The sequence below is a fragment of the Podarcis erhardii genome (assembly GCF_964252035.2).
Source record: "Podarcis erhardii genome assembly, chromosome: 5".
NCBI lineage: Eukaryota > Metazoa > Chordata > Lepidosauria > Squamata > Lacertidae > Podarcis > Podarcis erhardii.
The window spans coordinates 47,334,170-47,478,348 of record NC_138509.1 but is presented as its reverse complement, the minus strand read 5'-3'; the positions used below and the strand labels follow the sequence as shown (position 1 = coordinate 47,478,348).

At 42.0% G+C, this 144,179-nt stretch overlaps 1 protein-coding gene across 2 annotated transcripts; it reads left to right on the top strand.

Annotated features, from left to right (window-relative positions):
- Positions 1–42,541: 42,541 nt before the first annotated feature.
- Positions 42,542–129,914, top strand: PLPP4 (phospholipid phosphatase 4). 2 transcript variants are annotated; one of them, XM_081863784.1, is made up of 8 exons: positions 42,542–43,281; positions 76,724–76,832; positions 84,878–84,968; positions 88,751–88,814; positions 91,908–92,032; positions 121,887–122,057; positions 127,811–127,999; positions 128,363–129,914. In XM_081863784.1, the coding sequence occupies exons 1-8, from the start codon at positions 43,226–43,228 to the stop codon at positions 128,410–128,412; spliced, it is 855 nt and encodes a 284-aa protein (XP_081719910.1). In that variant the 5' UTR covers positions 42,542–43,225; the 3' UTR covers positions 128,413–129,914. The 2 variants fall into 2 exon arrangements, with proteins under 2 accessions (XP_081719910.1, XP_081719911.1); XM_081863785.1 differs by having other exon boundaries at positions 127,811–129,914.
- The last annotated feature ends 14,265 nt before the right edge of the window (positions 129,915–144,179 follow it).

Below are 144,179 nucleotides of genomic sequence, written 5' to 3'. Positions count from 1 at the left end.
GTCTCCCAGCTGCCCAATCTTCATCCTGCCAGTTTCTAGCTTCTAGATCACATAACTCAACTTTCCACTCTGCCTTTGTCCAACTACCAGTGAGTTGAGGGAGGGCCCCCCAGACATTTGGCATCTGGTACAGAACTTCCTTTGTTACCTTAAAGGCCCATACTAAGAGGGCCATTACCTCTTCAGGAAGCTAGCCTGGCTATTCCAGGAATTTGAACCTTACTTAGATGTTAACACTTGCTGGATCCAGGAATTAGAAGGGTCTCAGCACACAGCTTATGCCCACCAACCCATAAAACTAAAAAATACTTTTCACTTCTCTTAACAATATAGAAAAGTGGTGCCATAGCTTCTAATTCCCTACTAAGGAGGGCAGCACTGGGTGGTCCATTGCTGGTGCCAGACCAGGAAAGCTCCATTCAATTCTTCCATACAACACAGCTCTGCCATGCAGGGAGAAGGATTGTGGGAAAGGCTGATGTGGCAGTTGTCTCTGTGAGGATTGCAATGAAGTTAAACCTTTGTATAGGATTGCTTGAATCTGCCTGAGCTATCATGTCTCAAGCACAGCAGGATAATACATAGACAGTGAACCCCATATGATTTGCGCCACCTTGCTAGATATCTTCACCATTACTCCACTCCTTCTGACAATGCATTTCAGGCAGATGACAAGAGATGCACTGTGTTTAAGTACAGCTGTTTTGCTTTGCTCAAAACTTTTGAGCATGTGCCAAGATCATGAGAATCTGATCAGTCCTCAAATTGCAGTGTTAAAAGCTGTTGTTGTCTGATTTTCTTCTCTCTCTCTCTATTTTTAAATCCCGCAGAGATAGAAAAACAATTAAAAGTGAGGCTAATGAAGGGCACTTCTTGCATTTCACTGTGGCCCCCTGAAACAGGAATTAAATTACACTGAATTTTCACTAGAGAATTGTATCCGACAGATTGTTGAGAACAAGAGAAGATTAATACTCTTATCCTCAAAGCAGTAACTGCCTGGACGGTTTGATAATAAAAAAATGCAAGCACATTGTTATAAAGCGAATGAAAGCAGAGAAAATAATTGGCTCTAAAAGAACAGCAAAACCAAACAAAGCTATCTGTATTTCACCTATTGTGTAATCCTGTTGTTTATTTTGGAGTAAGGAACGGAGAAGCAGTTTTGGAACAGACATGCTGAGTCCAGACTAGCACTCTTTGGATGCAATCCTAAATGCATTTACTAGGAAGGAAGCTCCATTGATCACAGTGGGATTTACTTCTGAGTAAACATGTAGAGGATTGTGCTGCACAGCAACCATTACTCATAGTGGCTTCTAGTGTGCTGTTAGCTTAACCAACTGTATAAACGTCTAATCAGAAGTAAATTCAACTGAGTTCAATGGGATTTACTTCTGGGTAAGCTTGCATAGGATTGTAGCCTAATCCATATTGTTTTTGTGTCATTCTTGCAGATAAAATTCAGCACAAACTCCTGTACATGTCTGTGGACATCATTTTTAATAAAGTTCAAGAGGTGTATTAATCTGAGGTTTAAACATTGTGCTATATGGTGTTCTATAATTCCTCTTCGCAGCTGTCCAGGGAGAGCTGCAGGTTTGAGAGGAAGAAGGGTGGTGGGTAAATCTTTTCACCCTTTGGTCATTATTTCAGTCCAGAAATGCTCCCCTGGTTGCTTTTTCACCAGCAGTGGAAAAAAATATAGTTCCCTACGGGGACATTCTAGACTAAAAAAACCAAACAAACAGCTGGGGGAGGAAACTCTCAAGCTCAAAAGGACTTGGGAGCTGATGGAATGATTATTTAGCCCCTCTCAACATTTTTCTTCTCAGTCTCCTAGCCTGTCCAGGCTGCTTTTGATTTTTCGAAAACTGCTATCAATAAAATATGTTGCCCATATGTGCATGAAGCATATACAAAAACGGGATAAGAGACAAGAGTTCCTGAAGATGAGAGCATTTAGGGAAGTCAAGCTCCCACTTCCCCCAAGACTGGCAGGGACTGCCCTTATCCTGCCACTGAATTCAGATGAGTCAGAGAGCAGATCACAAGCTCTCACTCGCTGGAGTTGGGAGACAAAAGGGAAGCAAATGACCTGTCAATTTAAAATTTCATTAATGAGGATTTATAATCTGCTTAATCATGAATACCTTGGTTTTACATAAAACCTCTTTTTAGCCTGGAGCCTAAAAGTGCCCCCCCAAACATGCACCGTCAGACCCCATGCACCTGTACCCTGAGCCCAGCTCTGCCATAGGGTCATTTAAACTACAAGGCAGAAATGGTTGTGTATCCAAATGCACATTCTATTACAGACACACCATCTGGGACCCTAGCCATCATCTGACCCTACTAGGGTTTTTGAAGGGTCAGCTTAGCATTGGACTTTCTTGAATCAGCTCTGGGTGTCCCTGGGAGCTCTCCAAGGTCCTACAGTAACTGAATCTGAAAGCAGCAATTTCAGCCCACTTCTCCGCTCTCCAAAATCTTCTCTTTTCCACCGCATCCCACTGCCTGCTTCTGGTTGCTCTTAGCTCCAAGTCAGTTGGCCCAGACATTGTTTAGCACTTTTCAGATGGTCAGCCTATCAAACACAGCAGTGACATCAGCAGTGGATATGTTAGCTGGTTTTCCTCAGGATAAAGCATAGCAAATCCAGCAAATTCTGTGTAACAACTGCAGACTTACTGCATTAACAGAATTCTGAAAGTCCCCATACCTTGGCTTGGTGTAAGACTGTATCCTTTTCCCTTCCCTTTCTCTAGAAACCATCTTCTGCAGCTGGAGTAATGCTTCAGTAGCATCCAGAGCACCCCCATAATTTAAAACAATAAGAACAAAGGCAGTAGATCACATATTTTAGCATGTGTGGGAAGGCTCCCCAGTTCATTATGATAGATTGGTCTCTGAAGATCAAAGATCCAACATATTCTGGAGACTTCATACTGTGGCGAGTCTGCCCATCTTATAAAACTATTAATAATTTAATCTGTTCAGTTTCGGCTAATGTGCTTCTGAGTGATGTGCCAGCTGGGAAAAATGATACATTTATGAACTTTCTTAAACAATGCCATTGATCACATCTGGTGTCAGCTTCTTGAGAGGAGCTAATTCTTCAGCAATTTTGTCCCTGATTAGGTCTGCTCTCAGAAAATCTACTTACTGAATCTGGCACTGGGGGGAAACATTACATTACAAGACAGAAAGCTGGATTTCAGATTTGTTATTGGTTGAAGATGGTCAAAAATCATAAATTTTTGAGTGGCATTAATTTGAAATCATCCAAAACTGGCACTGTAAAATTGACATAGATATCACAGATCTGCAATTCCTTGATATTCCTTGAGTTACTTTAACATATAACATAAAACAACTGTGTATCAGCATTTTTTATCTTTGTAGGAACTGAAATATGAAATACAGCACAATGTGGGCTAATTTATAGGACAGTGTGTGGAGTGAGAGAATATCAAATGAGGTGGGTTTTCCACTCAGAATATTAATATTGAAAAATGGTTCTCTGAAGTTGTCTCATCTGTTAGGAAGCCCAGAACTTAAATCAGAAACCTGAGGTTGGCACCTAAGCCTGGAAAGCTGTTAAGGCCCAAGAAGATTTTCAGATGGAAAACAGAAGTGGACTATGTAATATTGGCTCTTACCACTGGAAGGTAATAGGAAGCCGCTGTTGTCCAGGCCTAGTACAGTATGCATTCTGTGAGCCAAACCTTCTATCCTTGACCAATCAACAGAGCATTTTAGGGCCCAGCCACTGACCTCAGAGGCTTGGAGAACACACCGTTCATATCAGATTTGGGTGTAGCCAGCACACGAATATAGGAAGGTTATTACTTGAATCATGTTTATATTGTGGATTCTTTTAGAGGAAAAGTGAACAGGATGTGGAGTAAACAGATGCAACATTTCCATATTGCCAACCATGGGTTGGTGACTAGAAGGGCTCACACACTCCTTCCTCACTCCCTCTTCATCTCTCATTATAGGCACTGTCCTCTTTCAGAGTAGGAAAGAGCTATAGTTATTGTTATACCTGTTCTGATATTTTTGCTAACCATAGTTAGCACAGTCTGCCAACCTGCTTCTGACCATGATAGCAAACTATGGTTTGGCAGGTAGGTAGCCGTGTTGGTCTGCCATAGTCAAAACAAAATAAAAGAAAAAAAAATCCTTCCAGTAGCACCTTAAAGACCAACTAAGTTAGTTCTAGGTATGAGCTTTCGTGTGCATGCGTATCTGAAGAAGTGTGCATGCACACGAAAGCTCATACCTAGAACTAACTGAGTTGGTCTTTAAGGTGCTACTGGAAGGATTTTTTTTTCTTTTATTTTGTTTTGACTATGGTTTGGCATTCACTTTGGTTCACAATAGTATAATAAAATAAGATTGGCACAGATGTAAATATACCCACAGATATTTTCAAAACTGAAAGGGAGGAGTAGATACCTTTATGTGATGATGGGGGAAAAGGAAGAGCACACTGGTGCTTCTGCTTGTCAAACCAGCATTTGGTGGTGGGGCAGTGTTATGTAAGCATTGGAACAATGTGAAGAATCAGTACTAGAATCAGTACTATTGTAAAGGTTGTTGTAAATTCCAGCAACTGTTCATTTTTTCATTAAATACAGCATGAATATTCAACTGTTGGAATATTAACAGATTCTAAGATATCTATGTATATATTTTCCATGGATTATACCTCCCTCTTTAGTTCATTTTTAATGTTTGTGCTGCATTTTACTGCGCTTCAGAAAAGAAACATAAATATAAAAATCCATAGCAAAGGTGGCAAACCTTTTTCATTTCAAGCGCCATTCCCTCCCTCCCTCCCTCCCTCCCTCCCTCCCTCCCTCCCTCCCTCCCCCCCCCTCTTCTACCATATCTATATGGGCTGCATTAAATTAGTCTTGTTGTTGTTTAGTTGTTTAGTCGTGTCCAACTCTTCGTGACCCCATGGACAAGAGCACGCCAGGCACTTCTGACTTCCACTGCCTCACGCAGTTTGGTCAAACTCCTGCTGGTAGCTTCGCGAACACTATCCAACCATCTCGTCCTCTGTCGTCCCCTTCTCCTTGTGCCCTCCATCTTTCCCAACATCAGGGTCTTTTCTAGGGAGTCTTCTCTTCTCATGAGGTGGCCAAAGTATTGGAGCCTCAGCTTCACGATCTGTCCTTCCAGTGAGCACTCAGGGCTGATTTCCTTAAGAATGGAGAGGTTTGATCTTCTTGCAGTCCATGGGACTCTCGAGAGTCTCCTCCAGCACCAAATTAGTCTTAGGGACACATATAACTCATGTGGCCACGGGATGCTCATCCCAGATGGGAAGGGCCTCTCCCCCCAGCTTGCTATTCCTTCAAAACCTCAGTTGATAAAGATTGACATCTATGGCTCTTTTCAATCTCTTTGCCTAACTTTGGTATGTTAGATTTATTTCAGAGGTTAAATGCATTATCATCCTTGTTAGGGGCCTCTGGCTGGGCTTTTGTGAATTAAAATGGATTAGAATGGATGGGGAATACGAGGACATATTTCAAGTTCACCAGCTCCTTGTTGATGTAAAAAAGCACGACTGTATTATTTAGAGAGCAACCTAGCTCATGGAAATGTGAGCTTCTCTTTATAAATATTAATCCACAAATGCATCCTTCTTGTCAGAGAGGGGTTGTGATCAAATCAAACCCCGAAGCTAAAACCGTAGAACAAGATTGTGGTAAAGGATGTCTCCAAGATGTCAAGAAGCATCCAGGGCACTATTAAAGAAAAGGTGAATTTGAAAACGTTGAGACTATGCTAAGAGGGGAAATAATTCATGAAAGAAGTAGAGAGGGAAGCTGAAGTTCAAGTTGCACTAGTTTTAAAAGTCCTGGGGGTGATAGAGTCCCCATTAAAACCATTGGCAAGGATACAAGCTGCTTGGTGTGTTGGGTTGTGATGGTGGTGGACTATACGGAGAAAAATCACACCAAACCAGGCTAATGAGTAAACGTTGAATGTTTCTTGAGAAAAGCAGAGGCCAACTTCCCACAAGCAGAGCAGATTCTGAGGGGGATAGACCAGGAATGACCCTTGAATTAATGATAACAGTAGTAGTAGAAATGAAAAGTCAGGGACAACTAATCAAGGGCTTGGTAAAGCCTCAGATCACATCTCTCATCTTAGAAGGCACCTCTGAGTTTTACCATTACTGGAACAGCATAGGAATGGAGCTTATTTGGAGCAAGCATGCGAACGAAGATGGGCTGAAAATACTTTGGGGACTCTAAAACGAAGAAATCAATTGACAGGCCAGAGTGAAGCGAAGTTGCTGTAGAACCAACTTAATTCTCACTATTGGAGAAACTCCTTCCTGAGACCGAGAGAGAATCAATTCCACAGCCACGCTGTGGTAGATTGGTCCTATTTCAAAGTAATCCAAATAATAATTGTGCCCTAGAGGCAACCTTGTAAAGATCTAGTGCCCCTTCTCCATATACAAACACTCCATTTTCCTTGTCCAGCCACATAGTGAAAGGATTTCTGATTTCCCATACCAATAGCAAATAGGCACAGCATCTGTGTCTCTGCATAATACTTGGTGGCATTATTGGACTCCAATGTTTCGCCATTTCAGTTGTCAATTACTTATAGCAGTTATCTCAGGAGTTGGTCAAGACCTCATAGGACAGGAATGGAGAACCTGTGACCCATCTGATGTTGCTGGACTCCAGCTTCCTTCCACTCCAGTCAACATAGTCAATGATCAGTTGATTATGGGAGTTGAGTCCACCAACATCTGGAGGGCCACAGGTTCTCATCCTTGAGTTAGGGCTTCTAAGTGCTCCTCAGGTGTTATTTGGGAGGGTTGCTGCACTTTTGTTGGGGTTTATTGGGGATGTGTTTTTTGATGTTGAGCTTCAGACCATATTTTGTGCTTTCCTCTTTCACCTTCATTAAAAGGTTCGTTAATTCCTCACCACTTTCTGCCATCAAGGTTGTGTCATCTTCATATCTGAGATTGTTGATATTTCTTCCGGCAATGTTAATTCCGGCTTGGGATTCATCCAGCCCAGCCTTTTGCATGATCAATTCTGCATATAAGTTTACTTCCAGGTAAATGTGTATAGGATTGCACCTCCCACTGAACTCAGTGATACCTATTTCTAAGTAGACTTGCAATAAAAAGCCCTCTCACTGGCATGCCTAGGATTGTAGAGGAAGAACTTCTATCACCAGTATTTTCCCTACTGTTTGTCTTTCAGCATTAATAGAGATACATTTCTGGAGAAAGTCATTTTAACCCTTCCCCCACTGCCTTGACTGAAAAACTAGTGCTAGTTTTGCAATTCATTGAACTGATCCAAAATAAATGAATGCAATTAATTCCACCTCCATCAAGGAATTGCACTAATTATACTAATTAGTGTAATTCATTCTACTTTCACAGACATAAAAGAAGAAAGTCCCTGAAATGTTGGTCATATTGTTACCTTAAGAGCAAGAAAGATGATTTTGGAGAAAAGAATACGACTAAACAAACAAAGGCTGGAAGGAAGTGCTTTAACTGCACTAGCAAAAATCTGAAACAAATACACTACTGGATCTTTCAGACTATTTCTCCTGGCTGGAAACACAAAGAGCAGGTTTTGCCCACTCCCAGGACTTGAAAACTTCACAACGAAAATAAGGAGGAGTAAATGATAAACTGAAAAAGCAATACTATCTATTATTCAGAAATAAGTAGTACATTCCTTGCCAGCTTTGTACCTGACACCAGAGTGGAATAATTCTTCACACACACCCTGGGTTCCACAAAAGCAGCAAAGCAAAAGACCTCATCCTGGTCTGTCCTAATAAAATGCTACATTTATTTTGTGCAGAATGTGTAACTATGGGATTTCACAGGAGGTTGCTTTAAAGGAGAATAGCAGGGTTGTTGTTTTTTAATGCCAGTGGTGTGTTTTTCAAATAAAATAATAACCATGCTGAATCAATATTTCATGCAACTTTTTAAAATACCCATAATGAGATTCGCATATGAAATCCTGAAATGCATTTCAAACCTGTTCACATTTACCAAACATCCTTTCCAACATTCATTTCCTCCTGCGCATATGTGAATGAGATATGCCAACAGGGACAACAACAGAAACAAAGAAACAAAAATATTGTGGGCATAGGGCTCTCTGTTTATTTATTAATATGTGTACAAATCCTGCCTTTCTCGTTATGCTCAAGGTGGCTAACCTAAGCAAAGAAGCTGCAAATAAAAATTACAGAAACATAGAACTGCATTTCAATAGGAGAGTGAAACACATAGCAAGCTGCCATATACTGGGTCTGACCATTGATCCATCTAGCTCAGCATTGTCTACTTTGACTGGCAGTGGCTCTCCAAGGTTTCAGCCAGGGGTCTCCCGTAGCCTTACCAGGGATTGGACCTGGGATCTTCTGCATGCAAAGCAGAAGCTGTGCTATAGAGCTACTTGCCCATCCCTCATGCTTAACTATCTCCCATTGAAATAATGGGTACCACCAAGATGCTTACTTCTGGCTGTATTGTGCATGGATAGATAGATAGATAGATAGATAGATTACATATCTGGTTCAGTACACACTGAGCAATTATCGATGGTCAGATCTAATGGGGAGGAAATGGGAGCCACCTTGAGAATTCTTTTGGATTCTTTTTACAGCTTGTATTTTCTCCTTTACATCCCAAATAATCAAAATTTATTAATTTCTAGGTTTTAGGAGGGTCCCCTCAAATCCATAACGATATATACCAATGCATTTAAGGTTTGGGTTTTTGTAATTGCAATACAGAAAATAGCATTGGGCATTCTGGCCAGATATCCAGAAACTGAATTTCTTCCTTCTAGAGTATTGAAATGTATTTGTATGAACAGCATCTCAGAAGAATTCACAGCAGAGCTGCCATAATGTGCCCTGCAATAATGGCCTGGAAGAGCTCAAATGGCCAGAATTTTCAATCTGCTGTTTCCTGTTTGGCCTTTTAGGACTTCTATTGATGCAGCAAATGACAGTTGTGACAGGATGGCATCTTTGATTGCATAGCCATTTGTCTTCTAGGTCTTAGAGTGATTTCACAAAGGATCTGAAGTGGCTGTCAAATGCTCCTGCCAATCTGATGTGGCTTGGATGGCTGACCTGGAGATTAAAGAAAATATCTAGGATTCTTCTTTCTCTCTTGACTATAATTCACTTATCTTGACAACCCAGCCAGCTTTCCATTTTTCTGCCTTCCAGCCTTGTTATGACCTCCTTACTCTCTCTTTTGCCTTGTCTAGCCTTCCTTTTAAACTCTCCTTTTTTCATGGTTTCCTGTCTCTCTGAAGGGCATGTATATTTCAAATAATGTGCCCATCTTCAACTAAATGCACACAACAGTCTCCATTTGTGTCTGTTCTGAGGCGGCCGCTTTCTCTTGCTAACTATGGGCTATTTCTCTCCTGTGGACCATCAAACATGTTCTATAAAGCCTGTGGATTTTTTTCAAGGAAACTTGTGTGAGATGATGCAGAGTTTCAAATGTCAACAAATAGGCTAAAGCTGTATGTGAATTCCTGCAACATTTGGAGTTGGGGGTTTCATGTGGAATTTAACGATGGATTGCCAGCTATTGGTACTAAGTGCAAATGTTGTTGGTTAAATTCTCTGATTATACATTTCAGAGAAAAAAGCTTCTCTCCTTCACAATTTGTTAGTGTGGGATGTAACTTCTCAGTCCTTTTAAAAAAAAACCTAATTCATTTATGTGTGCATACACAACAGTAGTTTATGGTGTACTTGCAACTGAGGAGTATCTTCCTAGCTTCGCTTTGGGGTTCTGCAGGCACAATTTTGAGACCCAGCAATGGTGCCTCTTAAGGCTTAACAGTAGTGGCTGGTGGGTCAGCAAAGGTGGGGCTGCACAGATTCCCAACATTGTACACAACTGCCACTTACTGAGAGGGGGAGGGGGAGGCAGCCTGGAGCTCACCACAGTGTGGCCAATCTGATGCCTCAGACATTGTGCCTGCACTGTGCTGACCTCCCTGTTACCTTGCCCCTTGCCCTCTCAGTAACCAGCAGTGGTGGCCAACACTGGGAATCCAGGTTAGTAACACATCCCTTCCTGTGCTGCCCCACTGGAAGTGCCCTCCTCAAGCAAGATGCCTTCTGATGGATCTCCTTGAGCATCTGTGGTCCCTGAGTCTGGGCCATTTAATTTCCCCACAATTCTAGAGTGATGCAATGTTAGGAGCATTGCGAGAAATTAATTTTTTTTTTGCCTGGCTTTTCAGGTTCCGACTAAACCTGTAGCTGTGGTACCTGGGCAGTTCATCAAAGGGCAGCACAGTCAAGGAAATGCAAATGCGCTAAACCTGGCAGCTGTCTAACAGTTATGGGGATTGATTCCTGGCTTGATCTTGGGCATGTGAGCCTTGGGGTGAAGCTCTGAACATACAATCAGTGCATTTGCCCAATTGGGGTGCACATGAATAGCTCCAGGCTTCCCAGACAGTATCCATTTATTTTAAGGTATTCCTTATTCAGCAGGGGATGCATGGACCTAATCCAGCAATTTTCTTTTTGCTAGATTGGAACAGTTCCCTTCAAAGTCATTCTGCTGAAATCAATAGGTCTTTACCCAAGCAAATGTGTTTAGGATTAGGGTGTAAATTGGTAGCTGCTCAAATATTTTTATAGTAACATGGATGCTTACAACTTGCAAATATGTGGCTTGAACTTTACAAGCCATGCAGTGCAAATTTAAGCTCAGTCATTCATCAGAAGAAAGGAAGATAGGAGAAGCTCTTGAAAATGCTGTTACATACCTGCTTTGATTGTACTGTATAGGGTACTATATAGTGGTGGTGGTGGGGACACATGCTGGTTATTTGAAACATGTTACTGGGTTGTGTGTTTGACAAGACAATATACTTATGGTTTGCTGCTAATGACCTCCTCTGCTGAGCCAGCAGCTCATAGCAACAGGTGCAAAGGTCCTCCTGGTGAAATGAGATGAATCTGAGAGCCCTAATGTGCAAGCTAGAAAAAGCTCTGGATAATGTAGGGCTCAACACTCCTCTGCAACAGCTGCTGCATCGTACTGGCAAGAGAGGAACAAGAGGAAGGCACATTTCCATGTGCCAATTAAGATGTCCCTTGCGGTTATGTACTGTTACATGGGTCATGTAATCCTGAGATTATGATTCTGGGTTACATTCAAAATGCATAAAAGCCCCATACAGTCTGGGACCAAGATACTATAAGAGCTGCCTCCTTCTAAGCCCTAAGATTGGCATCAGAGGTTGCACTTTGTGCCCTATCACCATTAGATGTAAAGCGGCTGGGCCACAAGAGAATAGTAGTGTCTAGGACCGCAGCTGAACATAGTTAAAGCAATATTATACTACTTCAAGCAGTCATGGCTTTCCCCAAAGAATTTGTTAAGTGTCTTGAGAATTGTTTGGATACCCCCTCATTGAGCTGCCCCCCCAACTTCATTGTGTAGAAGGAATGATTGTTCAGCCATTCTGGGAACTGCAGCTCTGTCCCTTCAATGGACTTATGACATATGCTCAATTGCTCTTATGCAAACCTGGCATTTTTGGACCCACAATAAACAGTGAAAACAGTAGCTCTCCTTGGCCATAGTGAACCCAATGCAACAGTTGCCTAGCAACTATTAAGGCATCTTGTAACAGCAGCAAGTGTCCCTTAAGAGCCATACCATTGACTCCACTATAACATGCTGTGCAATTTAGAAGAAAACATGCTATAGAATCACTTGTCTCAACTTTGAAATGGACCTCTCAAGGAAAGCATGGAGTATCGTGAGGGAGGAATTTGATTTTTCTCATCATCCTCTCCTTCAGTGTTTTAGCTGGACTAAATGAAGCAAGGTGGCAGTTCCTAGCTCTCTCCACCAGTGCAAAATACGGTGCTCCAAAAATGATTGCTGATTGCGGATGCTTAAGTGGAATAGAATGCCAATCCTCCCGTTGCATTGGGGGAAGGTGCAAGAAGCAGTCACTAATCAAGACTTCGTTTCTAGTGTGAGAAACGAAGTTCAAGCATATTTTGCAGGCAGTTGCAACTTCTAATCTGGATGCTATTTCCCCATGTGTGAGGACTTAGGGCTAAGGGAAAGACATTCTCCATTTGCCCAGAGACACTCTTTATGCGTACGTTGCTGGAGTTTAGCAGATTCCAGGGCTCCTTAAATTCTGATTTCACTTATGTGAAAGACAGTATTTTCCAATATCCCCGGAGTTACAGAGAGGTTTCCTCCCTAAAGTATGACTTTTATTTTGAATCCCAGCTGTGATCTCTAACTGTGGAAATAAGGCTTCTGCAGGATAACATTGATTTACAGCCACATTTCAATAAATGTTATCCTACATCAGTGTGCTTTTATTTGTTTTAATTTGCAGCGACTGTTGGGTCTTCATTTGCTGCTTGTCTTAAAGAATCCTTGCAGTCATTTTGTTATCAAACAAACTTCACAGACTTTCCAAGTTACTTTGCTAGTATCTGCACCTTTCACATTTCGCTGTATCTTCCTCTTTCCAGCAATCTGTCTTGTGCCATGAGAGATAATATGGTCTCATGCTTGCCATCCATTATGGATAACTTTGAGCTCTTGAATATGTATTTTCTGCTTGTTTTTTATTGAGTAGAAGGGTTTTTTTTAAAGGAAATTTAATAGGTGTGTGTGTGTATGTATGTATGTATGTATGTGTATATATATATATACACATACACACACATATATATGTATCTGACATGATTGTGCAGTGCAATCTGGTTCCCATAGTTATTTTTAATACATCACTTGGAATTCCATAGCAGAGATACAACTTTTCATTTAATGCTAATGGCTTTTTTTGGAGAGGTGAGCATTACAAGGTAGGATTGCATGAGCCAGGAATTCAGTCTTGGAGGCTGCACTGTAAGAAAGGGTAACTATCTGCCTTGTATCCTTTATACTCTGGTTTCTCTTCAGATCATATAAATCTTGTATCCTTTTATGCTCCCTATAGGACTAGCCCTCCCAAACAGGCAGGTATCAACTTGATTCTATCCCTATTTACTCACAGATACATCTCTTGGGTTTCAATGGGAGTTACTCTGAAGTATCCTTAGGCTCCCACCCTAGGGTAAATATTGACAACTAGGGCCTTGTAACATCTGCACACTTCCTGTGAAAACACTTGTATGCAAGCCCAAAACAAGAAAAAAGTAGTGAACGATGGGGGAGTAGCAATTGCCAAGAAACGCAACACAGAAACATTCCAACAAGGACAACCTACTGGTGTGGATGAGAAGCCCTGGAACACCTATGAAAATCCAACACTTAAAAATGTAGGTAGCAGATAGACAGATGATCCGTAGCCACTGAAATTCATTGATCCTCCATGAATTTGTCTAATTGCCCTGCAACTGCATAGATCATTTCCCTAGCATGCTATACCGGATAGCAGGGATTGTTTCGCAAATGCTCCCACGGTTAAGGATGAAAAGAAATCCTCTGACCCGCAGTGCTGTGACCATTTTAAAAACCATTTCTCTCTCTTTCTCTTTGCTCTCTACTCCTTTTTTTATAAGTCCAATTCCAGCTTCAGTAGCACAGAGCCCAATACCATAGGCCGTCTTTAAGATTTGAACTCCAGTAGTTTAAAGCCTCTTTCCATTTTGTTCTTTAATTGCTAACATCAGTCATGGTGCTCTGGAATACTGACAGCTAGGTGATGTTAGGGCTGCCGGTACTATCCTGTACTATCATGAAATGATGGTTGTGACCAAGCTTCTATTCAGTTGGTGGGGGTCCTCTTTTCATGAAGGGAATGCATCGAAATTCACATGACCTACGCAGGCACACGGTTCCCTTCAAATGACTGCAGTTTTATGCACCTTGGCATTCTTTTGATGCTTCCTTGTACAGTGGTACCTCGGGTTACATACTCCACTAACCCAGAAATAGTGCTTCAGGTTAAGAACTTTGCTTCAGGATGAGAACAGAATTTGTGCTCCGGCGGTGCGGCAGCAGCAAGAGGCCCCATTAGCTAAAGTGGTGCTTCAGGTTAAGAACAGTTTCAGGTTAAGTATGGACCTCCGGAACGAATTAAGCACTTAACCCGAGGTACCACTGTATTGCCATTAGGCATTTCTGTGTAGCATTTTTCACTGGTGATTTTATCTCTCAGTTCTGAGCCTTATTTGTTGAATTATGGCACAGGTGACTGAGCTAGAACTCATGACTCACCTACCTGAAAGCACAAGTATGCACTATATGGCTCTCAGAGTCAGACGAGAATGAATCAACCAAGTTCACAACTACTGTACCCATGAACTGAGGAGCTATACTGAGTTCCTGATACTGAACCTAAGGCTAGTAATCAGCAGCTCGCAGGACCTGAGCTTAACTCTTCACAGATACTTTTCTCTAAACCTAATTCACCTGAAGATCCAAATACCTCCTACTCTACCCTGTCTGTTCAACAGTGCAGGGAATGTGCTAGACCGCAGAAAGGAGGAATGCTCCCTTTCAGGCAGATGATATTTCTCAATCCCCTTAAGCACTTGCCTTTTCCCCCATAATTGAGAGACCAGATGAGTGCAACATCAATTTCTAGCAAAAGTGAGAAGCTCTCAACAGACGCTACAAAACAGAAAAGGAAATATAGGGGAAGGAGGAAATCTGCTGCCTAACTACCATTAAGGGTTAAAAGTCCTTTTCAAGGACAATTCAATTTTTTTCAAGTTTATCCCAAAAAAGTGTTGTATTTTGCTATCTCCTACGCCGACAATTTCCTCAATCAGCAACTTGCCTTCCATTTAAGGCTATTGCATATGACAAAATGTGCCCTGGGAAACCCTGGGATGAGCTGCTGTGAGTTCAATTTTATGATGCTTGACAGAACCGTAAAAGTGCCATAAAGCTGATAAACAAGAATGCTGGTGGTTTCCCCCCCTGTTTTGCAGGAAAGCTTCATTGCTGCTGCACAATAAAAATGCTTATTGTGCTCTGAACATATAATACAAAACAAATGACAAAGAAACAAATGAACAAAAAAGCACAACCAGGTTCCACTGAAGGAACTTATCTCAACAGCAAAAACATAATGGTGTTACTAAAGCATTATAACTGTGTGCCTTTTTTTTGCGCTGATCAGCCAAAACCCTTCTCATCGTAACTTCCTGCAGACCATGATAAGCCTGTCCATATGCACCAAAAGATAATGGCTCATATTCACAAGCCATATGGGGAACAGGTCAGTGGGGATAGCAGTAAAGTCCAAATGCAACCACGTTGCACTGACGTACCCAAATACCTCCAATTGTGGAATGAGGGATGATAGTTTTTTTTAAAAAAAGATTCAGTGCTATCTTGAGCTACAGAATGATTCAATACATGCAGATCTGTCTACACTGTCATTCCTCATGAGTAAACAGGACAATGACAGGCATAATAGTGATTGAGCAGTCCATAAAAATGGCCTCTTGGACAGATCAAGGGAGCACTGGTGGCAAAAATGATAGATTTTTCCTGGGACTCTTCTCAGCCTCCAAGTCTACCAGGTGCTGTTGGAAATATGTAAGCTTACCATCTAGAGAAAACCCTACAACTCATATAATAGTTTCATTTCATTCTCAGAATGAGCCTCACTGAACCTGATTAGCTACTACAACAGTTACATTTGAGGGATCCCCATTTTTTCATAGAATCATAGAGTTGGAAGGGACCAAGAGGGTCATCTGGTCCAACCCCCTGAAATAAAGGAATCTCAACACACGGTCCCCCATCCAATCTGAAACCATGTCAGATTCTGTCTAGCTTTGCAAATGTGCTAAATTGCTCTTCTACCAGGGAAGGAGAAATTATCCAACAGCTTTTCAGAGGTGGAGCCCATTAGCAATGGCAGTAGCACAATTTCTTTCTCCAACGCTCCCCATTTGTTGTGTTTTTAGAAATATATACTGATCTGGTCACCATTTTGTAGCCTCCACAATTTTGCAGACCCAGCATCACTCAGAGACATTGTGGAGGTTGGAGGAATGGTGGTTAAAAAACACACACATGACAAAGGTGGACAATAGTCAGAGAAAATTCTGTGATGTGATCTTCTTGGTGGGGCAGGAGATGAGAAATAGAAAAACCTCAGACTTTTTTTCAGCAAAGAAGTATTCTGAGAGACTTTAGCCTAGCTCTAATTTGCTACTTATTTAGATTCATGGATAAAAATCCACATATCTCCTTTAGCCACAGCTTCAGGTGGGAAGCTATAGGTAGTGAAGAAGGTAGCATCTCATTTATTATCGTGGACTGACTGCCTCTGTTGGACAATCTGCACTAGCTTTTACTGTAGCTCTTTTTTTAAAAAAAAAATGTGGCAGAATGAGAAAAGAGAGGAATAGAATTGTGAGCTTGAATTTCATTGAACTGCAGGCTTGGCTTTATCCATTCCAAGCAGACATGTTTTCCTAGCAAGAACTGATTAGCTTCCGTGTTTTTCTTACAGCAGAATAATCCTGAGGCCCAAGATTAATGGGTCGCTTTCCTTTTCTTAAATTGTTTCCAGATGTACGGTTCCAATTGGCAAAGAGATAGCTATGCAGATTGACTGTGTTGAACGTTTCTGCTGAGCTGAGTTCTTAACAAGACCTGAAAGCATGAAGAATGTCCTGTCTGCCGCTATTAGAGCTTTGTGAAGTTCCTACATTTGGAAAGTATGCTGTCCAATTTGGTGCTCTGAGGCGGGAGAGGAACTGTCTCCATGTTGTTGTGTGGTTGTGCATGCAACTTTCACAGTAACATCTCTGAGGTTCTTCTGCCCTTCTCAAAGGAGGAAATTACAAGCACCCTAAAAATAATGGACTGAAAAGTGGAGTAAAGCATCCAGGAAATTGGAGAAGAGATTTTGGCACTGCCATTCCTACTCTTGACTTGGACGAATTTGCCACAACCCTGCTCCCCTATGAAGAAGCATTGAATGGCTTGTCTTTCCTGAATTTTCTTTGTGTCCCGATGAACCGAATTCTGATCAAACCTTCTTCAAAGTCAATCTTTTTTCTTGACAGCACTGCAAAGTTTACAACCCTGCTGGAGACTTAATCATGAATCTTAATCAAGATCTGCTATTTATGTGCCATGACAGTGCCACAAAGAAACAATAGGTTGTCTCTTGGGGGATTCATTATTATCTCCATCATTCATGTAAACAAGTTCAACTTTTTTTTTAATATTAACCACCTTTATAATGGCATGGATGGTGTATCACAGCAAACATATTGGGAGATTTAATGACATAAAGCTTGTGATGGGCTTGAAAAACTGCTGATGGAAAAATACTACGAAGGTGTTCATTATTCTCTTGCAAAAGCTGATTTGGATGTGCTGTGTTTGTGTAACTTGCAGAAAGGTGAATGATTCATTCTTTGAAAGCCCTGCCTATATGGGATGTCTGAGCTGTTGTTTATAGCAGCCTCACACTTTACAATGCAAATGTGTGTGAGAGAAGTACAGTCTTGCAGCAGTATTTTATACAGCTAACATACATATTGAGTTCCTTTCCATTATAGGGAGCACCCCTTCATGTGTGCTCCCAGTGGCGGAAGTGGCAGAAGAGACTTTCACCAATTCCTCATTTCCCTGTAGCCCTTTGTACGCTGAAAACCTTACCATACAGGATTGGGGGGGGGCTCTGGATTATTGTGGGGAGCTGCAAAGGGGACACAGGCTGCACAAGGGAGAAGGGGACAGGAAGCTTTCTTTCCATGAATTTCCTTACTTGGGGTCACTAATTTTGGGTGGAACATTTGCAAATGAAAGAAACTGCTGTGGCACCACATATGCATAGCATACGCCTCAGCGTATCCTGTTGCTTGCAAAATAATAATAATAATAATAATAATAATAATAATAATAATAATAATAAATTTCTTATTTATACCCCGCCCATCTGACTGGGTTTCCCCAGCCACTCTGGGCGGCTTCCAACAAAATATTAAAAACATTATAAAAAATAAACATTATAAACTTCCCTAAACAGGGCTGCCTTCAGATGTCTTCTAAAAGTCAGATAGTTGTTTATTTCCTTGACATCTGGTGGGAGGGCGTTCCACAGAGGGGTGCCACTACCGAGAAGGCCCTCTGCCTGGTTCCCTGTGAGGGAACCACCAGAACTCCCTCGGTGCTGTACCTCAGTATCCGGGCTGGATGATGGGGGTGGAGACGCTCCTTCAGGTATACTGGGCTGAGGCCATTTAGGGCTTTAAAGGTCAGCACCAACACGTTGAGTTGTGCTCGGAAATGTACTGGAAGCTTCTTTAAAGCCTGTTTTAGAAAGGGGGGGGGGGAGAGTCTGGTGGGCCCCAGGGAAGACATTTGTAGGCACATGTGTGCCTGTGGGTGCCACAGTGGTGACCCCTGCCTCAAATTTACTTAGGATCCAAACCTTATGTGCCATTCGAAAACAATTAGAACAATACCACTCAAAAGCACAAAGAACATTGCTAGGAAACCGTGAGTGAGGAATATTTCTAGAGTGGTGTGCTTATAGCTTCCGAAACTGCCAGATGTGCATTTTGTAGTTCTTGCCAGTGTATGGAAGGCAAGAAAATCCTCTTTAAGTTTTGACAGGAAATGCTGTGATGTGTTACCGTACAAAGCAAAGCAAGCTTTTCTTATCCCTAGCAATTCCTCAATATAATAGTAATAATAATGACATCAAAACAAGTTAGTATTGTGGATTCAGTGCATTGCTGAAAAGTGAAGGTATGTAGCTCACTTCAGATGCAGGCAGCCTTCCAAGATAAAAAGTGTAAGCTATTAGCACATTTTAAAGGGAGTAATTAACTCTTCTCTTCTGCCCCTCCAGGTCAAGAGGTATACTGTGAAGAGTCCATTAGAAACACATAGTGGTGTGAGTGTGGATTCTCTTTTCTGCCAAAGAGGCCATAAAACATTAGAGTCTACACCAAGGTTTCTCATAGCTGAAACCCATGAAGGTTATGAGGCTAGTCAATTTTGACTAGAAATGTTTGAACCACAGAAAATTATCAGCCTCCTTATTACTGATTTATTCAGTGATAGTCAATGGTAGTCATACCAACATGGAAATCAATCATCAAGTTGAGGTAAATGGGTCTACTCTGAGTTCATATATTTTAATAGGTCTACTCTGATTATGACTAAGTAGACAATTGTCCATTGTGTTCATTGACAGGCAACTCTTGCCATCTTTGCTGATATTCACAAACAACTTCTTCTTCTTCCTCTTCCTCTTCTTCTTCTTCTTCTTCTTCTTCTTCTTCTTCTTCTTCTTCTTCTTCTTCTTCTTCTTCTTCTTTTTCTTCTTCTTTATAGCTCACCTTTAACTCAAGATGGCATACATGGGTCTACCTTCATCATTGAGAATCTAGCCTCCCATCCCCTTCTGAATAGCAGAATTTTACTTTTAAAAAAGAGCTTCATGCATGCATTGTAGCCCCTATTATTATTATTGATTGCCCGCCCTTCACCCTATGGTCCCACAACTTAAAATGCAACATTAAAAGCAGTTTAAAAATCTACAGTTATGCACAATGCAGTCACAAAAATCTTATGGATCCTAATCATATACATCTCAGATGTCAAAGTCCGGGTTAAAGAGGAGCATTTGCTGAAAAATGATCTTGCCAGATGTACCTCTGCTGGGAAGAGAAGGATAATTATTATTATTAACCATATAACCATATGAAATAATGGAGCAAATTAAAATACTGTACAGAAACAGCCCATTCAAACAGACAAAAAGATTAACCTGCTCTCACTTAATCAGCTCTCACTTTATGTTTCCCCAAGCTTTTAGGAACAGCTGATGTTATGATTCTATGATTGCTACAGTATGCCGGGTGATGTTTTCTGTTCTTGTTCTCTCTCTCTCTCTCTCTCTCTCTCTCTCTCTCTCTCTCTCTCTCTCCCTGCCCTTTCACACTCAAGCAACAGAGACAGACATGCCTCAACTTATCTCTCTGCCTCAGATATGTGTCTGAGGCTGCCTTTGCTATATATTTCTACCCAAGAACATTTACCTGCATATTTTTATTGTTGCATGAAGGTAGTGCATGATTGTGACATTGGATTTAAGTAAGTAAATCATTTTTAAACTTACTTCAGATTGTGGTCTGTTTCATTGCATGGGGGTTGAAAGTGGGTCAGCAGCCTCAAACAGCTGAACCATATTTAAAAGCTTTTATGACCTGTTCCTATGCTTCATTAATCATCTAGCCTGAGTATAGTGGCTGCTGTGACCTGTTCCTGAACTCATATCTCTTTTCTGTCCATGAGGGAGCCTTCCCAGACCCGCTGAAAGAGGCGGTTATCAAACCACTTCTTAAAAAACCATCTTTAGATGCGGCCACGATGGCCAACTATCGCTCAGTCTCAAATCTTCCATTCTTGGGCAAGGTGATTGAGCGAGTGGTTGCTGAACAACTCCAGGCACGCCTGGAAGAAGCGGACCATTTGGATCCCTTCCAGTCGGGATTCAGGCCTCATCATGGGACTGAAACTGCCTTGGTCGCACTGGTTGATGATCTCCGGCGGGCTAGGGACAAAGGTGAGAGCTGTTTCCTAGTTCTGCTGGATCTCTCAGCGGCGTTTGATACCATCGATCATAACATCCTTCTGGACTGTCTTGAGGGGCTGGGAGCTGGGGGCACTGTCATACAGTGGTTCCGCTCCTTCCTCCTGGGCCGTGTTCAGAAAGTGGTGGTGGGGGATGAGTGTTCAGACCCCTGGGCCCTCACTTGTGGGGTGCCTCAGGGTTCTGTCCTCTCCCCCATGCTTTTCAACATCTACATGCAGCTGCTGGGAGAGATCATCAGGGGGTTTGGGCTGGGTGTTCATCAGTATGCGGATGATACCCAGCTCTACCTCTCTTTCAAATCAGAACCAGTGAAGGCGGTGATGGTCCTGTGTGAGTGTCTGGAGGCGGTTGGAGGATGGATGGCGGCTAACAGATTGAGATTGAATCCTAACAAGACAGAAGTACTGTTTCTGGGGGACAGGAGGCGGGCAGGTGTGGAGGACTCCCTGGTCCTGAATGGGGTACCTGTGCCCCTGAAGGACCAGGTGCGCAGCCTGGGAGTCATTTTGGACTCACAGCTGTCCATGGAGGCACAGGTTAAATCTGTGTCCAGGGCAACTGTGTACCAGCTCCATCTGGTACGCAGGCCGACACCCTATCTGCCTGTGGACTGCCTCGCCAGAGTGGTGCATGCTCTGGTTATCTCCCGCTTGGACTACTGCAATGCGCTCTACGTGGGGCTACCTTTGAAGGTGACCCGGAAACTACAACTAATCCAGAATGCAGCAGCCAGACTGGTGACAGGGAGCGGCCGCCGAGACCATATAACACCGGTCCTGAAAGACCTACATTGGCTCCCAGTACGTTTCCGAGCACAATTCAAAGTGTTGGTGCTGACCTTTAAAGCCCTAAACGGCCTCGGTCCAGTATACCTGAAGGAGCGTTTCCACCCCCATCGTTCTACCCGGACACTGAGGTCCAGCACTGAGGGCCTTCTGGCGGTTCCCTCACTGCGAGAAGCCAAGTTACAGGGAACCAGGCAGAGGGCCTTCTCGGTAGTGGCGCCCTCCCTGTGGAATGCCCTCCCACCAGATGTCAAAGAGAACAACAACTACCAGACTTTTAGAAGACATCTGAAGGCAGCCCTGTTTAGGGATGCTTTTAATGTTTGATGTATCATAGTATTTTAATATTCTTTTGGAAGCCGCCCAGAGTGGCTGGGGAGGCCCAGCCAGATGGGCGGGGTATAAATAATAAATTATTATTATTATTATTATTATTATTTCTGTCTGAAGATCGATCTCTTCCTTACTCTCAAGTAAAAGCCAATGTGCTTGTGATCTGGGCAAGATCCAGGATAATAACACCCATAACTTAAAAAAAATCAAGAGATTCAACGTGGGCAACATTAATAAACAGGAAAAATAAGCACAGAGAAATGACAAAAATTATGTCAGAATACTAAATATTTCTTACCACACTCCTTTCATGGTGGGAAAAGCTCCATGCAAAGGTTTTACTGGCATCATCTCCTTCATCCTATTAAGGTCTGGGAAGACAGATATAAAACTGCATTTCGGAATAAACAGAAAAACCAGGCAGATGGAAGAACAGTGAAGCTTTATTACTTATCTGGGGATCCTCTAGTGTGCCAATCAAGTCCATTTCAAAAAGAATACTTTATAGCCACTGAAAATCTGAAGTATAGTATTGTTCCACCCTAAGGTGAGGTTAACTTTGATGATCACATAAAGTTTTCCTACCCCCTCTCAACCATAAACGGAAGCTTGGTTAGAAATTCTCCTTAGATTAAATTAGGACCTAACACATTTCTTTAGTGGGTGAGGGGCATATATACTCAAATCTTGGGAAATCCTGGCCTATTTTTGGACTTTATTATAATCAAAAATATATTGTTCTCTTTTATTCAGGAAGACTATGCTCTGACAGCTATGGAGCTATTCATCTCAAAAATACCTTCTAATCATCCTTAATTTATCTGATAGTTCTGGGTACCCTTAATATTTATTATGTGGGGCAGAGAATTAATTAGAAATTAGAACATAGGAATCCCCCCCATCGTGATTTTAATTTAATTTATACCATCTGCATTAAATGATATCCTTGCTGAACTCCTCCATCACACTGATTCCCTAAGTATTCATGAAATACTTAGGCTTTGATCCAAAATAACTCTCTGTAGTACAGTATTATTCTATGTCGATATTAATTATGGCACAAGGTGCTTTCTCTATGAAATCATGTTTGGGTAGTTGCAAAAATTGGCCTAGAGATTTTAAAAATAATAATAACAACAACAACAACAACAATAATAATAATTACCTTAAGATCTTGTTCATGTATTAGATTTATTGACTTCTTTTCTTGATGTTGCAGGAAGTCACTTCTGCATGTGGAGAACTTACATAGATAGATGCTTGAAGCCTAGCAACCCCTGAGGGATAGCTCAGTTGGTAGAGCATGAGACTCTTAATCTCAGGTTTGTAGGTTCAAGCCCCATGTTGGGTGAAAGATTCCTGCATTGCAGGGAATTGGACTAAATGATCATTGTGCACCTTCCAATTCTATGATTCTATTGGGCAGGGAGTGTTAATTTTGGAATACACCCCAGCTATTATTCTTCCAGTGTTCCCACAATGCTTTTTTATACCCTAATGCTCTGCTTAGGGAAGGGCTATTGCTTGGGGGCAGAGCTCATGCTTTGCATGCAGAAGATACCAGGTTCAATCTTCAGCATCTCCAGGCATGGCTTGAAAAGACTTCTGTCTGAAATCCTGGAGAATTGTTGCCAATTGACTTCGTTATGTCACCAAATCTGATAAGCTATTTTGCATCAGAATTTTGCATTATTGTACAATTTTGCTTACATAAATGCAAGGACGGGTCTCTGTTGGAAAAAGGGCAATCAGATTTACTGAACACTTACAGAATAGGCTAAAAAGATTAACAACCTGATCCTAAAAGTGGGACTTATATCAAGCCAGATTTTAGACGCCATATTGTGCCTTTCCACTCCTGCCACAAGGACAGAATTAACTCTAGTGCAGATAGTTAGAATAGTAGATTCAGGAGAGTCTGGGTAAAATGTAATCTACGTTGACCTCATTATCTTATGACTGCAAATTTGGTGTGGCAGAAAGCTGTCATGGAGACAAATTTTGCTGTGTTGCAAAATTGCATTGTGTGATAGCTCATATCAGCAGGTGCATCTTCAGAACTCCCTATGCCCCAAAGGCCTGCTTTTAATAGCCAGTGATGCAAAGAAACCAAGCAGATATACGTAGTTTCTCTTTTCACAGTGATGCAAGAAACTTCTCTGTGACGTTCACCTTGCAAAGGCTCAGAGAAACCGTTTTAGGCAGTGGTGGAGGGACCAGAGCAAGCTCCGATATATTCACCCTATCTGCATGGTTCTGTACATGTCTTTAGCTATATGGGTCATCCACATCATTTAACCAGCACTGCTGGAAAGAGGCATGGGCAAAGTATTTTATTTGATCTCTGACGCAGGTGTCCCTTTGCTTCCGGTGAGGATGGGGCAGCTGATTATTGTTGAAATTACATAACATGAGATCAGTTTGGAGCATTGGTGTGGTATAGACTGGAAGCTCATAGGTCAGGCTTTTATAAAAAGAAAAGTAGATGTATTTTCCTCTTAGTATGCAAGTATATATATTTTTGTATATTTAAGGAGTCCCCAGAGTATGTGAAAACCACCACCTTTGGTGACTCTGTTTTTCTCCCATACTGATTGCACTCAATCACTTCAGCTTGCTATTAAGAGGAATGATGAACTTGAAACCCAGGACTGATTTATTATACCTTGGAAGCCAGGACTCAAGCAGTTTTCTTGCTTAATAAAGAACCTTCAGTGTACCATAGATTGCAGGAAATTAACAATACATTTATGCTTGCATGAACACTCTCACACACAGCTGTGAATCATGTTGCCTTTTTATCTTCTTCACAGTTGCAATTTTGTGGGAAATTGCTCAGGAAACAGCACAAAAGAAGAAAAATATTAAAGGAGATCATTTAACTAGTACACTAAAGGAGCCCTGTGGTCCTTTTCTCAGGGAACATATGAAGAAGTAATTATCCAACCTTACGAGTCATTGCCCTAAAGGTCCTTCTAGAAATCATTTTTTTGTTCTTTATTGATGATGATTTGTGCTCATGATGCTGTCAGGGTGGTTATATGCAATTCCAGTTTCTTTTCTTTTTTGTACTTGCTAAGGTTTAAGAATGGATCTACTGCTGTGTTTCCAGTTGGGACATGTCTCATAGCTTCCTGAAAAAAATCCTGTAACTTTTCCTACTACAAATGTTCTGTTGCTGTTGTTGTTGTTTTGTATCACTTCTATTGCATTATAGCATAAGAGTGCCGTTTTAGGCAGCAATGATGCAGCGACCCTGTGGAAGCATAACAGAACAATTAATAGATGTGTAGATGTTCAGAATAAATCCATCACTAGCATGATAGATCATTATTGCATCAGTATCACATTGCAGAATACATTCACAATAAATCACCAGTCTGGAGAGGCCCTAAGATAGGAACTCAAATGTTTCAGTATGGTGGGCCCTATATTTCAGGGAAAGCAGTGATGGAACTTTTTTAAAAAAAATTCTCAAGAAACACAAAGGTAATAATGACATTCTTTCACTGAAGAGACACATTATTAACAGAGAGCTGACCTAGTTTTATATCACTGGGAACATCTGGCAAGTGCAAGAAAACTACTTTAGATGGGATGCTTCTCAAGTGATGATTTGGTGTGAAAGAAAAAGGGATGGCATAATTCTTCTCCCCTTTTTCTGAGACAGGGAAGTACCGAGGAGCTGCTTCTGTCCTATTTGGGTAACATTCAATAACAGATCTCTTTCATACCATTCCAGGCCTTTCTGTTGCATTTATGCACACTTTTTACAAAAAGGACAGATGTTTATGTAAAATTCACACCTTGCAGTGCACTCACCAGCAAAATACAGTACATATTCTATATGCATCTTTTACAGAAAATATGTGTAAAATATATGGTATTAAATAAGTCCTGGTTTTCTGTGTTTCAAGAGATTAACACAATTACAATTTGTAACATAACACCCACGCTAACACCCATAACACCCACGCTACAGCTGGCTCTTCTAAACATCTTTGAAGAAGATAATAAAGGATTATGCTGTAAGGAGTTGATTATCTGTATACTAAATGTGGCCAGAGCCACTTATAGCCTGATTTTTTGGAGGGACCTGACCAGAACACATACATCTTGCTGGTACATGAAGACATGGGAATCAGCCCTGCTAGAAAAATTGACAAATAAACGGAGAAACTCTAGAGGTCAAAAAAGTAATGGCAAATTTCTTTCTGTCTGGTATGACTTTATTGTTTACATTAATTATGCAGAACATCACCAATCTCCTGCTCCCCACCCCTGGCCTATAAACGTCTGTGGATAATACAATAAAGCAGGAATACGTGCAGAGCTTCACAAAATAAGGTTTGCTGGAAATGCAGCTCATTCCTCTGGAAAATAAGGAATATCCATGGCAATGGTGTTTTTATTTTTATAACTTATTATAATCTCTCTTATTTCAACAGTCTGGAATGTATGGCCCCTGCTTCAACATTTCATACTTGTTTTCTGCAATGATTTTGTTCTGTGCTTAATTTTGCATTTTAATATTTTTTTAAAAAAAACAACAGCAGCAGCAGTCTCACATCTTCTCTTCTTTCTTAGTAATGATTAGAAACAGAATGTGGCATGTATTTTCCCCACAAGCAGTAGCCGGAGATGTGGAGCAGGAGTGGGGAAAAATTTGCAGCACGTGATACATCATCTCATGTTCTGCAAGCTGGTGTCATCCAGATGTTTTGGACCAGAACCTCCATCAGCCTCAGGCAGTGCAGCTGGGACTGATGTGAGCTGCCAGGCAAAACACCTGGAAGACACGAGGTTGGAGAAGGCTGCCTTATGGCATTGAAATAATGCACCCCAAGTCCAATGTAATCCAAAACATCTGGAGGGCACTAAAGGCTCACCCACAATTTCTCTTGTCCGGGATTTCTTCCATTTGGTCCATGACTTCTAGGCACATGTCCAAGCTGTTTTTCTTTTGTTCCACCATTTTCTGCAGGAAAAACCTGTTTCCCACTGAATTGGAACAAACATCAGTCTGCAGGAAGCTTGATTGCCATTTGCTCTGATTCAGCAATAAACAGCAGGTTTTTCCAGTGAAACCAGTGGGACAAGAGAAAAACCTATTGGACCCATGCCCACAAGTCATGGACCAAACAGAAATGTGGATGAACCCATAGCTGGGTAAAGCTGCTGTACACTTTTCTCTGTCTGGTATGTTATAAGACTTTGAATGATCATTTATCTCATGGAAGAAATGAACAAAAGCTTGCATAAGAATTCCACTCATTTTGGGCAAGCAAACAATGATAATTTTCCCTCTTCAAAATGATTTGCTATAACCATTAGTAAGATTTAAAAAGGAAAACGATACTTTATGACTCTGTTCAAACCTCGAACACATAAGCTGCTACATAGCCATCACAGGCAGTTTTATTACTCCTGATTGCCAGAATTAGCTGATGTTGTAAGAACACCGCAAAGCAGTAAATTCACAAAGGTGTCTTGTTTTGCTAGTGCACGGAATTCTTTAGAATAACAATGACAACATTAAAATCTGGTAGAAGTCTGCAGAATCGGGTGTACATTAGTCACCTAATTACAGTTGTGTTGTGGAGGACACACAATGCATTTTAAGATGCACTGGGTGCACTTTTATTTTAGCTATTCATTTTACAGGATGTGAAGGGTAGGTAAAATTAATATTACGTTGCTCATTTACATGGTGACATATATTGCTGCACTTCTAATGAAGGCACAGATTGGCACAAATGTGTTTCTGGTAATACATAGATCTGTTCTGTTCATTTCCCCTCTTGCTAAAGTATCTGAACGCTTTCCAGATCTGCGATAATGGAATGCTTTTGCACAGGCCCATCTGATTAATTCATCCTTTCTGCTGAATGGCAGAAATCAATACATTTTCAAACTGGCAATGCTGATTCCACTCGAGAGAATTTCAGAATTTTCTGTCCACAACTAATTGCGGGAAGCATTTTCAAAGTTTTCTGCTTCCTTTGCTCCTTGAACAATGCCATCTGCAATGATCTGGTATAGGGCAGGACAAAGAAACATCATATCTTTATCTGCTTAAGATAATGATCAGCATCAGGGTCCACATCAATGGGAACGTGCATGTTTTGCATGCATAATGTAATGGGCTCAATCTCTGGCATCAAGCTGGCAAGAAAAAGACCTCCTTCTGAAAACCTGGAGGAGTGGTGTCAGACAATGCATCCGTGTCCTTGTGTGAGTTATTTCCAAGGTGGGGGTGGCTGCGGGGTCTCGACACGCAATGCTGGACTTGGTACTAGGTAGCTCTCTGACATAATGGAATGATGTCATCTGGAAGCAATGCCTCACCTGTTATGGGAAACCAAGTGAGGGGGGAAAAAAGTATCCGCTTGATCACTTGACTGTAATAACCATATTCCTAGAGGCTACAACTTGAAAATTTAAAAATAGCCATCCTCCTCAGCACCACCTGTAAAAGTGGCCATAAACAGATGTCCAATTATTCTGTAAGTTTGCAAATCATATTCCGCTTGTAGGAGCACATTTTTGGGGTGCGGTAGAATAGCACACTGGCAGGTACTGTCCCCCCCCCCAGTTCTCTACCTGAAGTTCTTCTTAACTGTCTATTCACTGCAGGTGGAATGACAGAATACTGTGATTCATTCTGGGAAGTTCCTGGCTCAGTGCTTCTGAAGTCCCTTGGTGTGGATGCTTTGAGCCCAAGCACCTAATTCTGTATCCATGTTGACTGTTCTACATCCCACATTGCACCTGACAGTTATATATCTAACTGGGGGGGGGTGAGAATGAGAACTGGAGCTGTGCTACTAAACTTTTATAATATTTCTAGTTCCCTCCACACACATAGTCAAAAGAAAAGAAAAGTTGGTGTAGCTGGATGGAGTTACGGATAATCTTAAGGAGCAGGTGTTCTGCTTCCATTCAGGTAAAAGAAATATTTTATGTCAATCCTGGAGTGTAGAGGAAAGCTCCAGGCATTGCCAGAGGAGAGACATAAAATGTCAATTCAAACTCCATCACAGCATTATGATAAATAGGAACCCTCTGGGTAAGGTTGTCTGGCACCAGAGCAGCACTCAAATCCTGGCTTTCCTGATGGAACAATGATTTAGTTAAAATGGCCTATTAGGTTATTCAAGTCCCCTTCTCTTTTCCCCCATGAAGCTGTCAAGTAGAGATGGGGAAAAAACAAAAAAGAAGACGACTTGAGTCTTCTCCATCCCCTCCTACTGCCGTGAATTTAGGAGAGGATGAGCAAAAGCAATCCATTTCTAGAGTCTTATATGGGTTTCCCCGCCAGAATGTAGACATTTTGAAGTGTGACAAAAATTCTCTCTGGAATTTCTCTTATTGTAATATATTTTCTCTTCTCCATTCCACCAATGATCCCCCTCCTTTTAGTCCTATTGTGAAATACTTGTCAGTGGCATCCAGCAAAATCATCCTGCTTAACAATATTAATTAGACTATCAGCCATATTGATTGCTACATTAGGGTTATAAACCAGGATTTAAAGCAAATTGCTGAACACATACACCATGGACAATATTACTGCCCCTGGTTAATCCCCTTTGCCACCCAGTATGTATATCCATCTTGTGTTACTACACATTGCAGTGTGATTTTAGGACACAAGGGGGCTCCCATCACATATATTCAAAGCCTCATAAATTTCCCGTCCGTTAGCTGACATAATTTCTTTAAATGAACAGTGCTAAAGCAACACTGATACTTTAATGAACAGAATAGCTGTCCAATTAGCCACAGACACCAGACAATTGCAGTTGGTTATACAAGAACCCAGCAGAAGTGTGAACCATGGTTTTTTGTGGTTTTTTTTGGAAGGTTAAGATTTGCTGCATAAAGTAATTAAGATGTGGATGATTACATCAAAGTGACTGAAGTCTGCAAGTCCTTTGAGTCTTTCTTTCCTATTGAAAGACCCTGCCCTGTGGAATGACTTTCATGTGGCACTGATACTCTCTTCTGCCTCACTTGCCACAGAAGAACTTCTCTTGCTAAGAGACAAGGTCACATTTCTGCCTCTGAATCAGTGTGCCTGAATCAGTTTTCCCTGTTCTGCCAAGAACTCAACATACACAGAGCCTATGCCTTGAGTGCATTACAGGACTCATTCAGACGTCTTGTGTATGAAGCTTTCCTCTTGATTTGCTTGCACAAAAGTTAGACCATGTCCAAGTTCCAAAAGTTAGACCATGTTAGACAGAAGTTAGACCATGTCCAAGTTCTTTCTGATGTGAATGTTCTTTCTGATTTGTTAATTATGCAACATTAATGTTCATGCTTGATCCTGATTTGCTTGTGGGATGTTCACACATCTTCCTTTTAATTATTTGTTCATACAATACTGTCCCCTGTCACTTTTCTAACTGCACTTTTTATTTTTTATTTTTTGCATGTGCTTTTTTAAAAGTGAACTTGCTTGCGCTAGGGAGACAGAGCACTTTAATCGTGCAAACTTCAATTGTGCAAACCTAAATTTCCAGTATGTTATTGAATCCCTCCCACAAAATAGTGACAGTCTGGAGGAGAAGGAGGCACCCACGGTTGTGACAGCAAAGGTTAGTGGCCATGCTGATATGTGGGTGAAATTGGTTCAAAGTGCTCTCATCAGTCCAGATATCTGCTTGTGACAACTAGAATCTGGTATTTAGGTGTTGTGAACTGGTAGGGCAACAGGGAGGAGGAAGAGGGTCTTGGCGAGGCGTGTAGCCCGGACTGGGACACATTGAGATGAGCAGGAGATGGGGAAGTAAGTACTCAGAGGGTGATGGAGGATGGCAAGGGGATGGAGGTCAAGGCACAGGAACCAGAGCAGCAGGATCCATCACCAGAGCCAGAGGGAGCCCTATCTTCATGAACCTGCTGGACTTCAGACTTGGCCTACTTGGAATGGCCCTGGACTGTTGACATACTGACATGCTGCCAGGTAGGCCAGGGGCTCAGGACATTAGCTGAACTGACTTTTCCAAAACATATCTTTGCTATCTGGATCAGGAGATGAACTTCTTCAGGTCTGTGTGTGTGTGTGTGTATATATATATATATATATATATATATATATATATATATATGCAGGTTTTGGTGTCCTCGGGTGTCTTCCCGTGTAAAAGTTGGGGTGTCTAGGCGACGTTTCGACGAGGTCTCACTCGTCATCTTCAGGCTGGTGCTTTCGGCTTCTTGTTACTGGAACAGAGCAGGATCTCAGTGTTTGAGTTCCTATAAATACTGTAGAGGGGGTGTGGTGTATAGCCTCCAATGTTCTGGGCAGAGAGGAAGTTCCCAGGCTAGTGTGCCTTTTCTTCTTTTGTTCCTTAATTACTTGAGAGATATCTTGAGTGATTTCTTGAGTGATATCCTGAGTACCACTTAGGTGGGTCATTAGGTGTGGATTAGTTGTTAAAGTCTTTGTGTCTTGACCTCTTGAACTTTGTGAAGAGTTTTCCTGAGAAGATGGCTGTACTGTACTTAGTTGTGCTCTGGCTTGGCTTCGTGTATAGGGGCGAGCTGTGGTTTTGTGGCTTGTGTCAGCCAGATCTGTGTAGGGATTGCAGGGGGGTGCAGCATCCGGAGGTGCCACCATGGATTGGCTACTGGATGGTGTCTGTAATTCATCTGTGGAGAGGGTCTGGGTTTGGGTCTGGTGTGGTTGATTGGTGTTGGCGTTCTGTGTGCCTCTGGATCTGGTGTCAGTTTTTGTGGGGAGGGCTAATTTCCAGATGTCTGGCAAGCGGGATGTGTCGTCACGCTTGTTCATGTTGTGAGGGTGTTTCTCTATCTCGATGGCTTCCATGATTATTCTCTTGTGGTGATGTTCCGTGTTAAAGAGCAATTTGGAATCTGCAAAATTAATTTCGTGTCCTGTTTCTTTCATGTGTTGGAAAAGAGAGGAAGTTTTTTCTTCTTTTTTGACGGCATTCTTGTGTTCTGCGATACGTGCATTTATTCGTCTGTTTGTTTGTCCAATGTACGTGGCTGGGCAGACTTTGCAGGGTATTTCATAGATCCCTTGGTTTTCCAACTGGATTTTATCCTTGGGGTTTCTGAGGATATTGGCTATTTTTTGGTTGGTGCAAAAGGCTGTTTTGATATTGTGTTTATGGAGGATTTTGCTAATTTTATCTGTAGTGCCCTTGATATAAGGAAGGAGGGCCATGCCATTGTTTTCTTCTGTGTCTTGGTTTTTGGGGGGTGTTTCCTTTTGGATTAGCTTCGTAATCCTGTTTTGCTGGTATCCATTGGCAATTAACACGTTTGAGAGATTCTGTAACTCAGTTGTCAAGTGGTCTTTGTCAGCCAGGCGTTTGGTTCTGGAGATGAGAGTCTTGGCTACGGAGTTTATTTGTGCAGGGTGGTGGTGTGATTGTGCATGTAAGTAGCGGTTGGTGTGTGTTTTTTTCCGGTAGATAGTGTGTCCTAGGGAGCCATCAGGTTTTTTGTAGATTAGGACGTCAAGGAAGGGAAGTTGGTTGTTGGCTTCTATTTCCATAGTGAATTGTATTTTGGGGTGTAAGTTGTTGAGATGTGTGAGGAAGCTATCCAGTTTTTCCTTCCCGTGTGGCCAAATTACAAAGGTGTCGTCAACATATCTGAGCCAAAGTTTGGGTTTGTGTTCTGACTTGTCTAAAGCATTGGTTTCAAAGTGTTCCATGTACAGGTTTGCGATGACCGGTGAGAGGGGTGATCCCATAGGTGCTCCTTCTATCTGTTTGTATCTTTGTCCATTGTGGATGAAGTACGTGTTGGTTAGGCAGTGGTTGGTCAGGTCCAAGATGTATTCGGGGGGATTGTATTTGTTTTGAATAGCTGTCAAGGCTTCATTAATGGGCACTTGTGTGAAGAGAGATACAACATCGAAGCTCACAAGTAGGTCATTAGGATGTAGGTTTTGCTTCTTTATTGTTTCTATGAACTGGAAGGAGTTTGGTACGTGTGAAGAGATGGATTCTGCATAGGGCTGAAGTTGCTTGGCGAGAAATTTAGCGAGATTTTGTAGAGGTGAGCCTATGGAGCTGACTATTGGTCTGAGTGGTGTTCCTTCTTTGTGTATCTTGGGGAGGCCGTAGAGTTTGGGGCCTATATATATATATATATAGTATATATATAGTTTGGGGCCTATATATATATATATACACACAAAGAGCCCGCATTGTGCATCTATTTGAATAATTGAGTTGAATAAACTAGATCTTTCCATTCTGTGGACTCATGAAAAGCCCTCCCATATTTCAACAGAATTATGCATAATGATGGCTGTATTGAAGGTGATCATAGTTTTTAAGACACTGAGATTTGATTTGATTTTAAAAATCTAAAACCAGCAACATTGGAGAGTCGAGCAGAGTGAGGATGAAGTGGGTGACATACCGGTCTATTTCATATCTCCTAGGACAGTATGTGCCAAAAATGGCTCATCAGTTGGGGCAGAGGTGCTATCCTAGGTTCACAGCAGGTGTGTCAATATTACCTTACCAAGAGGGAGGGGGGGGTGATGGGGAGTATAGTGTGGTGCAAATGCAATGGCAGAGCCATTTCAGTACTCCTGCTGGTGCATTTGCACCGTGCTGATCTCTCCACCGCCTCATCCATCAGCCTCTCCCTTCCAGTCAGCCACTTCTGGCAACATGCACAGAAATGAGCCTTTCAAACAGTTAGAATATAGGCAGTACTAAAGAGCTCCCAGAGCTTCCAGGGAAGAGGAATGGTCTGTTACTCTGGGAACTGTAGCTCTGGGAGGGGAAGAGAGGTATTCTAACAATTCTCAGCACTCTTATCAAACTGAACTTCCCAGGATTCTTTCGGGGAAGCCATTGATATTTTAAGTACTGCTTTAAACAGAGCTGCTGCTGTGCTCTCTGATGCCTGACACTGTTTCATGGCATGCCAGTTATGCTCAGTGCTGTTTTTGTGGGGGGACACAGGGGTACACATACCCCTAAACATTTTGTGAATCTACGTTTGGCCTCTTTGAGGGGCAGTATTTCAATATGAGTAGGAAAATGAGAGTGTCCTTGAACATTTTTTAAAAGAAAAAAAGCACTGGTTATGTCCCTCCGCCTGCATTTTATTGCCCTTGTTTATAACAGCCAGGGCTTTTCTGAAGCAATCATTTGTGCATATGTGCAGATTTTAAGATGAAGTCCAGAATTGTATCGTGCTAAACTAAACTGAAGTCTGCAACTGTGTGGCACTGGCAAAATGTAATCATATGAGATTTGGCAGGAATAAAAGCACCTGCTTGCTGGTAAATTAACTTGCTCAGCATAGTCTGAGAGAGTAAAGCTGAGTTGCCTGTAAATTGGTAGAGGGAAAAATGTAACTATTCAAGAGGTCCAGAGCTGCAGATGGGATTGATCCTCTGAGAACTCTGTTCATGAAAAAGAACGTTATTGAAAATGCCCAGCTGTGGTTGCATAAACACAGAATCATAGAACTGTAGAGTTAGAAGGGACTCCCGGGTCATCTAGTCGAAGCACCTCCAAGTGACTCAAAGTAGTCTACATGCTTCTTCCCCTTCCCATTTTATCATCACAATAACACTGTGAAGCAGGTTAGTTTGAAAGCCAGTGGGTGGTCAAAGGTTGCCAGTGAGCTCCATGGCTGAGTGGGGATTTGACCTGAGTGCTGGTCAAAAACTCTTAATTACTGCCCCACACTGGGACCATAAATATACAGTGGTACCTTGAGTTCATTTCTTAATTGGTTCTGGAGGTCCGTTCTTAACCTGAAACTGTTCTTAACCTGAAGCACCACTTTAGCTAATGGGGCCTCCTGCTGCCGCCGCACCACCAGAGCACAATTTCTGTTCTCATACTGAAGCAAAGTTCTTAACCTGAGGTAATATTTCTGGGTTAGTGGAGTCTGTAACCTGAAGTGTATGTAACCTGAAGCATATGTAACCCGAGGTACCACTGTATAGCCATTGGCTCTGGAGGGAGTTTTGTCAGGCTGTCTTCTTAGAGGAGAAAGACAGACTGCTTTCCTCTTGTGTTTTCCCTCACACCACAGCTGATGCAGCCAGGTAGAACAGTGTGGGGAGGGCAGAAGTCCCTAAGCCACAGAAAGAATACACTTGCTGTTGAAGAAACGAAGCTGTGTGGCAGCATATACGGTATTCAAAATGCCATTCCCCTTCTCTGGTCCCAAGGGACAAACTTTTTTTTTTATGACTCTAGTTTCTATGGTGGCAATTTCAGAAGTTATGCTAGGAAGACTTGTGTCATCCTGTCTCAAAGGAATAAAGTGATGCAGCAGCCAAGTTCTTCTGTTGCCTTATATTTCCCTTCTGTGTATCATTAAAAGTCTGACCAAAGCCTTGCAAAGTGAATAAGCAGCTTTCTCCTGTAAAGCTCCAGTGCCTGCCGAGCTCTCTCTTCTCTTTCTCTCAGATATCATGGCAAACACATTGTTTTATGAACTGGAGTCTTGGGCCAGTCCTGCATTTCAATTCCAGCTAGGGGCCTTGTGAATGTCCATAGCTTCACCATTCCTCTACAAATCTCCAGAAAACTCAGCCTTATTCTGAGCCTACAATAGCTTCCTACATTTCTCTCATTCCCTCTATCTGTGACATCACGCCAAACCATGTGCTAACCAGAGCTGAGAACACACACCATGGTTTGGGCTTCCAGATGTACAGCAGACAAACCATGGCTTTGAGTAGAGACAGGGAACCTGCAGCCCTTCAGATGTTGGTGGAGACTGAAGCATGGCCCCAAAGGAGCAAGAGCAGCATTCAATCTAGCTGGATGCCAGAGCAGTTGCAAAGGTAGGAGGACACCACTGTGAGCCACCATCTTGTATTGCATTTGTCTCTGCCCTTGGCCTTAGAACCTGATATCAGAACAAGACACAATCATGGAGATGTAGAGTATGCAAATGTGCATTGAGTGATATCGTGGAGGTTCCATTGAGGGGCATAGGACATGCCTGAGATCAGAGCAGAACAATATTGATAGAGTACAGTATATATCTTAATTATTTTCCTCTATCCTTGGATCAATTTTGCTCTCTTGAATACTCCAAAGGAAATTTAACCAGCTGCTAGTACAGCAAACCCCACCTAGTATTAGAAAATCAATCTTCAATCTTTATGCTACATAAATAACCAGGAGCAATAAATGTTTAGTGATCAGGCATCAGCAAGCCAATGATGATAGCAGGGGAAAAACTTTGCTTCATTTTTATGAATTTATTATGATGACTATTACAGCAGGTAATGGGACATATAAGCAATCTCAGGAGGAAAAAATCTTGTTTTCACTGCGCAGGATAGCAAGTACCTAATGAATTTAAATTAAGAAGGCAGCTTCTAGCCAAATTAAATGATGTGTTCAATATGGAAAATGAAAAGGAATATTTTTCTGCTGCCTGAATCCCATATACTTAGGGCTAGATCCACAGTTTAGCACTATAATAGATCAAGGGAGAGAAAGTGTTCTTTGGTTTGTTACTACGGAAATAATTGCCTCTTAATTTTGATTTCTTCCTGTCTGCCATTCTAAAAAAATATAACAGATGAAAAGTTTTACAACATGAACAATCTCTGAGCTGATAAGAATATTCAGTGTTTTTAGCTTTTTAGACTTTTTAAAAAAGTTGTCATAATTTAGATTTCAGTTTTTTAAATGTTCAAAGTGCTTTAGATTTAATCCTCAACACACCTTCTATGAAGTCCCATTGGACTCAGTGGGACTTAGCATGATGCCATTGTTTCTGCTTAACATTTACTTAATGTCATTTGTGAGCTAGATTCCAAGTAGAACGTAGAAAATGACGATGCCCAGAGAGAGATTTAAGTCTACACCCCCAACATTTGTATGACAGTTCGATGCATGGGGATGACAGACTGACTTTTTTGAAAAATGCCACCCCTATATTATTTTCGCACATATGTGAGCTGCATCATTTCTGTGCAATGGGTCACAAATATAGACTGGCTTTTTTTAAAACAACAAAAAACCACTGGAAATGAGCTTGAAAAATTTAATAAAGTAGTATCCATGTGTGTAAATTACTTCTAAGCAGGAATATTGCAAGTGAGACTATCCACTGAAAAAGCCTGATGATATAAAGGCCAGTAATATGGATTCAGTGGCATAAGCATCCCAGATAATGAATCAAAGATAAAGCAAATAAATATCTCTATCCAGACTCACATTTGGTGCTTTACAAGTGCAGAGAAGAGGCCATTTCATAACCCAGAGGAAGGGAACCTGAGGGTCTCCAGATGTTGGACTACAACTCCCATCACCCCTAACCATATGCATGTTAGATGGGGCTGATGGAAGCCGGATTCCAACAATCAGGAGGGCCACAGATCCCTGTTGTAGCCTGCCAGGGTTTTGAATGTTTATTCAGAGGTTCGTGGTGGCTGGGCTAGCCCTGTCATTAAACAGAGTGAGGCAGCTGCTTGGTGGAGAGAAGTGGCGAGGTGTTGGGAGAACAGATCAGTCCTGGCCCCTACAGGCTGCCCTACACATCCTTATCTAGGGAGGAATAAATCTGTTGATTTTGATTTTTCTCAAATTCACAATTTTAAGTTCAGTGCTCAATGTGTATCAAAGTGTTATATATGACTTCTCAAAACCACATTCTCCTACAATACACATTTTTGTAATCTATTTTCACTAATACAGTGGTACCTTGGGTTAAGTACTTAATTTGTTCCAGATGTCCGTTCTTAACCTGAAACTGTTCTTAACCTGAAGCACCACTTTAGCTAATGGGGCCTCCTGCTGCCACAGCGCCACCGGAGCACGATTTCTGTTCTCATCCTGAAGCAAAGTTCTTAACCTGAAGCACTATTTCTGGGTTAGCAGAGTGTGTAACCTGAAGCGTATGTAACCTGAAGCGTAGGTAACCCGAGGTACCACTGTATACAAGTAATTTTTTTGCAAGTATTTTCCCCCAATATACTGAGTTTTGTAAATTATTTTATGCACACTTTCCCCAGCCATATGCATTTTTGGATACATTGCCTGTCTGAATTACTGCATCACAAAATTTAGAGAAATGATAATTTCAGAGGGTAGCTGATAGTTTGCATTTTGTTTAGGGATGTGTGACTTGCGTAGTTTCTCATTAAAATGCCAGCTGAACCAAATGTCTCTCCTCACCCCATCGAGGGTGCTGTCTTGTCATTCATGTTGAAAGAAGATCCAATCTCTGGTGTAACCATTTTCTGTACTGTACTGGAAGCACCACCTTGATTCCAGCAGCAAAATGTATTGGACTGGCGCTGGATAGTACTGTATTCAATTTATGGTGGGTCCTTTGTGAAATTCACCAGCCCTGACCACTGACTCCTCCCAGTTTAGCTTAACCTTGCCACTTCTAGCCTTCTGAAAACAATAGCTAAGGGAGATGACATCTGAGGTTAATGGGTCAGAGCCTTTCTTCTTGCTCATAATTTGGATACTGGTTTAGATGGGTGTTGGCTCTGAGAGTGCATATAGTGCAGAATGCAGTGAGCTTGTATAGTCTGGTGGCAGGTACTGGCTATGGAGAGAAATTTAATAGTGACATACCCAGGTAAGCAGACTGTTCACCATTCTGAATTCTCTCCGTATCATCAAACGGAATACCTGGCTGTAGAGATTTAACAGATAACTCTTGGAGAATCTCTGATCTGATACTTAAATGCTTCATGAGAATGACAGCAGGCATATTATGCCTGACATTTCCATTTACATCTACTACCTGGGGGGAAGAGAGAAATCAGCCATTTGGCTTTTGTTATGAAGGAAAAAAAAAATACATATATTACTATTGAATCTTGGGGATTATTTTAGCCTGTAGGGGATCAGATAAAAAAACACTTCTAACATTTGTTGCTTGCCTAAGCAACTGCTAAGAAGATTCAGCAGTGGCATTCCTTTGCTGGCAACTATATAGACACCTTTTTAGTAATTAAGGCAAAGATCACACAACACAAACAGAAGCCAAAAATATTACAGAAGAAAAAAGGCATGGAATACTCCTAGATACAGAATTATTTATTGCTTTATATGTGTTCAGTTAATGCTGGAATATGTGGCATGCCTCGTTATCCCTGCATCTACAAGTGTTACATTCTAGGTTTGGAATACTTGTATTACTCATCTCAAGCAGAAGATCTAAAACTTCCACCTGAAGATGACTTGAAAATGACTAGAGTCTCAGCAGACCTCTTCATATATATATACATATTTTCCCTTCAGCAATGGCATTTTCATCAAAAGCAGTGCTGTGTTATGAATATCACAGGCCCTAGGCTAGGCTGCTTAGAAAGTCCCCTTTAGCCAGAACATTTCGAGGGGGAAATTAGTAGACTGCAGTGATGCCGTATTATGAGAAATCACAGGACCTGTTTCACCAATCTGGCCCTGTAAAAATGGGCTTGATCTCTCTTGTTAGACAAAATAAATCAAGTGTGCCACCAACTAGACATTCTCAGTTGCTCCATAACCTTTCCACAGCTCACCTGATTGGAGATCACAGCCCAGAGCCTGTGCACCTCTAGTCCACAGGCACCCAGTGAATAAATCTAGAAAGATCCATTGCACTGCTGTGCAGGACCACAGTTATTTTGTTGACTAGTGTTTTCATGAAATCTTAATCAGTAAAGAAAAAAATAGAAGCTATGATAAAGGAATCAAACTAAAAACTGAGATTATACGCCTTACTGAATATGTTGTAGCTATTTCAGTTGATTTCAGGTAGACTATTTTATGCTTCAGCAGCAAACCTTTAACGAGACAACAGCTGGCTTTAAACACCGGAGGATGTTACATGCATACATGGTATATCAACTATGCCCCAAGAAATCAGAGCCTCCTTAATCCCCCCCCTTTTTAGTATACTGTGATTATAACTTTTCATCCACATCTGAGTATAATTACATGCCCAATTGGAAGTGTGTTTGTCTAGCAGGCCTGAGATTAGGATCTCTAAAGGAACACCTTTTGCTTGTTCAAACCTAGAAACCTCCCCCCTAAATAAATTCACACATCACTCAAATTTTGGTTTGGGTTTTTGGCAGAATTTAGGCCACAACTTTATTGTTTACAGAAAGTGACTGGTTGCATAGGCTCTGGTTCGACTAGCTCCCTGCCATGCAGGTAGCGCTGATCCAGGGCACCAGGATAGGTCAGCCAAGGGTGAACACCTGGATAAGCAGAAAGCCGGGAACTGGCTAACTCCACCACCCAAATGTCCCCCTGGACTCAGGGGTTGACCAAACCATCAAGACCCTGGATTCCTTTAATGGAATACCCTTCATATAGGGATGGCAAGAGCGTTCTTGTATCCCTATCACCTGAACCAGAGCCTATCCGCAACCTTACAAATTGTGACGATTTGCTACGCGGCAGGTGAAACCCAAATGGCAACAGCCAATCAGCCAAGTGGGGAAAATTCCTGCTGTGCCCCTGTCCCAACAACAGACAACACACGACGGCATAGCAAGGTCAAACGCAGAGCCCTAAAAGTAGGGAGAAGTGGGCGGGTGTTCCGAATGCACATGCTGAAAGAGGAAGCTCTGGTTCACGTGCATGGGCATAAATAAGTCCCTTAAACCATTTGGACTGTGTTCCATTGGCCAGATTGCACCCAGCTTTGAGGGACCTACCAATCGGGTGTTGTGGTTGGCCAGTTGTACCCACCCACAAGACAGGGTGTCAGTTTTCCAGGTCTCACCACAATACGTGCCCTCTTTAAGGGAGGACCCAATTTCCCCTCCCCTAGAAATCTGCCCATTGACCAGGGGTGATGCATCCAATTTTGTTGCGTGAAGCAAAATAGGAAGGTGCCACCTGCCATCACTGCCCCGCCGCTGAAGCCTCCCCCTTACCTAGATTGTGTGGCTGCAGCCGCAAAGCGGCAACAGTTAGCTCCAGAACATCTCACAGAGCCTACAAGATCTCATGATATTTTGGTGAGCTCCTGCAAGATTTCACTGGTAGCCACTATCACCGCTGCTTTTCCGCAAGTGGGGTGGTCTACAGGGCCATCACCTCTTTGGGTTCTGCTGGCCAAGGCGGCTGCTTCAGCCTGTCTCATGGTCAGCCTGGCCCTGCCATTGATTGAAATGCTGCCCCGTTCTCAGAAGTTAAACAGGTGGCCGTTTTGTTTGTGGCACCCTAGCTTTGGGACACTCTCCTCACAAGAAGGCTCACCTACCACCTGTAACTGCTCTGCTCTTTTACCTGCTAGGGCAGCAGTGGGCAATGTGTGACCTTCCAGGTATGGTTGGACTCCAACTACCATGAGCTCCAGGCAGCATGGCCAGTGGCTGGGGATGATGGGAGACCCAGTCCAACAACATATGGTGAGCCACAGCCTCCTTATGCCGGGTGGATATTCCCTAGTCGAAGAGAGTCTTAGCAATGTTCATTGGCATTTTATGGTTTTATGGTTGATTTATCATTTTATATGTTTAATGTGAGCTACCTTGGACAATTAATCAGAAAGACAGGATGTAAATGTGTTCGTTAAATAAAATATATAAAACCTCTGCTGGTTTCAGTGTGGGATATTGGGTGTTGTAAATGTGTATGAGGGGGAGAGAGGGAGTGCCATCCTTGAAGTTTTTCTTGGGAATTTAGCAGGATTATTCTCTCTTCCAAGGTGCCTTTATTTTGCGACTTTTAATATTCCAGTATTATTATCTACACATGTTCTATCTTCATGCAGTACATTAGAATCAAGATGTTGGGTGATGGGGTGAAGAAGGATTTTAGATATTTTAAGGAGAAAAGCAATTAAAGCACAATCATGTCCAGGCATTTGTGATCAAGACACTGCTTCTCGCAGTCAGCAGCCAAACTAAATGTAGCATTAGTTACATGAATTAATGTGCATGTTTTCCCCAATGTAAATAGCTAATATGGGGGTGGAGAGGGGCACTAAGCAGGAGTTTTACTGTGGCAGGCAGGACAGGTTAACCTAAGGTTACCAGACGTCCCCATTTCCCAGGGACAGTTCCCAGATTTACAAATCAGTCCCCTGACAAAATACTATCACTCCCATTGAAGTTGAAAAGTGTCCCCGGATTCATTGAAAAAAAAATCTGGTAACCTTAGGTTAACCCTTTCCTCCCAACTCTCTGATCCCAATGGAAATTGTGCTCACTCTCCAGCCCAAGAGCTGCTATTTGCCCTGGAACCAAATATTCTGTTGGCTATCTTTTAGAAAACCAGTGAAGAGCTTGAGGTCTATAGTTGAAAACTGCATGCAAAAGCTCTCACAAAATGCTATTTTCTTGGTGTGAGGGTCCTGATTCTCATATTCCCAATTCAGCCCTTGTCGAAATTTGTTGGCCAGGGGATGAAAACCCCTGTGACTATGGTGAGACTATGGTGACCTCGGTTCAAATCTCAATTCACCCATGTGGCTTGCAGAGCACATCGGGACAGCCATTCTTTCACACGCTAGCCTACCTCACAGGGTTGTTGTGAGAACAAAAATGGGAGGAGAGAGTGGAAGCATGATTATGAAGCTAATAAAGAAATGCTGATTGGGGATTTTTTTTGGGGGGGGGTACTACTTCTGAAATATTTTTGCCTTCTTTAGAACTCTTCCTGGCGGGGCTTCTGCGTCAGGGGAACAGAAAGCAAGCCATTCATCCAAGAAAGCTTTCCTGATGCCTGCCTGCTGAAAGCTTTACCTGCTCCATCTCTGCCTGTGATGCTGCGCTACGCAGGCTTGACAGGAGCGTTAGCCCTTATTCCACCACCTTGCAACCCCGTAAACATAACGGGTGATTTTTCACGCCGTACTACACACTGAATGAGCGTTGGCATTTCGCTCCTGGGTAACGCGTCTCTCCGGGCGAAAATGGGCAACTCCGGATGCTGATCAAGAGAGCCAAGGAGATCCTGCCAGAGGGGAATCTCCCGAGCTGGTGGGCGGGAGGCGGAGAGGCAGGAGAGCGTCGGACCACTAGAGGCACGCAACAGATAGTTTTCCTCGACGGGGAGGGGCATGGAAACCCCCCAGGATCCCTTCAGCCCAGACTGCTCTCGGAAGCGAAAGGCGTCTCTCCTGCCAGGCGTGCTTGGAGCGAGACTGCGAGAGGAAAGGGAGTCCCGGCCAGAAGGCGAAGAGCGGCAGCGCCGGGTGGGCAGCGCAGGAGAGTCAGCAGCAGCTCCAAGAGGCCAGCGCGCCGACGCCGCAGTCGCGGCTGCCGTCTAGGGCGCAGGCTGCACTCCCGGGCGCTTGGCTGGCGCTTGGCATGGACTCGGAGCGCCGCGCTGGACTCGGCTGGCCGCGGAGGGCTCCGGAGAGACGCCGCGCTTGGGCTGAGGTTCTCACCTCCCTGTTGCCTCTTTCCATAGGATTAAAACCAAGGTGGTGAAGCAACCGCCGGCCGAGTGGATCGGACCTCTCACCTTCCTCCACACCACCATCAGCCCCCCCCCAAAGCCCGTCTTCTCTTTGGACCGAGCCATGTGGGACCTCGCTCTGGAGGTGGGGATACGGGTCCTGCTCTTCGGCGTCTTCATGTAAGTAGCCCGGGAAGTTTCCTCTAGACGGCGCCTCGCCTCGCCAGTGCGCACCAACCGAGTATTATTATTATTATTAATTATTTTTAAAAGCTCCGTTGCCAGAGCCGGGGAGAGTTGGAGGGGAGGGGATGGACTAGATGGCTTTTGGGTGCCGCCAACCCGGGAGATCTGTGGCTGCGGGAGGGAGAGGCTCCAGCTGCGCGCCCTACCTGTCAAGGTGGTCAGGGAGGACCTGCGGTACTGAAAGCTTCCCAAAATGAACTTGCCTCCCCTTAAAGCCGTACTCTAACCAAAGGGTACCCTCTCTTTTAACTTAAAAGTCTTTCTCTTTACACCCCCCGCCCAATATGCGAAGTCTGCTAGTGATCACATGGTAGGAAAATAAATGCACTCTGCACGCGCTCAGACACCTTTCTCAGAGGTGTCTCTGCGTGCTCCAGAGTTAAGTCCTGTCACTGGAAACAGGCAGCCCTGGCACAAACGAATCCTGCCGCAAAGAACGTGTTTTTCACTCCGAAAGCTGCCTGAGGGGAGGGGTGTCAAAATGCTCCCAACAGTAAAACATTGACACAGCCGGCCATTGGTTGGTGCAGTTTGTTCCACAGGGGGAAAAGAAATAAAATGTTTTTCTTCTTCTCATGAAAATTAATAATTCTGAAGAATTTGTAAAACAGCACCATCTAGAAAATGGAACATGATTGCAACGTGTGGCTGCAAAGTGTCCCTCTGTATAAGTTCTGTTCATTATCTGCTGGGAATGGTTTAGAAGGGGAGGAGGGGATCAACACCAGGAGAAAATCCTTTTTTTGTTCCTCAATATTTGTGCCTTTCTCTGCTTGACTTACAGTGCAATCTGGTGCCTGTCTCCCCAAAAGTAAGCCCCATGACTAGCACTGTATTTGTTCTATGGCTTGTTTAAATTTTGTCCCGTTAAAAATAAATAATTCATTGTTAGTGGCTCACTTTAGTATCCTATCCATGCTTTCAATTCTCCCTCAACCTGCTTCAACTTTTCTGTTCCTTCTCTTCTCCTCATTATAACTTTCGGTTGCGATCCTATGCCCACTTACAAGGGAGTAAGCCCTACTGAACCCAGTAGCACTAATTTCCGAGTTAACATAGGAAGCTAGCTTATACTGAGTCAGACCATTGGTCCACCTAGTTCAGTACTGCCTTCACTGACTGGCAGTAGCTCTCCAGGGCTTTTACCAGCCCTCCCTGGAGATGCCCACGATTAGACATAGGACCTTCTGCACGCTCTAACCCTAAGCTGCAGCCCTTTCCCAACATGCTGTAAGGTGGCAGCCCTATGGCTGCTTACTCCAGAATATGTCCCGTTGACGTCAGTGAGACTTACTTTTTGAGTAGTCATGCATTGGCTTGTAGTGTCAAAAAAATAATAATGTACAGAAAGTGATAAATAGCACCAAGGTTGCTAGCAGAGTTGTTTGTTTCAATTCCTCACTCCACCAAGGTTAGAAAAAACCATGCTTCCTTTGACCAGTTGAACAACATCAAGGAATCTTGACCTGAGAGCCCAGGTGCTGCAGTGAGGCTTGGTTTATATGCTCTGTTCTCTCCTCCTTGCCTGTGCCAGGAATCTGCTGAATAGGTTCCTCCTGCCTTTTGCTGGAAGCTGACAAGAGGGAGAAAGATGACTGTGATTTGGGACAGAAGAAAACAGGTTTTTGTCCTGCTGCCTCCACAGCCTCCCTGCACCACTGCTGCTTCTTAATTGGCTGGGATGCTTATGTTAGTGTTGCATGTTTGATAATTGTAAAGGATCTTGGACACTTGTGCTGAATAATTTCCACCAAGTGTTTGGCTTTTGTAGTGCATGCTGCAGCTTGGAAGTAGTAGAAAACAGTTGCCGATTCTCATATTCTTTTTTTTTAAAAAAAGAAAGTGAATCAGCTGTATTTGGTGCCTTGTTTTGTCTTTTTTTTCCTTGCAGGGTGGAGGAGGACATGTTATGTAACATAACTTAAAAATGGTGCAGGGTCTATTTTGCTCAAAGGGACTCTGGAGCTCAAAAAGGAATCTTGTGTGCATTTATGAATGATTTGTCACATTTCTTGTTTTTAAACAAAAACTCACCCTTCTGTACCCCACCTTTCTTAGAAGAGGCAAACCACCTTTCTCTAGGGGAAAAAAATTATGTAGCAGATATTCCCCCCCCCCCAATAGGGAACACACTTGGCTTTCACTTTACAGCCTTGAAATGCCACACAGCAGTTGGTAACCCTTATGATCATATTTGGGATGTTCCTTTCTATTGAAACCTGCAGCATGGACTAAGGCTTTGAAGGGCACGTATTCAGCACAAAGTAAAAGAACAATGCAGATCTGTTGAAATAACTTCTCACAAGTGTTTCGTTCGGCAAGGCTACCTTAAGGAGCTTCCAAAGTAACATTAAGGGCTTGCTCCAATGACTGGATGTGAGATTTTTCCATATTCCCTCCTTTGCCTGTTAATACCAGCCTTCACCCTCCAGATACACTGATCAGAAAAGCTTACGGTACAATTTTGTTTGGATCAACTTTTTATTAAGTTAGTGCATGCTGAAAGTGTTCACTTTTATGCTGCTAAGCCTGGAAGGATTTGCAGTGCACATTTTGTGATTTCTGTTCTCTATGTCAGTAGAATATTTGTTTGACTATAGAGAAAGCAAAGGGAGTGGTGTTGGCCCATAATAAAAATCCACATTAGGGTTTTTTATTAGGCCAATCAATACATTACAAAATAGTGTGCATGCTTTCAGTTAAATATTCAGAATAGTCCTGCCTGGTTGCTGAGCGCAGGAGCCAAAACTGATGAGAGGGAAGAGAAAGACTCCCTTTCTATGGGATCTCCCCTTCTTTTTTTAAAAAAAGACCTCCCTCTGGTACCACTAAAAATGACAGCACAGGGTGTTAAAAAGGTTGCAGTTTGAAATGCCCCGTAAGAAAACCCAATGCAGGGAAATCTTCACAGAATTGTACTGTAGGCTATGAGAGGAAAAGAAAACATTAATGTTCCAGCTTGGATTGCCTATAGTGTAGTAAGACACCAAGTGCGGGGTTTAACTAGGGTCACTTTCATTTGCTACATTGTAGGATCTGAATGGGTGGAAAACATATGTGGGGATAAACTTCAATCCTTCTAACAGGGAAACAAAGCAGATATAACTGGATGAAACTCTCCTGCCAAGGAAAGAAGTAGTGAAATATATTCCCTATCCCCCAGGCCACACCTTTCAAGTGAGGAGGAAGGTCTTCCTTTCTCCTCTCTCCTTGGTGCCTTGTAGCTCTGAGTGGGTGATACAGGTTAGCCCCCCCCAAATGGTCTCCTGGGTCTTACAGCCCTGAGTGGAAGCCTCAGGAATCACCGTTCACCTGCAAAAGTGTCTCAGGGTGCCTGTTCCTGCACATACCTGCACAAATACAACCAACCTATTTAACTTGGGCCCCTCACTAATGGTCAGTCTTCAGAGTAGAAAAAAACACAAGCCATTCTTCCAGCTCAATCAAAACACGGGACAAAAAGATTCCCATTCAACTCTTTGACACCAGCCAACAAATTCTATACTGCATATAGGGAGCAATAGATTGTTGTTGGTCAGAAGCTGTGAGGAACACCTCTAGGTGGGGCATGCTTAAAGCTGTTGCTTTCTCTTCCCACAAGCTGGCACGTTGCCCATCAGTGCTTGCTGAAAGCATCAGATGTATCCACCAAGTCCTTTTCAGATGAGATAAGCATGGTTGCATGCATGCATAGATATCCCTTTCTAAATGGAAGTGAATGAGTTCAAGATTGGGATGCAATATAAGGGAGGACAGATCGAACAGCTACAGTCTTCAACCCAGCTGAAGAAAAAGGGGAAATCCCCTTCCCCCCATTCTAAAATCCCAAGTGTTTTGGTTTGTGGATTGGGCTGGCAGTTGAGAACCCCTGACTGTGTTAACTGGGGCTGATGGGAGATGGAGTTCAACAGCAGGCAAAGGTTTGTTGGCTACCCACAGAGAATATGCTCCTGTTAACATTGAAGGTGAGACTAGAGTTACTTCAGAAGAATGGAAGGTGGCAAAATTCTTACTCGGGGAACAAGACTGTTGCTGCATTAAAGTGAACAACTTGGGCGTGGGGCTACACTTTCTGAGATGTTTCATGCATTTCCAGTTCTGTTGGTCTTGAGTTTAGATAGAAGGCTTGTAGTTATTCTCAGTTCTTTTAAAAAAATGAGCTGGTTAACATGCTGTGTAAGACAAAAGTTTACCCTGTACTGGCAAATGTAGAGATTACCATCTTTTGTTAAGCTTGATTGCTTTTTAATTAACATTGATGATCATGCCATCTGATGTTTCCAGAACTGGCTGAAAATGTTGGTACAACTTTCAGTGGCTAGAAGTTACTACTTTGTTGCACATCGATGGCTGATAGCTTCTCAACTAGGAGATTCCCTGTCATGGTTGGCTGTGGGCTGGAGGGTTGTGGTCTATTCAGTGAAAAATTTGCAGTTGCCTAAAAGAAGGAGCCTTGAATGGGGGCTCCTCCAGGTCGAATCTGTTTGTTTCTTAGAGAGCTGAGGCTTGTCCATAGGGAAGTTGCCTGATATTGAGAACATTGGTCTATTATTTACACCAGGCTTTGGGAACATCAGGCCCAGGGCTGAATGTGGTGCTCCAAGCTTCTCTGTCTGTAGGACAGGCCATTCACTCCACCAGCCTTACCCCATGCTCTACTTCCCTGCTCTTGCTTGGCTGAACTATCATAGTCCTTGTATTGTGATGATGCCTCTTGCTTACTGAACGGAGATGTGCGTGTGAACACATTCGTAGAAAAATCTGACTTTTGCATGGCTGGAATGTAGCCTCCTATACATATATGTTGCTCTACTCACTTTTGCTGCTGGCCCCACCCTCAGGAGGCTCTCTTTGAGGTGATACAGCCCCTGAGCCGAAAACATTTCTCCATCCCTGGACTGCACGGAATGGCAGGAACTCTCCACCACTTTACATTGAAGTCTTAGTTGCACTCCTACCTGGAGATACCAGAATTTGAATCTGCTACCTTTTACATCCAAAGCATATAAGATTACCAAGGAGCTTCCTCCTTTTAACTGATTTCCCACCTGTTCCATTATGTTATGTTCATAAACCTTCTACCCCGACTGTGGAACTCTCCCCTCTGAAATTCAGCAGGTGCCTATACGACACAGCTTAAAACTTGGCTCTTTACCCTGGCTTTTGTAAGTTATTAATACCCAGCTGGAACTGCAGTTTTCTTTTTCCATTTCTGTGATTAATTGTTCAGTGTATTGTATTCTGCTCATAATTGTTATGGTCTTGTATTTTTTAGTTAAATAGATTTTGTTGTTTACTTGCCCAGATATCTCCAGATGGAGAGTGGACTATAAATATTTTAAATGAATACATTTGTCAATTGACAGCACAAAAATGCCACCACTCTCTTGACAAGGAAACATTCCCATTGAATAGATGAAAATAATGACGAGGGAATTTAAGTGCCTCGTGTATCTGTTGCTGGAGCTTGGTAGCACAGAAAAATGCAATGCCACTCCCTTCTACCACATATTGGCAAAAGTCATTGGGATTTGTATTGTTGCTGATAGATTGTTAGCTGAATGAGGTTTCAAAAGTACATTGGCCCCCTTCTATGCATATATATATAGAGAGAGAGAGAGAGAAAGAGAAAGAGAAAGAGAGAGAGATGAATAATGCTTGATAAATGTGACATCTTCATGTTAAAGCAGTTAGTCTGTTGCTCCATAAATGTTGTCCCACATAAATTGGTAAGGCTGATAAAATACAGAACAGCACCAGAATTCATACTTGGATGCCCTTATTATGGAAACGACACATCACTAGGCATGGATTCAGGCAACATGATTTTAATGATAATTACAATAGATGTTGTGGAAGCTTGGTTGTTAGCTGATTTGTGATAAAAGAGTCAAATAAAGATTGAATTGTATTTGTCAGGAGTACTTTCAGTGGGACTCCTGCTGGCAAGTGATAAGATTTCCATGTGTGCTAACCACCATGGGAACTACTCACAGATTTATGCTAGCATGATGCATTTTGCTACAATCCTCTGTTATGTTTTATGTGTTTGTGTTTAGTAGAAGGGGCTGGGGTGAGCTAGTGTAGCAGAATGGCTATGAAACTGAACTGCGACCAGAAATTAAGTCCTGGTGGAACAGACATCTCACCTCTGCCAGAAATTAATTACCAGGGCACAAGAAAGTCCTGGTAATTCCCTTCTCCCTAGAAGCAAGAGGGTGATCATACTGATTACAGGAACACATTTTAGATCACTGAAATAATGCATTCATGTCATGACAAAGCATGGTTTGTTGCAGGGATAGACTATTGCAGGAGTGCAGAAGCTGGGGCCCACCCAACGCTGTTGGAACTCCAGTTCTATGAAATCCTCATCACTGTAGTGGTAACTTTAAAGACAACCCCATTTCTCTTAGTTTTCCTTATCTTCCCCCATAGGGCTGATGTGCTACCTGAAAAAGTGAACCATGAACCACAGTTCTAATATTTTTTTTCCAAGGCTGCAGGAACTGAAACTGCACTTTTCTTAGGAGAAGGGGGAGAGTTGGTGAAAGCTCTTTTTGTTCTTTGTGACGATGTTGCAGAGTTGCTGGTTCATCTGGGGCAAATGCTGTCAGGTTTGCATTCTGTATTCATGGGAATAAACTCCACTCTTCCTTGAATACTAAAGTTGGATGAAAGTGGAGAAAGAAAAATAGAATTTTTATCAAGCCAGGTTATCAAATTCATTGCTGGATCAAAAGATTGATTTTAATGAGAAGGGATTTGCAAATTATTACTGGTTTTCTAAGGTATCTATTACTCCAAATACATTTCCAGAGTCTGGCACTTTAAACCACATAAGAGAGACATCCTGTGTTCATTAGTTTTAACTTTAATGAATGAAAAATAAGTACAGGTAGAAAAGTTAACTTGTCCCACCAGATCATCTTTAACAGGAATTCAGTTGATTGTCAGATAACAGTAAAAGAGCTATCTGTTTTGCATATATAGTATCCTGGCCGTGTTCTTTAACTGTGATAGCAAACACCAGTGCTGTAATGGGCTATTTTCTTTGTGTTGTGCATAAAATTCTCCCAATAGTCTGCCTTTCCTTGCAGTACAGCCAAGAATGGTGCTGTCCAGTAGGACAGTGCTGATGCCCCGTTTCAGGACAATGGACAGTACCTATATTTATAGAACAGTGGTACCTCGGGTTACATACGCTTCAGGTTACATACGCTTCAGGTTACAGACTCCGCTAACCCAGAAATAGTGCTTCAGGTTAAGAACTTTGCTTCAGGATAAGAACAGAAATTGGGCTCCGGTGGCGCGGCAGCAGCAGGAGGCCCCATTAGCTAAAGTGGTGCTTCAGGTTAAGAACAGTTTCAGGTTAAGTACGGACCTCCAGAACAAATTAAGTACTTAACCTGAGGTACCACTGTACTTCCACTTCTCCAGAGCACCAACAGTGGTGCAGTGCAAGGGTGATGTGCACAGCACATAACAACCATGAATGCCTGTGCACACTCATGGGACTAGCTTTCTTTTTCTCACCATGCCTCTCTTTTGTGAGCATCCAGGCACTCAAGATTCAGACTGGTTTTTGCGTGTGAATGACCCTGGCTGGACTTGACTAGCAATCTCCAGCTATTTCAAAGTGATGAAAACTCTTGGGCCTAAGATATCGCAGAGCACTGGGGTGTGACACGTATTTGAGTTAGAGTGGGAGTATGGCATTCATAAAAGTAATAAAACTGCAAGCAATTGTTTGAGATGGCATCAGCTGTACTTGATGAATGAGTAATTAATAACCTAATTAAAATTTGAGTAAGTGAATACTCCTTTGCATTTAGAAATATCAAATGGTGAAGGTTACCTCATCCTCCAGGGTGTTCTGCTACTGAAGTTAGATAGCTTAAGTAGCCTAATAATGGTTCAAATCAGGGGTGAGATAAGTGTATGCTTTTGAAGGCAGAATGAAGTGAAGGCTTTTGAAGGCAGAATGTTTGACCTAGCAGGTCTATTCAGACATGATTCAGAGTCATAGTTAGACATTTCTGTGCCCAGTAAGTAGTTGAATATCTATCTGCATCCCCGCTTTACTCTTTTGAGTAATGGTGTTTTTTTTCCACAGGCAGACACAAGAGATAAAGTAGATTGCTTTGCAATCCTGGTTCCCTTTCCTGCCTTTTCTTGGAGAGAAAAAGCCTGCCAGATCCTCCTGTTCTCTGTCCATCTCTGTCTACAGCAGGGTTGGGGCAACCTTTTTGGTATCAAGGTGTGCATTCCATTCTGGATAACCTTTTGGACTGCATGCCTGAGGTAGGCAGGGCCAGAAGCAAAAGCAGGTGGAGAAACAAGTGTACATTTTGTACAGTAGGTTAATTTCTACACACACTTGCACACACCTTTCTATTCTTTCTGACCTTCTGTAGCCACCTGTTTGCATGTAGCATGCTGGATACTGTAGGATGAAATATAGGGTTGAATATCCAGACTTTGGACAGGGGGCTGGGATGAATCACACCACCAAAATGACAACTTAGATATGGCGTTATGATGTTAAAATGAATGACAATGAGGATGCGAGATGGATAATAGAAGTCAAGGGGAGATTGCATGATCTAGAACCTGCTTAAACAAAGGTTCAACGTGGAACCTCAAGGCAGATGTGGGCAGAGGAACACAGACCACTAATTCTACACAGTTTAGTACTGCTGAAAGTGTACAAAGCAGATCGCTACTTGTGGAGACCATAATGCCTGAATAAGGCTTGCAGTGATGCTAAATCAAAATGTTCCTTTTGAAAAGTGTCACTATTTTTTGCTGTTAGACTAGACACAGCACAAAGTCAGAGTGAAGTTTATGGCTTCTTCATAGTTCTGTAGTATTTAAAGGACCATCTTACTTTTTATATCCCTGCACTACATTTATGGTCCATCTCTGAGGCATGATTGACTGCTCTTGTAATGCCATGTTATCACTAACTAGAAATGTGCATGCAGAGTTGTGGCTACTGAGATTATGGAACTCTGTGTCCACTGGGATCAGGCTGGCACTATCTGCAATGTGTTTTAGGCATTAGCTAAGTGTTAATAAAAATGGCTAAATAATAATAATAATAATAATAATAATAATAATAATAATAATAATAATAATATTTTTTATTTATATCCCGCCCTCCCCAGCCGAAGCCGGGCTCAGGGCGGCTAACAACACTAAAACAGTACAACATTATAAAAACCTTATAAAAATTAATTAAAATCAAAATTGATGGCAACCATAAACTAAAGTTTTGTAAAGATTGCCAAAGGAGGGAGTCAGGCTGCGCCCTGACCAAAGGCCAGGTGGAACAGCTCTGTCTTGCAGGCCCTGCGGAAAGATGTCAAGTCCTGCAGGGCTCTAGTCTCTTGTGACAGAGCGTTCCACCAGGTTGGAGCCGCAGCCGAAAAAGCCCTGGCTCTAGTTGAGGCCAGCCTAACCTCTCTGTGGCCTGGGACCTTCAAGGTGTTTTTATTTGAAGACCGTAAGTTCCTCTGTGGGGCATACCAGGAGAGGCGGTCCCGTAGGTACGAGGGTCCTAGGCCGTATAGGGCTTTGAAGGTTAAAACCAGCACCTTAAACCTGATCCTGTACTCCACCGGGAGCCAGTGCAGCTGGTATAGCACCGGATGAATGTGATCTCTAAGCGAAGACCCCGTAAGGAGTCTCGCTGCGGCATTCTGCACCCGCTGGAGTTTCTGGGTCAGTCTCAAGGGCAGCCCCACGTAGAGCGAGTTACAATAATCCAGTCTGGAGGTGACCGTCACGTGGATCACAGTGGCTAGGTCAGGGCGAGAGAGGTAAGGAGCCAACTGCTTAGCTTGGTGGAGATGAAAAAATGGCGCCTTTGTTATAGCTGCAATCTGCGCCTCCATGGAGAGGGAGGTATCGAAGATTACACCCAAACTCTTAACGGATGGTGCTGGCACTAATTGCACCCCCGCAAGAGATGGGAGTTGCCCCCTCAGTCCCATGTCGTCCCGTCCCAGCCAGAGGACCTCTGTCTTCGAAGGATTTAACTTCAACCGGCTCCCACGTAACCATCCAGCCACAGCCTCCAACCATCTGATCAGTGTGTCTGGGGCCGAGTCAGGGTGGCCGTCCATCAACAGATAGAGTTGGGTGTCATCAGCATACTGATGGCAGCCCAGCCCAAAACTCTGGACAAGCTGGGCGAGGGGGCGCATAAAGATGTTAAAAAGCATCGGGGAGAGTATTGCACCCTGGGGCACTCCACACACCAAGGAGTGGCGGGATGACAATTCCCCCCCAAGCGCCACCCTCTGTCCCCGACCAGAGAGAAACGAGCGCAGCCATTGAAGGACTGTGCCCTGGATCCCCACGTCGGCAAGGCGGTGGTCCAGGAGTTCGTGATCGACCATGTCGAAGGCTGCTGACAGGTCTAGAAGAATCAGCAGCCCCGACCCGCCTCGATCCAGCTGCCTGCGGAGATCATCTGTTAGGGCGACCAGAGCCGTCTCGGTCCCATGACCAGCACGGAAGCCGGACTGGAATGGATCCAGAGCCGATGTTTCATCCAGAAACCTACCAAGCTGTTCAGCAACCGCTCTCTCAGTCACCTTACCCAGGAATGGAAGATTCGAAACCGGGCGGTAATTGGATAGATCTAAGGGATCTAATGATGTTTTCTTTAAAAGCGGGCGCACCACTGCCTCCTTCAGTTCCCCTGGGAATGTCCCGGTGCCAAGGGACAGATTGATGATATCCCCCAGGGGGGCCCGCACCTCGTCTGGACACGCTCTAATCAGCCAGGACGGGCACGGGTCGAGAGGACAAGTGGTGGGCTTTCCAGCTCGGAGGAGTCTGTCCACATCGGCTGGGGATATCCGGTCAAAGTGGTCCAATACTGAACCCGAGGACAGTCGAGGGGCCTCCAGTTCCTTTATTGTATCCAAATTGGCAGGGAGGTCATGGCAGAGCAACAGGACCTTCTCCGCAAAAAAGCTCGCAAATGCCTCACAGCTGTGTGTCAAATTATTATTTAAATTTGGCTGTCCTTCGAGGGACGTTAAAGACCGAATTATACTAAATAATTGCGCCGGGCGAGAGCTAGCGGATGCAATGGAGGCTGAGAAGTAGGACTTCTTAGCAGCCTTCACTGCCATCTCGTAGGTTTTCATAAAAACCCTATAAGATGTTCTTGAAGCTCTGTCACGGGCACCCCGCCATACTCGCTCTAGCCGTCTGAGGTCCCGCTTCATTTTCCGGAGCTCCTCGGTAAACCAGGGAGCCCGGTTTCTGCGGGGTCGCAGAGGGCGCTTAGGTGCGATCTCATCGATGGCTGCCAGGAGCTGGGTATTCCAGGCCTCAACAAGCTCAGTCAATGAGTCGCCAGGGGGAGAAAGGTCCCGCAAGGCTTGACGGAATCTATCAGGGTCCATCAGCCTCTGCGGGCGAGCCCAAATCGGCTCGCCACCTAAGCAGGGTGGGGGTGGAACGTCAGTCCTGGCTTTCAGAGCATAGTGATCAGACCATGGCACCTTCATTGAAGGAAACATGATCACATCTATACCGAAGCCAAAGATCAGATCCAGCGTGTGGCCTGCTTGATGTGTGGGGCCCGAAACAAACTGGGAGAGCCCTAGTGCCGCCATGGAAGACACCAGGTCCAGAGCCTGTGAGGAGGGAGTGGCATCAGCATGGATGTTGAAGTCCCCCAATACCAATAGGTTAGGGAACTCCAAGGCCCAGCCGGCCACCGCCTCCAGCAGGCCTGACAGGGTGGCTGCTGGTGCGCTAGGTGGCCGGTACACCAGCCAGACAGCCAAGCTCACCTCAGAGCCCCACACTAGGCCAACACATTCAATGCCGGGGATCGATGGCGATGGTAGAGCCCTGAAAGAACAATCTTCCCGGATTAATCACGCCACCCCTCCCCCCCGGCCCACAGTCCGCGACTGCTGGAGGACGGAGAAATGTTATTGTTCCAGCAAGTCTTTGATAATAAAATGTTATTGTTCCAGCAAGTCTTTGAAGGTGTCTCATATTGTATTTCTGTGAACTCATTGATATATACTGTATTTTATTATGTTCTCTGCATTGATTTGTGTGCTTGGTTTCTACATTTTGTATCTTGTATACCTGATACCATATAAATATATTTATCTGGATTACAAGTTACAAATTGGAACAAAGTGTCTGCTCATTAAACACTTGAAGTAGATTTGGGTGTATTTTTTTTAAAAAAGTAACATGGCTGCTTATAAGATGCATGGACTTTAAAAATACAGCAGTGACAAGGTGGGGTATGGTTGTCATTAGGTAGGAATAATTTTATTTGCTTAGCTAAAAGCCATAACACAACAGAATGCAAAAAATAAACAACAGAAAAAAATTTATAGTTGAGTCACAAATTTAGCTCTTGATTTCCTGGCTGCCAGCCTAAATAAAGGAACTTGCAAAGTATCATGGTTTTCATTATCAAACTGCAAAAAAGCCTACATACCATGCATGCCTTTGCATGGTCGCAATTAGCTTTTTGGTGAGATGCCATTCATAAAAAGAATGCTATTTTGTGACTTTTCAGATTTGGCTACTGCAGCCATGACTCGGATCTAGTGTTGATTAAGGTGACATTGCCTAACATTAAAAATTGTTTCACGTGTTGATTAAGAACAACATCTTTTCAGGGCCATTTTATCATAGCTTGAGATCTTCACTGATTGTGAGGTAATTCACAGTAGAAATGTCATTCAGGGTAATTGGATTGTGCTTTAGAAGCAATATCTTGTTAACAGCATCCCTTGGAGACATGTGTTTATCTGTGGGGTGATATGGATGTAATCTGTATAGACATGTACATTATTATTATTGAATAGTTATTATATTAAATCTGTGTAATCCTACATCAGTTAAGACTTAATCAGCTATTGGTAACCCAGACCTGTCCTTTGTGGGTGGCATAACAAATACATTAACTCATGACTATAGATAGAATCCTACATTTCAGTCCCCATGAGAAACAAGGATAGGAACATGTTTTCTTCTCTCCCACCTTTGCTGTATGATGATGCAAAAGTCCATCAAATTGGTCCTGTCTCTCACCTTATTTATATTTAATCTCAATGCGGGTGTTTTCTGCGGGGTGTGTGTGTAACGGTGGCTCTCATTTACTATTGCAAGTCTCCTCAACATGGAGCGTGTCATTTTTATGTACTTCAAGGTACCAGCAAACAACTGGTGATTTATAATAAGTAGTATTAGTACTAGGTAAGCAGAAAGGATTAAAGCTTTTATACTGGCATGAAATTGTGGTGGTGAGTAGAAAATAGACCATCCAACAGCGCAAGCAATTGATCTTCAGAAGATTATTTATTTAATGCAGACAGAGTAATTTTGTCTCATGCTCTCGCTGATATGACTTGATGGACAGTGAATTGGGGTTCCTCTGCAGAAAGATTTTTGGTGCCTCAGATACAACTTTTTCTTGAAACAGTCTCCTTGAGAAACCAGAACAATTTTATATGATTTCCAGATGTCTGTACACCTGTCTTTTGACCAGTGTGGACTGTCAGAGAGATGGCAAGGAAGGGAAGGGGCAACGGCAGTTTGGTGACAGCCCTCCCAAATGAAATACCCACTTAAGAAGAGCAGGAAGGACAAACATATCTTAAGGGTTGTTTTTATCCCAGGAGTCAGAAGTTGATTCTCTTTGTCTGCCCTCCCTGTATTTACACGCTTGAAAATTCTGAGATTACAATGGAAAGGTGGCCTATGTTTAAAACTACAGACATTGTCAACATTTGATGGGCATCCTGCTAATGACAAATTAATGTTCCTGACTGTTCTCTTATCTGTTCTGAACTCTGCTATCTGCAGAGTAACTAAACTGCTGAACCATGTGTTACATTTGTCCTGTGGTTGTCATTGTGGGGAATGAATCATAGAATTGTAGAATTGGAAGGGATCCTCAAGGCTTATCTAGTCAAACCTCTGCAGTGCAGGAATCTCAGCTAAATCATGACTAACCAATGACCATCCAACCTCTACTGTCATGTTATGGTTGAGTCACTCGGTGGCCCTGGACTTAGAGTGGAGCTGAGTGCTCTCTACAGCTCTTCTGTTCCTGTTTTCAGAGGTGATGAAATTCTTGCCCAGCTTCCTGTCAAGAGCAGCTTAAGGACATGTGTGGCTGCCTCATGTGGTAAACCACTGAAATGCATTAAGAAACCTTCTTAACTGCCCCCCCCCCACTTCCCACTACGCTGGCTGATCATTGTTTTTTCCTCGCAGGAAAAGGTATAAAAGGCTTCCTCTCTTCATCTGTGTCTTGCTTGAGCAGCAAACTCTTCCTAAGCCCCGGCGTATCTCTGCCTAAGCCCTGGCATATTGGGAAGCCAATTTCTGATCTTTCCTGGAATCATAGCTGTCAACTGTCCCTTATTTGGTGGGAAACTCCCTTATCCCAGCGTTGTTTCCTGCTGCTGTCCCGGATTGATTTCTCGGGTTTCAAAGGAAGCAGCTCCTCTCCCTCCCTGCCTGCCGGCAAGGGAGGAGGGAAGCTCCAACTGTGTTGCTTGGCTGCGTTGCTCACCCAATAAGGAGTCTAAGAATGATTGAGGGGTGGAGCTTGCATGCCTTGTGCCGATCAAATAGGCCGCGTTACCTGGAAACTCGCCTTTGCTCAGCGCTTCCCAGCGGAGAGGTGACAGTGGTTTTCCTTGCTGCATCCCCTTTACCGGGTTGCTGCACTGTGGGAACCACCGCTTGAGGCTTTGTTTGGCTGCTGGTTGACTAAAATCCCTTATTTTGGCTGCTGATCCCTTATTTTTGAGGCTGCTGGTCCCTTATTTTCAAATCTGTAAGTTGACAGCTATGCCTTGAATCCTGACTTGTTCTCCCGCCTTGCCTGCATGTTCTCCATTGGATACTTTGGTTCTGCTTCCTGGTTTGATCTTTGATTGCTCTTTGATCCAGAGTCCTGGCTCCCAACTCCGGACTTGCTCCAGACTACTTCTCATGGCCCAGCCCTTCCTCGCTGGTCTGGCTGCATCTCCTGGTGGGCTTCCTGCCTTCCACCTCACCAGCTGTATTGGGTACCAGTCACTGCTGCTTCGGCACTTTCCACTTCATTGTCAATAAGTCACCATCAGTTTCATCTTCCTTGTTGTCATTTTTCAGTAACCCTTCAACAACAAAGTTGCCAAGGGCTCTTGTTGAGACAAGACTGTGAAATGGATTCTGCAAATAAATTGAGTATTATCATTTTATGTCTCCATCTTTTCTATTCCCTGTGAATGTCTGGATGTTCAGTTATAATGTGAGTGTGCTACATCGTTGCACCCAGTCAAAAAAGTGACCAGTTTCCTTTTGAACCTGTTGATTGAATTTTGGTTACAATCGATTTCCATTGCAATTTTGTATTGTGGGGAGGCTGTAGTGCCATCAAGTGCATGTTTTTCACTTGCAATGAGAAATGTAATTCATTCTGTTGCAAAACAACATCATCGACCTTTTCTACTGTGGTAGATAAATAAGGAGGACTTGGCTCTGAGACTGCTCCTTGGCACCGCTGCTGTCAGTTACTTTTTATTTTTGCAATCTCCATCTTGCGATTTCTAATAACTGAACAAAACTCTGAACTGTGAACTTGGACAAGACATGGTCTGCCAATTTCAGACCTGTAAAGAGATGGCTCCCTGCCGCCTTTCACAGCTGCAAAGGAAGAAAATGTTACCCTTACGTATTCAGAAGCATGCTTTGAAGTGCATAAGCTGGAGGATCTGGATTTTAGTCAATAACAGTCACATGTTTGGTAATTTTGTTGGATGTTGTTCTCCTCTTGTCCTATCAAGAATGACATATCTGTGACACGAGGCACAACTCAGTGAACCACAAGTGCTTAAATTTAAGATGATGCAGTGGAGGAGCAAAGGAAATGTGCAGATACAAGAAAAACACAGAGAAAGGGGGGAAAGGGGTGGTGAAACAAAAGCATCTGTACGAACCATCGAGCCATATTTATATGCCTTCCTGAAATCAGTGCTTTGACGACAAGATGTATGTAGCTGTATGAAGCCATCTTTGCAGTAGAAACTAATTTCCTATTGAGAGTGACTGCTTTGAAGCTGCTATTGTCTTCAGATTTGACTACCATGAGTGAATTATATTTTCCCTACATTAGGGCATTTCAATGAATTACCTTTGCCTTTCTGTAATTTAAACCACTAATATGAATGATGATTTTCATTTAGCTCTAAAGGCTATAAAACCACCTGCTTTGAATTAATCCACAAGGAGAACAATGTGTTTTGAAAACTCTCTAGATCTTCAGCATTTTAATTCTAGGCATGGTTAAAAAAACAGAGCAGCTTGGGAGACTGTGATGAAGCTTTCAGTCCAGTCCTATGCATATTTAAGCAGAAGTTCCTTTGATTTACTCCACCAATGTATGATCTCTTCTCCAAAATAAGTCCCCCCAAGTTTAATGGTGCCTACTCCCATGTAGTTGTGTTGCAGGATTCTACTGAAAAATATGGGAAAATTCCAGATATCCAGATACTCTTCTAGTAAATCTTTCTCTCCCCATTCCCACTGCCTCAGATCAGCACTGTGGGAGAGGATGTGTTTCTTGGAGAGTGTAATTTAATTGGCAGAAGGGTTCAGCAGCCCTAGATTTGTTGTCAGGCTGAGCTCTGGAGTATGTACAGCAAAAGTTAAGAACAGTGCCTATGCATGCGCAGAGTGTTTTCCTTCATCATCAAAACCGGCAGCCTGTCCCTGACACTTGGGATGAGAAAAGGAATCCAAGGCAGATTGAATTTTGTTAGCAAACCCACTAAAGAAAAATGCAAGGACTGGCCCAAGCAACAATAGAGGTGCCCCAAAATGATTGTCTGTCCTTCACTCACTCACTCACTCACCCACCCATTGGGAGCCAGCGTGGTGTAGTGGTTAAGATCAGTGGACTCATAATCTGGTGAACCGGGTTCGATTCCCTGCTCCTCCACATGCAGCTGCTGGGTGACCTTGGGCTAGTCACACTTCTCTGAAGTCTCTCAGCCTCACTCACCTCACAGAGTGTTTGTTGTGAGGGAGGAAGGGAAAGGAGAATGTTAGCCGCTTTGAGACTCCTTAGGGTAGTGATAAAGCGGGATATCAAATCCAAACTCTTCTTCTTCTTCTTCTTGGGTTTGATCAAGGGAATTAAAGGAGCTCCAACCCATCTACTATCTCTGTCTCATTCACAGTTCATAGGCAGCCCTTCTGCTGTGCTCCTATATCCTAACCCAGGCTGTTCATAACTCCCACTAGACATGTGTTCAGCAACTGTTGAGAAGGGGCCTCATCCCATTGTGCACCTGTAGGGGAGGTTCAAAAAGTATCTACATGGTGCTTAGAGAATAACTTGCACCTAAATATTAGTAAGACAAAGGAGGTGGTGTTGGACTTCTGGAGGAAGAGAGGGGAACCTGCCCCATTGTATATCGGGGGGGGGGGGGCAGTGTAGAGGGAGTCTCCTCCTTTAAATTCCTGGTATTGGAAAATCAACATTACTCAGGTGGTAAGAAAAGCCCAAAACAGACTCCATTTCCTCAGGGTTTTGCGAAAGAATAATGTTAAACAACAACTGATGAACTCCTTTTACCGGTCCACAATAGAAAGTGTCCTTTCATATTGTATCACAGTGTGGTATGCTAGCCTGACAGCCACAGACAGAAAGTCTCTACAGAGGGTGGTGAATACAGCACATAATATCATGGGCTGTCCCTTGAGACCGCTAGATGACATCGCAAGGGATCGTTGCCTCAGGAGAGCGAGAAAAATTATCAGGGATGACTCACACCCCGGCCTTCACCTCTTTAATCTTCTACCCTCAGGCAGGAGATATAGAAATATAATCAGCCGTACCAACAGGCTAAAAAATAGCTTCTATCTGTGGGCTGTTAGGCTGTTGAACGGAAAATATCATTGCGAAATTGACTTGCGAGGTGGTGTGTTGTTCGCTAAGAGATTGAGTGGTGGTGGGGGGAGGGAGGCTTGTTTAATTTCATTGTACACAGGTTGTACAATGACAATCAAGGTATTATTATTATTATTATTATTATTATTATTATTATTATTATTATTAGCTCCTCCTTGGAAGAGAAGATCCTTTGCAAATCAGGATCTCCCCTTGCATGGGGCAGTACTCTGCAATGTGAGCCCCACTGTTCTTTCAGTAAATGAGTTCAGTTAAGCCCTTTCTAGTGAGGTGACAATCCAGTTCTCAACCACCAGCATCAGATGCTGGGCAAGCTGAGGGAGAACAATGTGGGCAGCAGGACACCTCAAGTGGAACGGCGCATTTGCTACAGAAGAACCGACGGGTAATCCTGACCCTGCTATGGTTGTCAAGCTCCAGCTTGCAAGCTGGGGATGTGCTCTGCCTCGTCTTCCAGGCTGGCTGACCTACTTGGAGGGTAAAAGCACTCAGGCTGCTGAGTTACCATCTGGATCGCTGAAGTTGCTTGCTTCCAAGAAGCCAAGCAGACTTGGTTACAACAGGGAAAAAGGAGTTATGATTTACTGTAATAATGCTTATTTGTGAATTATTTTGAAGTAAATGCATGGTTATCATACACTCCTGGTGTGTGAGTGGTCTGGTAGGCCACACAGTGATTGGTAAGGGCTCAAGCAGTGGAAAAAGAACAACTTTGCAGGGTATGAACCTGGTCCTGGTGTGGTCCATGTGTTACACATCTCTAGCCTTCAAAGTTTGTGCTCCTGCATCCCTGACTATTGATCATGCTGTTGGGAGTTGGAGTCCAACAACCTCTGTCCAATTCCCCATCCCTGCACAACTCTGACCTGCTCTTAAGATTAGGACAATTGTTTCACCTGTGTCTCCAATTCTACCATTGAAAGCCATTATTTCTTGCCTTGCTTCTGTTTTCATAGCACTGCTAAGGGGAGAGGGCAATAAAAAGGAAAGCAAAGAGCTTGTTTGATCAGTTTTTCCCTTCACTGAACTGTATATATCTTGGTTCAATGGTTCACTACTGTCACATCTGAAACAGTGATACTTAACAGTTCTATAGAGCTTTTCACATCCTTAAGAGCTCACCAAACATTATCTAATTCATAAGAAGAGAAGCTAGTTTATTAAGCTCTCAGAAATCTTTGGACACAAGTAAAATTTGTGGGGCAAGGTTTCACATTGTGTTGGCCAGATTTCCCTTTTAAGTCAGTGGCTGGCAGAAGGTAGATCTGAATATGCCGGTAGATCCCTGGGTGATCGGTATTAGATCATTAAGGATTTCTGACTCTGATTTGTTTAACGATAGCAGCAACAAAATGACGTCCCCCAGTCCACCCTAAACTGTACTGCTGAAATGAAGAAAGCTTGAGGTGACTAGGAGCGGATTTTTTTATGTGAGCTCTGTTCAGTTCTGGTACTTCTCAGAACAAATTAAATTCTGAAGCCTTGGTCATGCATTTTGTTGCTGGGTAGAGTAATTCCATAAGAGCAGGCTGTAGGGATGAGTGCGCTCACTCTTTCCCCTTGTTACCTTCTCTGATTGGGGGTGGGTGGGGTGTGATCGCATGAAGCGGGGAGACTTCTGTGTTGGATGCTTCCCACACATTTCAAAACCCTGGAAAATCAGGGTTCTAAAAGGCACAGAGTCCCTATGGATACAGAAGATGCCCTATTACAGGAAGCCCTCCCACTATTTGAATGTCAGGGGCCCAGAATGAATAATGTACTGAACAGGGTCAATGGCGGCTGCTACTTGTGACATCGCAATGGTTTGTTATTGAATAATTGGTCTTCATATGTTTTACTGAGTAGAGGTGGATATTCAGCTATTGCACGATTTATCCTTTCAATAAATGAAATTCAGTTCATCCCCATGGTTGGAATGAAGGGCTAAAACTTATTTAAGCTCCATGATCTGGTTTTAGATACTTACGGGATTGTGATGGTTTATTCCTATCTCCTGTGCCTCCAAGACTGTTTTTCATCCACCATTATTAAAGCTGTAATGTGCATGTTTGCAATCCTAAACACAGTAGACAGTAAGCCACATTGAACACCGCAGGGCTTATTTCAAAATAAACATTTATAGGATGGTACATTGCTTTGCTTGACATCTTAAAGTCCCCATCCCCCACCATCACATGAATGTGTTTTATTAGACTATGAAGTGGGATTTATAAATTTGTCTTTCTTCTGGGGTTATTTTCCCAGTACTGACACACACACACACACACACACACACACACACACACTACTTTGAAGACAGAAAAGGTAATTTTTCTCTCTTCAGTGTTTTGTTTAAAGTATTTTGCAGTATTATGACACTTTTTCCTGAAGGGTTTTTAAATAAATAAATGCATTTCATTCATAGGTACAGAATCAACACACAATTAGTTTTAAATCACTGTTCTAACTCAGCTTGATCCAGAGTAGATCTTAGACAAACTCAGCAAGAGCAACAGTCATTTAAAAAATGTGCTAATTCTGTACCTATAAATGTTTTATTTTAATATTTAAAAAATCTGTCATGGAAAGCTGTGAGGACACACTGAACAGTTAGCTAAACAAGAAGTTTATCTCTCTTAAATGAGAACAGAATTTCAACAGGAAACTCCTGACCTCAGCTGCAAACACTTAGTGACACAGTATAGTACTATATGACACTAATTACAATTACAAGGACACTAACTGTAATGTTTCCTGGGACTCACAGCTGCAAGTAAAACATTTTAAATGTATTTTAAAGTGCGATATACAAATGGGACACTAGATGGCGACAGTGAGCTATGCAAAATTCCATGTATTTTTCGAAACCTTTTTATTTTATTTTTATTTTTTTAAAAAACATTTTCACAGCGTTTTTTATATGTGTGTAGATTCCACCCAGGGTCTTGCTAGAGAACTCTCTACAATACATCTTCAGAGAGTGGCAATACTTGTGATCTGATACTGGTTTTAACCCATATCTCTCTGTAAGCTGCTGTAAGAATAGGCTGGGAAAGTTGACTCCTCCTGGAAGGAGCTTACTGTGCTGTCTTAAAAAGCCTCATCAAGTCTGTATGTGCAGAATTCATGATATTGCAAGGAATGGAGATGTTATTGGGGTTCAGTTTGTGAGTCTGAAAAAGGCAGAAGGGCTATATCTTCAGACTAGGAGCCGGAGGAGGGGCTGAAAAGACCTCTAGTCTGGGGCAAATGTGTAATTCCTTTCATCTGTATCTTCCTTAGAATATCTAGGTTTGGGGGCAGCAGCGCCAGCTCATGGGAGGTGAGCTGTCTTGGGCGGTGTGGCTGGCTCCTCCTCCTCCTGCTACTGCTGTGGAAGGAGGCCGAGTGCGAGAGAGGATGAGCTGCTGGCCTTAGAAGCCACACCATGCTTGGCTCCCTGCTCAGCCTCATTCCAACGATGTGTGTGTGACGTCACACTTGTGCGTCTCATGTGCAACATGACCTGTGATCCTGGGCCCCCCTCAATCTATGGCATAAGTTGGCACCTTTGTTTAGGGGTCTTGATGCTCAGTGAGATTTAGGCCATTAAATATAGGCAGAGTGAATATGAGCAAGAGATCTTGCACTGCAGAACAGCCGTAGCCTAGGGAAAGGTAAGCCTGCCCTGGTTTGGGAGCCATCTGCTGAGTGAGAAAGCAGGAAAAAAGCAGCTATAACCCCCCATTGTGCTTAGAAGAGAACTTGATTTACAGAACACCTGGTGGCTTACTGAAAAGGCCTATTGGGTTCCACAGACACGCTTAAAGCCTTTGTTTCCTCCCTATCTGCTTATCGTAGTACATTGTAACTCAGTGGCAAGGATCCATTTCCTTGGAATAGCTACATTCACACTCAACTTTCCAAATCCCTCAACAAACTTTGGTCGTTTGTAAATGTGTAATTGATGTTCCTTTATCAGCAGAGTATCGGGATTGTATATTTCATGGCAGATACCCTAGCGAGACTAATGGGGATATCAAGATCAGCATAAAATTACAATAAATTGTGAATCGCAAAATCAGCAGATTATTGGATATAAATTGTGTGTGCACAAACTTTTAAAATTTGTTCATTCTCGAGGGCTTTCCACAGAAAGCTTCTAACTGTGGTAAGAATTAGAACTCATAGTTTTTGAACTGCTGCTGATTTTCCTTGACGTTAAAAGCAACAAGAAAGAATATATAGCGAATCTTTATCTTATCTGTATCATTGGACTAGGACAAAGACAAATCCTTCTCCACTGAAATTCCCTTTTAAAAGTAATTTATTATTTCTACTGATTTCCTTAAAGTATCTCCAGGGCGCAACCATGAATTTTTCATGTTTGAAACGATACAGAGTCAGGTTCCACAAAGAAGCAACGTTGTTAAACATTCTGAGGTCACTCCTACTTATTCATCTGGGATACCCAGGAGACGATGTGCACGACAAATTAGTGTTTCATTGGGAAGCTGATTTTAATAAATAAATGCAAGCGAGACAGACTTTCTGATCACTAGTCCAAGTTTGTCAGAAAATACAGGTGTGTTCTAATAACTTTTTGTTTGCCAATTAGTAGCCCAGTGCAATTTAGTTTCTATAATATTTCCCCAGCATTTGACTCAATAGGGCACAGTGGGTGCTGATCCTTTACCTACTTACACCAGTGATTTCTGTAAAATTAGCTCTTCCCTTCCTCCCGAAGGAGAGGAGATAAATAAATAGTGCATAGCTTGGTAACTGCTTCAGGCCTGTGGAGTCAGTTGGCCAGATTGACAGTATAAAAAAGCAATTTCCATTTGACAGAGGAGGAACACATTATTGAATGGAGGGGAGATGTTGTAAGGAGCTCATCCTACTCTTGAGTAGGACCCTGGCAGAGACACATGCCTGACTGGCATGTTATCTCCCTCCTGGTCGATTGTTTGGGAGCTTCAAAATCTTTCTTCAGCCCGAACATCATAGCGACTGATGCCAGCAGACCTCGGCACACTTAGGGATCCACAGAGTCTTTGCAGCTTGCGTAACAGACCTCAGCAACTCAGCATTTTGGCCAATCTACTTTATTTACATATAAACACACACGGAGCACTGCAACATGGCTCCCTCTCTCTCTAGAATCAGACAGCAAAGAGAAAGAACAAAGGACAATAGTCCCACTTCACAGAATACAGTAACACAAACATCCTGTCTCCATCACTTCCCACTCTGTGGAGTCAAAACATACACTGTCATGTGATAGACAACAATCCCATGACTGCAAGCATGGCACAGGAATTCTAACAGATGTGACTGGCCAATGGGTGTGTTATGCATTTGATCCATGTCCATCAAAATTGGAGGTGAATTGTAGCCATTTATCTGCTCACCCAGGTAGGATAAGGGAGCCACAACTTTGGACCCTTTTATTCTCTTTGAGTTTTCTAAAGTTTTATATATGTGTTTAAATAGACAAATATATATTTTGTTTCAGTTACTGTATCCTTTGTTTTAACTTTTGCAAATGAGACACTATTTCTGGGAAGGGGAAGCTACTTTGAGAGTTAGAAAAGAAGTGGATTCACTGTTCCAGTGCTGTTCCAGTGAATTAGAAGTGATAGCCTTAATTACAGTTGAGTTTGCTCCACACTAGTTTTCGACAACTATGATAAAACCGAACTGAAACAAATGGAAATTAAAAGAAAATAACTGGAGGAGAAATTGCTCTGGCTTGAAAAGAGGAAAGGAACAATTCAAGATCCTACCTGACAGGAGGACCTGACTAATTAAATACAGTGGTACCTTGGTTCTCAAATTTAATCCGTTCCGGAAGTCGGTTCCAAAACCAAAGCGTTCCAAAACCAAGGCGCGCTTTCCCATAGAAAGTAACGCAAAATGGATTCATCCGTTCCAGACCTTTAAAAACAACCCTTAAAACAGCAATTTAATATGAATTTTACTATCTAACAAGACCATTGATCCATAAAATGAAAGCAATAATCAATGTACTATACTATAAAATAGATGATTAAAAAAAAAAAATCCTTATCTGCACTGATGATAGTCATTGTTTGGATGGGGGGGCTTTTATTTATTTCTGCAGTCACTCACTGATGCGCTCACTCACTCACTCAGTCAATCAATCAATCAATAGCTGAACTGGGTTCCACACAGTCACAAAAACAAATTAAGTGAAAAAGCCTCAAAAACAAAAATGCAAAACAAATAGCAAAAACAAAAGCACCAAACTTAATCCATTCCAGAAGTCCATTCAACTTCTGAATTTTTGAAAACCAAGGCGCAGCTTCTGATTGGTGCAGGCACCCTGGAAACAATAGCTGACAACCACATGAGATGTTTGGCTTCTGAAAAACATTTGAAAACTGGAACACTTACTTCCAGGTTTTTGGCATTTGGGAATCAAGGCGTTTGAGGACCAAGGTACCACCGTAGCCAATTCATATCTAATATGAACAGGAAACAACTAATTGAAGGGCTACAGGCTTCAAAGGTGCTCCTTCTCTAAGGTAAGAAGTTCAAGTGAAAAAATGAGGCATACTTTAAAATAAACTTATAGTATAAAATTGTGCAAGTCAATGCATGTTAAGTTCCAGAGATTTACTCCCAGAGAACTGTGTATAACCAGGGATGTGGGTAGCGCTGTAGTCTAAACCACTGAGCCTCTTGGGCTTGCATATCAGAAGGTTGGCGGTTTGAATCCCCACGACGGGGTGAGCTCCCATTGCTCGGTCCTAGCTCCTGCCAACCTAGCAGTTCGAAAGCAAGCCGAAAAAAGTGCAAGTAGATAAATAGGTGGGAAGGTAAACAGCATTTCCGTGCGCTGCTCTGGTTTCGGTGTTCCGTTGCCACATGACCCAGAAAAACTCACCTGTAAAGTGAGATGAGTGCCGCAACCCCAGAGTTGTTCGCGACTGGACTTAACTGTCAGGGGTCCTTTACCTTTACATTTTTAACTGTGTTTATTGCCATAGAACTTTTACTTGGACTCAGGTTCCCAATATTTCACCACTGGGCATGCCCCTCAGTCTTGGCACCCACGAAGGCCTTTGTTTGTTGGGGTGGGTGCCCATTTTTTGGAAGCGGGTATTGCCTGCTTTTTTTGAGGTGCTCTTGATCATTTCTTAGATTTCTGAATGTGCCCCTGTTCCCAGAAGATTTGGGGACTCCTGAACTTGAGGGTGGGTGTTTTCAGCTTCTTCTGAGAAAGATATCTTTGGTTACTGCTGCTGCACTCACTGTCTTTGCATAGCGATGTACTATTTTAGCTTTGGGCTGTACCTGGAATGCGCTTTTATGTTTTGAATCTCATTTGACTTGCCGTTTAGTTTTGATTGGGCTTCCTGGATTCTTGACCCATGCTTTACTACCTTTGTCATCTTGACTGCCTCCTATTGCAAACAATATTATCTATTCCCAATAGTTGTCATTACTGCTGTCTTAATATTTGGTGTGGTTTTGGGTTTTTTAAAAAGCAATCCCTAATTACAGTGTGGCTAAGAATAAAAATGAGATACTAGATCTGTTCATTTCTGAAACGAATTTTAAATTCTTTGCATGGTGTGTTTGCTGAATATTAAGAACCTTCTGTCCCTTAGGACAATCAAAGGCAATAGAGGCTCATGTTTGCTTTATAGACTGTTAATCAAAACTGAGAGTAAACACTGCATATTACTTTGTTCAGAAACCTATCATGCAGCATTTCCCCTTTACGACACAGAAGCCAAAATTTGATTTGCAATAGTGTTAACAGCCTGGTCAAACTATAAATCTTATGGTTTGCAATAAGCCTTTGTAGTGCATGAACACAACAAGTATACTTGATGAACATTTGTTGAAGTGTGGGGGAAATCAGGATAATTATTGATGCTTTCAATTATTTAGATAATTGCATTCTAGACTTCAGTGGTTTTTCAGAAGAACAAATACTGCTGTATGGGTAGGAAACATGTGGCTCTCCTGTGTGGAACCTACACACATATAAAAAAATGCTGTGGAAATCTTTAAAAAAAAAAAGTTTTGAAAAATACATTGAATTTGGCATAGCTGACTGTGGCCAACAAGTGTCACATTTGTATATTGCACTTTACAACACATTTAAAATGTTTTATTTGCAGCTTATATCTGGGTCCCAGGTCTTGTTTGTCCTATCAGTACCAGCAAAAATAGCCAAAGGGTCAGGACAGGGAAGGTGTCAGTCACCAATTTTCCACCCCTGAAATAGAATGTGTTGCTGGAATTTAGTTTTTTTCTTCTCTCAGGTCTGGCAAGCATCTTTCTCTCCCCATGCTAAATCTATTGTCTTCACACCCTTCCAATATATATCAGGAGTGAGGAATCTCTAGCCCTCCAGATGTTGGACTTCAACTCGCAACAGCCCCAGCCAGCGTGGCCAGTGGTCAGAACCGATAGGAGCTGTAACCACAGATTCCTCACCCCAGGAAAATATGAAGGCGGCAGGGTAGGCATGGACAAAGCAGTCTCTTCCTAAGCTATGCCACTTTTACACGTGCACACTCATAGGTTTTTCCCTCCAGTTTTCACATGCCTGGAGGAGAGTGAAACCTAATGGATGACTGCATTCCGATCCATGCATTAGGCCAGGAGATGTGGGTCAGGACAGCTTCTAGTGGAATTTGCAAAACATGAGCTCCTCAAACATCCTTTGGACAGGGATCCACAGCAATAATCGGTGTGATGTATCTCCCATGCAGCTACCTTGGGAACTGTCCAAACAGATTCTGACCTTATGGCCATTTATATGAACTGCCTCCTCTGTGTGGGGGCTATACATACAGAAACCGTAATGTGTGCACTCACATAAGGATAGACCTGCTGGATCAGACCAGTGGCCCGTCTAGTCCAGCATCCTTTTTCCTCAGTGGCCAGCCAGATTCCAGTGGGATCCACAAGCAGCACCCTGAGCTCAGCATCATCTCCGCTGTTATGGTTTCCAGCAACCAGCATTCAGGCGCAGAGGAAGACTGAAGCCATAAGGGTTAGTAGCCATCGCAGTGGTTCGTTCAGCATTCATCCTATGGGCTTCTGAAGCTGGTCCATACTCTCTGCTCCATTGAATCTGTCACAGTCTTTATATATTCAGTGAAGAAAGCAGAATGTTGCCCTGTAGAAGTGGGGGACATCGTCAATGCCAGCTTAATATTTTGGTAATAGCATTCTGTTTATTTTATTGCACCCTTCAGGCTAATGAATTGCAACTGTCCTGAAAACAGCCTCCCTGCTCTGGGGAGTCTTTGCGCTCAAATAAAAGCAGTTTATTTGAGCAGCACAACTGGTCAGCAACATTTTGTTCTGTTTAATAGAATTCCTCCAACTTCCATGTGGTAAACAGGATGACAGTGATAAACACCGGCATTTGTACTTATCTTGCCTCACCAATGCCCCTGACTATCAGCTTCTGGCCTCCTTTTTGGTTGGCTTTTCATCAAAGCGGCAGTAAGGAATTTCATATCAGTCATTTATTTGCAGAGGAACTAGAAAGAGGTTCAAAAACCTTTTTTTTAAGTGGTATTTTAAATATGCATGAAGGTGACATAAAGTTTCTTTTGTGATGCAAAGGTTCCTTAATGTTTATGGTGGTTATTTTCAAGGCATGAAAGGTGAGGTTTAAGTAGTGAAATAAAAGGAGGGAATTGTTGGTAATGTATTTATTCAATTTATTGAAAAGCATTTAAATGAACTGCTTAATACTTGTAAAAATATCTAAGTAGCATACCCCAGATTAGGATGCAGGTGGCGCTGTGGTCTAAACCACTGAGCTTCTTAGCCTTGCTGATCAGAAGGTCGGTAGTTTGAATCCCCGCAATGGAGTGAGCTCCAGTTGCTCTGTCCCAGCTCCTGCCAACCTAGCAGTTCGAAAGCGCACCAGTACAAGTAGCTAAATAGGTACCGCTGCAGCGGGAAGGTAAACAGCATTTTCATGCGCTCTGGCTTCCGTCATGGTGTTCCGTGCACCAGAAGCAGTTTAGTCATGCTGGCCCCATGACCCTGTCTGTGGACAAATGCCAGCTCCCTCATCCTGAAGCGAGATGAGCACCACACCCCATAGTCCCCTTTGACTGGACTTAACCATCCAGGGGACTTTTACCTTTACCTTTACCTTTACCCCAGATTATATTAGGAAGTAATCTACAATACATGTATCATTATTATTTAGTAAAGAAGGCTTGCTCCACATCTTTCATGAGTGGAACCTCTATTCCTCCTTTTCCTTATGTCAAGAATGGGGAAGCTGTGGTTTTCTTGGGGTATGTGGACTACAACTTGGCAATTGGCGCATGCTGAGAAGCACCCTTTGGTATGGATGGAGGAGCCACGGGCCTCCAGATACACTTGGACTCCAGTTCCCATCATCCTTGGCATTTGGCCATGCTGGTCAGGGCTGATAAGTCCAAGTGCATCTGGAAGCCCATCATAGCTCCTTCATTCATACCAAAGGGTGTCTCTCAAAATGGAGCTCTTCTCTCTACGATGGAGTCCCTTGACTCTACTTCTACTGCCAAATTTGATATCTAGGCTCAATATCTGCTAACATGTTCTTTTCCATCCTTTAGAGTCTTTCCTGTTAAGATCGTCTTCCTCAGTTAGCCTTGCTGTGCATCCTCTCACAGATGGCCTCACTTTGCAGGTGGCTGTGGGAGGAAGGAAGATTTGAGAAACTTGTCCTCTAGAACATTCTCAAGTTAAATTTGTGGTGATATCCTGTCAGGGAACTGACATCAGAGAGAAAAGCGGAGGCAGGGCTCCAGAGCGATGCCAGAGAGGGAACCAGTCGGGGGGAAGGAATTCAGCGTGACACCAATAGAGAGGAGAGGGAGATGGAGGAATCGGTGTCAGGGCTCCGAGACCCTTCAACCGAGACCAGCGGAGAGAGCGCTGGCACGCCCTTGCCGTCCCCTTACTTGCGCAGACGCATTCCGCGCAGGGAACATAGGCGGAGACTTGGGGTCAAACAGCTTTTATGCTGGAAGAGATTCAAGAAACGCCCACTGACGGATTCTGCAAGTGACTAACAGGTCACGGAGGGCGAGCTCTAACCCTAAACATGGTTGAGCAAACGATCTAACTGAAGTGGAGGCAGTTTACACACGAGTAACCCACCCATAACCATTACATATCCTTTCGAGAGGCTTGCTATATTCTGGAGGTAAACTCTCTGGGAGGTTTATGTAAGAACGTGCAGCCTCAGGCAGATGGAAACTGAGGCTGGGTGCATTGTGTGAAGTAGCTAACATGAATATGATGAAATAAATGCTACATCTACCTTCTGATTGTTAAATAATTGAAACATCAATTATACTGAAGAAATCAGATATCTGTCCTCACTGGTTCATCTAACAAACTTATCCAAGCCTGTCCCCTAACTATGGTCTGAGTCTAAAACCTTTCACGCTGGCTCCTCCAGCAAAGCATAAAATAAAAAGCACAGAAACCCAAACCATTTTTTATAAAATGTGGCAATCTTGACTTCCCATGGTATTTCTGAAAACCCTGGGAAAGTCTTATTAAAAAGCACTAAAAGTCAGCAAATATTGTTCCATTGGATTATTGGCACCTGTATCATAGCTTTAGATTTGAAATGTTTGCTCATAGCCTTCAGCAAATACACATTTCTATGCCAAACTGTACAGAAAAGGGCAAAAAGAAAGAACACCAGGGTAAGTATTTTGTTTCTGATGACTGATATATAGCTGGAAGCCTACATATGGTATTCTGGATTGGAGATTCTGGATGAAATACAATACTGAAAAAAGAAAAAAAGAAAAAAGGCCAGACTTTCCTTTGTGAAAGTCTGGTGAAATATTTTCCGGTATGTCTTTGGGAGTGATCTTTGTTTGAACTTTCCTGAAGGAACTCTGGTGTGTGTGTGTGTGTGTGTGTGTGTGTGTTAATGAGGAGAGGCAAGAGACCCTCCTTGAAACTTATGAAAACTACTTTTTTTTTTTACTAGAATTCCAAGATCCACCAACTGGAGCCTGGTGCAAAAGAAATAAAACTTGCCCAACAACAAATATTCACCTATACAGTGGTACTTCGGGTTAAGTACTTAATTCGTTCTGGAGGTCTGTACTTAACCTGAAGCTGTTCTTAACCTGAAGCACCACTTTAGCTAATGGGGCCTCCAGTTGCCACCGCGTTGCCGGAGCATGATTTCTGTCCTCATCCTGAAGCAAAGTTCTTAACCCGAGGTACTATTTCTGGGTTAGCGGAGTCTGTAACTTGAAGCGTATGTAACCCGAGGTACCACTGTACAATCAGCAACTTAGCACATACTCAAAGATATGTTCCTCTTCACTGATCCTGCAGATGCAATAACAACTGACTTTGCCAAACCCATTATTTGGGTTTCACAATTTGATGGCTGCTTTGGAAATGTCTTCTGGAAACTGCTGTCTGCACTCCTGACTCTCTCTTGCTTAGGGCTTGTTCACATTTCCACCAGTTTTGGCTTTGCCCTGCTGCTTGTCCCAGGAAAAACCCACCCTTTAGCACTAAATCAGAATAAAAGGCAATTTTGTGGAAAATGTGATTGCTATTGGTTCCGATTCAGTGCTAAATGATGGGTTTTTCTGGGGGAAAATGACTGGGCAAACGGAGATGTGATTAAGCCCAAAGTTCCAGCCACATCTACAAGGTTGCTACATCATTAATTAATACTGTGATATAGCTATTGCCATAGACTTTCGATCCCTGTGAAGTGTTTGGCAGAGGGTGTTTGTTGTACTAAGGGTTTCACTATAGGACTTCCAGAGCTCCTCCCACTTCCAGTGACAAGAAAGAGTAGAGTGAATGGCGCGCACGCACACACACATTATAGTTTAAAATACAAAGAAATACATCAGTAAAAACAAAGAATCCATCAACAGCATCAATAAAACAGAGGAGTGCAATGTATGTTATGAGCCAAGTTTGCACCTTCCGAACAGCCCTTTGCTGAGGGGGGGGGGGCAGGGATTGCAGGATAGGTGATATTACTGAGAAGGCCCACTAATATAATTCATACACTACAGCAGAGGTTCCCAAAATGAGGTCCATTGACCACCAGGGGCCCACAAGCTTCATTCAGGCCCCCAGTGATGACTTCGGTATCTAGCACAGTGCACTACAAATGCTAAAAAAGAGGCAAAAAAGTGGTCTGCCGAGACCTCCAATAATTGGTCTGTAGAGTTTAGGAGCCACTGTACTACTGAGTGCATATATGCACAAGTGTTGACAAGCAGCATGAAATACATCTGGTCTTTTAATGGGAGGGGGAGCGATGCTGTTTTGTTTTTTGGATTTGCAGCCAAGTCTTCAGCAGGAGTTTCTTTTTCTGTTGTGACTCTAGTTGATTATTGTTCACTTTCATCAGGTTAATTTGCCTGTTCCCTCCCTCCCCCGCATATGGCTGAAAGACATAATTTGAACATTTTACATAGACGGAAGAGGAAATGTAGAAGGCAGCAATCTGACAGTATTTAAATGCAGGGGATTTTGTTGTTGTGACTACATTTACTTTTTCTTTATAAAACAAAAGGTAACGCAGGCCTGAAGAAACTGGTGAGCTGGCATGCCAAATGCAGCATGCATTCGAGCATGTCAGATGCATGACAACGCCTCACCCTTTGCTTTTGCATTCCCAGAAAGGTAGCAAACCCAGTATTTTGAATGAGTCTTTGGGTCACGTTGGCTTGCTGGGCCACAGGCTGTGCAGGCCAGCCTGCTCAAAAACGCTTCTGAACACATCTTTTAATAGGTTTTTCACCCATCCAATGCAAGACTGGGAGGTGGGAAGGAACGAAGAGATCACAGGTGGGGAATCTCAGCCCCAGAGGGTGAACGTAGCTTTCCAGGGATTTATAGAATTCAGTCCAGGCTATACCACTCCAGGCTACAGTCCCCTTTGGCCCTGGAGCCTCCTCTAGTTATTTAACCTGACTAGACTGTGTCCCTGATCTGTGATAATAGCTCTTGATTGCTTGGATAGAGAATGAAGAATTGTGTCTGTTGGGCCACACCCACTGTTGCTGCGCCCGCCATTGGTTTGCAGATCTGAGATTCATGAGTGTGAAGGGCTATGGCTGCATGGCAGAGAATCCATTGCCAGCATCTCTAGATTGGCCAGAGCCTTGCCTAAAACCCTGCAGAGCCATTGCCAGTAAATGTAGACAATGACTGGGCTAGATGGACCAGTGGTCTGACTCAACCTAAGCCAGGCTCCTGTGTTTCTATGTGTGGCCATTTGTGGCAGCTTTGATAGATGTGTGCCTCTTGGGGGTCAGTTTACATATTATGGTTGCCCTGTGGAAGCTTTTCAGGTAGTTCCAAGTACAGTAGTACCTTGGTTCCCGAACGCCTTGGGAGTCGAACGTTCTGGCTCCCAAACGACCAAAAAACAGAAGTGAGTGTTCGGTTTTTGAACGTTCTTTTGTAAGCCGAACGTCTGATGGGGCTTTTGTGGCTTCCGATTGGCTGCAGGAGCTTCCTGCAGCCAATTGGAAGCCGCATTTTGGTTTCCAAATGTTTTGGAAGTCGAATGGACTTCCAAAATGGATTCCGTTCAACTTCTGAGGCACAACTGTACTCTCTAAGGCCAAACAAAGGGGAAACAAGTGGAGGAAAAGGTCCAAAATATTATATTGCTGCCCCCAAAATTTTGGAAGCAAGAGATTTCTTCAATGGGACAATCCTCCTTAACAGTTTGGTAAAGGAGGAAGCTAGAGTACTTTATTTTTGCAGGTTGCTGATGAGGAAGTTTGTTATTTTCCAGAGTGTGTTGGGCAACAATAAAATACTTCAGGCATTTTGTCTCTAACTCATTGCTCCAAATACTGTCACTGCTTTGTAAGTTTACCACATAACTTAGGTTTTTTTCTTCATGCTGCTGAAACCTTTTCATTTTGGACAACAGTGGTGTGAGGAAAACTCCAGCTTGTATGGTATAAGGAACTGGAGATATAAAGCAGTGAGTGGAGTACCATTCATGTAACATGGCTTCCCCTTCTTCTACTTTTCCGGCGAACTGTAAAAATCTGCTCTGGAGAATCCCATAACCCATTTTGAGGGTGTACAATGAGAGGTTGCTGGGGGTAGGAGGGGGTGTCCATTGCACAAGTGCAACAGCTTCATTGGATACAACTCATAATATGTATTCTGTTTTCTTAGTCTGGTTTTATTTTGCTATGTCTTTGTTTGCATATTGTAATATAGAATTCACCCTGGACTCTAGAGATGGGTAAGGGTAAGAAGGGAGATAAACAAACATTTTCTGCCTTGTATTTGCTTGCGCTTGATTAAACAATGTCTCTCTTTCATTATGGCAAGCGGGAATCTCCCGTGATGTACTTTTTGAGGTCTCTTGCTCCAGGTACATGGTGAAACAATGTGTTCTTTTATTGTTTTGTTTAGTTTTACAGAATTTTTGGATCCATTCCAGAGAGTTATTCAGCCAGAAGAGATCTGGCTCTATAAAAACCCTTTGGTTGAATCTGACAACATACCTACACGCCTCATGTTTGTAAGTACTAGAGATTTAATGATTGTTTGACGGCTGTGTGAGGCTTGTTTGATGACTGTGTGTTAGCTAAAGCGAAACTGGAAATGAGTGCATTTTTAACAGAACAGTTATGTTCATAGGCTGCAGTGAGAACATAAATGGAACATGATATTATTTGCATGTTGGGGTGAAGTACAGTATGACATTTCTTTAAGCCACCCTGTCACAAATTCTGATTGATTTATGTTCTTATTTTATAAATTGTTGACTGCCAGTCAAATTAGGTTTGTTCAATTTATATATCACTCCCTCTCCAGAAGTTCCAAAACTGATTTACAGCCAAAGTTTGTTTGTTTGTTTGTTTGTGTGTGTGTGTGTGTGTGTGTGTTTTACAAGAGCATTATTTAAAATAGATTTAACCATACAATCATTGGTGCTGTTCAGATGCCCAGGAAATAGAAAAATGCCTGCTTGCAACCGAAATGGTTGGTCCCAGTTTGCTTTCCCTGTGTCAGGTAAACATGGATCCCAAAGCATTTTAAGTATTGATGTAATAGTGGTTGTAAATCAAAGCAGGCTTCTGGAACTCAAACGGTTGCTGCTAAACACCCATCTCTTGTTCAATATCCACCACATCTCCTCCCCAACTTGTCAGTTTCATCATTGCCATCTACGCTTCCTTGGAAGAGTGAGAGGAAAAAAGCATCCTTGCAGCAGTTAGCCTGATGGTCTGTCTAGCCTACTGTTCTGATCTTTTCCCAGTGCAGATGGCAGTAGAGTACTTCTAACAGGGATTGGGCCAGAATGCTAGAGGGTTCCCTGCTTTTCTTCATGGACTCTGTGCCATCATGCTATCTGGCTTTCCATGCGATATTACCAAGTCAGTTTGGTGTCTTAAGGCTGGAGGACCTTGCTGTGTACTGCAAATCTGTTTGCTGAGGGAGATGACAGCCCATATTGTATGCACCACATGCATTTGCCATGTGAGATGTGCCATAAGTTCAGCGCCAGCCAGTAGGCCTGAAGTATATAATTGTTTTCAGCACCAGTGGATGTATTGAGCAGGCAGGCTAGCTTTTATTTTTATTTTTTTGGTTCGACATTGCTCAGACAAGTTCTGCAACATGGATTCAGTCCTCTGGATTCCTATTGAAAAGGAACAGAAGTATTCTGTGCTCCTTAACCTTTCATGAGGTGCATGCATAGCTGAGGTTGCTGCAAAGGATATACATGCAGGGCCAGCCCTACCATTAGGCAGAGTGAGGTGATTACCTCAGGTAGAATATATGCCAGGGACAGCCCTATAGCCATTCATCCTGAATCACCACTCATTCTGTTCTGTTAGAGATCAGAGCTGAGTGCACCATGTAGCACTCTCCTCACCCAAAAAACACCATAGCCTGTATGGACAAGATCCTGTCACTAGCACTGAAATAATATTGAACTGCCAATCATGTTGTCTTCTGTACACAGAATGGCTGGCACTATCTTGTCCTTTACCCCAGATGGCCAAATGTTTGAGGTCAGCTCTGCATGCATATGTTTTTTTCATGGCACTTCTCTCTTTAACAAGCACAAGTTGTCAACTGGGAAAAGATTAGGCCTGTATTTGGGCCAAGCCCTCCTAATACATAGTGTGCCCCTCACTTCTGGCACGGGCCATAAGCATTTTGTACTTGGGTGTCATAGATAGGTATGAATCTACTCCCTGATTGGAGAGGGAGGTAAAATCTTGCAAATTCTGTATACTGATGTGTTGTTCTGCACTTCAGGAGCAAAACCTGGCTTCCTTTCATTTCATAGCAGTAAGGCTGCCCAGTTGTCCACTGACTTTTTTGTTTAAAAGGAAAAGGGGGGGTGTTTCAGTTCAGCAGTGACCTATTAAAAATATTATCCAGGAAAAATATTATCCAGGTGGCCCTAAATGAAAATCAATATTTTTCAGCACACACATTAAATCTTATCTGATAGTGGGTTTTCCTGAAGTAATGAGAGGGCATGAAGTGCTTTTCTGGAAGGTTTGTACAGCTCTGTATCTTTCAGCTGCCAGGATAGATAATGAATGTGCTTGAATTTAAGAAGGTCTTGCCCATGAAAGCAACCACTATCCAGGAAAATGTCACTGGCAGGACAGAAAACATTACCTGGAATTATATAGAGGAGATCTCATCTAGGCTTATCTTATGGATTTTATTCTGAGGAGAGATAATAACTTGTAAAAGACAACCAATTAGCATTGGCTCTTGAAGTGGGGTGGGGAGTACAGAAGAATGTTTTAGAGTTGCACACCATAGCATTGTATTTATAATTACATTTTATGGGTGCGCATATACACAAAGTACTCTTATTCATTATGCTATTATGAGTTGGTTGCTGTCAGGGCTAGAACTGACCTTGGAGTTAGAAGAAGAAGAGAAGAAGAGTTTGGATTTGATATCCCGCTTTATCACTACCCTAAGGAGTCTCAAAGCGGCTAACATTCTCCTTTCCCTTCCTCCCCCACAACACACACTCTGTGAGGTGAGTGGGGCTGAGAGACTTCAGAGAAGTGTGACTAGCCCAAGGTCACCCAGCAGCTGCATCTGGAGGAGCAGGGAACCGAACCCGGTTCACCAGATTACGAGTCCACCGCTGTTAACCACTACACCCAGTGGCGTAGCGTGGGGGGTGCAGGGGGGCCCGCCGCACCGGGCGCAACATCTGGGGGTTAGGGTTAGGGATAGGGTTAGGGGGCGCAAATCCAGGGTTAGGGGGCGCAAATTACTTGCCTTGCCCCAGGTGCTGACAACCCACGCTACACCACTGACTACACGACACTGGCTCTCCACATTAGGCGACCTTAGGTGGCTAATTTGTAAAGATGAGGCTTTGCTATAGCAGTTAATGGAGGGGACAAGCATGCAGGGATCTCTGTTGCTGGAAAATAGCATAGTTAAGACAAAGGACAGCAAATCTGATACTATGAAAGGAAAGGAAGATATGTAGGGGAAAGATGGTACAGGTCACAAAAAGATTTAAGGTAGCTTACCATTGATTGCTTTAACTGATCTGATTTTTAATATTTCTATGCCCCTTTTTTCATTCAGATGAGTCCCAAAGTGGCTTAGAAACAATAAATAATAATAACAAAATGGAACATCACAAATACAGCATAAAACATATAGAGTAACAGATCATCAGTGAAACAATTGCAATTTATAAAACTCTGTTAACAAAGCAACAACTAAAAAAAATAAGCTGAATGTCACAATCACAATTAAAGCAAAAGTCATGTCATACGGTTAACGAGTCAATGAGTCAACACAGCATTTACAATCTATAGAACAGTATTAACAACATCAACAAAATAGCAACCAAAAGATAATCTAAGCACTGTTGAGTTCATACACCCACTGGAGGGGGAGGATTTTTGAGTGGGAAAACTTCAGGGGGAAGTATTGAACCTGCTGCTCTCAACAACTTGGCAGTGTTGCTCTACAAATACATTCCATTTTAAAAAAAGGGGGGGGGGGAGAGAACAGGGAGCTCTAATCATGTCCCGCATAAAGGGAAGCCCGTCAAAATTATCAGGACTGTTATGTGCTCCAGACAAATTGGCAGCCCATCCCCACATGGCTTCTTCTTTTCTTTAATGAAGGAAAAGCACCTGGACAGCCAACCACAGATCTACTGCAATAATGTGTAGTTCAGCCCTCAGGCAGTTTAAAGAACAACAGAGGGAAATGTTCTGTGAATTCCCACATATATTAATAGGAACTCAGGAGAGGGCATTGTGCATGATTGCCGGTGGCTAGGAGACCTGTTTTAACCTGCTTGGAATACCTTTTGAGCAGCTTTCTTTATTGCAAGGGCAGCTCCACACTTCACGTTACTGAGGTCATCTTCACAAATCATGGTTGCTGCAGGAAATGCTGGTGTTACCAGTCTCATATGCATGCACATTCTAGGTATGTGCAGCAATCACACGATTAGCCTTGTATCTGTAGTGTTCTGTTATTATTATTTACTGGATTTATATACTGCCCTATACCTGGAGCGGTTCTACAGCCCAATCTGTTTCAAATCTGCTCTGTGTCATTCCAATTTGATTTGTTATTTGGGTCCCAGTCAGATTGGTTAAATCCAAAGCTCTATTTTGGCCCTGTTGGCTATAATGTGGAATCTTAAAAAGGCTATAACTTTTCCCTCTTTACACATAAGTGGTTGACATTTGCTTGCAAAGGAACCCTTCCTGAGTGGATGGTGCCAGACAAATTTCAAACAAATTTATCAAGGCATTTATGTGTTGGTGTTTTGTATTTTAAAAAAGACTTAGCCTCTTCTATTTTCTGCCAGAATTGGATGCTCTCTGAAGGAATGAAGCCTGCCAAATTTCAGAAAAATATGTGGCAGCGATTTCCCTGCAAGGGCAGACTTTTACCATTTGAGGATGAGAAAATAGCAGACACATTCCCTCTCTCACATTGTTTTGGGCAATCATTTTGAAAACTGGGGACATGAGGGAACATTCATACATGGTGCCTGGGTACCAAAGCCACAAAAGTCTGGAGAAATAGGTCCACTGGCTATTGTGCTCAGTGATTTCACCTTTGCAGTAAAAAATCCCTGAAAAGTAAGCGGTTTTTTTCCTCATCACTCTTCCTGGAAGTACCCTCCATGAAGAAAAAACAAAGTGCTATGATTTTGTTTGTAAGAAAAAGAAAAAGAAAAAAAAGAATGATTGGGGGGTGGAAGCAGGTCACCCCCATAGTTTAACCCAACCACTTTTGTTCTGCTTTCCCAGCCAAAATTATAAGGAGGAGGATCTGTGTGTTTCCTTCAGCATCCCTCCCCTAAATAACTTTGATTGGAGTTCACTGGGAGAATAATTCACTGTGATTAAAAGGTAGACCTGCTTGTCAAAACAAATGACCCAACTTTTTCTTTCTTGACTGCTTGACATTTCCCTAGTCAGCTTCATTTCATTTCTCGGGAAAGCAAAGTAAGGCAGTGGGTAGGGAGCTGAGAGTTTGACTTTATGTACAAAAAAGAAGGAAAAGGCAGCAGAGTCTCTCAGAAGTTTGGGAACTCCCTGATCCACCTTGGCACGCCTTGTTAACATGGATCACCTCACGTTATTCATACAAACACACAGAGCTGATGCCACACCGCTAGTATACGCAGCTCAAAATCCAATCTCAATTATATACACAAACACAGGTTGCTTAAAGATTTATAGCATTAAAAAATATGATTTATAGCCGTTGTGGAAAAGCTAACTCACCAAATGCATTTATCCAAGGGATAATCAAAGACAGGCTCATTTGTCTGAATGTGGTACAATACAATTCTTTATACAAATAAGAGACCGAAGAGGCAGAAGTTTCTTCCCCCTTAACAGCCTGCAAACATTTGGAATAATAATATTTTTTAAAAAAGATGCACGCACATGCATCTATGAGGTTCTCATGTGTCATGTTGAATATGGTAACTGGATGGTAAACACAGGTTCAACCTTGTGATGTGTGGAGCCTACATAATTGCAGCAAATGAGAAGGCTTCCAGAACTTATGTATAAGGAAAGTCTTATACATGCTTATCTGGGAGTAAGTCCTATTAAATGCAATGAGACTTCCTTCAGAGTAAACATACATAGGATTTCACTGTAAGTCTTGTTCCAACTAATTGGGCCTTTTGAATTTAGACTTACATTTTATATCGTAATCCAATCTCAAGACAAAAATAATCCTTTCTGTGAGAGTGGCAGGAAGAAGTTGAAATGATGAATGGTAGCAGTGTCCCAGCACTAATGAAGCTTATGAGGTTTGTGATAAGAGTGATGGAAGCTGTGGGCAGTGGTATATTTCACAGCAGACAAGGCCCTGTGAATTTCCACTTACCAGACCTCTGGACTGTAAATCAGCCCATTCCCTTATTTTTTGGAAGCAAGAACAGGAACACTGTCAATTCTTGGAGAACTGAGCCCAAATAGAAATCCCCCCCCCACATCATGCCATTGCAAAGAAACATTATGGCTAAAAAGCAAAAATCTCTAATCCCTTTGTTAACAAGGAACAGAACATAAGACAATCCTGCTGGATCAGGCCAGTGGCCCATCTAGTCCAACACCCTGTTCTCACAGTAGCCAACCAGATACTTGTGGGAAATGAACAAGCAGGATTTGAATGCCAGAGCACTCTGCCCTTCTGTGGTTTCTGGCAACTAGTCTGGCCAGCATGAATAAGCCACTTCTGGAGAACCACAGCAGCACACGGAAACGGCTTTTACCTTCCTGCCGGAGTGGTACCTATTTATCTACTTGCACTTTGAGGTGCTTTCGAACTGTTAGGCTGGCAGGAGCAGGGACCGAGCAACGGGAGCTCACCCCGTCGCGGGGATTCGAACCACCAGCCTTCTGATTGGCAAGTCCTAGGCTCTGTGGTTTAACCCACAGCGCCACCCGCGTCCCAGAAGTTAAGTTAGCTGCTCTTAAGTTTCCCATATCTCCTCTGGATCCCCTTTTTATTAACTGGTGTTACATTGGCCAGTTCTCAGCTATACAGACTGATCTTGAGGACAGGTTACATATTTTCATTAGAAAACCAGCAATTTCAAATTTGAGTTTTTAAAGAATGGATGCCATCTGGATCTGGTGTTTGGTGATTTTTAATTTTGTCTATTAGGCCGAGAACATCATCTCTTGTCACCACCATTTCCCTCAGTTGCTCAGACTCAAGTTAGTTCAGACACTGGGATCTGCGCTATATCTTCCGTTGTGAAGGCACATGCAAAGGATTCATTCAGCTTCTCCACAATCTCCTTATTCTCCTTTAGCATAACTTTGACTTCCTTTCCATTAGAGGATCCAGCCCCTCCCTAGTCAGCCTTCTGCTATTAATGTATTTAAAGATTTGTTTTATTGTTGGTTTTTTAGCATTCCTTATAGTCTGCTTGCTCCCCCCCCCCACAAAGTAATAACTACCTGACTCTGCCAGTTAATTACACTGGCATCCTAGTGGTAACAGGGCCAACAACATGGCTGCTTTTAAAAACAACAACAACACTAGGTTGCATTTTTGTATATCACTAACATGAAAACCTATTCAAAGCAATATGAACTGCCTTGACATCCTTGTGCAAACTTTGCTTTGTCTATGGCAGCAAGGGATTCCTTGCTTCCTAGGAGAATGCAAAAATCATACAGGCTAGTTTACTGTTTAACTTTGCAACAATATTTTTATAGCATACTATCTATCGGAATAGATCCTGATGCTGCAAACATTTAGATGCATTACATACCAGGCAGTAAACCCACACATCAGGGATGCATGGAAGCTCATGCTCAAGCCTAAGGAGGCTGCTGATTTCATTTCTGTCTGCAGTTGCTTATCCACACCAAATACCACTCTGCCCCATGCTTTCCAGCTTGTGTTGGGAGGAAACCAACCATGATCCTTGCCTTAGAGTTTATCCAAACCCAACAAACAACAAAATGTAGCCAATGTTTGTTCTTGGCTTACTGAATCTGGTTTGTTGGAGGGAAACAAATCATGTTTCCTGGGTTGGACATACTACTTAACCAGGGATCATGGTTTATTTCTCCCTGGTGTGATTGGGAAGTAGTGCAAGTACCCAGTTTGGTGTGCTCATGGGAAACCATTAACTATGGTTTACCATGACGTACAAACTGGACTGTCATGTACACACAGAGATTCCACACATTTGGGGCTTACAAACAGTGTAGCTATTTCTGGGAAACACTCCTGATCTGCAACTTAGTAATCTGTCCTCTTTTAGCTCTTACTTTCCATTTTAAAAGCTGACACATTTTAAGTAGGGCTCCAAGCGATTTATATATCAGTTAAGATTCAGAACTAAGCCTCTGATTTTTTAATATATTTTTTTTAAAGCATGTGTGCTATTTGGCTACAGATAGTGATCATGCAGCTTTGCTCTAATCTTAGGAACTCGCCAGAGATAATTCAGCCAGATCATCTAAATGAAGCTAACTGGAAATTATTAATTCCATGGGACTGATGGAGAGAAGATGCAGTAACAAATGATGCCTTTTTATATCTCTCTCATAGGCCATTTCATTCCTGACACCTCTGGCTGTCATTTTTGTGGTGAAAATCATTCGACGGACAGACAAGACTGAAATTAAGGAAGCTTTTTTAGGTAAACTGCAAATCATATTCTTGCTTTTTTATTTGTTTTTTATCGGAAAGCTATTGCTCTCAGAAAATGTGGGAGGAACATTTTTATTTCTTTCAGGAAGCATGTGTCAGATGTTCTTATACTCTTAAAAGAAAAAGTAAAACAAAAACAACCAACATTTCCTGGGCTTTGTTAGGCAAGAGCTTTTATTCCTCCTGAAACCTGTGTTCATTCCGGCACCTTAAAGTCAGCAGAAATTACTGATAGAGCAGTAAAGAACAGGCAAAGGTGAGAGGAGTGGGCGAAAGCTATGTGGCAGTGGAAGGTTGTATTAAATAGTGTTTCTTTCTGTCCTTGGGGAGATGAGCAGCGGTGTGCGTGTTTGAATTTCTGCTGCAGCTATTTGGAAGAAGCCTACATTTCTTCTTGTGGTAATTGATCTAAAGAGAAAGAGTGAGAGATTTCTAAACTTTCTAAGAGAGCCTCACACCGAAGCCTTATCATTCAGTCTGCCAGGCAGTTTTAGGCTAAGCCCGGCAACCTTTCCCAGGCCCAGCATCATATATGATAACCAGGCACAGAAAAGTTCAAGCCACGGCTTGAAACCTGAAGCTGCAGTGAAGACAAAAGAACTTGTAGTACACTCTCAAGTCTTCGTTTGCAGCGAACACTCTGTGCTTTTTGAACTGGGTGCCTATGTGACTTTTAGAAGACGTCTGAAGGCACCCTGTTTAGGGAAGTTTTAAATGTCTGATGTTTTACCATGCTTTTAATATTCTGTTGAGAGCCACCCAGAGTGGCATACAAATAATAATAATAATAATAATAATAATAATAATAATAATAATAATAAATAATTTATTTCAGCAACCTCTGAAAGGCTTAAGGATCCCCACACCTGGTGTGTACACAAAAAATCCAGGAGTTCACTTAGAGTCCAAATCTTCCTATGTATCCCGAGTTTGAATTAATCTTGGGAATAAAATGGATCTTCCTTTGCAGGTGTCATTTAATTTCAAGGAAGAAAGGATTGTACTCTTTCTTTGAAGCCGAAGCAGCTATCATGCTAGTGGCATCACCTGTCAAAGTAGCCTGTGGACAATTGGGGACTGGAAAGATCTAGTCACTTCCCACTACACTCCATCAAACCAGTTCTATCCCTCTCTTCTACCCCTTTCCACTCTTTTTTTGCCCAGACCACCAGAGTTACATGTCCCTTCCTATTACATTAGCCTTTTCAGTGGCTTTGCTTTTTAGCAAATCTTTATGGCCTCTCCAAATGCTACACAAGGAAAAAGACACATTTGCTTTGAGCAGTCACTGAGGACGTACTCTCATGCCACAATTTCAAAGTACCTACTTGAGTCATTTGAAGTGTGAACATAAACAAGAACTGTGGGTTGAAGAGTTCCAATTCCACCACAAAACTATTGGCATCCCCTGCTCATTTACCGTTCATAGTTATTTTCTTCATACCGGCTGCAAAGCTGTTTCATGGAACTTGTTCCTTGGAATGGCACATATTTAATGTCAACTTTGACCCTTCCAGCACTGTAGCCTTCATTACTTGGGTTGTCTACCTCTATTGCAAAAAAGGATACTTTCAATCACGAAAGTGTGAAGTGCCTTGCCACATTCTACACAAGAAAGCTGTTTCTTAGGAGTTGTCCAGCACTTTTCTGCTGGTGCATAAAGCGTGAAAGAATGCTATTCATACGGCAACACCTTAATTTAATTCTGGCTCCTCAAACCAGAAGCATCTCAAGGTGATACCACAGACTTGTGCTGCGACATTCTTGCATTTCCAATGAATCCTTTGAGAGGCAAGTAACCCTTAAGAAATGATTGTTCATAAATTTTCAGGACAATGGAATGACTTCAGATAATTGCTGGATGACCCTGTGCTAACTTGCCACCTAACAGTGTTGCACAGTGCTATGACTCTGCAGAAAGAAACACTGAGTAACAAAGCCCTATAAGTTTGTTAGCAGAGGCCATGAAATGCTGTTCTTTAAATAATATTGCATAAACAGGCCTTTTTATACTAGGCGAAATAACTTGTTGTTGAGCAAGAACTCCACTGGAATACCATGACAAGTGAGAAGCCACACATATTTTGCTCAAAGATGGGGAATACTAAGCTATTTGTGAGCTTTTCTCTCATACTAGCACTGGTTCTCTCATTCATGCCACCGGATATGCAAGATTCCAGGTGTAGTTAGTTCAAAATATACCTAAGTCTCACTATGTGGCCTTTTAAAATCATCACCTTGAATTAGAGAGCCATCATGAGATTTTAAAACAGGCACCCCCAAACTCGGCCCTCCAGATGTTTTGGGACTACAACTCCCATCACCCCTAGCTAATAGGACCAGTGGTCAGGGATGATGGGAATCAAAACATCTGGAGGGCCGAGTTTGGGGATGCCTGTTTTAAAACAAAACACCAGACCTCATGGAGCAAGTCTCACTTGAGTGATCTATCTCAAAATATTGCAGGATGCTTTTTAATCAAAGCCACAAGGCAGTTGCGGAGAAGCTTTCTTTCACTTTTAAGGATCTGTAGGTCTCAGCACTTGGCAGTTTTCTGTATAACTTTTCTGGATGCTAATGAACTGACCAACATCCCCTGCCTGTGCTTTTGGTTGGACAGAAGATTCTTAGATGCTCTTTTGCTATCGGTTGTTGCTTCTTTGATTGCTGGCTTGCTGGGACCCATATGCTTTCTCCTGTCCACTTTCCTCTTATCTCCTTGACTCAGTACAGGACTGACCTTCCCAGTGTAACTTTAGAATCACAACCCAGCTTCCTAATTGGTTAGTAGTGTTACTTTATTTAGATATTTATAAACCATGTTTTTATAGGAAAGCTAGCAAGGTGATATGCAACCTGAAAACATGGCACAAGAACAGGAACATGTTGATAAAAGCTTGTTGGAGAAACAATGAGACTTTTAAAGACCTGCTAAGCAGTACAGTGTTTAAAAGATGAGAAAGCATGGATGACTCCTGCCATACCTCTGTTGGTAAGGCATTTGACAGTTACACTAAAGGCTCAGTCCCTGTTAAAGGCTGACCAAACCTCAGGAGTGGGGGGGGGGGACTACCCAACGTACCCCAGAAGAAGATCTCTTATTGAGGTAGAGCTTAAGGAATCAAGAGCCTTATGGGCTCCATCAGTGCTATATCTGTAATTGGAGCCCACCACAAAACCATCTATCTCACCAATAAAGAGGCAACTTTAAGACACAAACCCACGATGAAAGAAAACCAAGGAGAATTGGGTATTTGAGTTGTATCTGACTACTGTAAGCCATACTCAGAGGAGATCTACTAAAATTACTAACTTGCCCATTGATTTTAGTGTGGGTTCTCTGAGAATAGCCTGTATACAATATTTTAGATTGTAAACCACCCTGTGATTTTTGAAGGAAGGGTGTGACACACACACACACACACACACACATTTTGAATATTTACAAGCTATGAGTTAACCTTACTGAAGACTCTTATTTCAATCTATTTCTGAGTTCTCAACATATTGAACACTTAAAATGTATGGTTGGAATTCAACATCATGCTAAGGAGATTGTTCCCTCGGTGTAAGCATTTCTGCTTGCCAGGAGGGATGATCTCCTCCCTCTATTCTGAGGGTTCTTCTGACCTTCTTGAACAGATTTGGGGAGGGAATGTGGACAGGAGAGGGGTGGAATATCCTGTTGCACTAGTGCAACAACTGACTTGAATCTGGCTCTATATGCTGTGGTTCTGGGTTATTATGTTCTTGTTTCATTTTGTTTTTTAGCTGTTTCCTTGGCTCTTGCTTTGAATGGAGTCTGCACAAACACTATTAAATTAATTGTGGGGAGGTAAGTCCTGGAATATTCCAACTGTTGACTTGAGCTTTGCTAACTGTCAAGTAACCATGAACGCTTTTGAATGGAAATGGTAATCAGGAAGTTTACATAAATAAAAGTTAGTACAAAGGTAGTGTAATGATTGCAGCACCTGTCCTTGTAGAATAGGAAACTGCTATATAAAGGATGGAGATACTAATGGCTTGTTCTAACAGTTCTGCTATTCTTTAGAAATATCTAGTATGTGTGGGCTCAGTAACACATCTGAAGGTATTAATCTTCTGTACCTGAAATCGTTCATTGTGCACAAGCAGGAATAATGCAGTCCCCTTATGAAACAGTATTCATATCCAGTATTCCTTCTTCCAGTAACTACCTCCCATGAACCTTTTTTTCATATGGCCAGTGTGGAATCACAACAATTGTTTTAAATGCCCAAGAGAATGAACAATATAAATGGAGTTATAGTTACAGGTAGGTAGCCATGTTGGTCTGCTGTAGTTGAAACAAAATAAAAAATTCCTTCCAGTAGCACCTTGGAGACTAACTAAGTTTGTTATTGGTATGAGCTTTCATGTGCATGCACACTTCTTCAGAGGTGCAGGTACTCAGATAGAAGCTATAAAAAACAATCTGGCAGCCAGAGTTCCACCCCACCCCCGCATTTTATAGTCCTTGAAAATAAAATCTCATGAAAATAAGTTTCAGCAACAAGCTCATAGCCACGCTGAAAGATTATGGAAAGTTACTGTGGAATGGACTGGACATAGTTAGATTTCTTCCTAGAAGAGCATTAGGCTTTTTTTTTTTTTTTTTTTTTTGCAAAATAACTAGTAGCAAGAACATAAAAGGTCAAAGAGGAAGTGTCACTTAAATGATGGTTAAGGGGAATGTAATTTGAATAGTTAACAACTGCCTCACAGAGAATGTGCAGAGGGAATTGTGGCACATTGCTTGGTCAATATACAAAATTTTAAGCAGGGAAATATGCATTAATCAATTGAATTTTGTATATTCTCTTGTCATTATGCATAATCCCCAACAGGCCATTTGGGATTATTGTTATGTATAATATCAGATAGAGGGCCTGATGTCAAGCTCTGTGCTTCTCCCAGTTATTTTTCATTCAACACTTGCTGCATCAATATATCGTAACTCAGCTTTGGGGAACCTTGGCTGTCTAGATCCACCTTCTCTAACCTGATGTGCCTCTAAACTTTTTTGGACCACAACTCCATCAGCATAGCCAGTGGTCAGGGATGGTGGGAGCTGTAGTCTAAAATATCTGGAGGACACCACTTGTAGAAGGCAGCTCTAGATAATGCTGGACTACAACTCCCAACAGGCCTCACCACTGACCAGGGCCATAGGTTCCTCATCTTTGTTTTAATGGAATCTTACTCTCTTCCTTCTCTCTGGTGTGTGAAAAGGGGGCATCACTTGGAAACCGTAGGCTTGGTTTGTTTTCCTTACATTAGCTTCTCAGGGTTACTCAGTTTGAATGGATCAGGGATGTGGTGGCCAGCGGGCTGGGAAGACCCATGACATTCACCCATGGTTTTGCATCAGTTTGTCAACATCATGAGCAGTAGGAGGGTGTGGTGTTTTCTTCACCACTTCTCTGCCCATGAATTTTGATAATGTGCACTCCAGTGATTCATTAGGAGTTGGGCAGATAAAAGCTTAGCTTGCTGAAGATCTTTAATATTTATGAACAGTTGTCCCCTGCCTTAATGTTTCTTCATTCTTGTGTCTGTGTCTGTGTGATACATACTGTTTCTCTAAATTGTTGTTTACATTATTCAGCTTTCTCTGGTGTCTCTTATAAAATAGTGAATTTTGGGGGGAGGGTAGGGATCCATAATAATTTTTAGGTTCACACCAGTCTGTCTCTCTCTCTTTTAGCTTTGTTTCATCAGCTGAAATCTCTGTCAGCCTTAAAAGAAAGACTTATAATAATCTGGAATTTAGTTGTGCTTTCTGCATGACATATGGGCCCATACCACAATTTTCTCCATTTCGCCCTCACACACAGTTCTAGGCTTTTCAGAGATGAAGAAACTGAGGGCCCCAGAGATGATGTTGGACTGCAGCTTTCTCATTCCTGACTGCTGGTCATGCTGGATGAGGGTAATGAAAGCTGAAGTCTGGCAGTGTCTGTGTTGGTTTGGTAAAAGGGAAAATAGATATGATAGAATAAAAGGTGAATTCCTTGGATGCCTAGATCCAGGTTTGGGGCAAGTACTCTCTGGTGAGAACCCCAGCAGAGATTTAAAATAACAAAACATGCAACAAAATAAAGTGTGAAAATATAAGACCTTTAAAATATCACATTCTAAATTGCTTCCAAAGTTATCCACTTCCCTTAGCATAGAAAGAGACCACACATTTGGTAAGTTAGAAATGGTTTACTTACAAACTCTTCAAAGGTCAGATTCAGGTGCTACTGCATACAGCAGCAAGAAAAGACAGGCAGCTTTACTTAGGTTCCAAAAGTCGTAAATGCTTCTAAATCATTTGTATAAAAACACAAAGATGGTTTGCTTAAGCCACACTGTCTAAGCTTGGATGATCTACAGGTAGTTTAGACTTCCTTACTGGTAGGGTTCACATGGTGGAAAGAGAGAGAACAAAGTGTTTAGTAACTCTTCCTCCCAAAGTGAGAAGTTGTGACCTAGCAAAGCCTGGCAGGACCGCTTACTCTATGGTCTTAATGCCTTCATGCATTAATCAGAGTTAAGCTTGTTGGCTATATGAGGCTAGATAAATCCTACATTCTGGAGGACTACAGGTTCCCTTTCCCTGATATATATAGTAAATGTACTATCCAGTTAATTTTCTAAAGAAACTGCTCTGCACTCTGAGGCTCATCTATTTCTTTACCAACACTATGTAGTAGGCTGTTAGAATTCCTAACAACTTTCATGGCCAGAGTACTCTAGATTAAATCACCAAGTAAATTGATTTCCTGCAGCACCCTTGCTCAACAGAAGAGAGGAGGAAATGAACTCCCCCAGTGTAAACAGTCAGTTTAATGTAATTATCACTTTGAGGTTTTACTAATGGCTACTCTTTCGTTTCAAATGTCCATGGTGTTCCTTGCAGACCTCGTCCCGATTTCTTTTACCGCTGCTTTCCAGATGGAGACATGAAGTCTAACATGGACTGCACAGGTGATCCAGATGTGGTCTCCGAAGGCAGGAAAAGCTTTCCAAGTATCCATTCTTCCTGTAAGTTCATCCCAAAGTAGCTCCACATTTTTGCTCACCTCTTTCTTTCTTTTTTGCCTTTATTTCTCCTGAGGGTTCAAGAGTGATTTGAGATGGAAGGAATGTCCAGGGCTGCAAGTTAAAAAGAAATGTTTTGGGTCTAAAGGACCAGCAAATGTTCTTCAGTACTGGATATTGGGATTGTGAGTGGTGGCAGCGAAGTCAGGACAGTTTGAGCATACTGGCGGAAGCACCAGATTGGCTCTGCCAATCTGAACTGTCACAACCTTGCTACTATGCTTCCCCACTATCCTAGTATACAGCAGCAAAGCCTCTTCTTGGGAGGCCAGGTTCAGAACTCTGCCCTTCTCTACCAGGTGCTCCTGAGAATGGCCTGCCAGCTACTTCATCCATCCCTGTTTTTTGGAAGGCCATGAGTTTTTCAAACCTTGATAGGCCATCATACATGGCTAGTGAGCTGCATTCAGTATGTTGCACCGTAAGTTGTTCAGGCTTGGTTTACAAGATAAGTAACTGTATAAATTTAAATGAGGAAATAAATGATGTGTTGGAGGAAATGCAGTCTTTGTGACTGTCATCTCTCTTGGCAGTCTTTTGTTCAGCACCTGTCATTTCTGTTGGGATACTGTTATTGTGTTGTTGTTTTTTAAAGGAAGAAAGAAACTTACATAAAAAACTACTGCAGGTAGATGCACCAGTAACACACACACAGCAAATTATGTACAGAAGAATGCAAAAGAACACTGTCATTGTGCACGCAGAGCTGTCAAGCATTCATGGAGAGTGGCAGCTACTCAAGTGCATTGCATTTGAATGAATAAGTAATCTGCTTTGCGAAAATTGCTGAAAGATTAGCAGTGTTGTTAGAGAAGTGGCTGTAAAATTATATGCATGCTTTTGATGGAGTTTGAACTGAGACGCCCCTTTCCAAAATATATAGGATCTCTTGAAGAAGCTGTTGTCAGTAACTGACCATGCATGTGCAAAGTTGACTTTGGACATTAGTATTTCCCTAATGGTTTCCACTAGGGCATGTCTGGACCCTCCAGAGATGGATTAATGCTGAAGCAGGAAAAGAGGGGGTGAACCTGTGAATTTGTGAAACACATGAGAGCCAGGCGGGAGATGGAAGTGAGAGGGTTGGTCTTATTTGTAGCCAGTTCATTCAACAGAATGGCATTCTGCTAATATATGTTGTGTTGTCATAGGGAACCTCAGGCCTGGGTGCTGAAGGTGGCCTGCTAAATTTATCAATCCTTCATGATTCTTCCCAGGCCTTCCCTCTCCTCAGGCCACATTTCCCACTTGCCTGCTCCACACTCTTCTCAAATGCTTTTTCCCTGACTGGAAGGTGCTCTTTCACTCTTAATAATGCCTCTTGCTTGCCTGGATGGAGGATTGAGAGAGATGTGCATGTGCAGAACCTTCTGGCTTTTGCATAGTTGAAACATAGCCTACTATAGAAAAAAATAGCGTACTTTGTCCCTGTCCACTATTGGAATGTGGCACCCTTAAATTAAGGTTACCAGATTTTTTTCAATGAATCCGGGGACACTTTTCAACTTCAATGGATTTGGTATGGGGACTGATTTGTAAATCCTGGGACTGTCCCCGGGAAACGGGGACATCTGGTAACCTTACCTTAAATCTGTCAGTGAGGGAATGTGGCCCTCAGATTGAAAATGGTTCCCCACTCTTGTTGTCAACGCCATTCAAGGTTAGTTCAACAAATTTTCACCAGCATCTGTTGCATTTGGAAATATTGCAAAAACAACAACAACACAACCCTTCTTTTGCTGGTTTTCATTTTTTTTAGAGTAGGGTTTTTTAAAAATGTAGCTGGCTCTCTCTGAAAAGAATGGCAGTTGCCATGATTAATGCATGGTGAGTCTCTTGAAAGGAGAATTAAAAGCAGTCTCTTATGATTAAATATAACCTCCCCCCAGCCCAGGTTTGTCTGAACATGGGAAGGAAATTGTAGATGAAGCTAACATGTCACATGCTATGAGTAAAGAAGACCAGTTGAAAGCAGATTATCTTCTTAGTTCATAATATCAAATTCTTGCTATGTGAGGTTCCCTTTTCTTGACGGTGTTCAGCAAGGATTGGATTGGCATGTTTGACACATTGCATAACATTTCCCACCTTGGTCCTAGAGCCAGATCATGCATTACCTTCTCCGGTTCTTTCGAATATTTAACAGCTGAAGTGAGAAAGCTGCATAACGCCAGAAGAAGGAATCCAATGAGCACCTCAACAAAAGGGAAGAGTCATGTAGTGAGATTAGAAATCCATTACCATGGAAGCCCAAGAAAATGCCTTCTAGGCTTTTTCCCTTCTAAATAAATGGATTGTGATTCAGGGGAGGAGGAAGAGCCAGGGGACAGATTTTCACTTCAAAGTTGGCCTTGAGTTCTGCTCTGTGATCACATGCTAAGAAGAAAGTGCTACATTTGGGTTCAGCATTATAGTGCCTGCAAAACTTGCTCACTCTACCTGACGTGGAAGTCCTGGCCTCCACTCACATGAACTCCATTGGAAGGGAGATACATTGCAATGTATCTCACTGCCTGTCTTTATGACATGCTTTTGGATAGTAACATAATGTTGGCGAATATTCTGTGATTTTCCCCCATAGTTATGCCTTGGAGAGGTTCCTACTGAAAGCAAAAGAAGACAAATCTCACATCTTAAAGAGGGAGGGAAAATTGCTGAATAGTTTGCTTTCACATAAATCTGCAGTCCATTCTCTTGTGTACATCTAGTCCTGGATCTGCCAGACTTAAAAAAACCAAAACCCTCTGCTATCTTTCCACTTTATTAATGAGCAAGTGTGATAGCTGAACATCCAATAAGCAACAACATATTCTTACCACCGATGATGGTAGGATCAAAACATGCTTTAAATCATACAATTTGCTCTTGGCATCAAATGAGGGTGATTTCTTTGCAGGCTGATTATGTCAGTGCTAAAATGGGGACTGTTTGATATGTCAGCCTGTCCTTGTATTATTCTTATTCCAGGATGTATTGCTGAGTGTTTCTCTTTATATACCTCCTTTTTTGCTGGGAGAAGCCTGGATGTTCCTCGGATGTATAGGAAGACAATTAGCGGAGTAGCCCCTGAAATAAACTGATGAACAGAAGTTGACAAAAGTGTGTGGTTCATGAAGAAAGGCCTTATTTTGTGCTCTTTCAGTCTTTTTATAGATGCTGGTGTCTGTTCAGCTGGCTGCAAAACAAAATTAAATGAGAGAGCAGAGGAATACAAAAAGAGGCTCTCAGTCTTCCAAAACATACTGCTTGTTTACAGAGATGTTGATTGCCTATCAGTTTCTTAAGAGCAAAGGACTGAACATAGTGATTAAGAACATGAGCCTTGCATGCCCCTATTCAAATGTCAGAACAGCCATGGAGTTATTGGGTGACAAGCCACTTATTTCTCAGTCTCTTCTCCCCTATCTTCAAAATGGTGTTAATATTAATAATACTGATTTCCCTTACAGAGCCATAAAGATCGTTCTCAGCATGCAAGTACAGTGGTACCTCGGGTTACATACACTTCAGGTTACAGACTCCGCTAACCCAGAAATAGTGCTTCAGGTTAAGAACTTTGCTTCAGGATGAGAACAGAAATCGTGCTCCGGCGGCGCAGTGGCAGCAGGAGGCCCCATTAGCTAAAGTGGTGCTTCAGGTTAAGAACAGTTTCAGGTTAAGAACGGACCTCCGAAACGAATTATGTACTTAACCTGAGGTACCACTGTAATGTTCTTGAGTACTCACAAAGTCCTACACAAATGCCAAGTACCATTAGTAAATCAATTCCATGTCAGCCATAAAAATGAAGCACAAGGAAAGGTCCACACAAGCCCATGGCTTTATCTGTTGGGTTTTGTCACAGGCAAGAGCTTTTGGTCTGGCTCACTTCTAGAAATTGACAGATAGGTGGCGAAGAAAGGAATTTGAGAGTTGGCTCACTGAAAAAATCCAAACCAAAGTTATTCCCAAAGCAGCCAGGAATAGTGCAAAAGAAGAAAGCCATTAAAAAACTTGCAAAAGGATTTAGCAAAGCTAAACAAATCCTTTTTGAGCATCATTCTCCATCAGGGCCAATCATAATTAAATGACACAAACATTATCAGATAAATCTCGAAGGTACCTATGACTTCATTATCTTGTAAAAACAAAATATATTACTGTTAGATTTTTATCCTGCACTTTCTCCAAGGAGCTCAGAAAATACTATATTTTGTTCTCTCCCCTTCGGTTTCAATGATGGCCCAATGCCTATGGAATTCCCTTCCTAGATCATGTTGTATGTCCTCTATCTTGAAGGTTTTTAAATGGGATTTGAATACTTTTTTTTATTCCAAATTCCTTTTGAGAGATACTTTTCTGGTACTGGTCTTTTTATCTGCTATTCTTGGTGCCTGGGTCTGCACTTGCATTCTCCCCCCATTTGAAAGAGAGGGAGGACATTTTTAAAGCAGGAAGAATAAGAAGGAAACAACTGGAAAGGAATGAGCTCTGATGGGTAGATGGATGCAGTTGCTTCAGGAAGCAATAGGGGAGGACATACAGCCCCTAGGCTAAGGGCTACTCACCTGTGTTCTCTAGAGACCAGTATATGTGTTTTAATTGAGTAAGATAGAAAAGTTGGCAACCATTCGACATACTTTAACAGAATAATCAAATGGTACTTCTTGATTGGACTTGTGGCAGGTTCAAGTAATCAATGTCCTAATATCCATGCCAAGTCGAGAATATACTTTCATAAGGGAGGTATGTGGCTTGAGTCCGGTAGGGTAATTCATCAGCAAATTAATAACGTGTCACTCTTCGAATATTTGTTGGAGAATTTCCGCTGGACAAGCGTCTCTTGTTAAGTGTAATTTTGGCTTTAAACAATGTCACAGAGTGAGAGTGCATGGGAAATAAACTCTTCCGAGGCCATCATTTGCATGCAGTGAAGCAAATCCAGGCTGACCAGATGTCCAGCGATAAAAGGTTGGAAATTAAATCTGGGAGGTGCTTTTAAAAAATAGCTCCACTCTTTGTTACTGTAAATAGCCCTCTGTTTTTGAGCAATTGAGGAATGATTTCTCAGTGCATCATTTCTGAATGCCTTCTGCCCCTTGCAGTGAATACTTGATTTTAGGCAGCAGCTGCTACTTGTGAGGGTTGGGAAGTTACATTCATTCTTGAACGGAGGAGATGAATGGCTTGAGTGTGACCTAAATCAACACTTGGATTATTTTAGCCTGGAAGTCTGAACATAGCTGCTTATGTACAAGGCTCAGTGTTATTAATACAACTGGAAAGTATTCTGAAAAGCATGTCTTCTAGGACAATTATTAATGTTAAACTTTTAAAGTGTGGTTTGTTATGAAAGGTCTAGCTAAAAACCTTTGTAATTATGTGTACAGTGTTATTTAAAAAATGAACCATTTCTCAAATACTTTTTTTGTGAACATGCAGTATGCATAGGATATATGGGGGATATATGGGGGATTGCTTGCAGATTGCTTGCACACATACACACACAGCTGTTGAATTTAAAAGGAAGTAATTAAAGCCCTGCTAAATCAGAGCAAAGGTCCACCTAGTCTTGTATCACAAGGAGGGCACAAAAGCAGCAACCCACCCCAATAAGATTAGGAGGAATGTGTATTGCCATTAGAAGTTGGAAAACAATCTGCTGGGCATTATATGCACAGCCTCATGCTGAATTAGCATACCAATTTTCTAACAGTATGAGAACCTGACAAGTCTCTTTTTCAATGTTATTATCCGAGTTTTTAATTAACTTCCATCTGTTTAAAAATGGTTATAGTAATTGGAGCTTTTCTGGTGCCTCCTGTCTAGCTTTTCATTGCAATGAATCAATTTTGTTTTAAAAATATGGGGGTGTTTCCCTCCTGGGTTCAACATTCTGCATGCAATGTATATACTTTACCATGGTTTCTTCCATATAGCTGGGATCCTGCAATCCAGGCAGGGTGGAGTGCAGTATTTTAACCTAGGCATTAAGCTATTTCCTGTCCATCATGCATGTCCTGAAAAAAGGTATCTGCCTTTCTACCAGACAATTCCTGAATTCCCTGTTTTTTAACACCCAGTTACAATATCAGCCCTAATGTTGGCACTCTGTTGAACTTCTCTTGGCTTTTGGAGACTTTGAATTACTTTGTAAATGAAAAATAACATTGTGAGAAATTTTTACATACCCTAATATTGCTGAATAAAGGGACTACTGTGTATGCTGCACTCCTGCCAATAATTGTGTGGCCTCTGATGAGATCATTTAATTCAGGCATCCCCAAACTCGGCCCTCCAGATGTTTTGGGACTGCAATTCTGATCATCCCTGACCACTGGTCCTGTTAGCTAGGGATGATGGGAGCTGTAGTCCCAAAACATCTGGAGGGCCGAGTTTGGGGATGCCTGATTTAATTTATTCCCCTTACCCCTGTAAGTTGTTTAATTTTCTTAGATATATTTCAATTAGTAAAGATTCACTTATGTGATATGTTGACTTTTGGGTAGAGTGTGCAACTGCTTTTGAAGCCAAAAGCCTTCACTGACTTAAAAACAACAACACTCACTTGAGATCTGAATATTTAGGACATTATTTGGGGTATTATCTCTGCTCATTGTTTATTTCTTCCACTATAAGTTTTAGCCCTTTACACTAAATCTTTCTGTTTATTTTCATCTAACCATTATGTGTGTTCTATTGACTGAATAATAGTTGTGGCAATTACTGTTGACTACAGCAGATCAGAGTCTTTCATTATGAGAAACCGTAAGATAAAGCATGTAATCAGTGTATTTGGCTGTAACTTCTATTACAGTAATTATCGTGTCCTTTGCTTGTGGAAGTGGCTGCACTCTGACTTCCGTTTTTTTAAGGTAGAATTTATTTATTTATTATTTATTAAAAAGAATTATGTCCCTATAAAGGAAAAGCTGTTTCCCTTTTCCAGGTTCACTAATACACATAATAGTATGAAACTGAAAGTTAATGCACTAATAAGGGGTGCTGTTTCTGTTGATGCTCGCTGGTCAAAAAGCATGCTCTTTTATATTACTTTATATTTTTATTGCCAAGAATGATAAAACAGCAAGCATTAACCGAAACCACTAGAAAACCTTTGCTAGTGTTTTTAAAAGCCAATATAAAGTTTATTGATCACCCCACCCCACCTACTCCTGCGAGAAGACTGGAGCCACATGGAATTTCCTCACCTGGGATTCTGCTAAGATGAGAAGATGCAAAGATCCCCCCCCCCCCCCGTGCCAATGGAGGCAACTGAGTATCAGAAAACATTTGTGTGGACAGGCAGAGTCCCCCTAACCCCAGGTGACTCCCGAGTGGAATAATGACTCAAGACAATGTGCTATGGGATTAAAATTGGCCACAACTTTATTAAGTTTCAGATGTAGGGAGACCTTGGCTCAGGCATTGGGCATCTATCCTTCCCAGTCCCCAGCTGGGGATCTGGGGGCCATCAGGGTTATCCAGAATGTGTGGGGATTGGGCTGGCTCTGGAGAACATATGCTCAAACAGAGAGCCTGCCTCCCGTTTTGCCGCCGTCTCAGGGGAGAGCAATGACAACCTCTCAGCCTATGGGCAATACCTCCCCTCAAGACCCCTTTAATGGGTAACCCTGGGATCACTGCCGCAAGGGGGGCGTGGATCACCGCTTCACACATTGCCCCCCCCCCATTTAGGGAACATAGACTAAAGGATTCCGCCCAAAGCCTGAAACCGCCAAAGTTGTGATGTTTTGCTACGGGGAAGGCAAGACCTGCCAATGCAGAAAAATTAATTTGCGGCCCTTCAACAGCGACCATGACATAGCAGCGCCCGCATACCTGTGGAGAAGAGGTTAACCTGCACAAGAAGGTTTAACTAAGGGAGGGCAGGGTGGGAGAAGCTCTGGAGCCAACTGACGCTTCTCAGGTGAGATTCACCTTCTGTTGTGTGGGCAGGGCGGCTCCCCCACCTGGCCAATCCCAGGTGGGATTGGGCAATTGGCTGAGGTAGGCGGAGAACTCCAGGTATCCAGCCTGGGGAGGGTGAAGCCAGCCCATACTATTGGGAGCCACACTGGGATCTGGGGGACTGCACACGACCATGCAAAAGGTGCCCCCAATTTAATGTGGGGAGCGGTCATCGGAATACCTGGAGTTTAGGTACCACATGGTCCAGGGGCTACACATCCTGCAGGGATGGAGCACAAAGGGTATGCAACTCCTGACTGTGGTCCATTGCACAGGACAAGGATTTGGCTTCCCATCCTTATGTGGGGATGGGGAAGGTATGCCCATGAGCAGTAGCTGTGTGTATCATATCTAACAAGCCTGTGTCCACCCCAGCAGTTTAATCAGTGAGCTAATTGGAAGATACCTAATATGTAAGCAAGGAATTCTGAGGGGGTGTTGAAAGCTGCAGGCTGTCAGCTAGCATGACCCCTCACTCATAAGTCCTTGAATAACAATTGCATTCCTTAATAGACGATGGGGCATTGACTGGAGATGAGTAGAAATCCAGTGAAGGAATCTCAGGGTAGCTGCCATAGCTAGGGAAGGTATAGAAAGTGGTATAATATTGCTTAAAAAAAAAAAAAATTGAGTGCAAGGACATAGGATCACACTGACACTACGCTACATTACAGATCTAAAATATAGAAGAAGCATGTTGGATATTTCCATGATCAGTGGACTGCAGAAGAGCACTTCAGTGTGTAACTGATTGGACACAGATATATTGGTTGAGGCTGATGTCCAGCTCCCCCTTGCATAGAAATTATAGCCTTTTCTTATGGACGCTCAAATGTAGGAATGTGTTATGCCTTTGCCAACTTATAGCCTATGAAATGGCTGCAAGTTGCATCACATTAGTAAACAAGGGCAATTGTGCCAAGTTCTTTAGCTGGATAAGCTGTTTGTGAAATAGTCTCTCTCTCTCTCTCTCTCTCTCTCTCTCTCTCTCTCTGTGTGTGTGTGTGTGTTTAATATTATCTGCTTCACAAAATGCAGATTGATCTCATTATGTTCTGCCCAAGACTATAGCCTTCTGATGTTTTTGCTATTCTTCCGGTAACTTTTTTTTATTGCTTTAAATTGGGACTGGACGACGTAATAAAGGATAAAGCTATCAGTGGCTACCAGCCACAATAGCTACATTCTACATCCACAGTCCCAGCTAATAATGCTTCTGAATACCAGTTGCTGGAAACTGCAGAAGGAGAGAGTGCTCTTGTGCTTGGGTCCTGTTTGCAGGTTTCTCACAAGCATTTGGATGGCCAATATGAGATGTTGGACTATATGGGCCATTGGCCTGATCCAGTAGGCTTTTCTTACACCCTTATCTTCTTAAATTCAACAATAGTTTCATTTTAAGCTATGGTAACCTCAGGGCTGTTCCTCTTGCAACATCTTTGTGCAGATACCAACCATTCCCAATATGTTTACAGTATTCAAAAGCACTCAGTGTGTAAGAAATAGGAAGCAGTTGGTCCTTGACAATAACTCCACATTTTTTAGGAGCAACTGCCAATATCTGGTTGGGTGAACACACCTCTAAGAAAAAAAAATGCTTGCAGGATTTTACACACCATAAAATCACTTTAAAGAAGATTTTATGTTTAGGTGGGAACTTCCTAATTTGGTCAATTTTGTGGTGCAAAAAAAAAAAAAGCTTTAGCATTATCCAGGCAACACTCCAAAAAGCAGACATGACTTAATATACATTTCTTTACCCAGCTGGTTGCATTCATGATTTTGTTTTATCTCTTGTTTAATTAGGCAGCCAGTTAGTGGTGTGAAATGAATGGTTCTAATTTGAAGGTGCCATTGAGGCATAAGCTAAATTATATAGGGCAAATCTTACATAAGAAATAAACGGTGAAAACCACACACTCTTTAATCTTGCATGGTAAATTGATAGCTTGATTTTGATTGACACACTAGATATGAATTGAACTGAGTTGAAATTGAATTAGTGCTGCACTTGGCCATTGGGTTGTACTGGTTGTACTAGCAACTAGGACATTGGAGATACAGGTTCAAATGCCAACCTGGCCATAAATCCTGTTATAGGTCACCTTGGACCAGTTGCTATCTGTCAGCCTAACCTACCTCGCAAAGCTGTCAGGGTATAATGGAGGGAGGATAAAATGCGATGATTCATACATGTTTCAACGTAATATCTGAATATTTGAACTTATCTCCTGCATTAGCCGTTGTGTGAGATAATAGGAAAGTTCTATCTGTGGTTTAACTGTGATGAGACATCTGCACATTCAAGTATGTGAAGTGATTATATGCATATTTGAAGCATTCCTAAGTTTAGAAGCACATCCTCTATGGTGTGTACATTTTATATATATATATATATATATATATATATATATATATATATATATATATATATGTATGTGTATGCAGGTTTTGGTGTCCTCGGGTGTCTTCCCGTGTAAAAGTTGGGGTGTCTAGGCGACGTTTCGACGAGGTCTCACTCGTCATCTTCAGGCTGGTGCTTTCGGCTTCTAGTTACTGGAACAGAGCAGGATCTCAGTGTTTGAGTTCCTATAAATACTGTAGAGGGGGTGTGGTGTATAGCCTCCAATGTTCTGGGCAGAGAGGAAGTTCCCAGGCTAGTGTGCCTTTTCTTCTTTTGTTCCTTAATTACTTGAGAGATATCTTGAGTGATTTCTTGAGTGATATCCTGAGTACCACTTAGGTGGGTCATTAGGTGTGGATTAGTTGTTAAAGTCTTTGTGTCTTGACCTCTTGAACTTTGTGAAGAGTTTTCCTGAGAAGATGGCTGTACTGTACTTAGTTGTGCTCTGGCTTGGCTTCGTGTATAGGGGCGAGCTGTGGTTTTGTGGCTTGTGTCAGCCAGATCTGTGTAGGGATTGCAGGGGGGTGCAGCATCCGGAGGTGCCACCATGGATTGGCTACTGGATGGTGTCTGTAATTCATCTGTGGAGAGGGTCTGGGTTTGGGTCTGGTGTGGTTGATTGGTGTTGGCGTTCTGTGTGTCTCTGGATCTGGTGTCAGTTTTTGTGGGGAGGGCTAATTTCCAGATGTCTGGCATCCCGCTTGCCAGACATCTGGAAATTAGCCCTCCCCACAAAAACTGACACCAGATCCAGAGACACACAGAACGCCAACACCAATCAACCACACCAGACCCAAACCCAGACCCTCTCCACAGATGAATTACAGACACCATCCAGTAGCCAATCCATGGTGGCACCTCCGGATGCTGCACCCCCCTGCAATCCCTACACAGATCTGGCTGACACAAGCCACAAAACCACAGCTCGCCCCTATACACGAAGCCAAGCCAGAGCACAACTAAGTACAGTACAGCCATCTTCTCAGGAAAACTCTTCACAAAGTTCAAGAGGTCAAGACACAAAGACTTTAACAACTAATCCACACCTAATGACCCACCTAAGTGGTACTCAGGATATCACTCAAGAAATCACTCAAGATATCTCTCAAGTAATTAAGGAACAAAAGAAGAAAAGGCACACTAGCCTGGGAACTTCCTCTCTGCCCAGAACATTGGAGGCTATACACCACACCCCCTCTACAGTATTTATAGGAACTCAAACACTGAGATCCTGCTCTGTTCCAGTAACTAGAAGCCGAAAGCACCAGCCTGAAGATGACGAGTGAGACCTCGTCGAAACGTCGCCTAGACACCCCAACTTTTACACGGGAAGACACCCGAGGACACCAAAACCTGCATTCCTGTACCCGTGAAAATCTACGAAAGCAAATGTATGTGTATATATATATATATGTATATGTGTATATATATATATATATATATATATATATATATATATGCATTTCTGCTGCTGAAGTTGAAGGGTTGCATTCAATTTACACTAAGTAGACCCATTGAAATCAATGAATTTAAGTGATTCATGGCTACCTTGCTAATTGAATTCATTTCTGAATATATGGATTTACTCCTGTACCACAGATGACTAAAGAGTGCATTGATTCTAGTGGATGTACTCTGAGTATGATTTAGTAAGATGCATTCCAAAGGAAATAAGATTAATGTAGAAAAATATGCAATCTGGCAGATTATTTTCATCAAAAATCTCTTCACATAAACTAACTGGGACATGAATGAATTATGGAAGACAATAGTCTTGTTTTTCCTGAAGCTATTCATTAGCTTAAAGAAACTCAAACTGTGTGTGGTGTAGTGGAGACATAATTTAGTTTCAATAGCCTACTTTTGTACAGTAAGAGAATTTATATCATGCATGATTTCTGCACATGCCATTATAGTTGGGTATGAGAATCTGAGCTATTAATTATCTTCAGTTAGTAATTTCATGGAGTATAACCATATTTCCTTCAGCACTGATTGAACAGTTTAAGTAATAGATGAGCTACAAGCTCCAGGTCTTTGGCCATAATTGCAACCACTTTCCTATTTTCAAGATAAATCTGTTAATTAACAACTGTGTAGGAATGTCTCTCTGAAATATTTCACCCTCTGAAGAAACCATAGCAATAAAGGGAAGGGTTCAGTTGAGGAGAATGAAGACCTCCTGTAGACCTCCTAATTTTAGTTTGGGGACGTTTAGTGTGATTTGTTATCCTCATTCTCTTATATTTGTTTAGAATAGTTTGGACCCTGGAAGGTTTTCTTTCTCTTAAATGTCTCCCAACATAACAACATTTGAGTTAAGGACATCTGCCCCCATCCAGTGCTTCCTTGTTAGCGTGGAAACTTCAATATTTACATGCAATGCTCCCTTCTGTAAGGGCAATTCCATAAACTTTACGAGTGGGATGAGCCCTATTCAGGGCACCCAGAAGCATGCAGTGACAAGCGTATGATGGATGTGCACATTTGCCCCATCCCTGCTGTTGTGGATTGCACTGGCTTCTTCCTTACACTTTGGGGGGAATATCTGCAGTACGGATGAAGGAGGAATATATTTTTTAAGGGATTCACACCTGAAATTTGGCAATTCTGACCCATTTGAGTTCTGCTTGCATTGGTCTGCCCCGTTTCAAACACCCTCTTATGTCTGAGACACTCACGTATTGTTGTTTTCCTTTTAAAGCATGGCAAATTATGCAGCGTTATATGCAGCGTTATATGCATACTGACAAAAGTAAATAGCAGTAGAAACAAAGACAACAGACAAAACCAATCTTAAGAAGAAAACCACTAGACAGGTCAACCACAAAAGAATTCTCTATCTAGCTGGTCAAATTCTGCTGTGTAATTGTAAATCTGCAAAGGACTAAGGACAATCAATAGCTTTTCAGAGAGAATCTTGGGACAGGGAAGAGCTTGCGGCCAAATTATACAAGTTGTTCTTTTTCTTTCAGCTGGGGTTTTTCTTTGTGTTGTTATACAAAATGCAGAGTTACAGAGGCTGCAGCCCTAAACTGAGAGGGGAAAAGCTATCCAAATATGGGTACCCAGATTATTATTATGTTCTCTGTGGCAAAAAGTAGCCAGGAGTGGAAAGGGTTAAGAAGCCACTCTCCTTCATGGGTTTTTCACTGTAAAGTGTAGTTCCTATGACTTCATTTTTTTATTTTTTATTTGTAAAAGGAAAAATAAAGTAAGGGAACAAAATGCACATGTCTAAGCATCCTGTTTAGCTTAGTCTGCATTTGTAGTCCTAAAATTCTGAGCACCCAGAGCACTGGAACATACAACAGAAATCTATTTTTTTCCTGTTGTTACACAGTCCTCTGCAAATTTGGAACTAGTAGCTTTGGGGCTTGGGCTATGAGTAGGGCTGCTTTTACATTCCAGTTCTGTGTTGTTAAATCCCAAATGTTTAAAATCCCCTGAGCCAATAAAATGAAATCCTTGATAGAGGCCTAGAAATAATGAGAACTGCTATCATATTTTCATACTTATCCCCAAAGACTCAAGAGCTGTAAATTTACTATTTCAAATCGACCATTGGGATTCTTTTGGTGCTTAATAAAATCCAATTGCCAACACAAAACACCTTGGGGAGAAGTGGGCCATGAAGAATCATTTGAGTTGCATGCAGCCTACTCATGCTGTATATTATAACCAAACAGTTTACTTGCTTACTTTGATGAAAATGACATTGATTTTTCAGTGCACACACCACACAAGTATGAGCTGAGCATTTCCATCACAGTCTAGAGAACTGCACTCTGAGTGTAGTTTTAAATCTTTCCACCCTCCTCACTTAGAACAGCAAGCCACTTTTGAAACACAGAAGTGCTTCAGATAACATTTCCACTGGTGTTCAAACTGGGCAGGGAAGACCAGTCGGACATGAAATGAACAGGTAGTCTCAGATTATAGGTTCCTCCTGTTTATTGAGCATCCATCTTGGATTAGGTTGCACAAAGGCGGTTAGATTATACAGCATTCATTTTGATTTGTTTGCAGGAAATTTATATGACAATGAGCATTCAGACAATCTCTCTCCCAGTTTCCTTGTAGTCTTTTCGTATGCCTTCCTTTTCATCACACATTCGTTCCGCACTTTTCAATGCACTTCCACATCACTTTCTTAACATCAAAAGTTCAATTTTATAATGTACTTGTTGTGATAGGGTGACAGAGCACTTTCATCCATTTCAGCGGTGAAAACATAAATTTAGTTTGTAGTGCAATCTTATGCGTGTTGACCCAGAAGTTATACCCACTTTGTTTGATGGAATTTACTCCTGTTCACTGAAGTCCTCTATGTGGTTAGACTTAATTACCATTTGGGTTCCATGGGACTTAATCCCAATTAAGTGAGTATAGTGTATAGAGTATAGTGAGTGTGTACAAAAATCTGTTTAAGATTGCAACCTCAAGTATTTTCCTTCTAGAATCGATACAACCAGGGCTTTTTTTTCAGCCAGAAATCACCAGAACTCAATTCTGGCACTTCTCAGGTGGGCACCATTGCCATTCTAAGAAAAATAGCACTGGATATGGGATCCTCCTTAATAAGGGTCCTGGTTGTGCGTGGGCACCTAAGCCACCCCACTGGGAGAGTTGTTGCCAGGCATGGCCCAAGCCTTAACCGTTGGGCCCCAGGATCGCGCCAGGCTGTTTGAGCCAATCGGGGCAGTTGGCGCGATTCCTGGGGCCTATAAAAGCAGCAGCGTGGCATAACTGGGGGAACTTGCATCGCACTGCCCAACACCCACCCTCCCTCCCTAATTCTAGGTGCTGCTGCTTTGACCTTGCTTTGGATTGGGTCGCCTGCTTTGGAGCAGGGGCTGGGTAGGAATTATTCCATTTGGCAGATTGGATGTAGCCACTTGGTTTTTGCCTACTCCCTTAGCAACTTTGTAAGGTTTGGCGGTTAGGCATTGGCTTATTGAAGTGTGTGGGAGAGGAGGTGCGGCCATCACCTGCCTCTCCATGAATAAGGGTATTGCAGTAAAGGAATCTGGGGGTCCTGGATCTCAGCCGAAGTCCACTTGAGGGTCTAGGGCCATGCCAGGACCACAGGAACCCCGGGGTGAGCTTCATTGGTCTTCATCGATGTTGCTCCCTCGTTTGGTGTTTACCCTTTCAGACTTCCATACAGAGAGGCAGGAGTCAGTTATAGTCTGTAGCCAATGCCTAAGCCAACACCGTTCACTTTGCTGTAATCAATAAAGTTGTGGACTAAATTTTGCCCAATAACTTAAACTAAAATTACATGTCAGTGTGAAGTTATTTTCAGGGGAAGGGCTTGGGGGCCTCGGGGTGCAAACATTATTAGTTAATTAGCTAAGTTCCTGCCCCAGTTTCAGCTAACTACCATTGGTCATGGTTGAAGCTTCAGAGGAGAAACAAAACTCCTGTTTAAAGTTTAATGTTTATTAGCTTTTTATTATTCAAGAAACTTTTAAATAAATAAAAAATGCGCAGCCTCAAATATTATATAGGAACCCGATGAAGTAAATCTTATGAGGAAAATTAATCACCGGTCTGGCTTCTGGGAAGAAAGGCAAAGAAACTGAAAGGAACCAAATGATTAAGCTAAAAATAGCAGACAAGAAAGCAGGATTGAGAAGAATCATAGCAGCTTGTGACTAAACGCCAAATTAAATATCGTTCTATGAGAGAAAGCAAAAAAGAAGTCCCATTGTTGGCTGAAGTAATACTATTATAAATGTGATGCTATGACCCAGTTCAGTTTGAACAATATTTGCTACATTTTCCCCAAAGGTAATTCCACACACCTTTCTCTCATACATACTTGGGAGATGAAAAAGCTTGCTATAGGTAATTGGAGACTGGGCAGATTCCAATAAAACACAAATCCCAAGAGACTGGTAAAAAATGTCCATTTGTGCTCTCCTTTGACTTTAATAAGCAGTACTTTACCTCTTACAGAGGTACAATACATCAAAAGGATAAATGTGCTTAGTAGAAAGGCAAACTTTCTGCATGGGTTTAGTTATTTTGAGTGTTCCTCACATAAAAATCCAAATCCAGCTATAACTCTGTAACAAATGCCTCAGCAAAAGGTGTTTTTGGTTTGTTTCTTGGTTGTTTGGTTTGCTTGCTTTCCAACCTGCCTGACTTCACATACCTACATACCCTAGAGGGCAGGCTCTGAGTCTGAGAGTGGTCCTGGGCAAAATGCCCCCTGGTGAGCCTCATAGGATAAGAAAAAACCTTCAAGGGGCAGCTGGGAGGTGCCACTTCAGTTGGCCATGTTCATGCCAAAAGTTGCATGCCAAAAGTTAGTGTCACTCCAGGGTTTATTATGTTTTGTCTCATATTCATAATATTCATATACCTTCTTTTGAAAGGTTCACTGCCTTCTTTCTCTGCTACTCTGTATATTAAAAAATGTGAGAACATACCGTTCTGTCCTGGTTTATTATCTCATTTGTTCACAAAGGTATTGTTCCTGTGCCAATAAGTCAGAATGTTGACCTTGAAATGTACATCCATCAACTGTTCTTTTGACTGCACAGTCAGATTGTAATTTCAGCTTCCATCTGATGCCATGCATTTTCCTTAAGGAGAGAGACATATATCCAGTTGCAGGAACAGTGTGAAGCTTGCAGTGTAAAACCCCTTCTAGAATTGTAGCAAGTTGTTGTGCCATTCCAATGATGAATGTTATCTGTTTGCATTTGGAAAATAGATGGTAATCATGGCAAGTATCAGGCTCTATAAACAAAAGCGCTGGATCATTTGTCTCTTGCTGTTGCTCGGGCAGCTTTGTAGATTGGTGTTTTGGCAATTCTGTAATTTTCTGCCATTTAGAAATTGTGATAATTTTCTTCTTTAGTGCAAAGTAATATAAGCTCATCGGATGCAGCTCATATTTCAGCAGACATTGCAATGTTATATGAGGTTGCAGGGGGTTGGGCTACATGACCCTTAAGGTCCCTTCCAACTCTACAATTCTATTGTCAAGGTATGGTATGTCAGCCCACTGCAGGAGACAAGCAAGAAATGCACTGGGTACCAGGGCTGTATTATAGGTGTAGCTCTGTTCCCCTGGGACATTCTGTTCCCAATTTCTAAGGGAATACTGATGGGTTGCTAAGGGTAGCCAACCACCCCTGAAAGTCTCAACTGTTCCTCACCATCATCACACACATTTTTTTCCAGGGATTGAAAAGGGCAGATGGGGCGGGGATGGATATCAGTTATTACAGCACTTCCGAGTACTCAGAACACAGCTGCATTGGCAGCAGATCCAAAAGGTTACATGTTACGCATAGTAACACATTGCAAAGACTTCTAAGTCAAGCTTTCCAAAGTCAAGTATCAGTACTAGAAGATTAGCACCTGACTACAGAAGTCAGCTTTAAAATGATAGCCATGTAATTGGGGCCTTCAGATGTTTGGCCATATATTTTTGTTCTCCTATTTCTGTTTGTTTGTTTGTTTGTTTTGTTTGTCGACTGGCTGGCTGGCTGTTTTGGTAGCATTTAATGGCTGGGGAATGTGCTGGTGTTGAGAAGCATTCATCGACTTACCCTACATAAAGTAGGAGAAGTTCATTATGATAACTATATTGTATTCACCAACTGACATGCAGAAACATGTTGCCAGGTATGCGTGGGTTCAAATGTGTGTCATGCTTATGGGCCACAGAACTAACATAGTGTTCATTTTGGGTGCATGCAGTTGACGTGCAACTGCAGATGTGTGGGTCGTTTTGAATCTGGAAGAGAACAGAATGAGGATGGAATGGGATCTGCAAATCAGGGGTTGCCTGTATTTTGTGAAATCTGGAGCCAATCCATGTTTTCTAGAATAGATGGCTGCTCTCCTTCCAGTCTCTGAAGTGAGACCGTAAGGGTGCACTTAAATAAGTCAGTTTTGCACAGCCATGAAGTGTCTTTCAAGGTCCTTACCTGTGCCACTGTTTTGCTGCCCTTTCTGGTTCTGGGCCTCAGGTGCAGATGAAGGGAAGATTGGGGCAGTTAGAGCTTTTGCCCTCATCAGACTCTTCCTGTTTTTGTCTGTTAAAATGTGGACAAAAATCTGTCTGTCCAGGAGCTTCCTCTGCAAATTTCTTGTGCATCTGTTTCTGCAAATAAATAAATAAAAACCTGGCACACTTCTGGTGCTTTATAAATAATAAATATTCACCCTGAATTATTTTCTTCCAGAATTCTCTCATAGAGAGAGAGAGAGAGAGGATGCATTCACATCTTACAGTGCCTGTGGGAGAGGAAAATGATCACTACTTTACTTTCTTTTTTGCTTAAGCTTCCCAATCTTTCCCCTGTTCTGTGGCCTCTGTGATCTAAAAAAGTAACATGTTAAAGGGAAGAGCCAGCTCAAATCTGAGTTAAGACTCTTCGGAGACATATCTGTCTCACAACAAAATCAACACATGAATATTTACCATCTGCTGCCTCAAGCTAAGACATTCTGTGACAACTGTATACAGAAAGAGCTAATTTGTCATACATGTTGCTTTGCAGTACGATTTTTGTTTCATTTTATACAAAAAATGCTGCATGCACATATTAGTTGTATTTGGGTTGTATCTAAGCCCTATTCAGAGTAGATCCACTGAAATTAATAAACCCAAGTTAGTCATGCTCATTAACTTTAGTAGGGCTACTCGGAGCAGGACTGGCACAGAATACCACCCATTGAGGTTTAATTCATCAGTCTAACAAGCTTGTGCTTTGCACATTCTAGATATGAAAAGTGCAAATCAATCAATGAAAATTCACTCCAAGTTTGCATGCAACAATCATACCGAACCAATTTCTAAGTGAAGAAGATGAGGCTTGCCATCACTTCTTGCACACCTTGGGGTTTATTGGGTATTTATTAGGTGTTCCTTAATTAGACAATCAGTCATGATGTCCAAGCTTCCCTGAAAATCAGGTGTTTTTTGCCATGACTGATCTTCCCCTGTAAATGAACAACCACAGAGGAGTTTGGCTGTAACACTTTATTACATGGATGAAGTTTTAGTCCCAACAACCCTGCCTAGATTAGAGTGTGCCCTAGGCTGTACCTCAGAATGCTCACCCATGTTCAGGGGTTTATTGAAAGATAGGTCCATGTCGAGAGGGTTCCAAGCAGATGGGAGTCCTTTCCAAACCATAATGCTAGACAATTGTTCCACAAGGCATGAACCTGTTGCCCGCTTTCCACCACTGCAACCAAATAAGCTGGGAGGACTGATGAACACTTGAGCTTTAGGTTCAGCCTTTTGCAATTTTTACAGATCCAGATGCACTCTGAACATTTTTAACTACTGCTTCTGTCAGCCCCAGCCAGCAGTGCCAATGGTCAGGGATGTTGTTGGCTGTTGTCCAAAACATGTGGAGAACACCAGGTTGGGAAGGCTGCTTAAAGGTAAAGGTAAATGGACCCCTGACCATTAGGTCCAGTCGTGACCGACTCTGGGGTTGCAGCACTCATCTCGCTTTATTGGCCGAGGGAGCCGGCTTACAGCTTCCGGGTCATGTGGCCAGCATGACTAAGCCGCTTCTGGCGAACCAGAGCAGTGCACGGAAATGCTGTTTACCTTCCTGCCGGCGTGGTACCTATTTATCTACTTGCACTTGATGTGCTTTCGAACTGCTAGGTTGGCAGGAGCAGGGACCGAGCAACAGGAGCTCACCCTGTCGCGGGGATTTGAACTGCTGACCTTCTGATCAGCAAGCCCTAGGCTCTGGGGTTTAGACCACAGCGCCACCCGCGTCCTGGAAGGCTGCTTAGGTATGTCTTAATGTGGACATCCAATGAATTTAACCCTTTGTGGGCATCCAGCAAAGCTGAATGTTGGAAGATTCAGGACCGATAAAAGCTTTTCACTCCGTGCATATGGAACTTCTACTGAAGGCAGTGGTGGCAACCAACCTACAGTATATGGCTTTAAAAGAGGAATAGACACATTCATGGAGGAAAGAGTCATAGCCATGATGGCTATGTTCTGCCTCCACAGTTAGAGGCAGCAATGTTTCTGAATACGAGTTGCTGGAAACCAGAAGACGGGGAATGCTGTTGTGCTCAAATTTTGCTTGCTGGTTTCCCACAGGCATCTGGTTGGCCACTGTGAGAACAGAATACTAGATTAGATGGACCATTGGCCTGATTCAGCAGGCTTTCTTATGTTCTTATTTTTTAAAAAAGTCTATTGAATCATTTTACATGATTTAAATATTTATAATTCATATTATATTCAAATATTTTATGGTTTCTGTTTCATCTTGCTGTCTTCCATGGGCTTCATCAGCCTAGAGGAAAGCCAGTCCGTTATCATCTTTGCCAGGCACCACAGAAGAACAGTGTTTATGGAATGATCTGCCCCAGTTGCTTTGTTACCTCTATCTCTGCAGCATTTACTTATAGCTTCAAAAGGCCTAGAGAAAGTAAACCCTGTAATATTTCCAGTGTTTGTCATGGTTGGCATTGCTGCTGACATACTGCAGAGTCCTAAGCGGAGAGAGCAGTGAACTCCCCCAGTGAATTTCTGCCCCTTAAATTATTACAAAGCAGACGATAAATACTGTTTTGTATTACTTCACTGTGGGAACCTGCATGAAATGAATGTGCACTGCTTCACCTCTGCCTATGGTGGGTTGATGGACTGTTTCTCAGCATTGAAAAGATAAGGGAACTCTTTGAGGAGAAAAATTGCTTTGGCCCTCCCTCATGTGGAGATCATGTAATGAGCCGTACTTCTGTGGGGGTTTTTCTTTTTCTTTTTTTTTTAAGAAGGAGCTATTGATGAGTTTGCAGACAAAAGGAAATGGAGACCAGACCATTGGCTTGCAGGTTATTTTCCCATCCATTCAACATGAACTCTCTTCAAATGACAATTACACATAGTGCAATAGACTTAAGTGTTCACTACAGTATGTAAAACACAAGTGTGTTTACTCAGAAGTAAGTCCCACTTGGTACAAGGGTTCTTATTTTCCTATTAACACCAAACCCAAGATCCACCAAGATGAATGGACTTGGCATAGGTGTATTCCTAGTATCAAGGTTTGAAAACAGTGAGCTTATGTTAATGGTAGATTTATCAAAGCCTGACAAACTTTCTGATGATTGTTTGCCATTTGTTTCCTCCTGTTTTCACTGGAGTTGTAGTATGGCAAATCATTACATGGACTGTATCAGAATATTAATTCTTCACAACTAGGGGGAAAGGCAGTTGATAATGGAGCAATGTAGAATGTAAACCTTGTTTAAAGTACTGCTTGTTTAAAGTACTTGTTTAATAATAATAATAATAATAATAATAATAATTTATTATTTATACCCCGCCCATCTGGCTGAGTTTCCCCAGCCACTCTGGGCGGCTCCCAATCAGTGTTAAAAACAGTACAGCATTACATATTAAAAACTTCCCTGAACAGGGCTGCCTTAAGATGTCTTCTGAATGTCAGGTAATTCTTTATCTCTTTGACATCTGATGGGAGGGCGTTCCACAGGGCGGGCGCCACTACCGAGAAGTGTTTGTGTCTGCATGGTTGGATGGAGGTGATGAATTTATACTTCGCATTTTAAAAATATATACTTTACTTGAGTATCTCCTTGGTTCATAGGATTACTGAATGTGCTTTCTTCATGACCTATCCTCAGATGATTTTTCATTTTCCTTAATCATTGTGGAAAGAAAGAAATTACTGAGAAAATAAGATAATAGATAATTTTGATCAGACTGTACATAACCTATCTCAATTCAACCACATCAAATCCCCCAATATTTACCTTTGCCTCCCCCTTCCTTTTCACTCTACTGAGTGCTACATTTCCATGCCTAAGCTGCCTTCTCCTTGTCCTTCATGAAACCAATCAAATAGTGGTTTGATTCTCACATAATTGCAAGCTATGGTTTTGCTATTTCCCACATCTGGGCTTATACGCTCCCTCTCTTTGCATATTCTAGTTCCTTCCCGTACTTCCTAGTTTGCAGAAACCATAGTTTCACTGGTTCAAATGTAATGGCAGAGCATAGATTTCCTCAACCAAGGAAGTGAGGGAGCAAATCAAGAGTGCATGATGTGGAGAGGAAGAGGAAAACATGCCTGTCTAATATTCTGGTGGTACCACCAGTCAAACCATACTTGCCATTACATATGAACTTAGCTAGCATCCTTAGGGGCCTTTTACTATTTTCACAAAAGCATTTTTTGTGCCATCAGGTTTAACCCACTCTGTAGGAGTTTCTGTGCCTGCAAATTTAATAGGCTTCTGCCCAAAGGGAAAAAAATTATATTCATTTTTAGATTTCCCCTAAGAATGAATGTGAAACACAGAGCTTTGATTTACTCAGAGTGAACTGGAACTCAAATCACAGATCAAAGTGAACCGAGGACAGACTGAGAAAACTATGGGACTGTTTTAACAACACAATTATGGATACAAGGTTAATCATGGGGTAAATGCAGGGTCCTAGTAGAAAAATGCTGTACCACCTTTCCATCTTGAAAATGCAGATCAGTTGTGCTATTGAGAATCAGCTGTACTATTGAGCCAGGTACCTGGCAGCAGTATGTTGCATATGAGAGAGAGGCTGGTTTCTGTATGCCTCTGGATCCTTTTGCAACTGTGCCGGTGTGCCATAAGTCCCTATTACATTGTGGCCACAGGCTGATCACCTCACAATGTATAGAGTGTAGTAAAACAAAGTATAGTATTGGAAGAAGCAAAGCTAATTTGTGGCAGAGGAAACAGCATCCCCAAGTCCTTAGGACATAATGTTACCACTCCTATTTATTTTACTAATTACACCCTCACCTTATCAAACTGAGAATTAGTCTACAGACAATGCACAGCTATTCGACAATTTCAAAATCCATATGCATCTCAAGACTGGAGAGCTTTCAAACTGCTGATAATTACATTTCTTTTCTTTTCTGGTAACATTTTATGCACTGGTTGTTGGATAAATAACCCAATTTTGGATGGTTGCACAGCTGGGAAAATCAATCTTAACAATAAATATTTCACTAGAAAGGCTAGGGCTGGCAAAAATTGCATTTAGTTTCATAGCCACACAACACAGCAGGGTTCCCTCGGTTAGTCATCTTGCACAAGAGTAGCAGCTCCACATGACAGGAAAGATTTGATGGTACTCAGGACTGTAAGTGTCAATATTTGCCCTCATCCCCTTCACCTTAAAGGAATAAGCTTAACAATTTAAGGCAGAGTTTGCTAGATATCCACTTCTGGTTCAATCCTATCATGTTCTTTCTATTATTTACCAGTTTTCACACAGCCAAAAGATAATACTTAATAAAGGGAGGAGGAAAGAGCTATATTGATTGTAACAGCTAGATTAGACTCCATTTCATAGGTGGACAACATCACAAGTGCTTTCCCTCTAACATACCAGCATCAAAGGGCATTAAAATATTACATCTATTCAAAACACAATGTGGGGACACTGAAAAAGAGCCCTGAAATGTCATTCCCAGCAAACTAAATTCAGCCACTTTCCCCACAAATTCAACACTGAACTATTTGTTATACCATTCATACAAAAACCCCCAATGCTTAGTATAGGAGGTGTGAATTAGGTCAGTTCTCTTAAATGAAAACCAAACAAATTAAAAAAAACACCACAACTCCATTCCTAAACAATTCTTAGTTATAGGAACAAATTCTACTTTACATCTGACATTAACAGCTCCACATAGTCTGTTTGATTCAGTCGTAATACATTTCAGTCTGATTTGTTTCACAGCCTTTTGCCCCTTACTACCAATTACATTTGTTCTCTTCTCAAAGGGGGAAAAAGCATTAAAGCCTGCCTCTTTCCCCCCCAAAATAAGGCCTGGAAACCCTGTGGATGTGATAATTTGTGCCTTCTTCATGTTGCCTTTGTGTGGTTAAAAGGAAAAAATAATATCTCATACTCTGGGAACCCTCCTGAGACTATCCGTTCTGCAAAAGCGAAGCATCAAGGAAGCTGCCTATTATCTCTGGTTTCTGTGAGGCTGGAGGAAAACTCATAATGATTCTAGCTATATCATCTATCTATCTATCATCTATCTATCTATCTATCTATCTATCATCTATCTATCATCTATCTATCTATCTATCATCTATCTATATCTATCTATCATCTATCTATCTATCTATCTATCTATCTATCTATCTATCTATCTATCTATCTATCATCTATCTATCTATCTATCTATCTATCTATCTATCTATCATCTATCATCTATCTATCTATCATCTATCTATCTATATCTATCTATCTATCTATCTATCTATCTATCTATCTATCTATCTATCTATCATCTATCTGTCATCTGTCTATCATCTTCAAGTGCCCATTTAGATTATTAAAATGACTTGTAAGCTATTTTACCATTTTCATCACTATTTTACAATACCCTTCCCTGAGACAGCTCTGTGGCAGGTACCCCAAATGTGACAGTCAGTCTCCGCACCCCTGCACAAGATTCCCATCTCCCCTTCTATATGAGATCGGATATCTTCTCACCACTGGTACCCAATTGGAAGTAGTACTAAGATTTAGCGTAACAAAACATTAAGCCAGGGATGTCCCTGATTTAGAGAAGCTATCCTGGTTTCTGATTTGATTCTGGAATGTCCCACTTTTCCTTAGAATGTCCATATTTTCATTGAATAAATGTTGGAGGGTATGGAGTTATCCGACCCCCAAGTCATCTGAAGGTAATCCTGTATTGGGAAGGTTTTTTTTAATATTAAATGTTTTATTATGCTTTTATATGTGTTTGAAGCTACCCAGAGTGGCTGGGGCAACCCAGGACTCAGCTGTACAGCTTTAAATAAAATGTTTTAAATGTGTTGTAAAGTGCAATATACAAATGTGACATTTGGCTATGCCAAATTCAATGCATTTTTCAAAACGTTTCTTTAAAAAGCACAGCGGTTTTTTTTGTGTGTAGATTCCACCCCAGTAAGATGTTGTGGGGGTATAAATAGTAAAATTATCATTATGGATGGGACGTCCTTATTTTCATTGGAGAAATGTTGGAGGGTGTGAGCTTACATAATTTACATAAGGAATTATGTAAATGACATGTTATGATGTCATTACATTATTCCACCCCATTCATTTTAATACCAGGGATACACATTGCAAATGTGGCTGGGGAGCTCTGGTTTTATCTCTGACTACAAACCAGGATATCAAGCAACAATCAGAGCCCAGTTTGATATCCTGGTTTGTAGTCAGAGACTGAACCATAGTGAAGTGAAGGCACAAGACTGGGGGTTGGTCATCAGGTGAGCTGCGCACAGGTGAGCTGCATGCAAGCTGCTGGCCAGCCCTGTGAAGCCTCCTTTTATTGAGACAAATATGCAAACCAGGCAAATACATTTTGGGCTGTGACCTTTACACATCTTCGGTCTCGAGATCGTGGGGTGGTACAAAGTTATTTTGGCACCTGTTTCTACAGCGTCATTTTCCCTTTGCACAGTGTATGACGAAGGAGACAAAAGGTCTCAGGGACAAAGGTTACAGACAGGACACCGCAGACTGCTGAGACCGCAAAAGGTCAGACTGAGGGAACAATGTTCAGACAGCTGTGGCTTGTCGGGGGGGGGGTGACCTGCACCCCAGGGTCACGCGTGCAGGCAGACTGTGGCTGCCTGCTGGTGGGGAGTGTGCTCCCTCCGGACCCCACTGCCCCCTCCGCGATATCCCTGCACACAGTTTCTCAGTTCTGATGTAATTGGAAACTGTGGCTTATTTATTTACTTTGCATGAGAAAGTAGAGGGGAGGAGGAAGCACAGAAAGCAGAACGAGAGTGTGGGTTTAATATACTATGCTTTGTTAAACCAGGAGTGTTTTAGCTGGCAAATGGCTGATTGTAATCCAGATCTTCCCTGCCCAACTCCGTTAAAGGTAAAGGTAAAGGGACCCCTGACCATTAGGTCCAGTCATGATCGACTCTGGGGTTGCAGCGCTCATCTCGCTTTATTGGCCAAGGGAGCTGGCGTACAGCTTCCAGTCATGTGGCCAGCATGACTAAGCCGCTTCTGGCGAACCAGAGCAGCACACGGAAATGCCGTTTACCTTCCCGCCGGAGCGGTACCTATTTATCTACTTGCACTTTGACGTGCTTTCGAACTGCTAGGTTGGTAGGAGTAAGGACCGAGCAACGGGAGCTCACCCCGTCGCGGGGATTCGAACCACCAACCTTCTGATCAGCAAGTCCTAGGCTCTGTGGTTTAACCCACAGCACCAAATACAAAGGAATTAGTAACCAATAGGATACCATTTGCTTCCTTTTCCATTTGCTTCCATTCACTTAAACTTTCCCTAAATTGCCAGTAGCCAATAATGGGCATTGTACTCCTACAAAGGCATAATTATTGAGTACTGGAGTTTTGTTAACCCTCTTATCTTGCATGCATTGCTTCTGAAAACAAAGGACAAAATGGCATTTGCTTTTGAAGCTTTTGGCACATTTCATCCCTCAAAACAAATGCGTTTTTAATCACAGATTCAAATCGATGGCAAGTTCAGTTGGGAGGCTGATTGAGAGAGGTGTTTTATCTTTAGACAAGGCATAACTATAAAACTGTAAGGAGCTGCCGTCCCGATGGAAATTGCAGCTGCTGATTCTTTTTCTGTGTAGAAATTGACCTTCATTGATGCTAAATGAAAGAAGACATTATACCAAAGAAGTGTTATGCCACAGAAAAGATTCACCCACTTTTCTGACCCCTTTGGAAGTGTTCACGTGAAACAATCTCATGAGAATAAGCTTGCATGATGAAGTTTATGCTTCTGGTTACTTTTAGCACTGTGCATTTCCCACAGATCTTTTCAGAGGTGGGGCAAACCCCTAACAAGAGGGGTTTTCAGTACTTGCTCTAACTTAAATTGTGGTTTTGAAAACTGACAGCTTGTGCTCGAGGGACAATCTATTCACCAGTGCTCCCTCTAGGTTTTATCTTAGAATTCCTATATGCCTTCATGCAAATCAGCTGTTGATGTGGTCTATGCATTTTGCTACTTCCACTAACTGCCTTCCTTGCACTACATTGGGCTGCTGGTGCATCTTTGCAAGACTTTTCTGAAATCATCATGAGAGAATTTGGTATTGGGGCTCCCCCGTTGTTGTTTTTGTTTCAAAGAGGTGATGTATTGGTGTGATTAAAGGCAAAAAGCAGCTCTTTAGTAACTGTGCACAAACGCTTGCAGGCTTCAAATTAGAGTATGCTTAAAAAAACCCCAACTATTATAATTTCAGCTAAAATTGCATCTTCATCTGTAGTGCACTGAAGTAATTATATATATTTTTTTCATTTTGTATGGGAAGGTACATACAGTGGGACAAGTGGAGGCCTGTGGCAAGTTTATAGAAATCAAATGTGTAAATTATTATATTTGAACTTGAATTAAATGGGGATTTTTCTTTAAGTGCTTTGTGAGCAATAACAGTAGCGATTCCATTTAAATTATCTCACATGCTCTATGTGTAAAGACAACTCCCACTTACTTGGATAGCCAGAGAGCACCCTGTAAGCAATGCTTTTGAATCAAGTGAGAAATTGCATTTATTTTTCATATTTTGGTTTCCACTTTTGGCAATGGAACCCCTTAATTAGAGATGGGAATCCTCACCGGTTATCCCAGGACTCTTGGAATTACCTTTTAGAGACACACCAGAGCCAGCCTGAATAACCTGAGGACAAGGCATCACAAACCAGGCACAACAAAAGGATCTGCCCTTAAGACTGGTCTAGAAACTGCTGTTGGTGCAGAATGGAGTGGCTAGGTTGCTAAGTGAAGTTACTTGCCATGATCCTGAGACACCGCTTTTAAAAGAACTGTGCTGGCTGCCAGTTTGCTGTCCGCAGTCAGGTGTAAAGTGTTGGTACTGACCTATAAAGATTAAACCAGTTTATCTGAGGAAATGCCTTCTCCAGTAGTGGATACTAGGGTGGAGTGGAGTGTAGATGCCCACCTGACTTACCAGCAGCTGGAAGAGGAAAAGTGGCAAGGAGCTCTGCTGTGCAAATGCACCGGTGGAGCCAATAAGGTGCTAGCTCACCCCACCAAGAGTTGCCATCCCAGCCCACCATTGACTACTGGCCCTCTTCCATATTGACCTGCTCTTTCACTAAGATCTTCTAATGAGGCCCTTGGAGGGTTGCCATGCGTCTGGAATTTCCCTGACAACCACAGAATACTGCAGTCGGAAACAGTATCTGGGCAGAAATCAGGGGAAATGTCCAGACGTATGGCAACCCATGTTGGCAGTCTTGTTTTTGCCGATTTTCCTTAAAAATAGCTCCAAAACAACCTGCTGAGGTCCATCCTGATGAGATCTAGCTCACAGCAAGCAGAGGCAAGGCCTTTTTGTTTTGGTGGAGTCCAGTGTACAGTGGTACCTCGGGTTAAGTACTTAATTCTTTCCGGAGGTCTGTTCTTAACCTGAAACTGTTCTTAACCTGAAGCACCACTTTAGCTAATGGGGCCTCCTGCTGCTGCTGCGCCGCTGGAGCACGATTTCTGTTCTCATCCTGAAGCAAAGTTCTTAACCTGAGGTAATATTTATGGGTTAGCGGAGTCTGTAACCTGAAGTGTATGTAACCTGAAGCATATGTAACCCGAGGTACCACTGTATTGAACAACCTCCCCTCTGAAAGAAAGCAGGCACCAATGGTGCCTTGCTTTCAGAACCTGCTAAAAAAATTATTTATTCTCCCAGGCCTTCACTGGTCATTACTACCAGCTTACAGAGATTTGCATTGGTTTATAACTGATGCTGTATTGCTTGTTTTATTCTATTTTTATGTGTGTGTGGTGTTGTTTTTTTAAAAAAAGTAAGTGAACCACTTTGACATTTTTTAAAAAGAAAGATGGTAGGGACATCTTTAAAATAAATAAATAATGTCAGCATCGCACATTACCTAAAGCCAATTACGTGTGCATCTTGATATACTGTATATCAGCCATTTATGAATATTTACATAATGTTTACCAGAGTAACATTATGTAAATATTCACAAATGATTGAAATGTGTCATGATGTATCATGGGGGGGGGGAAGAGGTGAATTAAGCAATGCTGGTATTGATATGGAGGTGAATCTTTATTGCAATAAAACAGGAAGAAACTAGAATGTACCTAGGGGGTGTTGTAGATAAAAGAGATGGAGAAAATGTAAATCTCTAATAAGTCGTATGAGAGCAGATACAGAAAAATGCCTTTGAATACCAGTTGTTGGAAATCACAAGAGATCCTTAACGATGATGCATTGTGAGCTTAAGATCTCATCATTAGCTGTTGCTTCCCTGCAGCCAAAGGATTGGCTTTCTAGATGCACAACTCTCTAAGCAGCCTCTTTGTATCATTCTGCTAACTCCCATCTGCTACCTGGTTCTACATTTTCTTTTTCCTTTGGCAGTTGCATTTTCAGGCCTTGGCTTCACCACCTTCTACTTGGCTGGGAAGTTGCATTGCTTTACCGAGAAAGGCCGTGGGAAAAGCTGGCGGCTCTGTGCAGCGATTCTACCTCTGTATTGCGCCATGATGATCGCTCTGTCACGCATGTGCGATTACAAGCATCATTGGCAAGGTGAGCCATGGGAATCTCCCCCTTATGTCACTTGTCCATGCTCTTTGTCTGCTACAGTGATTCTTATCCATGTACAGTAAGGGGAAAGACAGATCACTGCTCTGATTCAGTATCCACACATAGCCTTTTTTGAAGAAAAATAACAATAATACAATTAATCTTTTAAATGAAATACAGGGCAGAGGTAATTAGTTAAGGCTTTTTGACCCAGTTCATTTTTGTAATTGTAGGCTTGTAAGTGACATCTGTTCCAATTTCAGAGTTGCTCTTCCATGAATAATCCAGCAGAGGCTCTGGCTTGTGGGACATTTTTGCCAATTTCCTCTTCCCCATCCCACTTCTCTTGTGACTCTGGGGGGTCTCCCAACCCTCTGGAACAGATTTTCCAAGGAAAGAAGGGAAGGTAGATTGGAAGGGAAATTGGTATTGATGGCAGTGGGCATCCCATAAGCAGCAATTTACTCACAAGATCTCTGGCTACAAATTGGAAGCTAGATCTCTGCCTACAGGTCAGCAATTAGTTTAGCCAGTGTAAAACAGAACGGAGTTGGCGAGGGTCCAAGCTGTCCCCCATTCCAACTTACAAATTTTCTGACCCCAGGGTATTCCTTTGGAAATATATTTTTTATTTACATAATAAAGTAGAAAGAAATGATGGCCCACTCTGTTAGTTTACTGAGCCTACATGTGCCCATTTTTGTGTTATGTTTTTACTATAGATAGGTACTGTATTGAGATACAGGCATGCATGTGTTTGATTTACATCATCAAGTGTTAATATCCAAGCATCAGATGCTTAACTGTATTTTCAGGATGCTTCCTCTCCTGCAGAAAGCAGAATCACTGTAGTTTAGATCTGTAGTTAACTATATAGATAAATACTGTATTTGTAACATCATACTATAGATGATATAACATTAACCCAGTGAATCCAAAATAGAGTGAATGTTTACATTCATATGAACATTAGCATCCCAGATGAATCTTCTGCCCAGAATCTTAGAAATAAACAGATGGCTGTTAATAGACTCCTAAATGTGATTTGTCAGCATACACTGGTGTTTTTTTCAAGAAGTGGGGGAATGTATAACTATTTTCAGACACACACAAAAACCATTTGCTATAGTCAGCATTTGTGTCTGAATGTCTACGTTCTCTACATTTTGGGTGTTGCCTATTAATGCAATTTTTTGATAACCTATCTTAAACTTTGACTGTCTGGGAGTAGATTATCCTCTGTTTTTGACAAAGGATTGAATAATTTTATCATCTGGTGTTTTGATCCAGCTCTGAGTCATTGAAAATGAATCCTTTAATAGCTTTGTGGTTGCATTTTAAGATAATATAGAAAAAGGAGAAGAAACCCAGTTTGTTTAAAGGTAGTCAGATAACAGTCCTGCGACTCCCTAATAAATGCACCAAAGGTTTAGAAAAAGACCCATTGAATACAGTGGGTCTTGCATCTGGATGAGCATGTAGAGGGTGTGTTGGAAGGCTCTTGGGGATAGTTCAGTGAAAACTATTTCAGAATTCTACTCACACAAGAAGTCTTCTCTTAACCTCATATCATGACCTGAGAGTGTGTTGTCAAATTCATCAATATTATGTTGTAGAATATGCTTTCCCCTGATCTGCTATGCAGGGCATGTGATGTGTTCAGAATGTGTATGTGTGTGTACCTGTGGGTATGCATATGTATATGTGTAAAAGGCAAAACTATTCCGAATGCTGCTGTAGAGGTAAGTCTAGAAGTATGTGCTTAAGAAATCTGCTGTGCCAAAAGCCAGAATTATTCATGGAATGAAATGTGTGCTGTGAGGCAGATAATTACAGGAGCGTTTTCTGTATGGTGGAAATACACTGTACCCAAGGGGATTACTGCTATGTCCATTATGGCTGTCTATGCTTGCCTTTGAAGTTTAAGGAGGTAGAACTGGGAAAACTCTGCTGGCTTTTTGATGGGAACCAAGGACTGTATTAACAACATGTTTTTCTGCAGGTGGCCTTAGCACTTACCTAAAAGGACCACGTCCAGAATGGGGAGACTTAAATGACTCAGTAAAATGCAGCTACAGGCTTTGTTGCTCAGTCATTGTCTCTTATGATGAGAGGAGACAGGCAATTGTGCTGAATTACTAGTGATAACAGCCTTTATTGCCCTGTGGGGAACAAACAGGGACGATCAGCATAACATATGGGACACAGGTACTGTATGTGAAAGGCAAATAGGACAGCCATACACCTAAAAAGTCATATAAAAGTTTGACTAAATTAATATGATGAGCCCCTTTCCACTCTAATGGGAAAGCATAGCATACTGGTGGAACAATGGCAGATGAACTTGCTCCATTATGAATTCCAAGCAGGTCGGTAATTACTTTGAACAAGGTTTTCCACCCTCCTTTTCTTTTCTTTAAAAAAGACTCCAATTTATTTTCCCAACAAGGTACACAGAAATAATTATAATGGATAAAAGGCTACTGAGTGTCAAGCATTAAATCTGGGCTAACAGCCTATTTCTTGTGACATCCTTTGTGTATTTCCGTACTGGAGAGATTAAAAAATAAAGTTCAAAGTCACAGGCCCTTCCATTTGAGGTGGGGGACTGGGGAAATGGCTTTCTAGTTTGCCAGCTGCTAATGGAAGCACCACAAGGAGGAAAGAGAAGAGTGGGGTTGCACTCAGGTTCTGCTTTCAGGCTTTTGTTTTTAACGGCTTATATAGAACTTAATTGACAAAAATCTCCAAGTGGATTATATAAAAAATTCAAAATATTAATTAACTACTCATAAAATTATATGTTAAAAAAAAGCAAATTGACACAAAATTCATGTAAATATTTGCTCACGCCAGGAGAAGATTCTCACTCAAGAGGAATACCCACAGGTTTCCCTTGAAGTAACAGTGGAAACACACCTGTGCAAGATGAGGTATTTTCATGCAAGATGGGGAAAGCACGCTCATCAGGGTGTTCAAATTAAACTCCTGGCTTTCCATGGGTATCTGGTTGGCCACTGAGAGGGAATTGCTGGATTAGATCCAGCAGTTCTTCTTATGTTCTTGGGTTTCTGATTATCCTACACATTAGTGTTAAGTTGATTGCATGAAATAGTTGCTCTATATGTGTGTCCCCCAAAATGTCTCTTGTTTTATTAGTTGCACAGGTGAATGTGTGTGTGTGCAAGTGTAATTCTTCAAGTATCCTGGGGCTCACTGTTTCACATTCCTATATGGTTGTCGTTGACAACCTTAGATGCATACAGCTCTCTTGAATACAAGATGATCTCCAATATTTGCTTGTCTTAAATTTGTTTTATCTTCTTTGGGACACCATTTATTTTCATGGGAGGGAAGAAAGAAGATTCTCTTGATAGACGATGGGGGAGAAGTACTGCATGCTAATTATAATGAGTGCAGAACGCAAATGGAGAAAAATAAATAGATCTTGGTTATTTAGTGACAGGGCACTATAAATTCTGTGTAGGAACTTTTAAAAGGCTGAAGGTAAAGACTATAAACATGAAGCCATGTATTTAAATAGATTTCTTTTGCATTTCCTTGTGGAAAGCAGTCATGCAATTAAGAAACAAGAACAAGCACTAATATCTTGGTTAAATTATTATTGTGTCAAAAATAATAAAAGTAGCAATAAGTAGCTGAAGCCCCTCATTTGAGTGCACACATAGGTGCAAAGGAGTTTAATAAAGGTGGAACAAATGGGTGATAATGCCCAGAGAGAGGGTGTTAGTCATCAATATCAATTAACAAATATGTATTGTTCAGCATGGCATGTTGTTGTTTTGCACTAATTGCTTGATAGAACAAAGTATTAGTTTCCTCTAGTGGTTTCAAATAATGAACAAGTTTGAAGTTGGATGCCACCTTGTAAATCTATTCAAATTACAGTTGCTTGGAAATTGCTTGGGTTGGTCTTAAAAAGCACAGATTCCATTTACTTAACACCAATGTAATAGCAACAGCATAAACCAGTACAGTCGCACCTTGGTTTTCAAACAGCTTAGTTCCCGAACGTTTTGGCTCCCAAACGCTCCAAACCCGAAAGTGACTGTTCCGGTTTGTAAACTATTTTTGGAAACCAAATGTCTGACAGGGCTTCTGCGGCTTCTGATTGGCTGCAGGAGCTTCCTACAGCCAATCAGAAACTGCGCTTTGGTTTCCAAATGTTTTGGAAGTAGAACGGACTTCCGGGACGGCTTCTATTTGGCTTCCAAGGTACGACTGTACTTATGTGATAACTGGTTTTGCTGCATGGAATGACTGTCATAGACCAGCTTTAATATGAAGTGTTTTCAAGTCATTATACTATCCACATGGCAATTGTAGTTGTTACTATTAAAGTGAATACGTGGAATTGTTAGCACCAGGACTAGTCATTAAAGATCATATGTTTAACTACGGTGGTGATTCTCACTTAACCTTTGCAAGCGATTTTCAGGGCGATAGCATTTCCAGATAATAGGCTTCCTACCAACATGATATAAACCCCAAATTAGTCTTCTGCTACTGCTAATAATCACATTGAAATTGTATATGAACCCTCTATGGGTTTCTCTTCAACCTGTCTGTTGCCATCTGCCATGATGTGAACTTCAGCAGTGAGGAGTCTGCTGCACTTGTGTAAGCTCCTTACATGTTTTAGAACAGGGAAAGCTATTGTAGTGGTCTCCAGATTCTATGAACTACAACCCCCATAAGCCACAGCAAGCCTGGCCATCACTCAGGGATTTTGGGAGTTGAAACCCACAACATTGGGTTGGCTACCCCAGCTTTAGAACCCTTATTTAAATACATGTATTTGCAAAATAAAGCAAATTAGGGCTCTAATGTATGCAGGAAGCATACATGAGTGTGACAGGCTCTTGTAAGTTACACTGTTACACTGAATGTAACTGTGCAGAAGGTTGCCTTTTTATATGCAGAGGGCTGGAGGGCATTGGGGGCAGGGAAGCAGTTACCTCAGCTTCCTCCTCTTTGCAATATCAATCTTGTAGGGAAAGAAACATCTGAAGACAGATTCTCTGTGTACAGTTTCTTCTGCTGATTATCAGAAGTTGACCAACGAAACTAAAGTGTAAGAATTTTGCAGCTAAAGTATTCCAGGTCCCTTTTAATACAGAACATATTGGTTAACCAAAATCAAGCACGTGTGACTCCTACCTTTCTTAATTTTGGTGTGTGAGTTGCTTGTTTCAGTTGACTTACTGAATATAACAAGATGATCAAAACAAAAACCCTAGGTAATAATTAACATTAAAGCCAGAAAAGTCACATCCAAATCGGGGGGGGGGGGGAGGAAGCTGACACTTGTGTTTTACTAGAACCCCAAACTCCAACAGGAGCAAGGCATTAATCAAACAATTAATTTTAATGTGCAGACATGTTGCCTCTGAGCAGAGCATATGATTTTGTTTTGAGGACCAGAACCAGGTGAGCTTCTACATTTTTAAAAATCAGTCTCTGGTCATTCCAAGCTGATTTCATTTCAGCAGTCCAGTTTAAGAAGACAAGCTATTTTGTCGTGACAATTGTTCAGTGCTCACTGGTGTGGTGGGGCAGAGCCACCAAGCCACCCTCCCCACACTAACTGCGCTATCCCCCTATCTGAATGGGGTGGGAAGGCCAAAGTGTGTTCATGCTGTATCTAATTTGGGGGCTCTCTCTCTTTCCTGTAGTTCTAATAGTAATACATGGCTTCTTAGCAAATATTGTTTTCCTTTCCCTCCCACATCTAGATGCCTTTGTCGGAGGGGTCATCGGCCTCATGTTTGCTTACATTTGCTACAGACAACACTACCCTCCGTTGGGTAACCTGTCTTGTCACAAGCCTTACGTCAGTCTGCTTGCTCAGACCGTGCTGAAGAAAGAAGAGGCGCCCACAGTGGATAATGCAACCAGCCTGCCTCTGGAAGGGATAACAGAAGGTCCGGTATGACTAATACACATGCAGGATGAACTTCTAGCCCTTTCATACATTCCGCCAATCCAAACTGGTCTCTCTGCATAACAAATGTCTCTTAAACAGCTGTGATTCTGCCATACCCCTCCCTTACTTTTCCATATCCTTTTCTTTCCCCTCACACACCTCTGTCCTGTGTTTCCCACACCCTCTGTTCCATGCAAAAGTAATGATTGTTTAAGGGGACAAATACAGAACTAAGATCCGTGAGACGCCACTCATGATTACTAATCTCTATATACATGGCACTTCTAGCGTGCAGAGTGCTAGCTTATTCATACTTACCAACAGCCGTCTGAGGCAGGTCATTATTATTCCCATTTTATAGATGGGTGGCAGAGGCTGGAAGAGAATGTGTTGCTCAAGGCCACCCAGTGAACCTGTGGCTGAGCTAGAACACGGATCAGGACCAACTCTTACTCGGATGGACCATATCGACTGCAAAGGGATTAAATATCTTCTGCTAAGAAGTTAAAGGCATTCTGAACTGTGATTGACACCACACCTTCTTTTCCGAAGGCATTCAGCATGTATCAAAAAGGTTTATTTCTTTTATGTCTCATAACTCTGTATGCGGTTACAAGAGCATTCTGCGTGTCTCCCAGTTGTCTAACACACAGCAGTGCAAGTATCTTTCTGCTGCCCATCAAGTCTGGCAGCGTTCTTCTGTGCTGACTATAATGAAATGATGGTTTTAAATATACAAAAGAGCAAGGGCTGGAGGAGGCCAAGATTGCAGGCATCAGTCATTCCTGAGCAAGATGTCCACAGCACAGTTATGCAAAGACCTTGGAACTCTCAGCTGGCAATAACGTATATTGATAGGATCACTTGGACACTCTTAATATTAACACATTAGCGGGACGGTTTTTTTCCTTTCCCTTGAGAGCATAATTTACATTCAAACTGAATAACTCATCGCCAAACAGCAAGCTGTAGTCCTTTTTTTAAAGAAACGAAACAAAAAAACCTAACACGGAAAATATCCTGAATTGTGAAGGTGAAAAAAACAACACATTTTTGTGAATATGTGAGCTAGAGTCACATTAGTCTAATGGGTTTTTCTTTCTTTCTTTATTTTCTGGGGATTTTAATAGTTTGCCATTCATGGCAATCTGTTTTTGGGAAGATTGACTCTCCCTGCCCCCACCAACGCTATATTAACTTGTGTTATCTTCTGCACCTGCAATTCTGAATCTAGCACTTTCCCAAGTACCTTGTTTGCATAGCTGTCAACGTTTCCCTTTTTTAAAGGGAAATTCCCTTATTCCGAATAGGATTCCTCGCAAGAAAAGGGAAAAGTTGATAGCTATGCTTGTTTGGGAGGCTGCTGTTATATTACTACAAGTGCATGCATGGGAGGGTGTGTGTGTGGCAGCACTCAGTGGCATATATGTTAACAATCGTAAACCTCATTTCAGAAGTCTGTGGCAAAAAGCGAGGACTCCCAGCCTAGCATGCTGCTTTGGTGAACTCCATAGCGACCCTTCACTCGTGTGCAGCCTTTCGCTTATGCAAGGTTGTTGGCAGTGTTCGAAGTATGAACTAGCCCACTGTATTTTGATAAGTACCTCAGGTTGTACCTCAGATTCGTGAACCTGCTGTGATATTTGACAGGTGTGCATAAGACTGCATCTACTGACAAAAAGGTTTATATCCTGTTCATTATTCCATCAGCCCCTCTTCAGATTTCAGATATCTCAGCAAAAACTCACAAAGTCATTGGCTACTGTTTGGTGTGGTGAATAACAAGTGGGCAGGATGACTCAAGGGAGATTTTTCTTTCTTCGGTCCCTCATTGCACACTGCACACCCAGTGTTGGGAGCAATGCTCACAGCCTCAGGACATGAATACAACCATGTGGTCCAGGTTGCTGCCTTGTGCACAGTGGCGTAGCGTGGGTTGTCAGCACCCGGGGCAAGGCAAGTAATTTGCGCCCCCTAACCCGTGGATTTGCGCCCCCTAACCCGTGGATTTGCCCTAACCCCAGATGTTGCGCCCGGTGCGGCCGGCCCCCCCTGCACCCCCCACGCTACGCCACTGCTTGTGCATCTTTTCCCCAGTCTAGTTAGGGATGCATTGGTGAAGGTCTCTGCCACCCTTATAGGAGCAGAGCAATTATGTAGCATATCCACATTCATTAATCTTTCCCTCCTTTATTTCTTCTTCTTCCATTAATTCTTTGTGCAAGTGTCATACTGTAGTGAAGTCATGTTCCTTTTGATGACAGAAAGAAAAACATGCCGTTGAATTCTTTATAAAAGCGTATTAGGGAAGAAGATGTTTTATGTAATAATCTGACAATGGGATTTTTGGTTTGATCAGCTAGCTGGAATAACGGAGGCTGCTTTGATCAATGCTACCCATTATGGTGCTTTCAACTGGAAGGGATTGCTACCATAGCTATATTAACACCTAATGTGTGCCTGATGGACTATGCTTTGGCCTAGTCTGTAATTTAACAAGTTCACATCCCCCTATAAAAACTGAGCATTTTCTTTGCCAATTTTTTCATTTTTTGCAGGGGGTCAGGGGTTACCTGAAGGAAGTGATTGTTGGTTGACAACTATGATTTTTTTGGGTCAGAGGTGAGAACAGATGAACCCCCCTTTTTAAAATAGATCCATTGCACACAGTAAAATAAAAAAATACCCAAAATGAGGATTGTATATACTGAAAATATACAATAAATTAGAATCACATTCTTTTAAAAGCCCTATAGAATTTAATAGGAAGAGACATTTGTGTTCCTGTGTGTGTGTTTTATGTAAATATATTGGGATGTAAAATATACTGTGGAGATATGGATCTTACGCCTCTGTATGTATGAGAGAAAAGGAAATTATGAATGGGTGGAAAGTCAGAATAGTATCAGGATTCACTTTTCCTGAATATGCAATGACATAACTTATGCCTACCTTATAGGGTTTGGGAAGTTTTGCAGTATTTCCCCCAATGATCAGATACTTACATATACTCTGAATCACATGTCTTTACTGTCTTACTAGTGAAATTTTCACAATGGTCCTAGATCTATATTTTTGAGAGAAAAAAATTCTTACAGAATGAATTCTGTTATAGAGGTGCTCTAATTTTTTTATTCAGACATCTGTCTATGCATGAAACAAACTGTTCAAAACCTTGATATGTTATATGTGCCAACTATGGTTGGAGGAGGGACTGTGGGAATGTCCTGAAGAACACCCAAAGCCTTTGTCATGGGAACCGGCCTTTAAGCAGGAGGTGTTGCTGAACTTGCCCTGGGCTTAAAAAGCTTTCCTGGAGGTTTAGCTGCTCCTGTGCCTTCAGGTGTCCTGGTGAGACTAGTAGATCAGGCACAAGGTACCTCTCCAAAGGTCTGTTTTCCTTGCTTCTTTTTCTTTGAGGTGACTCCAATCTGCTATTGTACTACTCATACATGCCCTCCACCAATGTCACTATATTTGGGATAAAAACTGAAAGTGGCTGCACTGGCACATCTCGAGTTTCTAAACCAGGTGGAGCTTTGGAGGCTACCAAGTCAAGTTGACTGTATGGGAAACTTCAGGCCCAGGAGGCAAATGCAGCAATCTAGGCCTCTCTGTCTGTGGCCCTTGAGACCCCCTCTAGGCCATACATCCCCAAAGCCGAACCAGGCATGTTCCTTGAGTGTTTTGACTTGGCTGAAATATGTCATTGAGCTCTAGTATTGCGTCTTGATGGAGGATCGAGAGAGGTGTGTTAGTGTGAAGAAGCTAGCATACTGTATGAAGGTAAAATTCATGCTTGTTGCTTTTACCACTTTTGCCTCTGGCCCCAACCACCACTGATATGTGGCCCCCAGAAAGTTGCCCAGGTCGGTGAATGTGGCCCTCAAGCTCTGGCTTAATCCATATGTTTTTTTTGAAAAAACTTCTCATGGTGGCCCAGTTTACAGGAACAAACTGAACATGGTGTCCATTTCAAAAGCAAGAAAGCAACCTCTTGTAGCGAGCCATTTGTGCACCACAATTCACTATGCAGAGCATTTGACTTCCACCGTACCATTCCAAGCTCTTTTCTGTGGCTTGCAGTGTCAATGGCAAAATTGGCCTGGTCACTCTGCTGATTTGAATGTAGCCACTGTTCCAGTATGCATTTGGATCTTGGCTTGATTCGCATAATGATGTTAAGGTATCATCAATCATTCTTAATTTTCCTCATAAATGTTCCCTCTTCCATAACAAAGCTGCCTTCCTAGTTTCCTCTCACAACAAGACTGAATGTTTCTAAGTGATGCATTAAATGCATTTCGTTCTGCCTAATTCTTAAAAATGAATGAAATACATGGGCTCTCCTCCAGAATGCTGTATGAACTCACCATGTCTTGGAAGAAGACATCCCTTCCTCCTCCGGCCATTTCCACCCATTTCCTTAAGATATAATTAGAAGACTTGCCAACCATTAAATGAATCCCGGCTAACCAGATTATAGAATGTGGCATTCAGTGCCACAAAAATATATCTATACTGCTAGATAAATAGTTGGGAGAGAGTTTGCAATGCGGCAAAAGAATGAAGTGTATTTAATGGAGGTAATTACACTGAGGGCCATAAAAGAATCCATGTAAAAGCTTTTGATTTTAATGTAATTAAAATTTACAGAGGATGTAATGATGTAAACCTTACGGAAATATCCAGAAGAGCTGCAGTTACTAGTGCAAGATGGTGAGGAAAAGGCATTTTTGTGGATCAGTGTCTTTTTAATTTTGTGCTTTTAATGTGAAGGAAATGTAAATGCTGTAATGCACCAATAAAAATGAACATGAATGTGGGAACTTTGTACATTGTGATGCTGTAATTTTTATTTTGTTGGCAAGAGACTTGACTTTCTAAGCCCTACTGACTTCTGAATGTTGATAATGTTGTCATGTAGCTGTCATCAAGCTGGTATTGGGAAGTAACCATGGCTGTCTCACAAAGGAAATGCCGTCTGTAATATTCCTTGAATCCCTAAATGATCTTATTTCTTTCCTTTTTATACAAGTCCTGCAATCCAATTTTCTGGTCATAGATTCAGCTTCATTCCTGTTTACCTCTCTACGTTCTGCCAGGAGAAACTGTGGTTTCTGTGATGCATGTGAGAGCGACTGATAGCATATGATGATATGATTCTGTGCATCAAAATGTTTGGCTTAGCAGAGATGGTATATTATGTCCTTTAACTGAAAGCAAGTAGCATCACATTCTTAGGGCCTAATCAACTCAGAGCAATAGATGCCCAGGTGACTTTGAATTATAGCTTCAGGGGAAAATGGAGAGAAAAGAAAGCCAGTAGGCTATAAACCAGGTTTTTAACACAGCTGCCTGGTTCAGTGGACACATTCAGGCTCTGGGTATCTGTTTCTCTGGCAGTGAAACATGAATTATGATTCAGTTTTCTGCTTGGTTTTTTTAAAAGCAGAAGATGCTAAATTTTGGCTTCATTCATCCTAGCTCTGTTGCTGGTAAGTTTGTAGAAGCAGAAAACGCATAGATTAATTACAGGACAGTAGAGATTTGTCTCTAGTTTTGCATCTGTTTAATTTAGCACAGAGATAGCCTGCTCCCTCCAGACATTGCAGACTCCGACTCCTATCAGCCTCAGTCAGCATAACTAGTGGTTAGGGCAGGTGGAAGTTGTGTCACAAAGCAGATGGAAGGCACCATATTGACTACCCTTGATGTATTATTATTATTTCAATTTATACACTGCCCTATACCCTGTATAATTAGTCATGGTTGGGGACCTGTTTCCCTTCAGGTTTTTCTTGACTACAACTCCCATCATCCTTGATTATTGGCCATCCTAGTTGAGGCTGATGGGAGTATGAGTTGATGATATCTGGAGAGCCATAGATGCCCTACCCCTGATCAATAGTTTTGACAAAGCTAGTGCTATATTTACAAAGCACTTATTATAGCTTCAGGCAACCCAACTGCACAATTTATTTATTTTTGATAAGCGGTTCCCACATTCTCAAAGCAGTCCCTTTTCTGTTCCTAATTCTTATCCCTTATGCACAATAAAAATTCAACCGTAGCTATATTACACAATATTTTCTTGTTGGCAGCCATCAATGCATACTGAAATGACAATGTGTATATTGGCAGAAGTTACCTTCTGTGCATATAATAAGAACTCACTCAAAGAGAGCTTTTGGCACTCAGCAGATCTGTGCTATTTCATACAGTGGTACTCAATGCATTGGATAGCTGGTCAGATAACTGTGAGTAAAGTCTGGTTTAGTGGTATCATTGAAATTTGTATTTCTAGGTTCACAGATATTAGTCTTGCAAGCATACAATACTCACCTGAAATACAAGGTAAGGATTATATATCCCATCATGTAATAGAAGCAGCCAATAATAGAGGCAAGAAGTGATGGCAAACTGAAGGAGGAAAGGGAACACACAGTCTCCCACTACAACTGTTCTGCTGCAATGCGTAAGGTACAATAATTGGGGGGAAGATTATTTTTGAGCCAATCCAGTCTAATCCGTAGTGATTTCACCTATCACTAGTACTAAGATGAAGCAAATATGCTTGTATGAATCTCACAAGAGAAATTTCACTACTCTTATACTCATTGGATTTCTCCCAAAATCCCTTGCTTGCAAAGTTGCCTTGAAGGCTGACCATTCTGAAAGTCAGACACAGAATCTGTACTATGGAGCCTCAGTTCCTTGGAGATGGCTCTGTGGGGGTGATGTCAAATAACATGTAATAAATGAACGGGAATCTCTGTCACTTTGGGTAATTTCAGACCTGGGATACTGATTTGAAACAAAACGTATGAAATAAGCCTTTTGGTGCCAGTTTGTTGTGGCTAACCTGTGGCAGAGGAGTATTTTCTTATATAGCTTAAATTTATATTTTGAGACAAAATGATCTGGAGTTATCATCATCATCATCATCATCAAACCTTTTATTGGCTTCACATACAAACATCCATAGTAAATCAATACATAATTACCACCTCCCCAATGTCACAGAACATTTGTCAAATGAAAAGAGGCAAAAAAGTCTTAATGTTACATCTCTAGGTCTCCAGGGAGATCAGACGTCTGCAATGTGTTTCTGCAACAAAAAACCAAATAAAGATATTTAGCCACTAATTTGGTGAGCTCCTGATCATTCCCCAGTAATAGAAAATGTATGACCTCCAACTCTGGTTTCCATTTGGGGATGCAGAGTTGATCTAGAAACTGCTGGCGGAGATCAGCATATAGTTTACATTTAAGAACCATGTGAGTAAGAGTTTCCAGCAGGTGGTCTTCACGTGGGCATATTCTTTCTCCTTCCAACATTCCTGAGAACCTACCCCAAAGGAGGTTTGACGGGTTTGAATTAAACCTGGCAGAAATTCAATATAATTATAATTAGTTTCATGTGCCCAAGAAAGTTGAAAGTAAAGAGGGGAACATGTTTTCTCTGCTGCTGCTGCTGCTAGTTCCTGGAGTTCAATGTCCCACAACCTAGTTTTATTATAGCCTTGGCAGATGGTGGAGGCATCGATCGCAAAAAGTTCCATTGACAGTCCAAGTTGCTGCACCTTTATGTTCAACTGTTGTAGCCCTGGGGAAAGAAAGAGGTCTGACAAGACTTCTCTGAGGAGAGGATCTTTGTCTAATGTGAGGTAGATGTTTAACCAACATAGAAGAAATCTCGCCCAGGTCTCTACCTTGTGCTGACCATCTGGAGTTATGGTGCAACTAGTTATATTATTTTTCCTAAGGAGATGAATGCCTGAAAATGGTCTTTAATAGAGTCTAGTCACTGCTTGAAATAGCGGTCAATGGTGATGATGTCCTAGGGCAAGTTACAGCAATATAAATATAGCATTAAAATAAATTTAAATCAAACCTAGAAAGTGTCCTAAAAATATGTCTCCCAAGGTGTCAGAGGCCTAGGGTGAAGAGGGGTCAGCCACATCTAAGGAGTGAGCCAGTAAGTTCCTGAGAAATGTAGAGGTTAAGAGAAGAAGATCAAATGGAATAATATGAGGCATGAGAAAAAAAAGGGGGAAAAAGGAACTCCCTGTGAGGAGAATAAAGAGGGAGGAAAGCGTCTGAAGGGACTATGGGAGTGCTGGCAACAGATCCAAGAACATTTTCAGTATCAACTGGAGTCACTGCCAGAGGGGAGTACAAGCCTCCAGAGGAAGGATATCTTAAGAATGAAGAAACAAATGTAGAAGTATAAAGATGAGCTCTGTGACCCACTTAATACTCAGTTGTAAACGTCAGGATGGAGTTATGTCTTGAATATCACCAGGAGAATATAAAGTGATCTGGAAAGAATCAAAGGAGGGAAGGAAAGTCAATGTTTTGATTGCTTAATTCATTATTAGAATGTATAAAATGAAGCAGAATTTTTAGTCACAGCCACTCAGGGCCAAAGTACATGATATGTAAAATGCGTGAATGCAATAAACCTGTCTTGATTTTTGTTATTTGAAAAACATCCACCAGGGGTAGGGAAATGATGCTCGCCAATGGCAGCTTTTCTACCCAGCCAAATAGCAGCTACAGGAGAGTCCCCCCCCCCTTTTCATTTTTTTATCAAGACCACAGGGACAAAGGAGCAGCCTCATCCCTGTGCAAAATGGCCCTGATCCTTATCCCCACCCCCACTCCACGCAGCTGCTATTTAAATAAGGAAAATCAGAGGCATTAAATGCATTCTTGTCTAGTTGGACCCTCAATTTATTTCCTTTCCCACCATAAGGCTAATGTCTCTATTGGATCATGAAAAAGCTCTCGCCATCCTCATTATGTAGCAATTGTAAATATTGTCCATAGAAAAAACCCAAGAAAATAAATGTTATGTCCTTGGAGAAATCTTCCCAGTTCCATCTGAACACAAATGTCATAATATGATGTTTGCAGTGCAACATAAAAACCTGGTAAAGCTCTCCCTACTGAGATCCACAAAGGAGACTATTATGCTGAGCCTACTGACATTTTACTTGGGGGGGGGGGAAGAGTTGAAAATAAAAAGGTACATTTGATTTTTTTAAAAAAGATTTATTTCCCCCCTTGGGAACAGAGTACCCAAGCACCATGAAACATTTAAATGTAAAGTATTTGATTTAAATTGCTACGTACTTGGAGATTATGTCAGCCATTTTCTGCTGGAGAGAGCCATTGCTGCTCATATCTGACGTGCTAGCACACTCTTAACTACCCAGCTTTTTCCTCCAAAACAAATACAGTGGTACCTCGGGTTACATACGCTTCAGGTTACATACGCTTTAGGTTACAGACTCCACTAACCCAGAAATAGTGAAAACAAAACAAATTCCTTCCAGTAGCACCTTAAAGACCAACTAAGTCAGTTCTTGGTATGAGCTTTCGTGTGCATGCACACTTCTTCAGATACATGCATGCACACGAAAGCTCATACCAAGAACTGACTTAGTTGGTCTTTAAGGTGCTACTGGAAGGAATTTGTTTTGTTTTGACTATGGCAGACCAACACGGCTACCTATCTGTAACCAGAAATAGTGCTTCAGGTTAAGAACTTTGCTTCAGGATGAGAACAGATATCATTCTCTGGCGGCGTGGCAGCAGCAGGAGGCCGCATTAGCTAAAGTGGTGCTTCAGGTTAAGAACAGTTTCAGGTTAAGTACAGACCTCCAGAACGAATTAAGTACTTAACCTGAGGTACCACTGTACCTCAGATAGCACATGAACCTTTTTTCTTTTCTTTAAACGGTTTATCTACAATACTTCCCCCTTTTATCTTTGTAAGGGAGCAAGCTACTGAATAGGAACCTGGCCTATGACTGGTGAACAAGAACGCAAGGTGAGTCCTCCTGGATCAGACCAAAGGAATATATAGTGCAGGGAAGCCCACAGGCAGATTGTGATGGCAGTTCCTCAGTGCCTAGTCTTCAGTTGCCTCTGGTCCTTGGGGAAGTACACAGCCATCATGAGCAGTAGCCATTGACAGCCATGTCCTGCACAAACTTGCCTACTGCGCCTAGGCATGGACAAAAATGTAACTCAGTATGCATCTAAAGCCAAATCTATCAAATTTGCACTTTACAAAACAGTGCACAAATTGAAACACAACTATCCTTTGAAATTTGCACTTATCTGAGTTTTATGATACAGTTCTCCAACCAAACCACTTTTTACAGAAATCCATGTCTTTAAGGAAAGTGTGGGTAGAAATGAAGATATTAGTGGAAATAACTCACACCAATGCATTCTATTAGGGGAATTTGCTTGTAAAGATTTGTACACTGATCCACAGAAACATGCATTCATTAGGAGAAATTTGCACTAAAACACTAATGAAATTTCATGAGGATTTTTTAAAAAATCAAATATCATTGCAAAATGTGGAGAACTGAATTTAAGATTGTAAGAATGAAAAACAGAGGGAGCCAAAAATGACACATTCTTCTATCCTTAAGTGTGCCCAACTGTTCTTCCATGCTACAAAGTATTTAAGGAAGAATATAGGATAGACCAAGGGACGTGGGTGGCGCTGTGGGTTAAGCCACAGAGCCTAGGACTTGCCAATCAGAAGATTGGCAGTTCGAATCCCTGCGACGGGGTGAGATCCCATTACTCGGTCCCTGCTCCTGCCAACCTAGCAGTTCGAAAGCATGTCAAAGTGCAAGTAGATAAATAGGTACAGCTCTGGTGGGAAGGTAAACGGCGTTTCTGTGCACTGCTCTGGTTTGCCAGAAGCGGCTTAGTCATGCTGGCCACATGACCTGGAAGCTGTACTCAGCCCATTAGCCAATAAAGCGAGATGAGCGCCGCAACCCCAGAGTCAGCCACGACTGGACCTCATGGTACCTTTACCTTTACCTTTATAGGAGAGACCAAGATAGGTTTTGCCCATTTAAGACCGGGAAGTCATTTCTCTACCATAGAGAGAAGGTAGCTATCTCCCTCCAAAGTTTATTCCATCCATCTGGGAGTTATAAGAAGTATTTGGAATTTGTAGCATTCTAGCAGCTGTGAAACGACAGGTCCAGATGAGCTCATTTCCTCCACGCATACGAGTAGAAAATGTTCTAATGAAGCTAGCATTATGTATCCACCTAGCTTCCCTTTGGATATTGAAACAGAAGCACTTCAGGAAAGAAATACCTCTATGAACATATGTCACCGCTTCTGTAAATCTCCTCAACTGAGAAAATATTTGCTTGCTGGAGAAATTAGCACAAACTACTGATTACTTTATTCACAGGAGCTGCTGCCAGCTACATAGTAGGAACAAAAATACTTCTTTCTACAGATGTTCCAGTGCTGTCTCAGTTTTCTTTCAGTTTCATGTCAAGAAGTTACCAAACGCTCAGTTGTTAATGGTATATTATGTAGCCGCCCTGAGCCCGGCCTTGGCTGGGGAGGGCGGGGTATAAATAAAAATTATTATTATTATTATTACATCCTGGAATACTATATTAGGGCTACAGTCTTATGCCTATCTTATCTTATCTAAACATAATGTAAATGTTTTCAGTGGCCAAATAGATGGAAGATAGAAAAAACATACATCTTGATTATATGGGAGGAACAATTTTATTAGCTGTAATAGGCTTTGTTGAGTCATCTCAAACACACACACACATCAAAAAAACAACAACTGGGGAGACCCAACCTGAGTCAATTCATTGCAGTGCTAATGTTTCGTTTAGGCTTTTAAAATTCTATACAGTAAGGAGCGTTTGGGGGGAAGGTTTATGCGGGGGCGGGGGAGAGAAGAGAGTCTCACCGGAAACATTACCCTCCCAAAACTCCACAAACACAAAATATATTAACTTCAGAGATTGCTCCCAGTTCTGTAGGCCCTAGAATAGGCATAGGCAAACTTGGCCTTCCAGATGTTTTGGGACTACAACTCCCATCATCCCTAGCTAACAGGACCAGTGGTCAGGGATGAGGGGAATTGTAGTCCCAAAACATCTAGAGGGCCGAGTTTGCCTATGCCTGCTGTAGAACTTTGGATCTTGTGATCAAGCAATGATATTGTAAGCTCCCATTAAGCTTCCACAGCTGTTTGATTCTCATTTGCTAAAACTACCATGAAATTTGACATTTGAAAAGGAAGATGGGGATAGAAAAGGCACCGTCTTTCTCCACTCCCTCAGGACGGTCTTTGTCCTAATGAAACGATACCTCAAGTCCTATTGCATGAAATGTAGTCACTCGGTAAAATAATTAGTGTGTGGGTTTTATTGGGTACCACCTGCTCAAAATTGCCAGTCGTGTGGCATTTTTATAATGAGGAAATTAAACCTTGTTATTCCATTGCTTCTCTCTCCGTCCGTAGGTGGCAAATACAATCCTGAAGAAAATGTGTTTTTCCTTCATTGCTGCCAATTTACAATTCTATTAGTCTGCTGGTCTGTTGCCTTTCATAGGCCTGGTCATTTCCTCCACAGACCTCTCTGCATCCAGTCACTGATTTGGCTGTAGAAATCTCATTCCTAAAGCATTACCAGAATAACTTCTTGCCAAGTGACCCCCTGGCACCTTGGACCAGTGTGTTCCCACCCCCTTCCAACCTGTGCATTTGCTATGTCAGGTTGTTAATTAGAAAGTTCTTCACATCCCCTCTAATCTCTTCCCCCAATTAAGTAATTTCATGTCTAGGCTGATACTAGGAAGTCATCGAGGAACCAGCTATTACAATTAACTGATTTGATTACAGAGCTATAAATTGGATAAGCTGTTTGCTGAAGAAGTATCAGGTCAAAGCTCCATATGCTATTCTTTTTTCATATTTCTATTTATAAAGTTTTTCATACAAACATAACATCACAAAAATAATAAGGACAACACAATATCAAGAGAGTATAGATATTAATATTAGAGTAGTTGTTAAGCTATAATTTTGAGACTAATAGATAATTGAGAGGGAAAGTAATTAACTAAACAGTTAACCAAAGCCAATGGCTCTAGGCTTCCATGCATCCCAGGTGGTGTAAAGGTGATTCAATAAAACAATTTCTCCAAATATATCTACTTTAGTTCTTTTCTTGATTGCTTGCAGCTTATTTGTTAATTCTTCCATCAGCTCTGTAGTCCACATTTCTTGATATTGTATTTCTAATCAATTTAAATGTGATGTTTTCCAATTTGTTTGTGGTTGTTAATCTGGCAGCAGTTAATAGCACAGCAACCAAATCCTCGAATGCATGGCTCTCTTCACATGGTCCTTATGGCAAAAGCAGCTTTGTCCTTCTTCAGCTTCTGCACATCGGATATTCAGAAAATTGGAGATTATCAGCTTACATTCTCTTTTGTCCCTTTTCTGCAGAGTTGTGATTCAATGAAAATATGAGATTTGGGAGCTGATCGCAGTGTTTGGTATATTTATATAACACTCCTCTAGAGGTTTACTTGGAGGTAAGTCTCACTGCACTCAGTGGGGCTTCCAGGCCTGTGCATGTAGCAGGGGCAGGGAATAAATGCTAAAGGATGGTTTTTAAGCCAACAACTCCTATTCAGTACATGCTGAACACTGAACTCTCCTCAACACTATTATATTTGAAATATCCTTCCTGTGAGATGCTATCTCGTGCATCAGATTGCTTTCTTTCCTACCCTATCTTGTTTCTCATTTAATCAGCATTGCAAGCTATTTATGTACACACCATCAATTTCATTCTGATCATTGGAAGTCACTATCCTTATTAGTATCCACTATATAATAACATGACAGAAAGTGGCAAGGGAAATAAACTACATGGAAACACAATTCAGTACAGAAATTTCCTCGTGTATGCTCTCTTTTCAAAAAAGAATCACTGGGATTTCTCTTTCTCCCTCTTTCTTTCTGCCATCTTTTAATGCAAGGGCAAGGTCGCTGCCACCCTGCTACAATAGATTTAAAAAGAGATGCTTACCCTACCTTTCATTAAAAGGAAACAGAATGTTCCGTTGTCAAAGAGGCTAAATAGTGGATTCTGAAAGCACGTTTGCAACATTGCTAACTTGTATCAAGTGTTGACAGGGTGCAAAAATAATCACCAAGCCTCATTAAGTGAAACATCGGTCTGGTTTCAGAACTGCTTACACATTTTAAGATTTCTTTTCACTCCCCCTAGGGCCAGAAACCTGCCTTAAAATAGAATATAACAAAGCTGAGATTTTCAGTGATTTACATTGCAGTCTTATACATATTTACATGGGTGTAAGTGCCATTGGGTTCAGTGTAGACACTGAGTTCTGTGTAGTCCCTTGGGCTGCACTATTACAGTACAATTTTATGCCTGCTTGCTCAGAACAGAACTAAGTATCAACTGCTTTCATTGTGCAGGAACGTATGCATAGGATTGCAGCTCTAGGTAATGATCTGGAGTCCAGCTGCTGCATGGTGTGCACAAGACTTAAAAGATACTATTTTTTCTTTCATTGAGGTTTCCAAGAATTGCATCCCAGAATTGAATTGGTACAGTATATATTTCTTACTAAACCTTGCCGTGACTAAGTTTCAGTGTACGAGTCCCTAGTGAGTGCACAGCAGCCCAGATAGCACTTTTACTGCTAGGTGAGATACCAAGCTGAAAAAGCAAGGAAACACGTTTCTGACAACTTTATTTGTGAACTCTAAAAAAGTAGTGTGCTGGCCTGCTAGAGTATAAATGATACTGGTCCAATGAAACAAATGGAACAGCTTTGTTGCAATCAAGAACAGGATTAAAAGAGCAATGTGACACGTGCATTTTCAAAAGCAAGACCATTGGATTTAATGGTGCTTACTCACAAGTAACTGGGCATAGGATTGCAGCTTTAGTCAAGGTAGACTTTACCTAGATTGTGGGTGTTCAGTCTTGCTAATATTGCAGCAGCAGCTTTTATTGACTTAATCAGATGTTGTGAGAATAAAATGGAGAGAGGGAGAACCATGTATATTGCCTTAGGCTATAAATGTAAAATAAAATAAAATGCACGTGGTGATATAGATGGCAGCCTGTTATTTCTCATTCATTTATATGTAAACCAGTTAATCATAAAATAACTTTAAAAGCTGTTTAAAAAAGTGGACAGAAGTACATAGAGAGTATATTTAGAACAAAAATTTCTTATGCCACAACATAAGAATATATATATTAGTCTTTAATGTACCATAAGATACTTGGTTGGCTTTGCTAGCATCCACTGTGAGGTGACATCCTGAAAATATAATAGTATGCAAGAGCTAGATCTGGCACACCAGAGATGTTGTTGTTGTTGTTTAGTCATTTAGTTATGCTCGACTCTTCATGACCCCATGGACCAGAGCACGCCAGGCACTTCTGTCTTCCACTGCCTCCCGCAGTTTTGTCGAACTCATGCTGGTAGCTTCGAGAACACTATCCAACCATCTGGTCCTCTGTCGTACCCTTCTCCTTGTGCCCTCCATCTTTCCCAACATCAGGGTCTTTTCCAGGGAGTCTTCTCTTCTCATGAGGTGGCCAAAGTACTGGAGTCTCAGCTTCACGATCTGTCCTTCCAGTGAGCACTCAGGGCTGATTTCCTTAAGAATGGATATGTTTGATCTTCTTGCAGTCCATGGGACTCTCAAGAGTCTCCTCCAGCACCATAATTCAAAAGCATCAATTCTTCGGCGATCAGCCTTCTTTATGGTCCAGCTCTCACTTCCATACATCACTACTGGGAAAAACAGAGCCAGTGTGGTGTAGTGGTTAAGAGCGGTAGTCACGTAATCTGGGGAACTGGGTTCGCTTCCCCGCTCCTCCACATGCAGCTGCTGGGTGACCTTGGGCCAGTCACACTTCTCTGAAGTCTCTCAGCCCCACTCACCTCACAGAGTGTTTGTTGTGGGGGAGGAAGGGAAAGGAGAATGTTAGCCGCTTTGAGACTCCTTAAGGGGAGTGAAAGGCGGGATATCAAATCCAAACTCTTCTTCTTCTTCTTCTTCTTTAACTATACAGACCTTTGTCGGCAAGGTGATGTCTCTGCTTTTTAAGATGCTGTCTAGGTTTGTCATTGCTTTTCTCCCAAGAAGCAAGTGTCTTTTAATTTCGTGGCTGCTGTCACCATCTGCAGTGATCATGGAGCCCAAGAAAGTAAAATCTCTCACTGCCTCCATTTCTTCCCCTTCTATTTGCCAGAAAGTGATGGGACCAGTGGCCATGATCTTCATTTTTTTTATGTTGAGCTTCAAACCATAT

Excerpts from the sequence above, each read along its gene's own strand:
- PLPP4 (XM_081863784.1), top strand. The coding sequence starts at position 43,226 with ATGTGGGACCTCGCTCTGGAGGTGGGGATACGGGTCCTGCTCTTCGGC. Across the intron at positions 43,282-76,723 it reads CTGCTCTTCGGCGTCTTCAT|TTTTACAGAATTTTTGGATC; the intron begins GTAAGTAGCCCG and ends TGTTTTGTTTAG. Across the intron at positions 88,815-91,907 it reads ATTAAATTAATTGTGGGGAG|ACCTCGTCCCGATTTCTTTT; the intron begins GTAAGTCCTGGA and ends TGTTCCTTGCAG.